Source organism: Anabrus simplex, chromosome 2 (assembly GCF_040414725.1).
Source record: "Anabrus simplex isolate iqAnaSimp1 chromosome 2, ASM4041472v1, whole genome shotgun sequence".
Lineage (NCBI taxonomy): Eukaryota > Metazoa > Arthropoda > Insecta > Orthoptera > Tettigoniidae > Anabrus > Anabrus simplex.
The window spans coordinates 360,845,202-360,989,380 of NC_090266.1; positions in this window are offsets into that span (position 1 = coordinate 360,845,202).

Sequence of the window (144,179 nt, forward strand, 5' to 3'; positions counted from 1 at the left end):
ACTTTGTTTAAATTCGCAGTTACTATATTTTAATAATTATTTCTGTTAAGTACAAAGCTGTATTCCAATTAGAATGTTCTTAACACTATCACTGTATACACTTTTGTGGAACGTCTTATAATTGAGTACCTCTTTTTTCATCTCATAAAAACTTGATTACAATACCCATCTATTTTGAATAATGTATTAAATCGTGTGTAAATAAAAATATTACACTTATTTAGTACCAAAAATTGACAATTTTATACATATTGTACAAATATATTTTTAGCATATCCCTCATTTATAATTATTATGGTGTACACCTCATTATATATAACATACACCGAGGTAATACGATTACCAGCTCGCGTTATAAACATTTTAGCCCTAATATGAATATTTTTTTGTAAATTATTGGTAAAATTTTACTAGAGAGGTAAATTTTAATGCATTTCTAATGTTTTTGTTATCTTTTCTTGGCTGATGATGACATACAATTTTTGTCGAAACGGTGCCATATGACTAAATAAATGAAATGTGAAGATTTAACAGACCTGTAGAATCTATCACATAATTTTCAGTATTGAATAGGTGGACCTTATAATTCCCTTGTTTATTTGTGAATCTCAATTCAGTACGGAATCAATAATGAAGTTTTTGACTTTAAATAATCTTTGAGTAGTTCTTGCGAATTACAAACTTGCAATTATCATTCCTGTTTGTGCTTAGTATTAACATAATGTAATTAGGATACATCTGAACGTAGTTTAAAACTATTGTAATGTATTGTAGTATCTTACTAGATATTAGCGTGCTTATTCTATTGTCAAATATTTGTGTAGTATAGTAGAAGTATCTGTAGAAACTGTCTTACTAGAATTCCGTTGTTGTAATTAGGGTAGGTTCAACTGCAGTTTAGATTGGTTAATTACTGTGTATTCCTTTCGGTATTCAGTAATTAACGGAAGTTTTTATCCTTTTAGTGTGTTGTAGGATAATAATATAGTAAGACTAAGTAGTACTGTACTGTAGTAGTATATTAATTACCTTACTGTCGTGTGATCTTTATGTAGTATTCTTCTCCTTTCATTTTTTGCACATAATACGTTATTTATTTGTCATTTTCTTTTCCCTTAAAGAATGGCTAATAAGTGCAAGTGTATGAACTGTGGGTGTGGCCGAGCATTAAGGACCATGAGGGAGGAGTTTGAGAATTTGAGGTAAAAAATTAGGATTCTCTCATTCTCTCAGAAGACGGGAAGGAATGTAGGCCTCTCTCAAACAATGCACAGGATACAGTAGGTATAAAAGAAGGATGATAAGGAAAGGGGGAATTGTAGAAGACAGGTAGTGGAATGCTCTAAGGGGAAGTAGATTGCAGGCTAAGGGCTCTTTTCAGGATCAGAATTGAGGACATGTGTCTGTGAGAGTTCGGTACGAGTAACTGCAGGTAGAACAACAGAAGGAAAATGGCGAACAGGGAACTGTTGCTGAGAAGTGTGGAAGTAGGAGGAAGGGAAAATGTAGGAAAGGGAAATGTAGAGTAGAAGAAAGGAAAAGACGGGTGGAACATGGTCATGAGGGGTAGAAAAGGAGAGGCAGAATTAATTTTGCAGGTGTCAGGAGAAACAGGGCGGACCAGGAGGGGAGGAGATCAAATGGTGTGGGTAGGGCTCAGGCTCTGGTCGTGGAGGATACCATTGTTAGACATGTGGGGAAAGTGTGTGGAGGAAAGGGAACCAGGGTGGACCCAGGAGCTAGGTTTTGGCAGTTGTTGAAGAAAGTAGAAAAGAAGGAGGAGGGAAAGGAGGTAGTTTTTCACATTGGTATCAACAACGTGAGGCAAGTAGGTATAAGTACCAGCATAGATGGGATGTGTGGGATCTGGTAAATGCAGCACGGGTGAATTTTAAGGAAGCGGAGATTGTTATCAGTGGAATACCCTGTACGAGCGATACTGCCTGGAAGGTGATTGGGGATTTAAATGAGACTATGGAGTGGGTATGTGGTAAGCTGGGAGAAGGATTTCTAGATCCTAATGGGTGGGTAGGAGATAAGGATCTGCGCGCAGATGGCCATCACTTAAACTGCAGTGGTACGTAGAAGTTAGAAAATGAATTTAGAAGGATTATAGGGAGGTACATTCAGAGAAACGGGGTGGTCTAGGGAGCGCTGATAAGGGTACAGGGATCGGGAAGTCAAGTAGGGATGATATAGTGATGTTAGCCTTGAACTCTAGATGTATTGTGAAAAAAGTAATATAATTAATTTAATAGATATATACTTACCAGATATTGTAAAAGGAGTTGAATCATGGCTGAGAAATGATACAAAGCATTCAGAAATTTTCTCACGGAACTGGAGTGTGCATCGTAGAAGTAGGATAGGAATAGTAGGAAGGGGAGTATACATTCTGGTAAAAGAAGAATTTGTAAGCTACGAAAAAGTTAAAGTGACAAATATGAAATTGTATGTCTAGGGCTCGTTTCTAAGGATAATAGGCAACTTGATGTCTTTGAGTGTACAGACCGGGAAAGTGTAGCGCTGACGCTGATTCAGAATGATTTGATAAGATAATCAGCTATTTGGGAAACGACATGGAAAGCAATGTCATTGTAGCGTTAGATCTCAATTTACCAGAAGTCAATTGGGAAGGTAATGCGAACGACAGGAAGCATGGAAAAAAATTGCAAATAAGTTTATATGGGCAGAACAGGTGTTTCAGAAAGTGATGGAACAAACTAGAGCTAAGAATATACTGGACGTGGTGCTGATAAAACCAGATGAGCTCTATACGGAAACCGAAGTAATAGATGGTATTAGTGATCACGAAGCTGTTTTTGTCGTAGTTACAAATAAATGTGACAGAAAGGAAGGTCTTAAAAGTAGGACTATTAGGCAGTACCATATGGCTGATAAAGCAAACATGAAGGTGTTTTTAAAAAGTTACTATGAACGGTCGACAAATAACAATGTAAACGGTCTCCGGGTTGTGTTTGAAGCAATTGTTGAGGAATGTGAAAGCAGGTGTGTACCTTTAAAGGTGGTAAAGTATGGTAAAGATCCACTTTTTTATAACAGAGAAATAAAGAGAGGTGCAGACTAGGAAGAAATAGAGTTAGAAATGGCTGTGGAAGTAAAGAGAAATTGAATGAACTTACTAGGAAATTGAATCTAGCAGTCAGCTAAGGAGAACCTGATGGTAAGCGTAATTGGCAGTCATACAAATTTTAGTGAGAAATGGAAGGTTATGTATATTTGCTCTAAGGCAGAAATAGGTTCAAAGGAGGACATTCCAGGAATCGTTAATGAACAAGGGGAGTGTGCATGTGAGGATAATATCCAGATAGAGGAGGGGATTAATGCTAAGGAAGCGTTAAAATTTTCCTATGATAACAATAACATTTACATTAAGATACAACAGTTTAAAACTAGATAAGCGGTTGGAATTGATAAGATTTCTGGGGATATACTAAAAATAATGGGTTGGGATTATTATTATTATTATTATTATTATTATTATTATTATTATTATTATTATTATTATTATTATTATTATTATTATTATTATTATTTCCATGAAGGAGCTACACCAAATAAATGGAGAGTTGCTATAGCAGCATCTAAATATATAAAGGAAAGATTGATAACCATAAAGCTGAAAATTACAGGCCATGTTTGCATGTAAGCTTTGGGAAAGTATTATTTTTTATTATATTAGGCATGTTTCCGGAGTTAATAACTGGTTCGATAGAAGGCAGTTCGGTTTTAGGAAAGGTTATTTCACTGAAGCTAAACTTGTAGGATCCCAGCATGGTATAGCAGATATCTTGGATTCAGGGGGTCAAATGGACTGTATCGTGATCAATCTGTCTAAGGCATTTGATAGGGTACATCATGGGAGACTACTAGCAAAATGAGTGCAATTGAACTAGACAGACTAGTGACTGAATGGGTTGCTATATTTCTAGAAAATAGATCTCAGAAAACTCGAGTAGGCGAAGCTTTATCTGGCCCTGTAATAATTAAGAGGGGAATTTCTCAAGGCAGTATTATTGGAGTTTTACGTTTACTTATATATATAAATGATATGAGTAAAGAAGTGGAGTCAGAGATAAGGCTTATTGCGGATGATGTTATTCTGTATGGAGTAATACATGAGTTACAGGATTGTGAGCAACTGCAAAATGATCTCGATAATATGTTTCGATGGACAGCAGGCAGTGGTAAGATGATAAACAGGGTTAAAAGTCAGGTTGTGAGTTGCACAAACAATTAATGCGTTGATGGGGTGAAAGTTCCTTTTGGGGATCATTGTAAGTATCTAGGTGTTAATATAAGGAAAGATCTTCATTGGGGTAATCAAATAAATGGGATTGTAAATAAAAGGTACAGATCTCTGCACATGGTTATGAGGGTGTTTAGGGGTTGTAGTAAGGATGTAAAGGAGAGGAAATATAAGTCTCTGGTAAGACCCCAACTAGAGTATGGTTCCAGTATGGACCCTCACCAGGATTACTTGATTCAGAACTGGAAACAATCCGAAGAATAGGAGCTCGATTTGTTCTGGGTGATTTCCTACAAAAGAGTAGCGTAACAAAAATATTGGAATGTTTGGGCTGGGAAGACGAGCTGCTCGACTAAATGGTATGTTCCGATCTGTCAACGGAGAGATGGCAGAGAAGACAATGGGTTGGGATATAGTACCATATCTGAAGTACTTATTTGATTATTGTTTGGTCGGAGGAGCTATACCAGATGAATGGAGAGTTGCTATAGTAGCCCCTCTGTATAAAGGAAAGGGTGATAGACATAAAGCTGAAAATTACAGGCCAGTAAGTTTGACATGCACTGTATGTAAGCTTTGGGAAGGCATTCTTTCTGATTATATTAGACATGTTTGTGAAATTAATAACTGGTTCGATAGAAGGCAGTTCGGTTTTAGGAAAGGTTATTCCACTGAAGCTCAACTTGTAGGATTTCAGCAAGATATAGCAGATATCTTGGATTCAGGAGGTCAAATGGACTGTATCGCGATTGACCTGTCTAAAGTAGGGTGGATGAAGGGAGACTACTGGCAAAAATGAGTGCAATTGGACTAGACAAAAGAGTGACTGAATGGGTTGCTATATTTCTAGAAAATAAATCTCAGAGAATTAAAGTAGGTGAAGCTTTATCTGACCCTGTAATAATTAAGAGGGGAATTCCTCAAGGCAGTATTATCGGACCTTTATGTTTTCTTATATATATCTAAATGATATGAGTAAAGGAGTGGAATCAGAGGTGAGGCTTTTTGCGGATCATGTTATTCTCTATAGAGTGATAAATAAGTTAAAAGATTGTGAGCAAATGCAACGTGACCTCGAAAATGTTGTGCGATGGACAGCAGGCAATGGTATGTTGATAAACGGGGTTAAAGTCAGGTTGTGAGTTTCACAAATAGGAAAAGTCCTCTCAGTTTTAATTAATGCGTTGATGGGGTGAAAGTTCCTTTTGGGGATCATTGTAAGTATCTAGGTGTTAATATAAGGAAAGATCTTCATTGGGGTAATGAAATAAATGGGATTGTAAATAAAAGGTACAGATCTCTGCACATGGTTATGAGGGTGTTTAGGGGTTGTAGTAAGGATGTAAAGGAGAGGAAATATAAGTCTCTGGTAAGACCCCAACTAGAGTATGGTTCCAGTGTATGGGACCCTCACCAGGATTACCTGATTCAAGAACTGGAAAAATCCAAAGAAAAGCAGCTCGATTAGTTCTGGGTGATTTCCGACAGAGTAGCGTTACAAAAATATTGCAAAGTTTGGGCTGGGTAGAATTGAGAGAAAGAAGGAGAGCTGTTCGACTAAGTGGTATGTTCCGAGCTGTCAGCGAATAGATGGCGTGGAATGAAATTAGTAGACGAATAAGTTTGAGTGGCATTTAAAAAAGTAGGAAAGATCCCAATATGAAGATAAAGTTGGAATTCAAGAGGACAAACTGGGGCAAAGATGTTCAAAAAAGTTCCAATTTCTTTGAAATCATTTAGAAAAAGGCTAGGAAAACAACAGATTGGGAATCTGCCTCCTTTTCGACTGCCCTAAATGCGGATCAGTATTGATTGAATGATTGATAACATTAGTAGACGAATAAGTTTGAGTGGTGTCTTTAAAAGCAGGAAGGATCAAAATATGAAGTTGGAAGAGGACAAATTGGCTCAAATATTCGTTTATAGGAAGGGAAGTTAGGGATTGGGTTAACTTATCAAGGTAGATGTTCAATAAATTTGCAATTTCTTCGAAATCATTCAAGAAAATTCTAGGAAATCAACAGACAGGGAATCTGCCACCTGGGCGACTGCCCTAAATGCAGATCAGTAGTGATTGATTAATCCATACATAAGACATATGTAGAGTCAACCTTTCGAGCTTCCTTGTGAAGAGTTGTGTTTTCAGTTTACAAGGAAAAGTGTGACGGATTACAAATCGCCGTGCGGTAGAACACTTTTCATGGATACGTTGGAAGAGTACAACATTGAGATACATCTGCATAGAAAAGACCAATGTGATATTTCCTGTGCATGTAAATTTGTTCAAGTAATGGAAACAATTCAGACACCTCCCGAGAATAGATGAGGCTAGAGAAGCTAAGGAAGCGGCTGCTGCTGTTCATGTGGTACAGTGTACCTTCAATTCCTTCTGTACCCAAAGTTGATAGCATTGAAGGCATACTACTGACTAGAACTTCAAGTACATTATTTAACAAATTATGATCTACGCAACAGTGATGTTACACTTCATATATGGCACGAGGGCAATGGTGGTGTAAGTTCGAATGTACTTGTTGTGTGTATCCTCCGGGCCTACAATCTCCGCAGCCCGCCCGAAACATCGATGTTTCCAGAGACCACGAGGCAGACTGCAGTGCGCTGACGTGATCGTCTGTGACGTTAGCCAGCGCTATAAAAGGAGCAACGTTTCTCGCCTCTTCAGGACTACCACAGTGTCCAGCGACCAGACTACACCGCAAGTCAGACACGGAGGTAACCTCTTAAAAATGTGTTCTGAATAGGTGGACCGATTCTTGGCCGTAAAGTTTCACCCCTGGACATTGCCTCATTGATACTGCATCCCGTAGCCACGTCGAGCACCCATCCAAGCATTCTGCTACTCACTCAAGTCCCCTACAGTGCTCCGACTCCAATCATAGCATTCTGCTATATAAGAACACTAGACGCAAGTTCCTTGCAAGTTATACGCCTCCTGTTAGCATTCTGCTAATACGAACTCTCTCTACAACTTCCACTTGTTGTTATACATGACCGATAGTTTTCGACTATCAAGAGCATTCTCTCATTTGAACAGAATGTCCCATCAAGACAAGATTGAATGTATATGGGAATCTCAATTTGTAAATATTATTCAGGCCCTCACCTTATATTAAAATTAAACGTGTGCAACTCAACAAGCTTCAAGAAAAGTTTCGTTCTATTTCATGTGCATATTGTATAAAAATGTTGAAGCAATAAACTTTTACGTTGTGCCTTGTGTACCAAGTTCCTTGTATACAACAGTATTTATGTCCTGTATATTTGATTTTGTCGACAATTTGCCATCTAGAACCAATAAAGTTATTTTAATTTCTGACAGCCCCCTGAGTAATACCATTAGCTGTAAGAACATCACTGATGAACAACTGAACTGGGAAAGGGACACACTATTATGTTCATGCCACTTTAGAGCGCTACGTCTCTCTAGCAGTTTATTCACTCACGGATTACATAGCCAGAATCAGACAAGCCAGATGCTAGAATACATACAATATGAAAAATATCTACTTTAGGTTTCAGCATAAATCAAATCTCCCATGGTCACGGCCTGGCAGAAAATCTGGCGGCATCGTAGTGACCATCCGCCGACTGCCGTACTCAGCTGAGGAGATACATCTGCCTAGAAAAGACCACTGTGATATTTCTTATGCATATGAAGTTCGTCAAGTAGTACAAAATATTCAGACATTACCCAAGGGTAGACGAGGTTCGAGAAGTGAAAACAAAGCTAAGGAAGCTTCTATGAAAATCTCTCTGTACCGCCAGACAAATTAAAATTTACCTGAAGTGTTCAGTGATCAAATTACACAGTATATTTTAATAAAATAAATTAGGCAGCATTGATGTGAGAATATCCAGCTGAATAAAATATAATTCAAAACGTATTTGAGCAAAACTTCAAGTTAGTGTAGGCTTCATTCATAAAGCAAAATCTCATATTATGTGTAACTTCGTGAATTGGAAGAACTTCCGCAGAAGAGGAGACTGAGTTCTTCGTTTGGTGATCCAAACAGATTGTACACTACACAATTGTCGATCACAATGTTCAAGTTTACTCATTTGTAGGAACTGAAGCAGGTAATGGAAAAACGACCCCTTCTGTGATAATCTCTCTGTATCGCCAGGCAAATTAGAAGTTTGCTGAAGTGTTCAGTGATCAAATTACATAGTATATTTTTATTAAAATAAATTAGGCAGCATTGATGTAAGAATATCCAGCTGAATAAAATATAATTCAAAACGTATTTGAGTAAAACTTCAAGTTAGTGTAGGCTTCATTCTTAACGCAAAATCTCATATGTGTAATTTAGAGGAAACCATAACCTCCTATGTGTCCAAATAAGGTATGTGGTCAAATAACTTATATTACTGCAGTTAGACAGTGCAAGGTTATAAAAAGACAGGTAGAAAAGGGAACTAGATTATTTTTATTATTATGAAGGTGAGTATTATTATATGAGATATTTTTGTAATCTTGCATACAAGAAGTTTGTTCCTGGCAACGGCGAAATTATTATTTTTGTAAGATGTCGTTCCATTTTAATATTAAACACATCGTCATCTTAAATACCAGTGAATCAAGTACTACAATCACTTCGGCCGGGCTGAGTCGCTCAGAAGGTTGAGGCGCTGGCTTTCTGACCCCAACATGGCAAGTTCGATCCTGGCTCAGTGCCTTGGTATTTGAAGGTGCTCAAATACGTCAGCTTGGTGTCAGTAGATTTACTGGCACGTAAAAGAACTCCTGCGGGGCTAAATTCCGGCACCTCGGCGTCTCCGCCCCCAAAGCAGTTGGTGGGACGTAAAACAAATAACATTATTATTATTATCACCACAATCACTCCAGAGAGTTAGCACACATTTGTTGAAGGAAACGACCTCTTCACAGCAGAATTATGTCCCTCTGTGGAACAGCCAGTGCCATATCCTGGCAATGAGCTTGGATACTGTACCAGGAACTGTTTCAGCCAGGTACATTATTTTAAAGCTGCCGGAAAAGGACTGCATTAATATGTGTTCATGTGCCCGACATCTTATGTGAGCTCGATACGAAGTTCCTCGTGGTAAGCAGGACACGTCACGAGCGATGAACCTGCGGGTGACGTCAGCGCCACATGTTGTATGCCTTTCTCTCGAATGTACTAGAAAAAATGTCTAAGATTTTAACCGATGAAGATACAGAAATGACCGGGCAAGTTGGCCGTGCGGTTAGGGTCGCGCAGCTGTGAGCTTGCATCCGGGATATAGTGGGTTCGAACCCCACTGTCGGCAGCCCTGAAGATGGTTTTCCGTGGTTTCCCATTTTCACACCAGGAAAATGCTGGGGCTGTACCTTAATTAAGGTCACGGCCGCTTCCTTCCCACTCCTTGGCATTTCCCGTCCCATCGTCGCCATAAGACCTATCTGTGTCGGTGTGACGTAAAGCAAATATAAAAAAATACAGAAATGAGACATACCTCGTCGTGTAGCTAGTATTCTGAAGGCAAACATATGTCAATCTCAACAAATTCCATCAAGGCGTTCAAGAGATAAAAGCGAGAACGAAGCCACATTTCTCCTCGTGACGTGGCGAGTAACCTTGGCCTTACGGAATATAAGCAGCGGACTGGAAAAAACATCCCCTCTCTAAACTCCGAAAGTGGACTGTGACCCCACAAAACACACAAAAATATATATTTTTTTCTGCCGGGTAGCGCCTCAACTATAATTACGCACCTAGCCGAGGTAAAAAAGCAAATATGCCCGACACCAAGAGGAAGTCGGCCTCCCCTACAATGTATGACATCTCCCTCGGTGATATTGATCCTGCGATTCCAGTAGAAGACGTAATTACGGAACTCCGACCCACCGGCGTTCACTCCGCCATCAGAACAAGAGAAAACGGCGTACCCCTAAGGGAAATCATCCTATTCTACCCATCAGTGGAAGACTTCGAGAAGGCGCTGGAAAATGGTGTCCACTTCCGAGGACTGCAGTACCCAATAGATGAGATGTCAGCAAAGCAGCTAGCCAAAAGGCTGTTAGAACAGCAACAACAGCAACCCCCTCCCTCCACCTCCCTAACCACCACAACTACTACCACCACCACTACTACTACATCCATTCAAGCTACCTCCTACGCTCCTACTACCAACACCGTAACAACCCACCCCTCTCCTCTAATGACATATCCACCCCCACCTCCCCCCGCCCAGGACCAGCAGGAAGAACAAAATACAACATTGCCACCACCACCCAGTCAGAACAACACATTCAGCTGTGTCGCCTGTGGAGTAGAACCCAGCCTACCAGTCACAGCAATACTCCAAGAGCTCCAGCAGGCAGGACTCCCGGTGTGAGAGCCTTCCGAATATGAAACGACGACGGCCCAACGTACCTAGTACGACTGCACTTGCCCACACCCGAAGACGTCCAGCGATTAATAAACCATGGAGTACATCTCAACGGACGCCACCACCGGATTGAACCTTCCCGCTCCCCTCCCCAAACCCCTAATCGATCTAACTCACCCCACCATCGCACACGCTCCCGGCCAGCTCCTACTATCCTACCACGAAGTCCACACTCCCGACTACCTCCACCGCCACTCAACAACTATCTACCACCACCACCTAGAAACCCCCTACCACCCCCACTTAGAAACCACCCACCATCCCCTCCTCCGTCTAACTTCCTAACCTCCTGCTTACCTCCCTAGTAAACTTTTCATCCTTGTACCACATCCTAGCACTCAATATCCTATCACAACCCAGCCAAAACCCCCAATATGTAACCTGGTTATAAAAACCCTATGTACTTGCACAAAACTATGTAGCCTATATTGTAAAAACACTTTTTATTAAGCATATGTCAACCTATGTATGTACTTCTCACCAATAAAGCACTGAGAACAGCACTGCCTTAGCCAAGAGGCCAACCCTTCGAATCCCCATTAAAACACATCACTGCCCCCCCCCCCCCCATCAAACTCCTGCAAATCTCCAACCCCGCCAAATCTCCTGGCCAGAGAGAAGGCGTTACCTTCTAGGGAAGGGGAAAGAAAACATTCCCCTTGGTCCTTGGTCCGTAGCAAACCAGTTCAAATCCTTCACAGCTGGCTCGCCTGTCATGCTGATCGGGACGAGTGAAGTCAAACTCAGTGGTCATTCTGCCGGAATGTCACAATACTTACATAAATTTCGACAGCAAGTTGACACTTAGTTCATGTGAATACCAGTGAGTAACCTATAAATGTTTGGACTTACAATTCGTCAGGGACATTCGAACTTCGGAAATTAACGTGTTTATAACATCGATGTCATAAGACTTGGAATATTTCGCTAATATTTGAACTTACCAAATATCTCAATTTTCGTGGAATAACTTTAACAAACTTGAAGTTTACTTTAAATTGTAATGGTCTTGAACTATTTCAACCTAGAACATCGTGAGTGCGGATTTGCAATACCTTGACTATTTTTGAGCCTAAAACACCTTAACTTGTGCATAAGGACTGTTCGCTAATCATCGTAACAGACTGTCCCATTTGAAACAACCCGTGTGAATAGACTGTTTAATGATCTGTAAATACGCCGTAATACATTAAGCATACTTCGTAATTCAGTGACATTGTGAATTATAGGATTCGTACACGAATACTTGAGGAACTGTGATAGTGAGAAGGAACATTACGATATATTACGAGAGAGAGAGCTGTTTATTTATTTCTTTGCTGTGAGAGTGGGACATGATAAACTGTGCTTCGAATGAGAGTTATTTCTGACAATTCGAACGGTGTGCAGTAAGTGTAAAGATGAACTATGCATGGAAGTGTGTTTTCTCATTTTCCAATTATCGCAACTTACGAAAAGAAACAGTGCTTCGACATATTTCTCATCTAGTGAATGGTGATTATTTCTGAAACAGTTATAATCAGTTCTAACAGCACAAATCAAATGGCGCACGTTTCAGCACAGGACACTCTATCAGTGGCCTAGTCAGGTGGACTTTCTTGTGTTAAAGCCACTCTTTTATTAACATGAGAAATCCTGACTCAAGACGACGGAGAACGACGGAGATCGACGGAGATTTGATGCAGATCAACGCGGAACGTAGACATGGTACTACGAGGGACGGTTCCAGGGACGTGGTACTGTGGAACATCGTTGTGCATGCTGTTAGCTGAGTTCCAGATTGCTGCTTGCAGAGCAGTATTCAACTGTTCGAACTCAACAAGAAGACATATTTCAGGTGACATAAGTGTCTTTTCATTCAGAAACATAATTCTGACTTTCAACAGAACTCTTATAGACAGTGCCATCGCCGACAAAGAACATTAACTCAATCCAAAAGCTCACTTGCTTAATATTTTATAAACTGGGAAAATTAACGCTTTACAATACTTAAAAGTAAAGACAGACTTTCAGAAGACAGTGTGCTCTCGTAACATCGTATGTTCTCACTTGTTAAAACTGTAGGATTTCAATTCAGTGCTTTATTTATAGTGAAAGCGTACCATAACTCTTAATTTGCATTATTCACATAAAGTCTATATAAATAAAATTGTAGGGGGTCCGCTGTCTGTAATTTCTTTTGTTTTGCCAATTTTTCAGATATTTATCCGTTTTAGGTCAACTCAAGACCGAATCGGTGGTTTTTACGTTTCGTGTCTGTTTGTTTGTCTGTTTGTCTGTCTGTTTGTCTGTTCCACCATCACGTCGAAACGGCTGGATAGATCTCAACCAAACTTCATATTTAGAGTATACTCATCCTGGGGAAGGTTTCGATATGCATATCATTTTAAAATCTTTGAATACACGGGGGTTTATAGGAAAACCAGAATGGTTTTCCCACCATCACGTCGAAACGGCTGGATAGATCTCGACCAAACTTCATATTTAGAGTATACTCATCCTGGGGAAGGTTTCGATATGCATATCATTTTAAAATCTTTGAATACACGGGGGGTTTATAGGAAAACCAGAATGGTTTTTCCACCATCACGTCGAAACGGCTGGATAGATCTCAACCAAACTTCATATTTACAGTATACTCATCCCGGAAAAGTTTCAATATGCATATCATTTTAAAATCTTTGAATAGACGGGGGTTTATAGGAAAACCAGAATGGTTTTTCCACCATCACGTCGAAACGGCTGGATAGATCTCAACCAAACTTCATATTTAGAGTATACTCATACCGGGGAAGGATTGAATATGCATGTCATTTTAAAATCTTTGAATAGACGGGGATTTATAGGAAAACCAGAATGGTTTTCCTCCATTTTCTCTTATACTATTGATTTTCTGTAAACTTCGTTTACCGTACGTGAAACGTCTCTTCATTATAAACAACTTTCGTTATGTTCATAATTTACCTTACTCTTCACATGACGGAGAAATTTACAATTTTCCGCTGGTACCATGCTCTGCATTGAGTGACCGACCGACCGACAACGAACCTACAGGTTACCATGGCAACGTCTCTGACTACATGCCAGCAGGGAAGTAACGTATTGCCATTTTCCTCATCATACTTTTAAATTCGTGGTTGTTCCTTGGGTAAAAGACAAGAGAGGCGTCAATCGGCCTATCTGCGGGATATTGGCGGAATATCGTTGGATGTTATAACCGCCCTCGAATAGATTAAGTAATAACACCATTAGTCATCTTATTATTTGCTTACCTAGGAATCACTGGACCTAAATTTCTCCTCTGTTGCCGCTTTATTATATCCATAACTCACACTAGCATAATTTATTGAGGGGCATTTGATTTTCCAATACATAAACTTGGCATTTACATATTTGTCGTTATCCGGCTGTCCTCAGTTATAATCCATTTTCTATTACTTTCAACTTTCTTAACTGTATTATTTTCTTCCTTAATTACGCCGTATGTACGCGAGTGCTACAAACTACTGGATGTATTTCCACCAAGACTCATATTTAGAATACACCTGTCCTTGATAGGTTTTAGGGCAAATATTGTTTCTAAATCCCTGAACTGACTGGGGGTTTATACGAAACCGAAACAGTGATTTTGCACTTCCACAAAATATACACAACCAACGTTAATTTAAATCTACCTGCCTTAGTAGAAATTAATTTCTAAACTTTTTTTTCTCATGTGCATCATTTCGATACGAGGATTAATAAGGGAGATATCATTAACGGACCGTTTTTCTGTACAAGTCCCATCGGACTTAACTCACGAGCGGGTGCGTGTAAAGCGTATTCCTTACAACTTGAAAACTACTGAAGACATTCGAACCAAAATTTATATTTAGCATCCACCTGTCCTAAGGTAGGTTTTAAACGTAAATAATATTTCATCTTCCGGAATGGACTGGCGGTTTATAGGGAACCGAAATGGTGATATTACTCTTCCACAATATATACAGAACAAGACCAACCTGACTGGAAATCGACCAAACGTGATGGAATTCCACCTCTAAACCTTTTTTTCATGTGCATTTTATCGTCAGGGGGATTAATAAGGGAGATATCATGAATGGTCAGTTTTGCAGGTTAAGTCCAGCGGACATAGCCACAAAGGTGTTTTACATGGAGCAGATTCCTAATCTACAAATCGTAACGACTGTGTGCCTCTACACTGACTATTTTGGCGAAATTTTCGTACAGCTTTCCGTTTAAGGGGTAATAATGATCATCTGCATAATTTTTGGTTTAGTTTCCTGAAAGTCCTAATTTTTACCCGCCTCGCCCAAAATCCAGATAGCGGCATAATCTGCCAGAAGAAAAAAAGAAGATACATGAAATTTGACAAAATTATACGTTTTAGCCTGTAACGAACGGAAAACATCCAAGATCATTACATTTTTCACTTTTTATCCTCGAAGAATATCGAAATATGCAGGCAATTTTAATGGTGGTGCAGACGTTCGGAAATTCCTATCACATAACATATTGCACAATCTCCGTTCAATTTGGAATGATCTACAACCTTGGTCTTATGACTTTTTGCCGTATCTGTATCCCTTTTACGCTTGATTTTTCTCTATTAATCGATGTTAAGTCAGTTTGGAATTTTCACATGCATAATTCATACTTTCGATTACTTATATGAAATACAGAATCATCAAACTCTTCACGAAAATTGGCCCACCCAGTAGCCATATGTGAGCCAAATGCTATGTATATAGCTGTCACATAATTATCCGAAAAGTAATGTAATGTGAGATAATCTTACAAAAACGTTACTCTGTTCCACGTTTCTAACTCAATCTGATCCAAGAATAGATGACATATCATAGGACCAGCCATTTAGGCCACTAAATATGGCGTGTATTATGGTATAATCCTTTGTCGATATGACGTACGTTTAGTAGCAGTTAATCTGTAAATGAAGGTCTTCAATATTGTAAACACGCATATACTTTCGTATGTCGATCTATATATATTCACTGATGTCGATTTGTAGCGATTGAGAAAGGGTGGGTCTGCTATTGTAATCAGTACTCCCCACACCGACTTTGACTGGCTGTATGAAAGGGTTCCTTCTCCAACTCCTGTGTAACTGTCATTAGTAAGGAAGGTCTACAATTGTAATGAATAGTTCGCTTCTCGATTTGACTTGCAGAAGGCAAGTGAGCATGCAGTTTTGTTTAAAACTCCCCTACCCGATTGTGTTTGGCAGTAGGCAAGGGTGCCCGCCATTATAAAGAAATATCCTCATCTAAAATGTGACTGGCATTAGGCATAGTGGCCTGCTATTTTGATGGAAACTCACCAACTTGGTGTGACTGGCAGTAAGCTGGCTGGAAGTAGGAAAATGGGCCTGGCATTATAATGATAACTGCACAACTCAATTTCGAGTGATAGTAGGGTAATTGCCTGCCATTATAATAGAAACTCCTCAACTGTAATCTGTCTGGAAGTAGGAAAGGGGGGCTGCCATTTTAACGAAAACTCCCCAAATCTTTTCTGTCCGCGTAGTAGGCAATGGGGCCTGCAATTATAATGTAAACTTCCCAACTCGATTGTGAATGGCAGTAGGCAAGTGAGCCTGCCGTTATATCACAAATCCATAACAAACACTTTACATTGAAAACAACGTACGGGGACCTCCCCATGCTCTTTCTCGGATAACGCTAAGACACACGCAATTTTAAAACAATCTTATTTACTGCATGTACACTATTTACTTCGATATTCGAATACAATGTAGAATACCGTAGCGAAGCACGGGTACATTCGCTAGTGTGTAATAAATTACGTAAAATAGGACACTACTTAGAACTTTATACCAGAAGATCGGATTTAATTTCAAGTGTTTTATATTTGAGGGTAAATAGTTTGATGTGTTCACAAGGAGGAATTACAAAATTTACTTTATTTAACATACTCTGAAATCACAAGTGATAATAGAAAGGACTTTAGGATTTCTTACTTTCTTGCCGCGTGGGCCCTAGCACTAGGAAGTTGCACGCGGCCGCCATCTTGCGCATAAGTCCCTAGGCCATCTCCTTAAGTCCTACGTATACCACCTATCCGACCTGGGCCAGCTTTCTCCATAAGAGCTTATTTACAGTATAGCCGCCATCTTGTGAATTTGCCCCTGGCCCAGATCCCAGGAGTTAGTACCTTAAGCACCCATGTATTGCGGCCATATTGCGCATTAGCCCGTGAGCCAGCTACGGTTCATTTTCCCTAATAATCTGTTTAGCAGAAACGTCAATTTTCATTTTCAAAGTCCCATACTTAATTGTGAGTAGAATTTGAACCGTGGCGTCCACGGTGTGTAGCCAGCGATGATATTATAGAGATAGTTACACTCCCTAAGTTAATGGTACATGCATGGCCGGAATAGCATTATTATACTATACACTTTTATGTACACACAGATATGACTAGTTCTACAAGTCAAGGATGGACACACCACATTTTTATCCTGAATGTTCCAAGTGCACTTCAAAATTCATGAAGATGAGCTACACATCGAACACCGTTAGTCGTTTAGGTCGATATTGTTCTGCTTGCTACCTACATGTGAGCAACATAAAAAAAGCCAAAGTTTCATAAGTAAAATGAAAATACGTAATCTTCCTGCCTAAATTGAATGACCATTCCACGTGTAAACTATTTGTGGTAGAACGAAACTGAACGCTGTGGAACATGAATCGAAAGTATGGCACAGACATTAAATGTCGAGATAAAAGAGACATTCATAAGAAGAGTGCTTCTTTCAAGCAAGGAGTGTGCCGTCATTAAGGATGAATCAGTAAGTTATTGATAAGAACTTTGAGGTTTGAAAATGAATCCGCGGTTGGAATCCTGCTCCTTGCATATAATTTTGAGCTTTTCACTGATTCATTGTGCTCATGTATGACTGGGTGTCTCCTTTGAGACGATAACGCAGTGTTATGTTAATTATCTGTGCTGCCAGAACTTCACATGCATTTAAGAAGGTCGCAACGTGAAGATGATTTATTCACTCGTGTAGTAGGAGTGGAGATATTTGTTTTTAATAATCTACACTCATGACGTATTCTTGAGACGAATACTTTAGTATATTACTCATTTACTGAAACACATGGCAGATATCATAGCAGTCGCAACATATGTATCGCAAGTGATTTGGTGAGAGGAAAGGAAACCGTCAGCAAATATGTTCCAGAACCTGGAAAGACATTTGTGTTCAAACGGTACCCTTGGAAGTAAACTTCCTATATATGATACCCCTATAACGTCCCTTGATAATGAACAGATTATTTTAGACACTTTTCGTAATGTCTCTCATATTAGTACACAGACACTTGCATAAGAGATCAACATCAACCGGTCATCAGATATGCGAGTGTTACCTAATAATAAATTTCATTCACACCATCAGCATCTGACTTCGATACCAGGTGATCTTTATTCCAATGGATAGTCTTTTTTCTGGATGAATCACCGTTTCACAAAAATCATGCTACGGACCTTTCCAGGGCCAAATAAAGATAAATTAACTGGAAATTATTTGGTATCTGCCCATACCATGTCTACAGCAAATACTAAAGAAAAGTGCAGCCTGAAATTAGAATTTTCCCCTGCTCGGCGTGGATTCTTCAACACTGAGGTGCATGCTTCTACTGCCTAGGACGAAGCCTATCAGTCAGCAGCAAGTTCACAGCCTGTGGTGTTTGTTCATTGGTTTAATGTGCACTTCCTTCTCTAACTTAAGTTCTAATCGCAGCTGTTATCGTTTGATGCGTTCATTACGGATTATATCATTAAATTAACATTGGTGCTAAATATTGCATCTATATTGTCAAGGTTAAACCCAGCATAGGAATAGGTGAGTCATAGTTTCATTTTTTTGTTTATTTACTTACAAGTTTTATTGCTTGGTTATAGAAATTTCGAAAATCGGCATTAGTTGTTTGAATTATTTTAATATAAATTTTGGCAATCGGCAGGAGAGGAGGCCTTCTTCCAACCTGGTGATCGTGAGACCACGGGACGCTCAGCGTCTTTTTTTCCTTCATGAATGGAGTCAGTAGCTTGTGCTAGTGTCCTGGTGTGTCCCCTCTCCTGTAGGGCGCATTCGGACGTCTGCTGGTGATGGAAGTGCTAACAGACCTGGAGGTCCGAGTAGGAGCTTCTGAACGCCAGGGGGCGTCCGTCTCCATCACCGTGGGGCCATTCTTAGTCCGGGACGCTGTCCTGGTTTGCACCCGTGCAGTAGTTCCGTCCTGGATGGCCCGTGCGACCTTGGTATTGGTCCACTTGGCGAAATAGTTTCGCAAGACCTGTGTCACACCGTTGCGACGCCATGATACGTCACCGCTCAACTCGGTGCTCGCATCCTTGGCCTCCACCGCATCCAAAGTGCTCAAGTCGGTACCAAATGCCTTGCTATTTTAGCCGCTTCTCCTTCCTGGTTTTTTGGGTGGCGGTGGTTTTTCGTGCCTGGCTGCGGCCTGACCTCGCTAGCTTCTGGTATACGCACCACCTGAAACACTAGGGAGAGATATGCCTGGATCTCGTCGGTGCGTCCTGCCGCGGGCTTTAAGATTAGACCTCTTGTCAGGAAGCACTCAATGTTTGGAGATGGGATCAGCCTTTTGATGTCGTCGTGTGTATTTCGTAGCTACTGGATGACGATGTCCCTCCCTGTCTCCCTGCTGAGTCCTGAGATCTAGTAGATCAGGAGTGTGGAAAGTCGTAGTTCGCTGGAACTCGAACTTCTCCGGGATCTCTCATTCTTCCCTGAAGTAGCAACGATCGTCATTCTCTTCCGCGGTCGACATGGCTACTCCTGAAATAGATACCTGGAGGAGAAGCAGTACTGAGAAGTGTTATGCTCAAAGCCTTTAGTGTACACTTAAAGTACACTACTTCAGACAATGTTCTCTTAGAATTACTGCCATAGTTGTACTGAAAATACTGCCCTGGCGAGGAGAGGGACTAAGAGGAGGCAGATAGGCCCGTCAGCTATCACAGCCAGCACGCTTCTAGAAATAGGTACAATCCGATAACAATGTATGATTCAGTACCTTTAGGTAACAGGTAAAGGCGAACCGGACATGTGGCAGCTCTTTCAGTGGGCAAAATTTATTCGAATTTGCTGGCACACGGCTGGTGAAGTACGCACATTTTCCTGATTTTGAAACGAAATCAAACCCTTGAATGTGCATCGCCCATATCTCAAATATTAATAATAATAATAATAATAATAATAATAATAATAATAATAATAATAATAATAATAATAATAATAATAATCGTATGGACTCAGCTACTGTGTGCAGACACTTCAATTTGACGCCATCTGGCTGTCTGCTCGTCGATTTTGACGTTCCGTTTTAGTCTAGGCTTACTAGATGGCAGACCATGTAAACCGAAACTCTCTTGGGCGTCTATGGCTGAGATTTAATGAGTTTTGTCGAGTAAACACCAAATGTGTCACCATAGATCTTTTAAATGCCGACATCGTACGACATGGAGTGTCGAATGGACTTTTTTCCGCCCTTCAAAAATCCGACTACCTCTGCCGGGTTTGAACCCGCTATCTTGGGATCCGGAGGCCGACACTCTACCACTGATCCACAGAGGCAGCTACCATATCTATAACGCATAGAGGTAGAAAAGCGCGTAGTGAGAAAACCTACAACCTGTTTTCCAGTCAATGACTGGGTCAGGGATGGGATGAATGAAGCCCCCAACTTACGGCGAGAGTATGAATTGTGCCGGCTGCCAAGACCTGTCGCACTCCTCTGGGGCAATGATTAATGACTGACAGATGAAATTAAATGATAGTGAAGAGTGTTGCTGAAATGAAAGATGACAGGGAAAACCGGAGAAAAACCAGGGAAAAACCTCTCCCGCCTCCGCATTGTCCAGCACAAATCTTACATGGCGTGAGCGGGATTTGAACTACGGTATCCAGCGGTGAGAGGCCGGCGCGCTGCCGCCTGAGCCACGGAGGCTCTTAGAAGTGCGTGTAGTACATTATTAAACAAAAAACTAGTACCACTGTCGACTGCTCGGCCACCGCTGTTATGTACTGCTACCACAGCAGATATCGACAGACTGCATGTTCAGTTGTAAGCCCCTTAGTAACTGAAAGTGGAAGTAGATTTTCGCCATCTTTAAAAGTGTACGACCAAACTCGATAGCTGCAGTCGCTTAAGTGCGGCCAGTATCGAGTATTCGGGAGATAGTAGGTTCGAGCCCCACTGTCGGCAGCCCTGAAAATGGTTTTCCGTGGTTTCCCATTTTCACACCAGGCAAATGCTGGGGCTGTACCTTAATCAAGGCCACGGCCGCTTCCTTCCCACTTCTAGCCCTTTCCGTCCCATCGTCGCCATAAGACCAATCTGTGTCGGTGCGACGTAAAGCAACTAGCAAAAAAAAAAAGTGTACTAGTTGTATGAGATGAATCTTTTAGCCTTGTAACACCTTGTAAAAAATAGTTTAGAAACCTGTACGGATGATAGTGAACCGTAAGTCGTTTTTTCAGTATATCTTTATAAACATGATCTGTGAGGATGAGGTGGCTATCATGGCTGCCTCACGATGGTCTGATATTTTGTGAGCAGTGGTACATTGATTGGCGAAGATGTGTGAAGATATCTCACCATCACGAATAACATGTGCGATAACCAAAGAATATATTGCGCTCTTCATCTGCATGTAGTAAATACATCCGCATTGTTGTGGGTACAACGTATGGAGATTGTTAGTCTTGTAAACGATAGTTCATTGTGCAGTGAAAGTTGGTGTATACAGGAGTTCTGTAGCCCCGAAGTAACGCAGAACATAAATATAGGCTATGAATAACCGTAGTCTAGTTTATATGTGTTTAAAATTATCTCTTGTGACCCCACAGCTTTACAAAAATGTGAGTAAAACATATGCTAAAATTAGAGTCACAGAGATGATTGTTTTGCGTGAAATGGCTGTGTAGGACAGTGTGGGGAGCAGATAAAGCGTCAGGCTTGTTATCTACGCTGTATTTACTGGCCATGCAAATATAAATTTTAACGTTTGTTTGAATGTTCGTATTGTATGCAATATGTCCCTGGCATAAACCAGTGCAGGAGCATATAGAAATATGTATCTTGTGGAAGTATTCCTTTTTTACTTTCAAGCTTAAAATCCACTTGTGTTTGTGTACTTACAACAATATATGAAATCAAAACACATTCCAATTCATTACAAAAATAATACGTTGTATGTCAAATACCAACAATAATGTTTAAACTATTGCATCGCGTTTAACATTCATGAAATGAACGCCGCAAGCCAAGTGTTATAGTGCAATAGGAAAAATAAATATGTGAGTTAGTTCATCGTAATAATACTAAGGTTGGATTTTCTGTTAGGAAGACAGGAGAAAGTAGGTTCGAGGTGTATGAAACCTAGCACAGTGACTTCGTTGACAGTTGCTGTTAACTATACTATGCAAGAAGAAAATCGCTGATGCTTTGGTCGAATTTCCAATTAATGTTCTCCAACATCCATTATACGTGCAAACAGCTTTAACAATGAATGTCCTTATATCGCCATGGGTTTGGCTAAATTTTCGGTTTATATGTGAAACTATAGATATACAGCCTGTGGAAAAAAATATTCATTAACTGAAGTCACGAAAATGTTTAGACTGGTGCTTTCGCGGTCAAGAATATTTATAATAGTTCTAATAAGAATAACAATAATAATTGTGAAATTAATTAAATCTGCCGCCAATCTCTTACTGTGGCGTTATCTATTCTCAACTGTTTGAACTAAATTATCACATTACAGAAGTACTACCTTTTGGGGTCTAGATGTCCCTAGCATCAACTTTCTAGTGCTCTCTGGTGTTCAGAAACTCGAACTTTCTTCTTTCTTAATCTGCTTACCCTCCAGGGTTGGTTTTTTTCCCTCGGACTCAGCAAGGAATCCCACTTCTACCTTCTCAAGTGCAGTTTCCTGGAGCGTGAGACATTGGTTCGGGGGATACTACTGGGGAGAATGACGAATACCTCGCCCAGGCGGCCTCACCTGCTATGCTAAGCAGGGACCTTGGTAGCGGATGGGAAGATTGAAAGGGATAGACAAGGAAGAGGGAAGGAAGCGGCCGTGGTCTTAAGTCAGGTACCATCCCGGCATTTGCCTGAAGGAGAAGTGGGAAACCACGGAAAACCAGTTCCAGGATGGCTGAGGTGGGAATCGAAACCACCTCTACTTAATTGACTTCTCGAGCCTGAGTGTACCCCGTTCCAGACCTCGTAACACTTTTCAAATTTCGTGGCAGGGCCGGCAATCGAACCCGGTCCTCCGGGGGTTTCAGCTAATCACACAAACCACTACACCACAGAGGCTGACCAGAAACTCTAACTACCATCGAAAATGTTTGTATTTTGTAGTTGGGTACTTAATCAACATTCAATTGTTTATTTGGATTCTTGGAGTAATCATCACTGTGATTAAATTATTCCACCAATGACATTACTTTATACCAAAACTTCATCAGTCTTTCCAGATTAATTTCCTTAATTCCTTCTGGATCTCTCTGCCAGTCCCCTATAAAAGAGGAGTGCTTTTTGAACCAAGGGTCTAGCTGCAATGGAGTATTGAGTGTGCTACACGACTGAAAGATCTCGTTGGAGACGGGGACGGGGGCTGGCAGACCCTCATGAGAAGGCGGCTTTAACAAGATATGTCAAAACTTAAATCGCGTGAACTCTCTGCGTGTGAAAAGATAGGGAAGAATCGAGCGTTACTCTTTAGCATGTAACTGTCAGGTCGTAAAAATTTCTAGAATTTTTAATGTAGTGTTTTCTCTTTCACTTTAAATTTTATGTACGTTTCTCTAGTCATTCTTTGGACTTTAGTATTCCTGCCATGATGGGGACTTGATAAAATGTAAGGAAGCTTGTTTGTTTGTACTCATTTTTCGTCTTCTAATTTAATTTTGAGTGACTAAGTTTTTCAGTTTTGAAAGTTTATTATCATCTTTTCGGCCTTTAAATGTTTCTTCACTTTGTTAGTCGCCTTGCAGCATGGCTTATCCTCTGTGTCATTGGACCTGATTAGGAGTTTGACCTTAAACTTTGAATTGTTTCATGTTTCAGTCTCTATTCTAATTTTGTTCTCGGACCTCTCGGATGTAACCTTTATTTCTCTCTTTGGTGGCCGTGTCATACGCCTAATTATAACGCACGCCTTATGCCTCTGATTACTTAGGGATCTTTCGATCCTAATTCGAGGGTAGCAAAGGTATTAAATTAGTAACTCATTACAGCAGAGTGTATTTGCTGTTTCAAGTGCCTGTGGTGTCATACTACTGTGATTAAAGAATCTTCTGGCCCAATAATGGGCGCTCACTAAAACTAATTGAAAACTGAGCTCCAGGGTTCGCGATCGTGTTATGTAAGTTGTTCTATAAGCTACGGCTTCTTTCTCTGAAGTCTACCTTCCTGGGCATGTATTATCGGCACACTTTTTCTGGATAGATTTGTGTATGGAGTGAGGCGTAAGGAGGGAGCTCTCCCGGTCCCGGTAGTGCTGCCAACTGAATGGAAATGAAATCTGAATTGAATCGATAATATGATCGATTGATATGAAGTTTCTAAACCGTTATTATCTTAAGCCAACAACTGTGTCACACACACATTATATAACATTTCTCGATGCGAATCTTGTTCCTAACATGAATTCTATACTTTAGCTTTGCTGTGTAAACAACAACAGCACTAGTATACGTAAAGTGTACGCCAGATGTCACGCAGTTATTCATAGTTTGTGTTTCAAAGGTTGCCAGTACGAATTTCGAAGATTGCCGAGCACTAGGGTGTAAATCTATCCAGAAAAAGTGTGCCGATAATAAAGGCTAGCCTACTGTAACTGGGCCCATGGGAGTAACACACATATATTATGTATAATAGTGCCAATGGAAAATCTAAGAATAGTTTCCCTCGAGTAGTAAAATTTATGCAGTGGAGTAACAATCAAAATAAGAATGGAGGCCGTGGACTTAGAAATCTCCAACGAGCATTGCAGAGTTACAAGACATTGGGCAAAGGGAGTATGCTACATAACCTGGAAAGTTAAAGAGAAATATACGAAGGAATAAGGGACATAAGTGAAAATAGATCAGAAACCAGTATAAGATTTAAAAATAGATATATATATATATTGAAACAATAAATCGAACCTCTGACAATTTACATGAAATGAGAACTATATAAATATAAAATTTTCCCAACCACTTACACGGATTACAAATTCATATATCAACAACAACAAAAAAGAGATAAGATATGCAAGAGAAAGAAAGGAAAAAGAGAAGATGCCGCAGGAAAGGAAAAGGGCAAACAAGGAAAGAATGAATACTGTGATAAAAAGAGAAATCGAGAACGACAAGAAAGGGAAGATGTTCAGTTAGCAAATTCGAGTACACCAGCAGAAAAAAATTATCTGAACAAAATGCAAATACAATATCCAGGTCACCATTACTTCAGTTATCCCACAGATTAACACTAGGTAACGTAGTTCTACAGCCGAGTAATCACCAAGTAGTTTCATAGAACCAGTTTCACAATATTCTGAAGCACTGAACGAATAGAAGTACGTGTACAATAGAAGTCGCACAGTTGCCAGTACACCACACGCACATTTCAAAAGAAAGTTGTTACGAAAGGTCGTGAATGAAAAGTTTTAAATCCAAAAAGGGCAAGTGAAATTTCGGCCTGGAAATGCTATGCTCCCAGCTTAATTTTACAGGCAAAGTCTATCCCAATGCGATTAAAAGTATTTACAGTAAAGAAATCAGTTTGTCATACCTCATCTTGGAACAAATTGAACTGCCCACACACGAAGTCTTCTGGGCACATATAATTAAGGACGAAGTTGACGTAGAATGGTGCTCCCTCCACACAGGCCTAAGTCCATCTCAATGTTTCCAGAGGAAGGCCAGGTATTTATAGTGTGGAGTAGAATGAGAAATATATCTGGAAGATTCCAGAGATTAGTGAAGCATGCGCGAATAAACCAGCTGGTCACGTGACGTCAGCCGGCAAAAAGGAAGTTAGTTTATCGAAGATGGTGAAGACGAATAGAGTAGAGTTCATGCAAGGTATGAAGTATGCAAGTTCCAGTTGGAGAAAAATGCAGTTATATCATGATGAGGGTAAGTCCATACTAATCGTAGAAAAAAGGTTATGTGCGTGGCGAGTTTCATAACAGTAGTTGCTGATGAAGTGAAGAGTCCGTTACATTATCCCCCGGGCACCAGAAAAAAATCCAAAGGATTTTTTGTTTCTTGTTGGTTGTTATTTGGTAGTTGCTGTAGTAGTAGTTGAAGTAGTTGATATGATTGAAGAGTGAAGATTGCTGGGAGGAGACGAAAAGCCGAAGATACAGTTGGATGGCGACGGCGAGACGGCCCCAGGAACAGCGATGGAGGGCCCTTCCAAAAGCTGGAGCGGGGGTCGACGGCAGCCGCAACAGTATATCAAAAAGGAAAAGTACTGCAAAACAAAATAAAAGGCGGCAGAAAAAGTATCCAAACACAAAGAACATGCGTAGTCAGAAAAATAGGAAGACACACAGAGGTAGGGGAAGAAGAAGAAAAAGGAAAGGGCTAACGCGTTAGCAAGGGGAGAAGGGAAGGAGAGGAAAGTAGTTATAAATAGAAATATATGCATAGATATATAAATGTAAATATCACAAACAACAATAAAAATGAAGAACAATTTTAAAAGAGAGAAAGAAAATGGTTGGGAAGCATATTTACACTCCCATTACAACCTGTGCCGACTGGGCTGGGAGGGAGACTGGAGAGACCTGTGTGGAGGGGGAGAAGGAGAAAAAAAATCCATAAAGGGAGCAAAAGGAAGTGATGAGGTAGACAAACAACAAAGAATAAGAAAACAACAAAGAAAAATAACACTGGGAGCAGTAGACATTTCCAGACTAGAAGCAGAAAAGAGAGAGAGAAAAAAAATTTTTTAGAAAGAAGAGGTAATGACAAGAAGGAAAACACAGTGCAAAGAAAAGCAAGATGTGAAAGTTCAAGAAGGATGAAATCGCTTGAGCTGACTCAGATGAAGTTTCTTAGTGTCGAACAAATCAGTCGTAGATTGCAAAAATACAGTGACAGGGGTAGGGAAAGACAAAATACGGTATGGACCAAGCCATCGAAGAGCAAGTTTAGCAGAGGTGGCATTGATTGCCGAGCTGTGCGGATGATTGGCAACGAGGACTAAATCGCCAATTTTAAAGTTTGATGGCTTATGACGAGGATTATAAACGTTTTTGTGCACTTGTTGAGCTTTTAGCAATTGATTAAAGGCGTCTTTCCAGAGTGATGAAGAGGATGGCTGATCAAAAGATTCAAAAAGTTTGTGTAAATCCCAATTTAAGGAAAGAGGAGTTTGAAGATCACGACCAAGAAAGAGCTTAGCCGGAGTTTGAGCAGTAGAACTATTGATGCTGGAATTAAAGGCCAACGCCAAAGAGGAAAGATGAGAATCCCAGTCTTTCTGAAAAGAACTATGAAATATAGATAAAGCAACTTTAAGATTACGGTGGTACCTTTCCACGGTGTTGGACTGAGGATGGTAGGGAGAAGTCAAAATACGTTTGATACCCAGTTGAAAACACATATTAAAAAAGACACCGGAAGTGAAAATAGAAGCATTATCAGAAACAATATTAGCTGGCAAACCAGTAATAGGAAAAATTTGTTCAGTGAGTAAATTGATGACAATCTTGGTAGAAATTTTACGTAAGGGTCGGAGGACTAGAAATTTTGAAAATGCATCCAACAGGGTGAAAATATACAAGTTGCCACGAGAAGACCGAACAATAGGTCCAACAAGATCAATGTAAAAGGTTTGGGCAGGGTGAGTAGGTGGAAGGGCAGAATGAAGACCAGCAGACTTTATGTTTAAAGGTTTAGATTTTTGACACAATTCACAAGTGTGAACAAAGTTGCGAATAGACTTACGCATTTGAGGCCAAAAGAAAAGAGAGGCTATACGGTTGTACGTTTTGGTGATGCCGAGATGCCCACCTACAGGGGAGGAGTGATAATATTGCAAAATCATGGGTTGAAGAGCCTGTGGGAGCACCACTTTAGAAGAAGCTTTCTTGGTGGGTTTGTAGACCAAGAGGTCTTTAAAAATAGTAAACGGACCCTGGTAAGAGGGGTCAGATAAAGATTGTTTGAGTTGGATGCAGAACTGATCGGTGAGCTGATGCGACTAACAAGATTGAAATGAAAGGGGAAAATCTGTTAAGGAAAAAACAGCATTAACAGAGGAAGGTGAAGGCAACATAGAGACGTTCAGGGGTAAATCATCAGTGGTACTAGGCTGAGGAGCAGAAGTGTCAAATAAACGGCTAAGAGCGTCCGCTACAGAATTTTCAGAGCTAGAACTGAATTTAAGGGAGAACTTAAATCTGGACAATCGCATGAGCCATCGGCCAGTTCTACCAATCTTAGGTGCATTGTGCAACAACCATGAAAGAGCCTGATTATCAGTCTTTACAAGGAATTCTTTATGCTCCAAATATTCAGCAAAGTGTTCGATAGTATTTAATAGGGCCAGGGCTTCACGTTCAAAGATAGAATATTTCCTTTCAGTAGGAGAAAGAAGTCGAATGAAATAGGCGATAGGTAGAGGGACATCATTCACAACCTGAGTTAAAACACCAGCAACAGCAAGATTAGATGCATCAGTATGAATTTCTAAAGGTAGGGAGAAATCAGGAAATTGAAGAATGGGAGCATGCATCAAAAGAGATTTAAGCTGAAGAAAGGCATCCTGTTGAGATTGAGTCCAAGTAAACGGAACATTTTTACGTTTCAGATAATTGAGAGGCTCAGCAATGTGGGAAAAGTTAGGGATGAACCGGTGATAGAAAGAAACCAGACCTAAAAAGGTGCGTAATTGTTTGAGATTTTTGGGAGGTAGAATATTAGAGATAGCAGAAGTACGTTCGGGATCGACGGCTACTCCTTGAGGTGACACAATGTGACCTAAGAACTTTATAGAAGTTTGAGCTAGGGAAATTTTAGAGGGGTTAACTGTCAGACCAATAGAACGTAATCTGGAAAGAACTTGGTGGAGATGAGACATGTGGGACTCAAAATCTGGGCTAAAGATTAAAAGGTCATCAATATAAGGATAGAGAAATTTGTACTTGAAATCTGAGAATAAAGAATCTACTAATCTCTGCATGATTTGTGACCCCAAGTTCAATCCAAAAGGAACTTTTGTGAACTGAAAAAGGCCATTTGGGGTGATGAAAGCAGTAAGCCGACTGCTCCGTGAGTCCAAGGGGATTTGGTAGTAAGCAGAATTGAGATCTAAAAGAGAAAAATATTTAGCTTTAGAAAAAAAGTGGAAAGCGTTTTGCATTTTAGGAATAGGATAGGAATCGTAGAGGATTTTGGAGTTTAATTTACGGTAATCAATTACCAGGCGCGAAGAACCATCAGGCTTGTCGACAAGAAATTCCGGGGATGCGTAATTGGAAGAGGACGGAACAATAGTACCATCCTGAAGCATTTTGTGAATAATGTCATCCATTTTTGCCATCCGAGGAGGGCTGAGATGATAAGGAGGTGAACGAACAGGAGTTTGATCAATTAAATCAATGTAAGCCTGATAAGTAACCACAGAGCCTAGTTTATCAGTGATAACATCAGCGAATTCAGATTTTAAGGCATTAATTGCATCTAGTTGGGGAGCAGTGGCATAAATATGCTGATGACTGAAGACGTGGTTCATAGGGAAATCAAGGGGGTCCACCAAAGGAATTTGAACGTGTGGATTGAAAAAAAAATGAGATAGAAGCCATAGCAGTATTATAAATAAGGCCAGTATGAGCAAAAAAATCATAACCGAGTATGACAGGGAGTGAGCAATTGCTAACCACTTGAAATTCAAATGGCCAAGAACATTTAGAAATTTTAACACAGAGTTTTAGTTGACCCACAATGTCAAGAGAGTGCTGAGATATGGAGAGACATTTGAGGGTAGAAGGGCATAATTGAAGATGCGGATGTATTTGTAAAAGTTGCTGGAAAAAAGAAAAACTGATTAGGGAAATGGCAGAACCAGAATCTAATAAGGCTAAGGAAGGAGTGTTATGTAACTGTACAAGAGTATAGAACTGTGATCGAGTACCAGAAGAGAAAGCTGAAGAAACATGAGGCAGATTTTGCCCATGAGGTCGTGAGCTGCCTACTGACGACGGGAAGTGAAGTTTCCCAAGGAAAAATTGGTACAATCGCGCGCTAAGTGCCCTATAGCCTGACACCGATAACAACGGAAACGAGAGATATTACCCTGAGAAGGTAGACGAGTGGTAGAAGGTGTGCGAATTGTTGAAATGTTGAACTGGGGAGGTGGAGTGGAAGAATAATAAGAAAGGTTACTATGGGTATTTAGAACATCTAGTTGAGCGATACTGTAAAGCTGAGGAACAGTAGTGGGTGGCGAAAAGGGATTAATGATTTGACGGAAGGCTGGAGAGGCATAAAATCGAATAAGAGAAATGATTTCCTGGGGATGTTGAGCAATAGCTAACACGTCAGAATAGCCGATGATGGAGTCAAGATAATCATAAGCCGATTCATCGGGACGTTGATGACGTCTGATATACTTGTTACCGAGTTGTTGTCGGATCTCATAAGGCAAAAAATAAGTGTGTAAAACTGAACGAAAATGAGCCCAATCGTGAGAGGACTTCATATATTGAAGCCAAAAGTTACTAAGATGACCAGATGTTTTTGGGTAAAGCAATGAAAGCAATTGGGAAAACGGAGCTAAGTCAGTTTGTAGAAATTTGCGAACTGAAAAAAGCCATTGTGTCAAAGTATCAGGATCAGTAGACTGAATGACGGGTACCTGGTCAAGACATTTAGTGAGAATATGGAAATTAAGTGGTTGATGTGAAGAGGGGTTGTGATGATATGGGGATTCATAAAAATATTGCTGAGAAGGAGATGGTGGTGGAGTTCGCAAATCAGGAGTGTAGTGCTGTGCTGATTGAGTTTTGTCGACAGAAGGCGGAGGTGCCTGGTTAAGTGGAGGTTTCGACTCGGCAGTAAAAAGAGAAAGATCAGGATAGAGAGGGGTGTTAGGTGGAAGTGGGCGTGGTAGAGATTCAGAGCCTGCACTGGAAGAAACTGTCGTAGTAAAAGTACAAGATGTAGAAGTAACAAAAGGGTTATAAGACAGATTAGTAAAAGGATTGGGAGCAGAAAAATTGAAAAAAGGATCAAATGAAATATCAGAAGTATCGGAAGCATAGGGAGAAAAATTGTCGGAGAAATAAGCCATGTTGAAAAAGAGGAGAAAAAGAAAGGCAAAGTCTAGCGAGGTGAAATACTAAACCACCCAAGAAAAAATATTAAGCAACTAAGGCCGTAACAAAGTGGAGATTTAAAGTAATAATGGACTACACAATTCGGGTTTATGCTGCGATATATACTCTGCTACCATGTGTAACTGGGCCCATGGGAGTAACACACATATATTATGTATAATAGTGCCAATGGAAAATCTAAGAATAGTTTCCCTCGAGTAGTAAAATTTATGCAGTGGAGTAACAATCAAAATAAGAATGGAGGCCGTGGACTTAGAAATCTCCAACGAGCATTGCAGAGTTACAAGACATTGGGCAAAGGGAGTATGCTACATAACCTGGAAAGTTAAAGAGAAATATACGAAGGAATAAGGGACATAAGTGAAAATAGATCAGAAACCAGTATAAGATTTAAAAATAGATATATATATATTGAAACAATAAATCGAACCTCTGACAATTTACATGAAATGAGAACTATATAAATATAAAATTTTCCCAACCACTTACACGGATTACAAATTCATATATCAACAACAACAACAAAAAAAGAGATAAGATATGCAAGAGAAAGAAAGGAAAAAGAGAAGATGCCGCAGGAAAGGAAAAGGGCAAACAAGGAAAGAATGAATACTGTGATAAAAAGAGAAATCGAGAACGACAAGAAAGGGAAGACGTTCAGTTAGCAAATTCGAGTACACCAGCATAAAAAAATTATCTGAACAAAATGCAAATACAATATCCAGGTCACCATTACTTCAGTTATCCCACAGATTAACACTAGGTAACGTAGTTCTACAGCCGAGTAATCACCAAGTAGTTTCATAGAACCAGTTTCACAATATTCTGAAGCACTGAACGAATAGAAGTACGTGTACAATAGAAGTCGCACAGTTGCCAGTACACCACACGCACATTTCAAAAGAAAGTTGTTACGAAAGGTCGTGAATGAAAAGTTTTAAATCCAAAAAGGGCAAGTGAAATTTCGGCCTGGAAATGCTATGCTCCCAGCTTAATTTTACAGGCAAAGTCTATCCCAATGCGATTAAAAGTATTTACAGTAAAGAAATCAGTTTGTCATACCTCATCTTGGAACAAATTGAACTGCCCACACATGAAGTCTTCTGGGCACATATAATTAAGGACGAAGTTGACGTAGAATGGTGCTCCCTCCACACAGGCCTAAGTCCATCTCAATGTTTCCAGAGGAAGGCCAGGTATTTATAGTGTGGAGTAGAATGAGAAATATATCTGGAAGATTCCAGAGATTAGTGAAGCATGCGCGAATAAACCAGGTGGTCACGTGACGTCAGCCGGCAAAAAGGAAGTTAGTTTATCGAAGATGGTGAAGACGAATAGAGTAGAGTTCATGCAAGGTATGAAGTATGCAAGTTCCAGTTGGAGAAAAATGCAGTTATATCATGATGAGGGTAAGTCCATACTAATCGTAGAAAAAAGGTTATGTGCGTGGCGAGTTTCATAACAGTAGTTGCTGATGAAGTGAAGAGTCCGTTACACTACCGTTTCTAAAATGTAATTTTTTGAGACCTACGGGTCAGAAATTTTTGTCTGCTTCTTTCAAGAAGGGAGTTCTCATCCCCAAAAGTTGTACATTTTCTGAGCTTACGAGCTACATGTTGTAAGCTTTCTCAGATTACGAGCTCCTACTGTGTAAATATAAGAACTCTGCTCTTGGGGTAATACATTCCTTTGTTATACGGCTGTTATTGTTGTTTGAAAATATAAATCCAGACGAAAAGAAATGAAAACATATTTCCATTGATATTTGTTAGCAGTTCTTAAGGTTTGATTTATGCTTTGTCCAGCCATTCACCCCTCACGCTTCTTTCCCGCTCTGGGCGACGAATACAATAATAATAATAATAATAATAATAATAATAATAATAATAATAATAATAATAATAATAATAATAATAATAATAATAATAATAATAATAATAATAATAATAATGATAATAATAATATTTGGATTTAAGCCGTATAAAGGAGAGTTATCGTAGGGAATCTTTATATTTCATGACGATAGTTGAGGAATGAGGGAAACAGGTATTTTCCCTTAAAGATGGTAAGGAATTGTAAAGACCGACTATATTTTAATAGAGAAACAAAGGGATTAAGAAGAAGGTTCAGACTGGAAAGGAACAGAGTTAGGAATGGTTGTGGAAGCAAGGGGAGATTGAAATAACTTGCCAGGAAATCGAAAATGGCGGAGAAGGCAGCTAGGGATAATATGATGGCAGTCATATGAATGTTAGCGAAAAATGGAAAGGTATATATAGGTATTTTAAGACACAAACAGGTTCCAGAAAGGACAATCTAGGAATCATTGATGAGCTAGGGAAGTGTACATGTAAGAAAATACAGGAGGCAGAATAATTTAGACTGCCGTTTGTAAATAGAGCTGGATATAAGGATATAATAATGGCGTGTGACCTCCGGAAGGCCTGTAGGTCTTTCGAGTTGACGTACGATAGGCGGCCTCCACTTCTGTGCGAATAGGACCCTGCTTACGATGAAATCCAATGTTCAAGATGGCACTCACATCCAGCCCCCGAATCATCGGAATTAAACAAAAAAGTTTGAAATTTCCGTCCCTGGTGAGAATCGAACTCGCGACCCCTTGGAATCATTTAGCCATGGAGCCGGACGGATATAAAAATAATATTGGTGGTAGAGGAGGAGACTAATAACAAAGATGTTAACAAAAAGGTAAGTAAATTGGAAACTAGTATAGTAACTGGAAGTTATAAGATTCCTATTGATGTACTCAAGGCAATGGGTTGGGATCTACTACCATATGTAACGTGCTTCCTTGATTATTGCTTGCATGAAGGAATTATACCAAATGAATGTAGACTTTCCACAGTAGCCCCAGTATATAAGCGAATGCTTTTTTTTCTTTGCTAGTTGCTTTACGTCGCACCGACACAGATAGGTCTTATGGCGACGATGGGACAGGGAAGGGCTAGGAGTGGGAAGGAAGCGGCCGTGGCCTTAATTAAGGTACAGCCCCAGCATTTGCCTGGTGTGAAAATGGGAAACCACGGAAAACCATTTTCAGGGCTGCCGACAGCTGAGTTCGAACTGTTAGGTACAATTTTGGAAAATGTCATGAAGTTACACACAGTGGCCTGAGCTTACCAATCCCCTTTTAGAAGAGATCAAAAATGAAAGGTCGATTCCACTATATCGCCGAGCGTTAATAGAAACAGCTTTCGCAAGTATCAACTCAATATCGATGCGTAAGAGGCAGAATGCTCCAGTAGACAAGTTCTGACTCACAAGGCAATAAACTCAGCAGAGCGGAGCGCAGAGGAAGGTAATATACACAAAACCGTACCTCGGAACTTTCAAAAAAAAACATTATTGGTGGGCCATACCCAAGAGGAGTTATCGTGGTAACTGCATGTTAAATCGTAGGAAAGGAATACCAGAAAAGAGAACTCCCAAAACACAGAATTCCTTTTTTTTAAGGCAACATATATATTGAATACAGTTTTCAAAACAACAAGATATAGATCCACAAAGAGAGATAAACCAATCACGGGGGACTATTACAATGGTCAATGATCTAGTTTAGATAGGCACACACAGTTACAACAAAGGGTAAAAATGACCCGTAAAAAATCAACATTATCTTTGGTTACAACAAGGGATAAAAGCCCCAAGAATTACAACTGTCTTTGAGGTACAACCAAAGGGGTAAATGCCCCGTGAATTACAAATATCTTCACACGTACAAATTCGAGTGAAAAGGTTAAACCTGAGCAAATCAATGTTTTTGTTTACATACAACCTCCCATAAGAGGGACATTTGAAGAACTGGGATAAGATAGTTCAAAAAACAATTGGTAGTAATCTTAATTGAAAAAGAGGTTTACAATACAAAAAAAGGAGTACTTTGCAAGATACTACCACAATCCCCCAGATTCGTGGTTCAGCTTAGAGAATATAGGGAAACATATGAACATCGAACATGCCTAGTGTAGATACATCATAAAAGGGTTAGCAGACCGCGATACACCATCTTAAATAACAAAGGTAAAACAAAGGATAAAAATAATAAAGGAAGGGAAAGGCAAAGGAGGGCAATGAGGCGAAGAAAGAAGAAAAATCAGGAGGGATAAGGAGACAAAGGGCTGATCAGGCCGCGAAGCTTCCACATCACATGAATGGAAGGCAAAGTTCACACATCACACATCGCGAGTCCAATCCGCATTCTCAATTCACCTTTCTATCTCGAGTTCGGAGTTTGAATATTAGCACAGTGTCAATTTTGTAATGCCGTTAAAGAAAAGGGACTAAAGTTCGGATTCCAATAAACAAACAGAAGAAAAAGGGCAAAATAGAATGAATGTTAATATGAGGAGAAATATAAAGTCTGCTCACCCAGTACGTAGAACGGAGAAATTAAAAACCAGTATGTACACGGGCCAGCCGTGCACACTTCCAGAGCTTCCACTACCTATTACAACATTTGATCCACACCTGAACATTGAACAAGCACACGCAGCCCGTATATATACGGAACCGAGGTCGCCGTGAAACATGCTAGAAGTGATGACGTCACAGGGCCTCGCGTGGAGCGATGAAACAGTCAAAGCAGTCAAGCGGCAGGCGTGAAGGCAGACAGTTCGTGTAGCGAGACGGTGCGTTGGGTTTGAGCGTAGAAGAAAAATATGGTAAGCGATTTGAACACATTACAGAACCCACTATCTCCCGAATACTGGATACTGGCCGCACTAAAGCGACTGCAAATATCGAGCTCTGTTACAAGCAAATGGTGATAAACATAAAGCGTATTTCAGGCCAGTCAGCTTGACATATGTTGCATTTATGCTCTAGGAAAGTATTATTTCTGAATATACACGGTGTATCATAATTACACCGACAAAAATTAGGGATGTTGTTCGTGTTATGAAAAGGCCCATGGTTGCAATCGGATTGGCGGAGAAAACGAGGTTACATTGATACTTCCGGGCGTGCAATTCAAATTGACGAACTTGCCGTATTTGCTGTGTCACAGAGCCAGATTAGTTCTCTGGTGAAATGTGCTAGAATAACCCGGTACTTAAATTCAGTACCAAGAAATTAACCACATCAGTACAAAATAATATGGACTTCTTGAAAGATTTCGCACATACTATGAATACGGAACCGAAATCATCGACTTCCTAGCTCATAAACTGAACACCAATAATAGGAGGTTGTTTTTGTTACATTTCTCGTATCTCTAAAACCTATCCAAGTCAGCTTACTTTTTTAATGACCGAGCTCGATAGCTGCAGTCGCTTAAGTGCGGCCAGTATCCAGTATTCGGGAGATAGTAGGTTCGAACCCCACTGTCGGCAGCCCTGAAGATGGTTTTCCGTGGTTTCCCATTTCCACACCAGACAAATGCTGGGGCTGTACCTTAAGTAAGGCCGCGGCCGCTTCCTTCCCACTCCTAGCCGTTCCCTGTACCATCGTCGCCATAAGACCTATCTGTGTCGGTGCGACGTAAAGCAACTAGCAAAAAAAAACCTTTTTAATGCTATTTGTTTGGGACGTCGACCTATAGAGATCTTTGGCCCCTAATTGCACCATGTGATATGAACCTGCCTGTAATTGGAATGTAGGATGTAGAGTGTTGAATGTGAGAGAAGGAACGTTAAGGACGACACAAACACCCAGTCCCCAGGCCAGGGATATTAATCATTTACAATTAAAAACCTCTGACCCGGCCGGGAATCGAACCCGGGGCGCCGGGTAACAGGTGGACGCGTTGCCCCCTACACCGCGGGGAGGGACAAGTCAGCTTATACAAAAATTATAAATCCTCATCTTGGAAAATTGTTGCACTTTCTCTGAAAGGTACTTTCTATATTGATTTCTCAGGCCGATTTCAGTATCACCTCTCATACATATCCTGGGCGTCACTTAGGACATTTATTTAGGACTAGCAAGATACCCGTGCTTCGCTGCGGTATTATACTGAAATTTATAATTGAATGCTTATTGTTTTATATGTAATCCGCCGAAATTCGCGATCTGACTCGTTTTCTGAGAGAATCCGACAAAATTCGTGATCTGACTCGTTTTATAATAGATTACGGCAAGTTTCCTCCCATTTTTCAATACTTTTTCCAGCAATCCTTTTCGTACTTCCCGGGCTAGGTCCAGGTATTCCACCCGGTCAATTGGATCCCTAAATCTTTGCCATCTTTTCCTATTAGCATTTTTAATATTGATGAAATCCTTCAGGAGATCCGGCGTGGTGTCGACTTGGGTGCCTTGGCGGTACTGAACCCGCGGCCGGACTGCGTTCTTAATCATTACCCGTCCAGGACCCGTTTCCAGCGCGGTCCGCAGATTTAACGACGGTCCAGAACATTATTATTATTATTATTATTATTATTATTATTATTATTATTATTATTATTCCTTTACTGGCGAAATGTAGTGTTTACAGTGCGCTTTGTCTTCTGGTATGGGCTATATCAAATTTGTTACTTTCATTGACCTGTCTCAGTCTCATCCTTGGCTTTGACAATATGAAAGTGACTGAGGTATGAGTGATGCTAGTAATACCATTCCTTATGCAGCCAGTCCCTGTTATGAATGGTGTGAAAATATCGCGCATAGGGTCGGTTGGTGCATGCATTTCAGTGGATTTTTCAGACTGATATGTAATAGCAACGGCTGGTTCGGTGAAGAAAGCAACAGGAGACAACCTCACTCCTCATTTCCCTAGTACGCCTCTTCAGTGACACCTAGGCTATTTATGACAGCTGTTGGTGGAACTGCAGAGGATGAAAACCAGCCTTCGGGCTGACTACACAACATACATACATTATTATTATTATTATTATTATTATTATTATTATTATTATTATTATTATTATTATTATTATTATTATTATTATTATTATTATTATTATTATTATTACTATTACTATTAGATGTTCTGAACCGCACAGCAAGATGCAAGACCGCTACTTGGTGGTAAATTACGTCTGCTGCCTTGTCGTTGTTGACAATGTGACCAGCACCATTGTCGCGCGTAGACTAGTGTGCGGGATTTCTGGCGATACGAATGGCATACTGTACTTCCAAGCATTATTGACCTTATTATAGAGTTGAACAAATTGACGGTCAATCTCATTCCTATCGTTTATTTCAAATGTGTTTAAATTTTTATTCATATGCCAGGAAAATCTACTGTAATCTAAGAAGGTTCTCCGTAGGAAAAGATGGCTGGTGAAAACGAACCCAGGAAAGATTAAAAATGATCGGTTTATGATCAGAATAAGTACATCGGAAATCTACAGCCTGTGTCCAGTCATTCGACAAGGTCAGGAATGGAATGAATAAAGCCCCATCTAGTGGCGGCAATAGGAATTTTGCCGGCTTGTAGACCTTGTAGAATGACTGGAAACAGGCTGCATATTTTCGATGTACTTATTCTGATCATAAACCGATCATTTTTAATCTTTCCTGGGTTCGTTTTCAACAGCCATCTTTTCCTTCGGAGAACCTTCTTAGATTACAGTAGATTTTCCTGGCATATGAATAAAAATTTAAACACATTTGGAATAAACGATAGGAATGAGATTGACCGTCAATTTGTTCAACTCTATAATAAGGTCAATAATGCTCGGAAGTACAGTATGTCATTCGTATCGCCAGAAATCCCGCACACTAGCCTACGCGCGACAATTGTGCTGGTCACATTGTCAACAATGACAAGGCAGCAGACGTAATTTACCACCAAGTAGCGGTTTTGCATCTTGCTGTGCGGTTCAGAACATCTAATAATAATGATGATGATAATAATAATAATAATAATAATAATAATAATAATAATAATAATAATAATAATAATAATAATAATAATAATAATAATGTTCTGGACCGTCGTCAAATCTGCGGACCGCGCTGGAAACGGGTCCTGGACGGGTAATGATTAAGAATGCAATCCGGCCGCGGGTTCAGTACTGCCAAGGCAACCAAGACGACACCACGCCGGATCTCCTGAAGAATTTGATCCATATTACAAATGCTAATAGGAAAAGATAGCAAAGATTTAGGGACCCAAATGACCGGGTGGAATACCTGGACCTAGCCCGGGAAGTACGAAAAGTATTGCTGGAAAAAAGATTGAAAATGGGAGGAAACTTGCCGTAATCTATTAGAAAACGAGTTCGATCACGAATTTTGGCGGATTCTCTCAGAAAACGATTCAGATCGCGAATTTAGGCGGATTACATATAAGACAATAAGCATTCAATTATAAATTTCAGTATAATACCGTAGCGAAGCACGGGTATCTTGCTAGTTTTTAATGAAGGTTCTAAATACCAATTTTTACATCCGTAAACTTCGAAAGTTTTGAGAAATAAATGCATCCATTTTAGGAATTCACCCTCCCCCCTTTCTCACCCTCCCATTAATTGGATTTTCCAAAAACAAAAAATACGTGCTTCTTTATTTTTAAGAGAGATCAAAAGTACCAATTTTCAGGTCTGTAATATCTTCAGTTTCTGAGATATAAATACCGGTATCCTGATTAAAGGCATTCAACCCCTTTTTCACCCCTTTTCACCCTTTTTCACCCCTCCTATTGGGATTTTCTGAAAACAAAAAATACGTGTTTCCTTCTTTTTAAAGATGATTCTAAATACCAATTTTTACATCTGTAAACTTTAAGGTTTTGAGATATAGCTGCACTCATTTTAAAATTCACCCCCCCTTTTCACCCCCTTAGCGACGGAATATCCAAAAAACCTCTCTTAGCGAGCACGTACACTTTAATATGAATGTATTCCCAAAATTTCATTTCTTTATGTCCAGTAGGTTTGGCTCGGCGATGATGAATCAGTCAGTCAGTCAGTCAGTCAGTCAGTCAGTCAGTCAGTCTGGACAAGTTATTTTATATATATAGATAATTGAAATTGCGTTAGTTTCCCATTGATGTCATTACCAAACTACTCTAACCGTCCAAAATGGTCATTTGAAGAAAGGAGAAAATGTCCTCTTCTTCAATATAATTTATTCATTTCTAATAGTTATTTTCGCCGAGCGAAGAGCTATGACATTACTTGACGAGAAGAGTCAATCAACATGCAAGTCTCAAGGTTACAAGAGGGAGGCACACTCGTATACTATTTTTTCTAGCGGCGAGTAACAAGCAAGAACACAGACACGTGACGGTCCGAGCCTACACGATATGCGCATAGCTACAGTTTAGGAGAAAGAGTGTGCTAGAAAGATTCCCAACACGTGTTAATAACCAATAAACATTGAGATGTATTTTTCCACCAATAAGAATAAATATAACCCTTACCACTATGAAGGAATGCGAGATAATATAAGCTGATGTCAATACACTGCTCACTCCTTTACAAATCAACTCTCGTACAAACAAATTCTCTTACGAAATACAAGCTGACAATCTTACACTCTTCATTTCCATGAGACTTGGAATTATGGTATTTCAACTAGTTGCCTACATCAAGCAGCCAAGAGGAATGGTGGCGAGCGACCCAGAAGCCAGGTTCGATATGCTCTGAAAGGAAGCCGACTCAGGGGAGCAATTTTAGAGAGCGAACTCAGAAACAGCCTGATGCTCAAATTGTTCACCTGTTGATTAAAATAAGTTACCTTCTCACCACTGTCGTACATATAATATGGGGCGTAGGCATTTGACTTTTATGCTGCAAGATGAGTATTTTTTCAGTAGTAAGCAATATAATTTTTGTGTGATGGTTAATGTTGCCCCTTTCTAAATTTTAACCTCGGTTTCAGCTCGTAATCCATGGAAAAAACGTGGTCATCAGTCGACTTACTTCGAGTTCAGCGACGGATGTACATAAGGAATACCATGAAGTCATCTCTACTCAATATTACGTGCCACTCATTCAAAATGACCCGCTAAATCATCGAAACGCAGCCATGGAGTTAAACCTCTACCATCGCCAATGGAACCCAGGACTCCAGCCAAATCCTGACCTACGTAGAAGGGAAATCGACAATCATCACTACCATATGAGTACCAATTTTTGTAACTAATCTTATATTTCCGTAGACTAGACTATGATCTCTCTTTAGAAGTAATTATTGTCTCTAATTAGCAATAGAGGTGGAGGTGGATTCTTTCGTCCATCTATTTTAAGTCTAGGTTAGATAGTATGGAACGTGTGTTGTAGTCCATCTTAGTACAGGAATGACAGTACAATCTTCTATATTGGAATTCGAAGACCCTATTTGACACATCATAAACAGTATTAATAATTATGAAACATCGACCATTACTTAAATAATTAATACTTAATGTTTTCTTGATTGAAAATAACCTTACGTTGTGAAATGAATTACTGGCAGAATTTCATCTACTTAAGAATTCCATGTGCAAATATGTCGATCATCAAATCATTATCCATCTGATGAGGAGAATACTAACCTCTGAACTAAGAATAATGGGAACTGAGAGAAAGTGCGGATCGGGAGTAGTGCTAGGCTGTAAAAATGGTGTTGAGCTATTAAATTAGTTTAAGTAGTGTAACCTTGCTATTTCATTGATGTGAGCTCAATCTGAACCGGATGAACAAACGGTATGGCATTGTGACCATTTTATCAGATTTTGAGCGAATTAATTATGAATGATATTTTCCGAGCATTGTTTAGCTAACTGAGAGCAACCGTTGGCTCATGTAATGATAATACTCATTTAGGAGGCCCAAAATTTTATTAAAGAAGTAGCTATTTATCCCATTCCAGTGATGTTTAATTAATGTTATTCTTAACATTAATTCTATTAAGACGACGTTGTGTTGTTCTACAATGAATAGTTCATGGAAATGATTTCTACTTATTCAATCTTCAAACTGTAGGGTAGAAATTTTATTGGTTTTGGATATCGTAAATTAAGGTGATCTTTTATTATTTTTATTATTATTATTATTGAAAACGCGCACATGCCGTGCAGAATACCATTGCATTATATTTACATTACATTTACATTACTTATCTTTGCTATAAGCTACGATGGATTTCTGTCTATTCTTGTATTTTACAATATGATATTTATCACAGAATTCCATGCAAAACTCACACACACATATTCGTCATTTGGTTCGTGAAATAATTTGTTGCAGCGCACCTTGTGGTGGAAACCGTGGATCGCTAATCTCGTCGTCACGTGTCGCATATCATGATTAGCTTCCAGCCAGGTCCTGTCTTGCATAGCAGATGTTGCATAGAAGTCCTCCGCTATGTTGTTTTTCTTCTCATGCAGATCTTGTATAAGTTGTTTGAAACTGGTACTAGCTGCAAATATAAGCTCGCATCTCAGGTCCTCTATTAAGAAGGTCTCCCTGGTAAGCTCATACACTGGCCTCGATCCTGCATTTTTTCGGGACTCCTAAAATTCTCTTCAGGTATCTAGCCTTTACTTGCTCCAATTCGTCCAGCTGTTTGCACGTGAAGTATTCTCCCACTAATTCTTAGCCATACGTCAGAGCAGGTAGTATCTTTAACCTAAACAGGTCCATAGCTGTGCTAATCGATAGTTGTGTGATGTTTCTGATTTCATTAATAGCTCTAGTGGCCGCCACTGCTCGAGATCTTATACACTGACTGACAGAGCAAATGCAACACCAAGAAGGAGTGGTCAGAACTTTATGCCAATTGCAGGGTAGACTGACGTCACTGAGGTATGCTCATGATGTGAAATGCGCCGCTGTGCTGCGCACGTAGCGAACGATAAATTGGACACGGCGTTGGCGAATGGCCCGCTTCGTACCGTGATTTCTCAGCCGACAGTCATTGTAGAACGTGTTGTCGTGTGCCACAGGACACGTGTATAGCTAAGAATGGCAGGCCGCCGTCAACGGAGGCATTTCCAGCAGACAGACGACTTTACGAGGGGTATGGTGATCGGGCTGAGAAGGGCAGGTTGGTCGCTTCGTCAAATCGCAGCCGATACCCATAGGGATGTGTCCACGGTGCAGCGCCTGTGGCGAAGATGGTTGGCGCAGGACATGTGGCACGTGCGAGGGGTCCAGGCGCAGCCCGAGTGACGTCAGCACGCGAGGATCGGCGCATCCGCCGCCAAGCGGTGGCAGCCCCGCACGCCACGTCAACCGCCATTCTTCAGCATGTGCAAGACACCCTGGCTGTTCCAATATCGACCAGAACAATTTCCCGTCGATTGGTTGAAGGAGGCCTGCACTCCCGGCGTCCGCTCAGAAGACTACCATTGACTCCACAGCATAGACGTGCACGCCTGGCATGGTGCCGGGCTAGAGCGACTTGGATGAGGGAATGGCGGAACGTCGTGTTCTCCGATGAGTCACGCTTCTGTTCTGTCAGTGATAGTCACCGCAGACGAGTGTGGCGTCGGCGTGTAGAAAGGTCAAATCCGGCAGTAACTGTGGAGCGCCCTAAAGCTAGACAACGCGGCATCATGGTTTGGGGCGCTATTGCGTATGATTCCACGTCACCTCTAGTGCGTATTCAAGGTACGTTAAATGCCCACCGCTACGTGCAGCATGTGCTGCGGACGGTGGCACTCCCGTACATTCAGGGGCTGCGCAATGCTCTGTTTCAGCAGGATAATGCCCGCCCACACACTGCTCGCATCTCCCAACAGGATCTACGAGGTGTACAGATGCTTCCGTGGCCAGCGTACTCTCCGGATTTCTCACCAATCGAACACGTGTGGGATCTCATTGGACGCCGTTTGCAAACTCTTCCCCAGCCTCGTACGGACGACCAACTGTGGCAAATGGTTGACAGAGAATGGAGAACCATCCCTCAGGACACCATCCGCACTCTTATTGACTCTGTACTTCGACGTGTTTCTGCATGCATCGCCGCTCGCGGTGGTCCTACATCCTACTGAGTCGATGCCGTGCGCATTGTGTAACCTGCATATCGGTTTGAAATAAACATCAATTATTCTTCCGTGCCGACTCTGTTTTTTCCCCAACTTTCATCCCTTTCGAACCACTCCTCCTTGGTGTTGCATTTGCTCTGTCAGTCAGTGTATGTAAACTGAAACTCTTTCCCGTTGTTTGAATTGTCACAACTAGATATTTAAAATTGTTAGCCCTCTTGAGTAGTTTGCCATTGCATTTGATGTTCTCTGCTTCAGTGAGTCTTCCTCCTTTCCTAAATGCTACCAATTCCGTCTTCTCTTCGTTTATCTGGATGTCGTTTCTCTCCGCCCATTCACATAGTGTGTTTAGCGATACTTGCAGTTTATCTATATCTGTCGCTGCGATGGCCATGTCATCGGCGTATACGTATGTGCTTGTTCCTGCCATTCCTTTGGTGACATCGTTCGTGAGAACATTAAACAGGATAGGGCTAAGTGGATCGCCTTGGAGGACACCGTTCGTCTGTGACAGCCAGTCAGATATGCCTATTCATAATCTATCTGTATGTAGTTTTCTTCCAGTATATTCGATATGAAGGTCATTGTGCTCGTTCTTCCAATTAGTTCCTCCAGTTTATCTATTAATACCTTTCTGTTGACCGTATCGAAGGCTTCTGAGTAGTCAACAAAAACCACATATAATTTACCTTTTGGTCTTTCTATCGTCTGTTTTATTTGTTCCAACAGGTTTTCTACTGCCAGAGTCGTGGACCTTCCCTTTCTAAAACCAAACTGTTCCTCTGGTAGAAGGGGTTCTAGCTTCTCTGCCAGCTTTTTGGCGATGATTCCTGTTAGGAGTTTCAGTAATGTAGATTCCAACGCTATCTGTGTCTCCTTTTCCCTTGTATAATAGCTTGATTGTTGACTTTCTCCATTCGTCTGGTATACTTCCTACTTCTAAACATTTTAGAAGGGAGGTCCGTCTCTCTGTCTGTTAGGTCATCAGCCTAGAGGCTGGTTGGATCATCAAATAGCATCACCAAAGGCTATGCAGTTATAGGGAAACAACAAAACCCAATGGCAGTACCAAAATGAGGCGTACTAGGCAAGATGAGGAGTGAGGCAGTTTGCCATTGCTTTCCTCACTGGTCCAGACAGTGCTATTGTAGCACAACTAACCCTATGAGCAACACCTTTCATGACACTCAGACACACTGGTTGTGCTCTGAATGTCATCAATCAGCACCATCCATACCCCAGCAGCTTCCATATTGTCACAGCCATGGATGAGACTGGGACTTCAGTGGAAGCTACACTTTGCTCTGGCCTGTGCCAAGAGATGGATGCAAAAGTGCTGTATCCATCAAGAAATGACAGCAGGCTAAGGAGGTCCATATCGGTAGGCATTCTTGTGCTGTCTATTTTAAGTGTTCACTTCTTATTCTATGTACTCCTGGTACTCTGTTATTCCTCATTTTCTGTATCGCTTTCGCAATTTCATCCGTGGTGAAGATCCCATCAACTTGTGGAGTCATAGGAGTCTTAATCATGAGTCTTGTTTCTTTTGAGCAAATTACTATTCTTATATGATCTATCCATGTTTCCATAGGTATGTTGGGCTGTATTTTCTGCCCTTTTGGCCTCAGAGCTTGGTAGGGGTCTTCTTCTGCCTCCTCTACCATTTCCTTATATTCTTCATCCACGTGTTGCTTTTTCTTCTTTTTCATTAGGTACTTGAAATTCTTTCGTTCTTGTTGGTATTCTTCGGTGGTTGCGCTCGCCATTTGTTCTCTGGTTTTATGTAGTGTTTTCAGTGTCAATTTTCTTTGTTCATAACATTCTCTGTCGAACCATGGCCTCGCCTTCCTATTTGTATCTTGTGTGGTGGCCCCACTTATTATTGTTGATTTCAGCCATGTAGCGGCCTCGTCAATATTTCCTGCTCTTCTTGCTCTTTCAACTTTATCTTTTTCTTTCATTTTCCCTTTAATTTTTTCCATGTCCAGGATCTTGCCAAATGTTATATTTCGTCTTTCTTCTGATTTGCTTTTATCTACCGTTTTCTATATTTAATTTACTGGAATGTGTTTACGGATGACTGCTGCTTCTTTTTTCACTGTGGTGGCAAGGTGTTTTGATCTAAAGCCCTTTGTGATTATTAGGTGTATTGTGCTAGCTCCGTTATGCCCTAAGTATGTCCAGTCCTCCTGTCTGTTGTGTATTGCAAAGCCTTCATTTGTTAGATATTCCATTACTTCTTCGCATTTTCTATCATGCCTATTTATTGCGCAATTCAGATCTCCTGCAATTATTACCTTATCCATACTTCTACTGTGATCCAAGGTCATCTCTAGTTTATCTATTATGTCTGTCGCGGTGTGATCTGGATTAAAGTAGACTGCTACTATAACTCCAATTCTTGTCCTGACAACCAGCATGTTTTCTTTTCTTAATAGTAGTTTGAAGGGGGCCAGATGATGCATAGCACATCGCCCGCTGGTCTTCATCTTCCCATACACTGTATCGAATAGTCATGAAAATTGTAAAATTCTGGGATGTTTAGTTCTGTGTCCTCTTTTACCATTGTCTCTGTGAGTACTTCAATGTCGTAATCAGCCATGATATTTCTCGGGAGCAGGCTCAAGACTCCCCTCAGGCCCTCTACATTCCATGTTATTATATTAAACCCTGGTTGCCGGGCCTCTCAACTTCCAGAGTTGCCGAAAGGGCCGACATATTACATCTTTCAGATCTTTCAGATCAACTAAGTGAAAACAATAATAATTTTCCTAAAAATACGACCATGAGAAATTCACTTAAATACAGTGTAAAATGAACGTATAGCTTGTGTGTGTGTGTGTGTGTGTGTGTGTGTGTTTGTGTGTGTGTGTGTGTGTGTGTGTGTGTGTGTGTGTGTGTGTGTGTGTGTGTGTGTGTGTGTGTGAAGTAGGTAGAATTTGATTGCTATGGTGAATATTTGTACATTATGCGATCCATGTGCTCAATGAAGGTATTTCTGGACTTCGTGCGTAATTTTCCATAGTGGAAGGCCCAGATCCTGAAGTATTTCAGCCATTTTTCTAGAAATGTTAGAAAATACACATGTCCATTTTCCAATACATGTTTACTTCGCTACTAGGAAAACATGATCCGTGATTAAATCTTTTAACGAAAATAGATCATATTTTAGTCTGAGAAACTATAGGATTACTAAGAATTAGTCAATGAAATTAATTCGTGTTAGCCAAGGAAAGAAAAATTTGAAGACATTGAAATAAGGTTACATTTGTTAGAAGCCAATGAAAATAAGATTTGAATTTCACAGTCCAAGGAAATTGTTCAGTGTAAAGTAAAATAAATAAATCATTCCAGATGAATAAGGAAACCGATGACATTAAGGTAATTACGAATAAAATAAATTATATTAGGTATAACCCATGTTTCTGAACAACGTAATTAAATACTATGCTAATAATTATTGTGATAAATTAGCAGAGAAAGATTTCTCATTCTAAAATTAACCACAAGTATTCCTTGATTAATTAAATACGAGAATAAAATTCTTATATAATTGTCAAGATAAATAGCTTGACATAATCCTAATAATCACGATGGTAAATATTGGATCATTATTATTAAGAAGAAAGTACCAATAATTAACTAATGAATTAAAAATTAATTAAACTCTAATTACTTGATGGCTTCATATGTATAAGGATATTAGATATTGTAAATAAGATTTACGGTAAGAGACTGTAAATAAGCTTGTGTAAGATAATTACTATAGATATGGTACGTAAAGGAAAATAATAGATTGTGAAACCCATAGTTAAATGGAATTAATTCTAATATTACATTAGGTAGTTTTCAATTTTGATAAATTCCAGGAAGAATATAATTTGATCATAGAACTATGATAGATAACTTTCAGTTCAGGAGTAGAAAGTTTGAACCATATCTAAATAAATCATGGTCTTAATTTAAGTTAATATAGGCTCATTTTCCTCCATTTTTCAGTTAATATTTTCTTACGATCGAGTTGTGAAACCAGTGGAGAATAACCAGGTGGATTCTCGATGCAATAATTCACTGTAAAATTCAAGAAGTGAGAACTTCAGAATGTTTTGTAATTCAAGCAAGCAATTTTACAGAGAGTGATGTTATATTTTATTTTTTGATTTTTGAATTAAAGTCCACCCATTTCTTGTATTTCATTTCATTCGTTGCCACATGCCATAGCCACAAGCTCATCCTGTTACCTTCCCCTATACAAAATGTGCTTGTTTAAAATGCCTCGATAGTGAAATCGGTCATAAGAACGTTCCACATTGGGAAGCCTCGTGGTCTCCGATGAGTTAACCGTGGACGGGGGCAATTCAGAGTGCTATTACATATCAGTTTGCCAGTTCCCCCGAGACGCATGCACACCAAGTTGATCCTATGAGCAGCCTCCTCACAGTTTTCTTCATGTCCGCCTTCGGAGCGTAAAGATTAGCGTTATAAGCTGCCATCCTCGGAGGCCTGGGTTCGATTCCAGGAACTTCCAGATATCTAATAATAACAGGAGACCTTTATGTGATTAAACTGGTTCATGCAGCTCACTGCCATTGGGGATGTGTCTGAAAAAAAGCAGCACGACCTCGGGACGAGGCCACAAGTTTACTTACCTACTACTGCAGAAGGAATGTTTTTATTAGTGTAAATCATTCCTCGTCTACTTCTATACTGTCATATTCAAGGATTCACATATCAAATTAGATAGGAACCAGCTTTATTCATCCCATACCCGATGATAAGAGTGCATTGTAAAAATTGTATTCAACTAAAGAAAAATCTAGATTTCTTCCGTAAGGACGACATTCGGTATACAGTATTACACATTCCCTCTATCAGAGGCAAACATTTAGACATCTCAATGAAAAGAAGCAGAGTGTATTGTATTGTTCTCGTAGATTTCAAATTGCTCGATACTCGAAACTGGTATAGGATCTATGGTCGCGGAGGAAGGATTGAGATAAATACTTCAGACCTTCAATAAGGCACTAACCCATATGTGAGAGTATGGGGAAAATGTATACTAAATATAACCGTAGCAAGATCCAGAACATTAAATCTCGAAAATCCGAGCAGTGCTGCTTAACAGTTCTAGCATGAATCTTGAGTTAACCATGCCTCATTATGGAGGAGGGTGGCTGCAGTATGTTTAAAATTCCTCAGTAAGGACATAAAATATGTTATCAGTTCATTGGATAGTATCAGTGAAAAACGTACTTTCACCCTGATTAACTGGTTATTTTCATCGATGAAAATATGTCAATTTACATCAAAGTTACCTAATTTCTATGTATTATTTTACTTGGCAATTCCTTGCAATTTATAAATTTAAACCAGTGAATATTATACTTCTATCATTTAATAAAATATAATGTTTATCCTACCATATGACTGGAAGAAAATTAATGTTATCACTGTCCTAGTATCAAATAGAATCAGCACGAGCAGTATACTTTGAAATTAATTTTACTCATAAATTGTGTAGTTGATACGCGTAGAATATCTATCAAACCCATCAACACATCCAAAAATCCGAAATCTAATATTGAATTACATCATTAAAGCCAGTGAATCAACGTTGAACTCAAAAATGACAAGGCGTGCCATGAATGCGGTATATTAATTACAGTATTTAACCTTTTACTGCGTTCCTCTAACTACATTTTTACGGTTTTCGAAGACCTGAGGTGCCTGAATTTAGTCCCGCAACAGTTCGTTTACGTGCCATTAAGTCTACCGATGACGTATTTGAGCACCTTCAAATACAACTGAACTAAGCCAGGATCGAACCTGCCAAACATTTTACTAGGTGGTCAGTTGAAGGTCATAGTCATTCAGTAACATTCGTATCAACCTAAGTATTTCACCCCATAATGGGAGTATAAACATTTCATATTTAAATATTGTACTAATTGAACATCCTGCGTCGGCTTCATAGTCGGCAACCTTAAATAAGACTGCTGTATCCCTCAATGTGCTTGAACAATATCTGACTTGCTCTGGTTTTATCATGCAAACACCTCTCCTTCTTGGCCTCATCCGTATCCATTGAGGTATGAAGTGCGAGGGGTATTCAATACCTTGAGATTACAAAATATGAAGCTGAAGCCAAATTCTTCCAAATTTTATTCATGCAGTTCGTGATTTAGTTTATCAATGCCCAATATCAAAAATGTTAAGTTGCACAATGCTTCTGTGAAACGTTTTTATTACTGCATATTTTGCTTCTAATTCTAAATAATCTCTGAAGGACAAACGTGGCTTTAAACACCCTTCTGAAACTCTAAATATGTAACCTAATCTAATACACGAAAAATAATATGTTATTCAAGGAAAAAGTTGGCATTTGGATTATCTTTAATTTTACGAATAGGCTAAATTAGCTGACTCTGAAGTAGTCATTCAGAGCTTAATTCACGCAGATGCTGCATTTCTTGAGGACATCTTCCTGTACATTGAGTGAAGAAACACGAACATCTCAGAAAAGAAAAATGCATCCTACTTCGATAGTACTATTTTGTAGTATTATACCATAGCTTCCACGTGCTTCCTTGCAAGTTGTTAACTCAATGTTGTTCTGATCGTCTAAGGAAAAATTACGGATTAGATCCCGGCTGAAATCTTTGTCGTTTAAGAGCGCTTAAAAGCTTTAAATTATTAAGAAATATATTTACTTTTCATTTTAAAAAATGAAAAACCAAATTTGTGGAAGGAATAAGCCATTAAAGTGATGTTACCTATTTCTGAGGTGGTGATGTTAATGTTACAAACATGGTGGAAGGTTTAATGGCTGAATGAATTACAGTTCGATGAGGCACAAAACTAACTCTATGACACAAACGATTTTTTGAAATGCTTGCCTATTGATATGACCGTATAGGGTATGGCGAGACCAAAGAAACTATATGTAGAAAATAATGAAAATCGTCTACTAGTTGGAGATATCAAGATCTATCAGCATATCATGTGACCGATGACGATTGATTACTTTCAATTCTTACTCGAAATTATAAAATACTGGTGACCGACGCTGCAAGTTCTTGAGGATATGATATTCTTCCGTCCGTTTCTGCCTTTACTAAGGCGAATACATTTAATCATTGAGGCAGTTCTACGTTCTCTTGCAATTTGTGGGTAACGTGAGGATAGGCATTTTAAAATCAGCTAGTATTTCTGGTATGTAATAAATTACCTTAAAAGTCGATAGTATCTGAGGAATGGAATGTGTTACGGACGTTATGTAAATCCACAGTAGGTCCTAGGGTAGCCCTGTCCAAATTGACGAATACTTTGATCTGTGAAAATGGAAACATTCCTGATAGAATATTGTGGATCGTGGATATGAAGAAGATGGGGTTGGATCTGCGAACAGACTCACGATTAAAGAAGTGGAAGTATGTTAAATGAACATATAAAATAATGATTTAAACACTGCATTTGGCGATAAAGGAATTGCCTCGTTGGAGCACCTTCAGACGTCTTTGGAACGTCTTACCTCAGCAAATTATTGCCAGAACAGGAGCAATTGATGTCACCATAGAAAGCAAAACTTTTAGTGAAATTAAAGAGCATTTGTGGGTGAAATGAGGCCAGAAATGGCGCAGTTAAGTGGTAAGGACGGGATAAAATTGCTTCAAAGAGTACGAGGGCTAGCAAGTTTCTTGGGTAAAGGGCCCTCTAATTGGACAAAAGCAGTATTATCCTCGTTTTGCTCCTTAAGAGAACAATCACAACAATGCAGTAAACGTACCCGTCCACTGTGGTAGGAAGATTTACGGTGATTGCCTTGGATATGCCATTCACACTGCAGACGATATACTCTCCCAGATTTCGTGGGCCAATGACAGACTATGTAATGCTCCGGTTGGCACGGTATACAAGGGTGCTCAGTATAAAGAGAAAGATAAACTAGGATCATATAATTATAGAGCGTAAATTCTTAGTATTATCCATTGAAATAATATGACAGACTCGAACTTAACACAATAAAATATGCAGTATTTAAATAGGCTAAAAACATAATGCATGATACTCAATTAAACTCTGTACAAGTGACTAAACATCTCCGATACGTGGTGAACGTAGTTGATATGCGAGCCTAAATTGCATGAGTCTCCTCTCCCATTCCCGTGCTACAAACGGTGGAATCCTAGGATAACTGGTCAGTTTATCTAGGGGAATTTATATCCCTACAATATCTCTATCAGAAACGAGTGGGTTGTTAATCGAGCGCAAATGCATCTCCACAAACAAATGTCATGCAATGATGGGTGGATCCGAGCCTCACTAAAATATCATATCTGAAAGCATAAATCCAAATAAATACTCAAACACACACACACTCACACACACACAAAATCAAGTAACATGTGGTCAATTATGGACACTGCCACTCACCATTACACATGACAAAAAGAAAAGAACAGGATCTCGTCGCCATGTTTCAACGCTGTTCCTCATACATTGCTAAATAATTGGATGACATTAACAGTAAAACTTATCCTACAACTCGGAAAACACCGAGAATAAAATAGTCGGAAGTCATGCATTTATTGACGTTATAATCAAATTATGGCGTAAAGAGTATCCAAAAATTCCCCGGCATAACATCGTGCTACCACTCATACAGAAATTAATCTTCAACCTTCTTGCAGAAAGGTCTTCAGTAAAAATTCCTCGACATAAAAGAATCGGGACGCAGGCGATATCAATAATTTAGACAACAACGATGGGAAATACGAAATTATAGAATTAACATTTATTCCCACTTGCTATTTGATGTTTATGGGGTGTACAGACATTGAAAGGCTGACACTGATACAGAATTATTTGACAAAACCATCAGCTACTTCGGAAACAACACAGAAAGGAACGTTATTTTAGCCGGTGATCTCAAATCACCGAATTTTAACTGTGAGGGGAAAACGAATGACCGAAAGCATGACGAGCAAATGGTGAATAAGTTAATCTGGGAAGGACAACTGAATCAGAATGTGATGGAACCAACTAGAGGGAAAGGTATTCTAAACGTGGTGCTGATAAAAATAAGATCCGTTTTATAGAGAAACTGAAGTGATAGGCAGTACAAGTGATCATGAAGTTGTTTTGTCGTAGTTAAAAATAAATATGATACAATGTAAGTTTGTAAAAGTAGGACTATGAGGAAATACCATATGGCTGATAAAAGAGACATGGGGTAATATATAAAAGGCAAATATAATCAGTGAAAAATAGTAAATGAAAATCAAAACAGCCTACGGGAAGTGTTTAAAACAATTGTTGAGGAATTTTAAAACAGGGATGTATATCTAAAGGTGGTAAGAAATGGTAAGTACGCTTAATAATATAACAAGTAAATAAAGAGTTTAAGGAGGGGTGCAAGTTAGAAAGAAATAGAGTTAGGTTTGGCTGTGGGAGTAAGAATAAATCAAAAGAACTTAGTAGGAAATCCAACTTGGGGGAAAACGTCAGGTAATGATAACATGAATGCAAGCATAATCGGCAGTAATATGAATTTTAGGGAGCAATGGAAGCATATGTGTAGGTACATTCAGGCATAAACAGGTTCCTGGAAGGATATCCTTGGGATCATTAATGAACAAGGCGAGTGTATATTTGAGGACTTAACAGAATGCTGGAGTACTTAGTCGGCAGAATATAAAGGTAGTTGAATATGAGTATAATGTTTGAGTAACGCAGGCAACTAATAATAGCGGATTAATGAAATTAATCTATTGTAATAAAGACCTTTACAACAAACACAGAAGTTCAAACCTAAAAAAAAAGCAGCGTGATCTGATAAGATTTCTGAGTCAATATTAAAGGCAATGGGTAGGGATACGGTGTCATATGTGAAGTACCAAGGAGCGATACCAAATGAATTGAAAGTTGCAATAGTAGCCCCATTGTACATGGTAAAGTGTAACAAACATAAAACGAACATTTACAGGCCAGTCAGCTTGCCGTGTGTTGTTTGTAAGCTCTGGGACGTAATTATTTCTGATTATATTAGACGCGTTTGCGACATTAGTAACTGCTTTGGTAGACGGCAGTTCGGCTTTAGGAAAGGTTATTCTAGTGTGACTCAACTTTTAGGATTCCAGCGAGATATAAACGAAATTTTAGATTCAGGAGGTAAAATGGACTGTGTCGTTATTGACCTATTCAAGGCTCTCGATAATAGGTTAGATCATAGTAGACTACTCACGAATATGAGGGATATTGTACTAGACAAAATAGTGACTGACTGGATTGTTAAATTTCTAGAAAATAGAACTCCTGGAATTAGAGAAGTTGAAGCGTTATCTTATCATGTTATGATTAAGAAGGTGGGCCCACAGAACAGTATTAATCGACCATTATATTTTCTTACATACGCAAATAAACTAGAATTTGCGGATGATATTATAGAGTAGTAAATAAATCACAGGATGGCGAGCGAGCACAAAAATCCTTTGGCAATGTTCTGAGGTAGACAGCAAGGAGTGGTATGATGGTAAATGGGGTAAAAAGTCATATTGTAAGTTTCACCGAAAGGAAAAGTCTTCTTACTTTTAATTATTGTGTTGAAGGGGTGATAGTACCTCGTGAGGATCACTCACTGTGCATAGGTATTGATAATCACATTAACGAGGTTGTTAAGAAAGGATACAGATCTCTGCAGGTGGCTATGATAGTATTTAAGGGTTGTATTAAGGATATAAAAGAGGGCGTATAATTCTCTGGCGTGACCCCAAATAGATTATGGTTGCAGTGTATGGGACCCACACCGTAATTGATGATCATGATCTGTTCTTGGTGATCTTCAACAAAAGGGTAGTGTTATGAAAGTGTTGCAAACTCTGTGCTGGTTAGACTTGGGAGTAAGGCCCCTAAAACTACTCGTATATTAGAAACAGACGAATAAGCTATCAAAGTCGTTAAATCTGCTTGATATAAACAAATCAATCTCTCTAATACACCCCCGCTACTAACTAATCTAATGGAAATCCAAACATAATAATTGGGCTATATTTCAATCTCAAAGGATATTATTATTGAATACACGCGTAACAATTCATAATCCCCTAATTTCAGGAACGCCCCTGCAAGAATTAACGAAACAGATACGGGTGCCCCAACATGAGTTTCGAGTTGTCTTCAGTGAACTAAAAATATAGGAATATTTACTTAAAATAGCTAAAATTAAAAACAAATAAATCACTAAATTAATAAAATTAACGTTTATTAGTAATCTCAAGTCCAAATTACCTCACACACTGTAAACATTAAATAAACCCACTAACAGCGTTAATGAAGCCAACAAGGTATAAAACAACAGGTATATCCCGATGCTTGACTAAGTGGTTTGTTCCGAGTTGTCAGTGGAGAAATTGTGTGGAATGACATTCATAGACGAATAAGCTTGTGTGGAGCATTTAAAAGTAAGACAAATCATAATATGAAGATAAAGTTTGAATTCAAGGGAATAGGTTGGGTCAGACGTTCATTTATATGACGACTAGTATCGGAATTTATCAACGGAAATGTTCGATAAATTTACATGTTCTTTGAAGCCGTTTAAAAATCCTAGGTAGTCAATTGGTAGGGAATCTGCCATCTGCGCGACGGCCTTAAATGCAAATCATTTCTTATTGATTGATGATTGCAGGCTTCAAAACAACCATTATTCTTCACTTACTGTAGTTATTGCCTTTCGTAAATAGGTGCATAAGAGGGCAGAAAGAAAAAAAGAAAATGTAAGTTCTATCCACCTCTGCTCAGAGAGATTGATTGATTGATTGATTGATTGATTGATTGATTGATTGATTGATTGATTGATTGATTGATTGATTGATTGATTGATTGATTGATTGATTGATTGATTTATTTATTTATTTATTTATTTATTTATTTATATACTTTTGCCCTTTCCTTTCTCAGCATTGCTGAGCAGCATTCTGCGTAGGTGAGACGTGAAGCAGGTAGCACCAAAGAAAGATTTTCCAATATTGGTTAATAAGTTTGTTGAGTTTCTACGGAGACTCAGACAATCTTGTAGTTTTGCCCCCTTGAAACAACAACCGCAACTTCTATTACTGTAAATTATTTAGATGGAGAAATTTATATTAAATCACAATAGGTGCTAATCCGTGTCTTATCCAGTCATCTTCCCTTTTCCTTTCCAGAATACCTCTTGTTGGATGATATGGGACAGTTGCAGGTTTAGCTGTATCATTTTATTTTTGAAGGCTTTTATTTTCCAGTGGCATTTTGTAAAACACTTCAGAATTGTGTCCACTTTCTGAACTTCCCTTTGCTTGTTTAATTACAGAACCGTAATATAACATCACGTGGCAAATTCAAAATCTAAGACTACCTCTACTACGACTACACTGTTCTGAGGTCGGATATTTCAAGAGACACTCAGTATAGAGTCATCTCCTCTCTTGATGTCCATATTAATCATAATAATAATAATAATGTTATTTGCTTTACGTCCCACTAACTACTTTTTAAGGTCTTCGGAGACGCCGAGGTGCCGGAATTTAGTCCCGCAGGAGTTCTTTTACGTGCCAGTAAATCTACCGACACGGGACTATCGTATTTGAGCACCTTCAAATACCACCGGACTGAGCCAGGATCGAACCTGCCAAGTTGGGGTTAGAAGGCCAGCGCCTTAACCGTCTGAGCCACTCAGCCCGGCTGATGTCCATATTAAACTGCCTGATGAGAGAAGATTAAAATTCAAATTTCCGATTGTAACAAAACCTGTTAATTCGATTTATTCAGTGTGAATTGTTTTATCAACATTTCCTGACAATTTTTAGTAAATAAACGTCGGTATTCCACCTAGAGATTTCGGAAACAACAATCATCGTCAGGTATAATTTATTACAAATTCAGTAACACGTTCGCTAGTTTTAATTGTGGATAGCCAGATGGTTAATTACCCTCATTATCATGAAGTATTGAATGCGGCATGTTCATTACTTTTTCCACAAGATCTTCGTAATCAGAAGGAAAAGTAATTTCCAAACCACATAATAATAATGTTATTTGCTTTGCGTCCCACTAACTACTTTTTTAAGGTTTTCGGAGACGCTGAGGTGCCGGAATTTAGTCCCGCAGGAGTTCTTTTACGTGCCAGTAAATCTACTGACACGAGACTGACGTATTTGAGCACCTTCAAATACCACCGGACTGAGCGAGGATCGAATCTGCCAAATTGGGGTCAGAGGGCCAGCCCCTCAACCGTCTCAGCCACTCAGCCCGGCACCAAAAAAATAAAAAACACGTGAATGTGGCAAATGCACTCGTTACTTTGTCGCACGTCATATGTGAATAGAGTAATCAAAACAGCTATTAGAACAGAAGATCAATAAGTACCAGTGACGATATTACTATGAAGGATATTACTAATACTGCATACGGCAAATCATACACACGAAACGGCACTCTTATGTTATTAATAGCTCCAAGACAATACATTGCTTTTTGTTTGCGTTTTTTCAGTGGCTTTACGTCGCACCGACACAGATAGGTCTTATGGCGACGATGGGATAGGAAAGTCTTAGGAGTTGGAAGGAAGCGGCCGTTGCCTTAATCTAGACAAGAAACACTTTCACTCTTATTCAGAACTAACACGTAGTACAGTCATTAGGTTCTGAGACTTGACGCCTGGAGGATAGGCACCCACACGACTCTGTATGTTGCACACGATACCGTATTACATGGCGTACACCTACACAGAACCACATCCACCCTCAAGATAGTCGCCGTTATGCACGTTTGCCAACGTTGGTATAGCTGCTGGAAGCACCGCTGAAAGGAGACACCATGTTTCGTCTCCAATTATTATCCGGTTGAGAAACGTCGGATCATCGCCAGCACTACTGATCAGGTCACCACAAATCGTCATACTATCATCACGTTGGTCTTGCGACCGGATTCGTGGCACACTGAGCTGGGTAACGCGAGACATGTTGAGGTCATCCGTCAGAATTTTGTGGTAAGTACCATGGCTGACCCCTATTGTTGATGCTAGATCGTCTACGGATTGGGAGCAGTTAGCATACACCAACGTTGCAACTTCTTGGATCTTGCGTTCCGTTCGAACTGTTTGTGGCCGACCAGTAGCACATCATCTTCCAAACTGTTCCGTCCTTGCACAAAACGTCGGTGCCACTTAAACACAACACTGCGACTCATTGCGTCCTCACTGTAAATCTCCTGCACCATTTCAAACGTTTCGTCAGTGGTTTTGCCTAATTTCTGGCGGAACTTGGTGTTTGCCCGTTGCTCAAACTACGACATGTCAAGGTCCGACTGGCACATTCAAATCACCGTCACAACAACGACCGTACGTCTGCTTCCAGCGCATGTACTCAACTGTCTCTTGCAGGGACGAGAGACTAACTGACATGGTACCATACCACGGCGCCACCTATGCGCTAGAGTGCACTACAGCGCCATCATGCGGACAGTCTCAGAATTCAATGACTGTACTACGTATACTTTCATGAAAAGACACTACCTTACTTTGAATGTCACGAATGCTGACCAGGAATGCTGGATATTTGACCCTACCACGTCATTACCCACAGCAATTAGCCAAGCGCCCTTTCAAATCCAAACCGATCACTCGTGGCGCTAAATTTAACCTATGAAAACAAACCACTAGACAATACCTTGTTATGCTAAGAAAATAGATTACTTTTTCACAGTCAGTCAGTGTGAGTGCTATACAGGTCGACGTCTGCGCGTTCTGAGTAGGAATAGCTAACAATTTTAGTGGTAACTGTATTGTGATAATCATGGACAAGTGATCTATTCATAATGGTGAAGAGCGAACTCGTGAAAGTGTTTCGCCGAGTGTCTTTTCTCCTAGGAAAATACGAATAAGGAACTGGACGCGAATTTACTTGTATGCTCACCTTCCACATCTGCTTCAGTTCTCCCCGGTAAGTGTAATTATTCGACGAAAGCAACACGCCAATATCAAGATGATTTTCTATAAGGAGGTTTCACTAACTTTCTTGTAAATGACCACGAACGGCCATAGTGGGTTCTTTGCTTGGATATTTTAGCCAACGATGGTTTGAAACCTGTAAAACTTACAAGACACTTCCACACAAAACATCCCAAATATGTGAGTAAATCTATCGACTCTTTTAAGCGTAACGAGTAAATACGAATTTCCTAGTAAAGCATCTGTTTTACGTCACACTTACACAGATAGATCTTATGGCGATTATACTGCAGGGTGGGAAAGGTCTAAGAGTTGGTAGGAAACGACAATGGCCTTTGAGTATAGTACAGCCCCAGCATATGTTCTGCGTGAAAATTGGAAAATATGGAAAACCGTCTTCAGAGCTGCCGGCAGTGGGGGTTCGAACTCACTATCTCTCACATGCAAACTGAAAACTACTTAATTATCATGTATTAATTTCCACAAGGCGTGTTGCATATACCGCTAAGGTGACAACTACGTATTTATTGGCCTGAGTTACTTTGGTTGTGTGGCAGAATGTTATGCTATAAACAGATGACCATTTGAGAAAAATTTTGTTATGAATATCTGTAGATGTTCTGCTTAACTGATTGTCATATTGTGTTGCTTTTCATGTCTGTGAACGCCGTACATAGGAAAGCAGGAATAAGAAAAGGAACACTCATATTAAGGGAAATACAATGACAGCAGTAGCGACTCGTGGCTTAAATGGCAGGTGGAGCTAATGTGGGTATTAATATTATTGTTATTATTGTTATTATTATTATTATTATTATTATTATTATTATTTATGTAGTTAATGTTGCTTCTGCTGTGGTATATGCACGCATATTAAACATTGCCATTACATGCTTATTGGCAGTATCAATACAATTAAGCATGTTTGATTCTAATTTATCCTAAAAGTAAAATACTTTAAAAATTACCTCATTTACGAAGGCCATCCAATAAATAAGTTTTCCTATTTATTTCGCTGCAAACCACATGTTTTAAAATTACGTTGACACTGTAGAAACTTTCATTGGGGTACCACATTCCGAACTGCAACACTGGCTGAATTGCCTGTAGCGGTAACGGACCTGACGCTGCACTATTCATCAGGCATATTTTGCCGTCTTTCCAGGAACCATGAACGCCAGCGGTGAACCATTTGAATACTCTTGCATCCTTCACCATAAACACACACTAAATGGCGATGAATACTGATAGCCGTTTCATTTTTCACCGTGAAAAGGCGAATAATAGAATGGAGTTCACAAGCGGACACGCTTTCCTGTCAGATGTCACGTGGGTCCCACGTTTGTTTACGGATGCTTACAAGCAACAACGGATCGATGTGGCCCGAGCTTTCCTGCAAATGCTTCAAAGAGGGGGAGATCAAATGTTTTCCCGCATTGTCACTGGAGATGAAAGCTGGATACATCATTCAACTCCAGAAATAAAACGACAAAGCAGGGTATGGAAGAAACCTGGACAACCTACACCTAAAAAGGCCAAGACTTCAGCCTCTGCAGGCATAGTTATGGCTACTGTCTTTTGTGCCTGTAATGGTGTTCTAGGGGTTGACTACCTGCCCCGACGAACTACGGTCACAGCTGAGAGGTACTGCACGGTCCGTACGAAGCTCAGAGCTGCAATCAAACGAAAAACGTTCTGGCCTTATATCTCAGAAAGTGTTGCTCTTTGATGACAACGCGCGCCCCCATTCAGCTCAGAGGACCCAGGATTTGCTGCAGAACTGCAAATGGGACCTTTTTCCCCACCCACCTCATTCTCCGGACCTTGCTCCGAGTGATTTCCATCTCTTTCCACAACTCAAGTTGCACCTTGGAGGCAAGCGGTTTGCGACTGATGAAGAGTTGGAAGCGGAGGTGAACCGCTGGCTACGGAGACAGGACCCGACCTGGTATGACGAAGGTATCAAAAAACTGCTGCCAAGGTACCAAAAGTGTTCGTACGGAAATGGTGACATTGGAGAATTAGTGTACGAGTTGTAGAATGAAAATAAAATATTTCACAAGTGTAAATAACCCTCTTGTATTTTTTGTAAAATAGGGAAACTTATTTATCGGATGGCCCTTGTATAAAGGAACTGCGCTCGTTGATTCTTCCGCGATGCAGACAAATCAATCACTTATCGGTTGAATTCCGGAATTCTGAAATGACGTCCTTACAAATACTAAGTACAGCTAATGCGTCTAAACATTAATTGTCCCATTGAGTTCCTTATATAAGTTTTAACTCGTTTTAAGTAGTGAAACAACGTTCTGAATCCACGGTTGAAATTGGGGTTAGTAGTATAAGTGGACAGTTCTGCCGCCGCCGCCACCACAGGCCCTCCGCAGAGGCTTCCTCCACACTGACTGCGCTTCGGCCACCTCAAACTCCATACGCTCTCCGCAGAGGCCTCATCCACACTGACTGCGTTTCGGCCGCCTCAAACTCCATACGCTCTCCGCAGAAGCCTCCTCCGGATTGACTGCGCTGGCTAAGACTGCACGTTTAACCTTACATCCGCCATCTTGGAGGGGCGCAACCTTACTTTTTTACGCGTAAGAGAGCAACCCTAACCTCATGGAGGGGCTAACATCAGTTTTACGGCCAGATGCCCTTCCTGACGCCTAAGAGAGTGAGCTTAACCTCACAAACGCCATGTTGGAGAGGCTTAACCTTACTTTTTACGCGCGAGACAGCAAGAATAACCTCAGAGCTGCTATATTGGATGGGCCTAACCTCGGTTTTACAGCCGGATGCCCTTCCCGACGCAATTGCACAAGATGGCGGCTATACACAGCTCCTTATGAGACGGCTTAAGGGCGCTTGCGCAAGATGGTGGCTATCTAATTCCTCAAGATGGCTGCTATACATAGACTCTTATGAGAAACCCTAAAGACGCTTGCGCAAGATGGCGGCTATCTAATTCTACAAGAAGGGGGCTATACACAGCTCCTTATGAGACGGCCTAAGGGCGCTTGCGCAATATGGCTGCTATACATAGGCTCGAAGAGAAGAGATCGAATGATAGGACATATCTTAAAACACCCAGGACTTGTTCAGTGGGTTTTAAAGGAAGTGTAGGTGGTAAGAACTGTAGGGGTACACCAAGGTATGAATATGACAAGGAGATTAGAGCAGATGTAGGATGCAGTAGTTACGCATAAATGAAAGTGTTAGCACAGGATAGGGTGGCATGGAGGGCTGCATTAAACCAGTCTATGGACTGATGACTCAAACACACATAATAATAACTTTAGTCCAATATCTTAATTTACTAAAAGAACACATTTTCATTTTATTTCCTTACAGCACAAATCAACATAAAACTGGTGGTGTTCGTGTGGGAGATACTCAATCATTTCTTCCAGATCCATTATTTTTCGGGGGATATCTTGTGATCATCGTTATATACTGTTAATTTAAATGTATGTTCATGATATCACCTCTTTTAAAGACCTTTACTCTTTGGCATTCTTCTATGTCTTCATGCGATATTTTAACATAAACAATGGCAGGATGAGTATCCGAATACCTGATGCAGAACTTACATAATATTTAACACACTATCATCTTGTAGATCATCAGGTACATATGATTTCAGTGTGCTCTTGCGCTTTTCAGTTGAAGCTAAATGGCGATCATAGGCCGGAAAACTATGACCTGATAGGCTACCAGATGTTTTGTTCTATGTATTCAAAACAGCTGTCTGCCACTAGAGACATATATAAAATAACAACCAATACACGGTTCTTCTTTCGCGCACATCAGTTGTCACTCCACACTGTTAGATTATTTTTCTCTCCTGCAATATTTGACGCGCAATTTAAAGCATGAAACAGACATGAAGCTATTTCATTTTCCCCTCAGCCACCTTTCTGAATCGCCTGTATTCTTTTCTGCCCTCCTAGTTTTTTGCATTCTAGTATTTTTGCCGTTCATCAGTCAGATCTAATATCTCCGACAGTTTGTTGATCTTACTTTTCTTCCTAACTTGTCTTCAGCAGCCCTAGTGATCTCATTCTTCACGACTGACCACTCTTCATCTATTTTGTTTCCCTCAGCCTTTTCATTTAGTCCATGTGCAATATGTTCCTTGAAACAATCCCTCACACTATTTTCTTTCAACTTAACTACGTGGCATCTTCTTGCATTCCTCCATATATTACAGTATTATTAGGTGTGGAAGCTCTCCAACGGATCTCATACGAGATACGATGAGTAGACCTTCTCATTCTACTCATTGTCATCTATGTTGACGGGGAAACGAGCGTGTTATATTGTTCGTGCTGAAATGAGGGTAATACACGTAAGTTCGAAACCCTCACGATTCCAAATCAATAACAACAGCTGCCGCCAGCTATAACCTGCATTTCCACTTCACATACATTGCACAGATTAATTGTGCGTAATCACATCCACATGCACCCTTACCGTGCACCAACTGTGCGCGGTTTGGATGTAAACTGGGGTAAGTGGTATTTCATTAATTTAATGATACCTCCGACTAAATGCAAATATCCCATAACATAATAACATTCCACATGAGAATACCTGCGTTTATGAAGAACGCTCGGTGTAAGAAATAAGTATTCGCTGAAAGAGAAAAGTATACTAATAATACTCTTTTTCCGTGGATACACTGCCTTCGAAATTGCCACCTCCTTAATTACATAGGTTGGATTCAGTACATTGTGACGGCAAAAGATAATTATTCTGTTTGTTGGATGAACACTCTCCTGATATCATAATTTTACTCCATCTCTACGCTGTTTTCGTAGAATATTTCAAACACCTTACATGTATAAATCGTAAAATTCGCCCTGTTGAAGATGTAATTAATTTCTAATCTACATCACCCCATTGTTCTATGATTAGCGAAAATGATAAAAATACCGAGTTGTTTAACGAATTTACTCCCATAACAGCAAAATCGGTTTTTTTTTGACGGGGAAATAACATGTGGTGTCAAGTGAGTTTTTCATTAGTGAGACTTGTTTTAATTTTCAAGGATAGAGAATATTGGTTGCACACAAACTGTTAGAAATATTGTAAGAATACCTACATCTCCTAATTTTAAAAATTTCATATATGAAACTTCTGAAAAATCTGTTGTTTCTTTATTCAGAACTTACCCACGCTTCTGTTTCTTATGAGTAAGACATTCAAATTCTCTAATTGTAATACATTTTAAGAACTTGGCACATTTAAAATCCTTTGTCTACGCAGCTCATATGCCTGGTGTTGACAATGGGAGCAGTGGCGTATGCTGGGATCGAGACGTGGGCTACCAGTAGAATTTTCGATATTTGGTTTAGTGAATGTCAAGCCCTAAGCGTTCTGAGCTGCAGCCAATAGCCTGTTGTGTTGTGAAGGCTGTTTCACAAGCTACTGCCCTGGCATCTGCTACTGTCAATAATCAACAGTTCATCAGTAGAGATAGGTTTAGCAAATTGAAGTTCGGCCTTGTGGCGAAATGGATAGAATGCTTGCCTTTGTCCCGATGGGCCCGGTTCAATTCTCAGATTCAACCCTTTCGTACTCTTAATTCCCCTGGCTTGCAGAATAGGTGTTTAGCACATCTTCACCATTCATTTTATCCTCATTAGATCACGACCAAGCTTATACATAAGCCATGTACCGTTATTATTAGTCTATTATTATTTTTAAACTAAAATTTTGAATTTTATTGCATTGCCAGAAGTCGTTCGAATCGTTCACTGGTTTATTAGCTTGCCCGGAGATCAGTGTTGGTGTCCGACCCATTATCACAGTTTCGATTCCAACCAACCAAGGAGAACACTAAACATGAAAGATTGCACTTCTTAGCAGATCTACCTAGAAAAAGAAAACTATATTACCCATATAAGAGTAGCCCTACAATGTCTTTCTACAAGGATGAAGAAACAAAAGGGAGTGAAATACCAGCACTCTGTTATCTGTATAATTAAGTCTGAAGTAACTTACGAGGTGAGGAATTATATGCGATGAATAACGCATGTGTCAATTCGGAAACTTCCGGAGAACTTCGAGTCTTTCAGCTATCTCTCCTTCGTAAGCAGTGGCGATCTGACCGGCATTCAGTAGCAAGCCGCGCGAGGTCAGACGAAGGGTAAGGGACGCAGTGCCAGGGCTGCAATATCTTTCTCCGATGCCATGCACTCAGAAATACGAGCGAAGTTTTATCTCATTGTGTTCAAGTTTTATGAATGGAATAATGTGCCGGATGATTGCATTAAAATGTGCTTTATACTTCCATCGTTCTCATTTGATGTTAAGGGTTCGCCGATAGCCTTGGTAGCCCTCAGTATACGCCACTGAATGGGAGATATCGTGTCTAAAAATTTGCTATGACCTCGCTTATTACCAATAAGAATTCTTTATCCCAGAAACTGACGATTAAATTGACCATGTGAATGTGAACTTCTTACGGCATTTTGATTATTTATCCCAATTTTTACAGATTTTTTAAAGGGTACGAAATGTTATGAACAACTGTCTATCAAGGTCTGTAACTTTTATCGTTTGAAATAAATATTAATGCTATTTGCTACTGTTTCTTCCTGTGTAGCGTGATCCCTTCCAAATTTTATCAGTAGACTTTGTATTTTAGGCAAATTTATCTTTAGTTTGCTTAAGGAGTAGTGGAAAATAGTGGCTAACGGAAGCATTTCATATTGCCTAAAATGATATCAAATAGAGGTTGCCCCTACATATAACATTACTGCCTGAAGATGTCTAAAATTGACCAGTGTTAAACTTTGAACAAACTCTGAGGACTGAAACATTTGTTTACCACTTTCCACCCTGTACATGGTGTATATACAACATACAAATTTCTCTCCAGCGGTACCAAGCAATTCTGAACAGACATAAAAAGCAATAAAACGCTTTTTACTGTTCCGAATGAAATATCAGAGAACCTGCAGCTGACATGCTGGATGCCATTTGACATGCAGTACCACTTTGAAGTAACACCTCTTCCGACATTCTTATAATCCCCGTCTATTTACTGTTCTCCAAAAACTATCATTTACAGATTTTGTAGATGGCACTGTCTTTATACTACGAGAGAATTGCGGAAAACGGCCCACGTGGCAAGAAAAGCGGAACTGCATTACTGAAGCAATGAAAGAGCTAGTAAATTCCTGGTTAGAAGTTCACACGACTTCTGGAGACTAGCACTGCGGAGCGAATTACTCGCTAGAGTAGGGTAAGCGCTCTATCTCAGATTTACTGCCAAACTGGGGTTGCATTTCACTATGTATGTGTCCGTGTTGTTGTGATGAGAAGTGCTAATTTACATTGGATAGCAATTTTTAGGCCAAGTATAAAATGCTGACAGAATAAACGTAATCGAATTCTTCTTTTATTCTTCGCGAATGGGGTGTACAGTTTTGACTTACAACTGTAAAGTAATCCTTTGTCCATTGTGTAATAAACAGGTAAGAATTCGCTCCGCTTAGCATTTATAATTTAACTAGCTGATGTACCCGTGCTTTGCTACGGAATTCTACATTGTATACAGATTTCTAGGCTAGGTAGTGTACACGTTGTGAGCAAGATTGTATTAAATTGCAAAGCTTTTAACGTTACCCTAGAAATGCGATGGCTTTGTCACCAAACATCTTTTCTCATATGGAGACTGAGTTAGGGAATTTTCACTGTAATGGTAGACCCGCTTGCATACCATCAGTCACAATCAGGTTGGGAAGCTTTCATTTTAATGGTAGACACTCACTCTCCACCTGCCTCTTAACATCCTAAGAAAGACTGTCTTACTGGTTTTCCCAAATGAAATGAACAAACACTACAGTGACGTCGGTAGGAATGGCACAATTAAAAGCAATGCTTTCATATGAAATACTCGATCAAATCACAAACCACACATTTTTTCACTTTTAACGAACAGGTCTAAGCTCCCGATATTACAGTCCAAAGTTTCAGAGCTGGGATGACCAAGCCGCAGACAGCCGTGATCCGTGAACACTCTTCCTCTTTCTTTCGGCGGGGAGGAGGTCGAATAGTGGAGACTCCTAGGGCAAAAATCATGCCCTTTTACTAACCTATTTCCTAGGAGTACACGATGAGTCGGTAAATATCAATTCACTATACTGGCGGCGGAAAATCTATCTGAGTCTTCACTGCTAATTTGGAATAAAATGAATGTAGAATTTAATAAAAGTGAGGAGGAAGATGCTTAAGAAACGGTTCTTTTTAGGGTTGAATTTTGAGTCATTTAGTGAATTGTGGTGCTATAATTTGGAACAGGCCTAGATTGTTATTCTAGACCAGACCATAGGACTACTACTACTACTACTACTACTACTACTAAGTGAGCCTCTGCCTTAAATATGCACACTGCTCATTCAAAACAGCGCGTCAAAATGGGGATCGAACAGATGGAATACTATGATGAACCGGTGTGTTACGTACCAGGTGTATCAGAAAATGTATGAACCAGAGGAATGGCATGCTAAAGAAGAAACTTTTCTAACTCCCCGGCTATTCTCCGCCAGTAATCAGTCAGGCTGTTATAATCGGTACGCAGCAGTAATCCCATCTATCGGAGTTGAGAGACAGCATAAGAGATAAAGAACACCGCCACTAACAATGGTCAATGTTATGCGCTTTCGATACTGTAGGTCTTCACATTTAGTTTTCTTCCCACTCTGAAATACCACTCCTATCATAGTCGGTACGGTAAAACTGAATAAAATATACATGGTCGGAAACTGTATTCTCTGTAACATTTGTTATGTAGTAGGCCCCTACTTTTCGATAGGACCAATAACATAGGTATTTAAAAATTAAATTTTAGGCACCTTCCCCTAAACTACAATTTAATCCAGTTTGAATAAAATTGTTTATAGCTTAGACTGTAGTTTCTTATTCGCCGACTCTATATACCGATTTTCATTAAATTCTGTTAACCCATTTCCTCGTGGCTCGGCGATGATATGGAATTAGCAATAAAAATACAAATTCATGAATATCTGTGTAATCAAAGCCGGTACGGTAAAAAATGTATAAGACATAAATGGTCGAAAATTTAATTCTATATGACTTTCGTTATGTAGTATTTATCGATACGACCACTAATAATGTAAATATTTGAGAATTTAATTTTAGGCCTTCCCCCAAAGTACCATTTCACTCAGCGTGAATAAAATTATGTATAGCCTAGATTTCAGTGGCTCGTTCTCCGACTTTGCATACAAATTTTCAATGAGATAGGACCACTAATACCGACCTCGATATCTGCAGTCGCTTAAGTGCGGCCAGTCTCCAGTAATCCGGAGATAGTGGGTTCGAACCCCACTGTCGGCACCTCTGAATATGGTTGTCCGTGGTTTCCCATTTTCACACCAGGCAAATGCTGGGGCTGTACCTTAAATAAGGCCTAGACCGCTTCCTTCCCATTCCTAGGTCTATCCCATCCCATCTGTGTCGGTGCGACGTAAAACAGATAGCTGTGTTGTAGGACCACTAATAACGTGAATATTTAAGAATAAAATTTTTGGCCTTCCCCTAAACTACCATTTCACTCAGCGTGAATAAAATTATTTATAGCCTAGATTGTAGCGACTTATTCTTCGACTTTGCATACCAATTTTCATTAAAATATCACCACTAATAACATACATTTTTGAGAATTAATTGTTTTAAACTACCATTTCAATCAGCGTGAATAAAATTTATAGCCTAGATTGTAGCGACTTATTTACCAACTTTGTATACCGACTTTTATTAAATTCTTTTCAGCCGTTTTCAAGTGATGCGTGTACATACATACATACAGACAGACTGACAGACAGACAGACAGAAATTACGGAAAAGAAAAAATTGCATTTCCTTGTTACTGTGTACATGACTGATACAGAAATACCATTCTTTTCAAATTATGAGCAATGTACAGACGAAACTCTTATTTTAATATATAGATATCCTCGTCAGTGTATGCGGCCTTAATTTATGTTCAGCATAGTAATCGATTCAGTTACTAGAGACTATTCATATATCTGCTTTTCAGGTTTCTAGGGAGAAAAAGTCCCGTATGAAATTTGGTCATGCCATAACAATTATTTTGTCTGCGATATTCTTGGCCCATACTTACCGTGATGCTAACTTTTTATGTGACAAAAATGAGTTTTACTGCAGTACGAATTTTCTCAAGATGCAAATTGACTGTGTTGCAAATGCTGTATAAGGAAAAGTATGACGTTTATACTGTAAAAGAACATAACCCCTAAACGTGGTAACGTGTAATTTTACAGAAATACTCTGGTATCATTCGTTTTCCTTTGTCGACATAATCTCTTTTAATTTGTTTTTAATCTTTCAAATTTTATTTTGTTTTTTGTAAAACAAATGTCAATTTAGGGAACTCTTTCTTTCATTTCAAGTAGTTAATATATTTCTCTATACATTTCCAATCAGAAGACGATGTGACTACAACGAACAGCAACCACCCCGTGAGATGAGAAGACTCCATGGGTGTAGGCCCATGACTTTGGAGTACTTGTATCGTCAATGCCAGGGGTACCATATCCATGAATATTTCCTAGCAGTATCGTTTAAAAGTTAATCATACGTAGATAATGTGAAGTATTCTCTGGACGTTAGATAAGTCACATAGCATAGGATATCTCCTCATGAATATTTTAACTACTTTCTATATGTATCGCTGGCTTTACACCTATAATACTGATGCTTCAGCAAGCTAATGCTGTGAGAGAGTAGTTGTTACAAAAAAATGTACCCAATTGTTTGGATCCTAGTGTTTCTCGTGCCAATTTTACTTCAGAAGTTAACATTTCTCATTAATAGCACTGCACACCCAAAAGAACATTTCAGTCACATTGGACATTTAAATTGCTCTCCAAATTGAAATTATCCCTTCAACTCCACCGCTATAGTTTGGATGTTGCCAGGTATAAGCTTCCATCTACACACACGGTATACGGTTTGATATCAGACTCTACCATTAGGAACCAACATCGTTGTTTAAAGGATAGAAGTGGGTTCCAATCTCAGACTTGATAGCCTTAGAATTGACTTCCATGATTCCTCATTTGAATTTGATAGAGAACTGTGTATTAGAGAATAATGCACAGCCATATTTGCTTCCTCCTCAATCTTCATCCCAATTAAGAACAAATATGTGCACAAGTTCTAAGAGATAGACTTCAACAATTACTTGATTATACTATTCCCGTGCTCTAAAATTGTGTTACAACAGTAACAACTCCAGATTGCAGCCAAAACTTAAATATTATACAGATTTCCATTTGTACTGTCTCGACAGAGTTGTGCCCATATGAAAAAATCATTAACAAATATTATTGTGAAATACATAAATGGTAAACAGAACGACACTGGCACAATATTGAAGAGAAAATACAGAGTAGAACTTTAATAAGAGTGGTTATTTCACACTGATGCCACGATCCAGTTGCGTCTTTTTATTTATTTATTTATTTATTTATTTATTTATTTATTTATTTATTTATTTATTTATTTATTTATTTATTTATTTATTTATTTATTTATTCACGAAGCACAAGATACAGCTACACTGTGCAAATTTCACTTGTACTGACAACAGACAAATTAAGAAATGTAAACTTTCATGATAAAATATAACAAACATAATAAAAGATAACTAGATCAGGTACACAACCTACTAATAACAACTCTCCAAATCGAAAAGCATTAGAATGACCAGGTTCAAAGCCACGTCGTCGTGGAACAGATGGCGGTATAACCACTTCACATAAACTTATCCTCAAGAGACTGCGTACGTCCCTCTCGAATATAACTTTATTTGATGCTATATCATATTCCTATTTAGATTTTCCTTTAAAAATAGAGAAACATGTATTTTTTTGTTTTAGGAAAATCCAATTAATGGGGGGGGGGTGAACCGAAGTGACAAAGAGGGTGAATTTAAAAAAAAAAAGATTATATCTACAGTATATCTCAGAAACGTGAATTGTTACATACGTTAAAATTGGTATTTGGAATCTTCAGTAAAAGTAAAGAAATATAATTTATTTTCGGGAAATCCACTTAAGGGGAACTGAAAAAGTGGGTAAATACCTAAAATGAGGATATCTACATATCTCACAGCTGTGAGCTTGCATCCGGGAGATAGTGGATTCGAACCCTACTGTCGGAAGCCCTGAATATGGTTTTCCGTGGTTTCCCATTTTCACACCAGGCAAATCCTGGGAGGCCTTAATTAAGGCCAAGGCAGCTACCTTCCCACTCCTAGCCCTTTCCTATTCCATCGTCGCCATAAGACCTATCTGTGTCTGTGCGACGTAGTAACTAGCAAACAATATCAAGCTTAGTGTTATATAGAGTTGGGAGGCGGATTATTAAAGATCATTAAACTGTTGACAGCTGAGTGTGAGGAAAGTGGAGAAGATATTTGATTCTTGTGGAGCGGGAAGGAACACGGAGAGAGGAGTGTGAGACAAGGTTCCGAGCGGTAATACACATTTAAGATTCCGTGGGGGAAACTCAGATCAGCTGCCTGTCGCCTGTAATGCAGCGGTGACTCATTTATTGCCCTTAATACCTGCTGCGTAGACAGATTTCTGAGCTTGGGGTTTCTGTTCCTAACAGTTGCAGCAAAGAAGGACACTGCTCTATCTAACTGGTTAATATTGGAGGGGAATGCTGTTGTCCTAATCAGAGAACAGTAGTTCAAGAGAAGTTGAAAGATCGTGAGGAAGAAGCGACAAAGAGCAGTGGGATCATACATTTCTGTAAAGAGGCAGAGAATGCCTAGTAATTTCATAACCTTGATTGTATATGTTTCTGTGTGGTTCTTGGATTGTAATTTCGTATCGAATACTACACCTACTGTAAGTCACGCTGTTGCGTAACTACAGCCAGGGGCTTGTCGAGTAGGTAATATGATGTCAGTAGAGGAAATTATGTTATGTAGAATTATGGTCATGTGGCTGCATTTTTGTGGATTGGGGATAAGCTTCCAAGTACGGCACCAGTTCGAAAGGACGTTAAGTGAGGACTGTAGAATAGCTGCTTCTGCTAAATTCTGGATCACCCTAAATATCTTGCAGTCGTCAGCATAAAGGAGGGTATTTGCTGTTTCGTTGAGTTTGAACGGCAGATAATCCTTAAACAAGGAAAACAGTAAGGAGCAAAAGGCACTGCCTTGTGGGACACCAAGGGTGGAACGGTGTCGTCGCGATTGCGAACAGTCTTCATTGAGATGTTACTGACTCTCTTACTAAATTTACAAACATATTATAAATCTGAATATCTGCATTTAAAATGGAAATTATGAAAATTAACATTCATTAAATAAAATACACACTCGTCGGACCTTGTACTCACACTTACTTGTTACCTGCTTACTTACACATACGTTATTTGAAAGGCGCCAGTTGCCACTCAGTGCAGCAATAATAGAATGAGACTCTTGACTATCTCTAGGGTGTGGGGTAATAAGCTTACTTTTGACAACATACCATATAAGTTCTGGGAAAAGGAGATTGGCGTTCGGTTTCCCCATTAATGTTGAGGTTAAGATATTTTACTTTCATTGAAATAAAACTATGAATTCGTTTGATAGAACAATATATATTCTTTAAATAATATATCAAAAAATAGTGAGTCTTGTTGCGATAAAACAGATGAGAATATGAAATTGACATTGCAACTGAAAGAAACTAGGCATGAATTTGAATTTTTCTTGACCGGACATTTAACAATTTATACGAAATATTTCCCTCACTGATTCACTTGACTGTACCTTCAACACTTTTTGTGTAATTACGACGTATTCCTTTGATCTGGTGTTTACTGTAGATGTGTCACGCCTAACTTGGTGATACATCCTTGTGACTGCTTCTTCTCCATATCATCTGACTTCTTTGTAAGTCAATATGGTATTACCTCTTGGCAGGTCCAGGGTTGCCCTCTCTGACTTCATGGTAAGCTCTTGCGTCCGTGTCTTCAACTGAGTGAGCGACCAACCTTTTGGTCTCACTCTCTCAATGACCAATAATTAATGGCTCACTGAGTCTTCACCATCTCTCGTTCACACTCGTTGACTGACCAACTAAGGCCTCTTGATCTAGTAGACTTCTTCACTGTACTGCATCCGTATAACTAATGACTGACGCTACAATATGCATCCACCTTATATAGACGTTGGTTGACACAGCTACGTAATCTCCAAAAATAACAATGACATACTCCCACAACGCCACAAACCGTTGCATGTAATGGTGAAATCCCCCGGGGCGGCTGAGTCTCTGAGCGCATATCTAAATAAAAACGATGACGTAGCCATGACTTGGCAATGACTTGGCAGAATCGCCACCAATCTTGCACAATGTACCAACGTCACACCCAATCTCTGATATATACAACAATTCTCACTGTACAGGTATTGAGTGTTATTCTACACATACGTATATATGCATACATCTAAGTACAATCTTGCAAGCAATAGGCATTGTAAAATCGAATTGAATAAAACTGATAATTACAATAACAGTTACAATATCACAGATAACATAATAATAATACGGACATAATAATAATAATAATAATAATAATAATAATAATAATAATAATAATAATAATAATAATAATAAAATACAGATAAAATCATACAATAATAAAAATACAGATATCATCTTGTAACGGGATTTGTACCGTTACAGATTGCGGACAGTCTTGATTGCGGACACATATTAGGGAGATAAGCTTTCGTGAAATAAAGTTGCTGACAGTCGCGATTGCGGACACATATTAGGGAGATAAGCTTTCGTGAAATAAAGTTGCGCACAGTCGCGATTGCGGACACATATTTGGGAGATAAGCTTTCGTGAAATAAAGTATCTACGTATATTGTACTTTTATTACTTTTTCTTTGCTATTTTGCTTTACGTCGCACCGACACAGATAGGTCTTGTGGTGACGATGGGACAGGAAAGACCTAGGAATGGGAAGGAAGCGGCCGTGGCCTTAATCAAGGTACAGCCCCAGCATTTGCCTGGTGTGAAAATGTGAAACCACGGAAAACCATTTTCAGGCCTGCCGACAGTAGGATCCGAACCCACTATCTCCCGGATGCGAGCTCACAGCTGCGCGCCCCTAACCGCACGGCCATCTCGCCCGGTGCTTTTATTACTTGTGCAAGTGCGTAAAGGTTCATAGTTAGCGCTACCCGGGACTGCGTGCCCTTCTTTTTAGAGCACCTCGCTTATTTTCGAGGTAGGCCTGCCGTGTAGCTCCGCACATGAAATAAACAGCAGGGGTTCGGAAGACCCACGGACGCCATGAACCCGCACGGTTAACCGTACTCGGCCTTAAAAATAATTAAGACCTAGTCTCTTAATTAGCTGCTATTTTTTGCTTTGTCAGAATAACTGTTTGCACTTTTTAAGAAGTTTGTCGTTTTTACTATTAATTATTTACGTATTAATTTAGTCATATAATTATTTCTCGTCATAATTTTACATACATCCTGTTAATAATACACTCTTATTTACAACATACGTTTTTTTGAACGAACGTCACTTACGCTTACTCCATTCTGAGGACAAATGACATTACGTCCAAAAACCTTTCCAAGTTGCCATCCTCATTGTACTTCCTCGTGCTTCGAGCAATTCTTTCGTCCAGTTTACAGTACTTTCTTTTCCTTTTAGTTCCTTCCAAATTTAAATCCATCCGCATAATTGAATGATCTGAATTCTCTGCTTCCAGCTTTAGACAGGTGATGAGATCTCTTATTCCTGGGTGAGGCCTTCCAATTTTACTATTGATTTTGTAATTCCACCCTTCAATGGTATTGTTTGTTCTGTTTCTAACGTTAAAACAGTTCCACATCTCCAGCGGGATAGACTCATTCAGCAGCCATTGCTCAACAAAATAGTCGAAGAATTCTGTTAATTTCACATCCGGCGGAGCTTGACTGTGAATTAGAATCCATCCACTCTCTACATCGTCAGGCTTCAGGAAAGCAAGTGCAGCACATTTCCTTACATTTCGTCTGATTCCTTCGTTTTCCTTGTAAAGAGTCGTCATTCCTATTTCCTGAACCTTCCTCCACAGACACTGCGTGAAATGGAAATAACATCCGTGAATCTCAGATTGAGGAAATGTTTCTCTTAGAGCAAAAATAGCACCAGTCTCAAAGTCTGCTGTGAATTTCTCTGGTTTCCATTCTGGGACAACTTGCACAATGTTTTCGAGCATCCGAATATAAGTTCCCTTTTTCTTGTCAGGAAGAAGTGCAAACACAATAGGAGTGATGTTAGTTTCATTTTCACTACTTCCCAGGTACACGTGTATCGTGTATAGTTGGGCGAACTGGCTGCTTACACTCTTAAATGTACCGTCAACGAAAAACGTTTCTTCTTGCCACATTTCCTTAGCTAAAGAACTGGCGAAAATTATCATTCTGCCATCTGTGCAGTCATCTGAAAGGAGAAAGCTCTTTCCGTCAAACATTTTCAACAATTCTTCACTGAGGATGATTTCTGACGCTAACTTCGGTTCTTTCTGGACTCCGTGATACTTATTCCTTCCATAGTACATTGAATGTTTAATATTTGCAAACTGAGGAATGTGTGTAACAAGTTCATATCCTTTATTATGCAAATTTTGAAATTCTTCAGAATAAATCTGAGGTATAGAAGAAGTAGGCTCTTCTCTAGCCCGTTTCCTTGCACGAAATATTGCTTGTTTTACATCCAGTTGAGCGTCATTACGTATGCAGTCATGATTTACAATTCTCACGACTTCATTACCAAAAATAAGTAAGCAAACAAATAATAATTAGTAATTAAATATTAATAACAATAAGAATTAAAAAATATTTAATAATAAAAACAATTACTTTGGTTGCTAATAATTACAACCAAATTAAGTTAAAAACTTTTCTACACGCTTCATGACACGAGCAGAGACTTCAAGTTTGTCAATCTAGAAAAAAATATTTTTCTTTTTTTGCTATTTGCTTTACATCGTACCGACACAGACAGGTCTTAAGGCGACGATTGGACAGGAAAGGGCTAGGAGTGGAAAGGAAGCGGCCGTGGTCTTCATTTTCACACCAGGCAAATGCTGGGGCTGTACTTTAATGAAGGCCACGGCCGCTCCCTTCCCATTCCTAGCCCTTTCCTGTCCCATCGTCGCCTTAAGACCTGTCTGTGTCGGTGCGACGTAAATCAACTCGCAAACAAATGGGAAACCACAGAAAACCATCTTCAGAGCTGCCGACAGTGGGGTTCGAACCCACTATCTCCCGGATGCACGGTCACAGCTGAGCGCTCCTAACCGCACGGCCAACTCGCCCGGTAGGTGAAATACTTAAATGAGCATATCTTTATCTAAAAAACTTAAAAATTTACAGACGTAAAAATTGGTATTTTGAATCTCGTCTAAAAATAAAGAAACACGTATGTTTTTGTATTTAGAAAATTCCCGTAAGGGGAGTGAAAAAAATGAAAACGGGTTGAATACCTTTAATGCGGATACTAACATCTAAAAAACTGAAGAAGTTAAGGCAAAAAATTGGGATTTGGAATCTTCTTTAAGAATAAAGAAACACGTATTTATTGTTTTTGGAAAATCCCTTTAAGGGGAGCTGAAAAAGGGGGAAAACGTGTTGAATACTTTTCTTTTGCTATTTGCTTTACGTCGCACCGACACAGATAGGTCTTATGGCGACGATGGGATAGGAATGGCCTAGGAGTGTGAAGGGAGTGTCCATGGCCTTAATAAAGGTACAGCCCAGCATTTGCCTGGTGTGAGAATGGGAAATCACGTAAAACCATCTTCAGGGCTGCCGACAGTGGGGTTCGAATCCACTATATCCCGGATGCAAGCTCACAGCCGCGCGCCCCTAACCGCAAGGCCAACTCGCCCGGTGAATTCCTTTTATAAGGACACTTTTATCTAAAAAACCGAAGATCTTACAGACATAATCATTGGTATTTGGAATCTCCTTTAAAAATAAAGAAACATGTAATTTTTGTTTTAGGAAAATCCAATTAATGGGGCTTGAACCGAAGTGGCAAAGAGGGTGAATTTTTAAAAAGATTATATCTACAGTATATCTCAGAAACGTGAATTGTTACCGACGTGAAAATTGATATTTGGAATCTCCCGTAAAAGTAAAGAAATATAGATTTAAAAAAATTTCTGGATATCCAATTAAGGGGAACTGAAAAAGGGGATGAATTCTTAAAATGAGGATATCTACATAACATCTCAAACTTAACATGTTACAGACTTGAAAATTGGTATTTTTAATCTCTTTTAAAAGTAAAGAAACATGTACTTTTTTGTTTTCAATAAACACTTAATGGGAGGGAGTAAAAAAGACTGAAAATGGGATTGAATTCCTTTTAGTGGGATAGTGATATCTCAAAAACTAAAGATGTTACACAGGTGAAAATTTGCAAGTCTCCTTGAAAAATAAAGACCTACGTATTTCTTTGTTTTAGGAAAATTAACTTAAGGGGGGATGAAGGAATTGAATATTTAGTTGAATACTTTATATGAGGATACGTATATCTCAAAAAGTGAAGGTGTCACAGACATAAAAATTGGCATTTTGAATCTGCTTTAAAAATAAAGAAAAAATATACTTTTTGTTTTAGGAAATTCCAATTAATGGGGGATAAACCGAGGTGACAATAGGGGGGGTGAATTTTTAAAAAGGAATATTTCTACAGTACATTTCAGAAACGTAAATTGTTACTGACATGAAAACAGGCATTTGGAATCTCCTGCAAAAGTAAAGAAATATAGATAAATTATTTTCGGGAAATCCAAATAAGGGGAATTGAAAAAGGGGCGAATTCTTAAAAAGAGAATATTTACAGAACTTCTCATAAACTTAACATGTTAGAGACGTGAAAGTTGGTATTTTTAATCTCTTTTAAAAATAAAGAAGCGTGTAGGCTACATTTGTTTTAAAATACTTAATAGGAGGGGGTAAAAGGACTGAAAATGGGATTTAATTCTTTTTAGCAGGATAGTGATATCTCAAAAATGAATATATCACACAGGTGAAAATTGGTATTTGGATTCTCCTTTACAAAATAATAAAGAAACAGCTATTCTTTCGTTTTCGGAAAATACACTTAAGAGGGTGAAAGAATTTAAACATTAGTTGAATTATGTCTATCAGGATACTTACATTAAGGAAACTAAAGATGTTAGAGACGTGAAGTTGTTACTTGGAATCTCCTTTAGAAATAAAGAAACACGCATTTTTTGGAGAAAGTCAACTTGGGTTAGGTAGGTGGAAAAGGAGATTAATTATTTTTATGAGGATACACATATCTCAAAAAATGAAGATGTTACAGTCGTGATAACAGTTATTTGGAATTTCCTTTTATAAATAAAGGAACACATTATTTTGTTTTCGGAAAATTCACTTAAGGGGGAGAGTGAAAGTAAGCGAATGAAATTGAATTATTTTTATTGCGATACTTATATCACAAAAACTGAAGATGGTACAGACACAAACATTTGTATTTGGAATTTCCTTTCGAAGTAAGGAAACACGTATTCCTTTGTTTTCGGAAAATCTTCTTAAGGGGGGGAGGGTGAATGAATTTATAAATTAGCTGTTTTCTTCGTATGAGGGTACTTATATCACAGAAACTAAAGATTTTATAGACATGAATATTGTTATTTGGAATCTCCTTTAAAAATAAGGAACAGTACTCTTTTGTTTCCTGAAAATTACTTACGGGGGTGAAAGAATTGAAAAAAATATTTGAATTATTTGTATGAGGATACTTATATCCAAAATAAACTAAAAATGTTACAGACGTGAAAACTGGTATTTCTAATCTCCTTTAAAAATAAAGAAACGCGCATTTATTGTTTTCGGAAAGTCCACTTAAGTGGGAGAGGGATGGAAAGAAGTGAAGAAGAAATAGAATTATTTTTATGAGGATACGTAGGGCCTATATCTCAAAAACTGAAGATGTCACAGACGTGAAAACTGTTTTTTGGAATAAGGAAACATGTATCCTTTTTTGTTTTTGGAAAATCTACTTACGTGGGTTGGTGTTGGGGGAAGAACAGATAAAGGGGTTGAATTCTGTTTATAGTGATACTTATATCTCAAAAGCTGACGATATTACAGACGTGCAAATCTCTTTTGGAATTTCTTTTAAAAATAAAGAAACATGTTTTTGTTTGTTTTCGACTTGAGAGAAGACTGTTTCTCAATTGTACTGTACAGTTCTATGTCGCCTGGTCATCTTACACCCAAGAGGCAATACTACAAACATGGTTTACAAAGAGTTTCTGGGATAAATGAAACTCATTTTTCGGTGAGTTCTTATACTTTATTGATTTTCAGATAATGTCTCAGTACAGTACTGAGGAACGATTACTTTTAACAAATTACAAAATTCACGTGTTTCACGTGGGCGAAGCCGCGGGTAACTGCTAGTCCAGCATAATAAATCTCAAGAGGAGAGCCTCTCGACTGCCATATGGGTCACTGCTAATGCTGTGGAAGTGTGTGTTTGTGAAGCGTTTTTGATGACCCATATCAGGGGCCGTACTGAAGAGTATTAGTGTAATTATTTGCGGCTGATATAGGGAAGGAAACGTCCGGCATATATATGCCAACAGTTGAAATAGGAAACCATAGATAACCACTAATGAGTTAGCCACGATTTGTGTTTTAATAGAAATTCAGGGCCCTTGACCCAAACACCCAAATCAGTGTTAAATTTATGACAGAGCTGGGAATCGCACTCAAGTCACGCCATCGTGATAATTAGATTAAACTTTATTTAACTAAGCATTACCAAATAATTCAGGATTTACAAGAAATGCAGTTATAGAACATAATTCCAGAAAATTGAAATACGCAATTATTCAGCAAGTTTTTTTTTTGCTAGGGGCTTTACGTCGCACCGACACAGATAGGTCTTATGGCGACGATGGGATAGGAAAGGCCTAGGAGTTGGAGAGAAGCGGCCGTGGCCTTAATTAAGGTACAGCCCCAGCATTTGCCTGGTGTGAAAATGGGAAACCACGGAAAACCACTTTCAGGGCTGCCGATAGTGGGATTCGAACCTACTATCTCCCGGATGCAAGCTCTCAGCCGCGCGCCTCTACGCGCACGGCCAACTCGCCCGGTTATTCAGCAAGTGCCCATCAGTTCACAGTAAGTGTTATGACTGAATGTCTCCTCTAGAACTCCAGGAAACGCTAACCCGTGGAACAGGGGAAGACTAACTTCCTCTGTTCTCGTCTTAGAAAGGAGATCGCATAACGTTGCTGGAATTATGAAGACCCATTACAAAATTCTCTTCGTGAATCCTTTCAAACACAATGGAACTTGAAGGATATATGGGCATGGAGAGGAACAGAACACATTTGAACACAGAACAGGTACACATTCGCAGCCCAGCGCTCGTACCGAGCAGACCTGCCAGAACCAAGCACCGGCAACCTGTACATTAGCACCCAGAACGCTAGCTACACTGCCGCTGTCTGCGAGACTCCAGTCCAATAATACCAGTCTAGCTCCGGAATCCAGCTACCAGCGAGCTCCTACTCACCGGGAATAGGCCACCTGCATCACAGCCTATTCAAATACTGCCACCAAGAATCAAGGCAGTTACACTGTCCATACCAGAAAGAAGAAAGCAATTTGGCAAGCTCTTGGTGAAGTAGTTGCTCGGGTCTTGTCACGGCGTGATCCGTAAACTATACCTGGCCCGACGATTGCTCACCAAGTAGCGCCAACATCGAACCTGGTCCTCCTAGGAGTTTGACCACTTCCAGTGCTTTTTTATGGCAACCCCACCCAGATTCAAACTCCCACACGCACCATATCACTCCCCACCCACCCACCCGAAAATGGACACCCCCGATGGATTGAGTAGCTGGGGCCCATATTCGGATTTCACCTTACCCCTTACAATCACCTTCAATCAAACCCACCCTCCTGATCGCTCTGTTTATATCACCACGGGTGGTGTAAGAGATCCGACTCCAGAAAAGCTACAGCAAGGCAGAACAACCATAGCCCTAATCCTTTTACCAGCCACTGACTTAATCCATAGCACCATAGAACAGAACACCAATATTCATATCATCCCTAATAAACCCAACGATATCCACATAATCTCTCAATACCTCAAAGCAAGCAATATCCCTTATAAAATACGGCAGTCCTACAACCCACCCACCCCTCCACCCTCTGCATCAACAGCAGTGGAAGAAGAAGAACTAAAGCAAGAAACTGAAGAACCCGAAGAAGAAGAAGGCGAACACCCCTTCGAACATCCCTTCCACTATACCAAGAAAAACACTCCGTTCCCAATAGCTCAAAAATGTAGCTTCCTTACAGTGCCCCTTACGAACCCAGAACCCGTCCCAATCACTCGCCAAGCAGTAATCACAGCCATCCAACCAATCATCAGCCGCCATGTTGCCGTTGTCGAGGAAACTTACAACAATCATCTAATTGTTACTCCTCTCCGCAACAAGTCCATACCTATTATACTAAACTCACTCCTACACACAGGTATCCCCACACCCATCCTGGTCAATCCTGTATCAAATACAACTAATCAAACCGATCCCCCCACTACCTATCCTCCCACCGCAGACTCTGCTAACCAAACTGACCCCCCTTCACTACTCATCAGCACACCCGCAGTCATCTCCATTCCACCCACCCCCGCACCCCGCCAAACCCCAGCACAAACTCAAACCACCCCCCCCCCCTCACTACTTACCACCATACCGACTATCATCTCCATTCCCCCACCCCCACTCCACCCCCAACCCCAGCACGAATGCAAAGAGAAGTCCGGATTGCAGCTGAACTATCCACGGAAACAGCTAAGAATCTGACCACACGTAACTCAAGTACACAGACTAGGAAAAGGCGAAGGCGAGCCTACCCTTCTCCTAGGTCACCACCACAGACAACACCAAATACTACCACAAGAACTCGAACCCGTACACATACCTATCCTACCTTAGTTACACAATGCTTCAACTTCCTTAAACTGACTCTGCTCTGCTGCCAACTACACAGAATCTGCCCGTTGTAACAGATGCAGTGGCTCACACCTCCATTCTGTATGCACGGTGCCACGGGACCAGCCGAAGTGCGCGAACTGTGAAGGCAGTCACGCAGCTTCGTACCCTGGATGCCCATATCTTACACAGGCAATAAGGAAACACTACAGACTCCAACGACTCCTTACAAACACCAACACTCATCCCCCTCCCCTACTCACCCCCAACATCACTCCACCATCGAACCCAGTACCCTCTCTAGCTCCTGCACACCAGGCAAATAACCTGCTCCTATTCCTACTCCTAAACCTACTCACGAACCAGAACAGACAAAACCAAGTCCCAACCACCACTACGTTCTAAAACGTTCCAAAACAAGCCCTAACCAGACCCCTCCCCCCGCATACTACTTCCTGTCCAGCAAGACATGAAAAGTTCTCACTTCCTTAAATTATAACACCTTGTGCCTTGAATACAACACCTCGGCCTCAAACTATCACACCTCAACCTAAAAGCACTGGAAAACCGAAACCGAGGCGGGTGCACCATAAATGCTGTAACACAACTATGCTGTCAAACAACCTAACACCTGCATCAAATTTATCCTAGATAAACAGCTCAATATATACGGCATAGCACTTGCATAACCAAAAGCAATACACGCACGGTCAATACATGAAGGACTACCACATGTACAAGACCATATGCCGTATTCCACTAAAATACCTGTTTCACCAAGCCGGGAGAGTAAAGTACAAGCCCCCAGGCAATTATTCATATACTAAAATATTTTCCACGCGCATTTCACCGCAAAATTATTCAACACTTCATTAATTAACTCTTCATTATTATATTAAACTCGCAAAATTAATTATCTTAAATAATGACCGACAGAGGAGCGCTAAAGCGCACCGGTATCAGTAGCTCACTCACCACCTATCTCTCCGGAGATAAATGGCTCATACGTATGACCAGGGCATGGAGAGAGACTGGAGATGATCTCCGCTTTGTGTTCTGAGAAGAACATTGCAAGTGCCTGCAGTCTATAATAAATAAAATAAGGTACCCTTCCCTACTTTCGTCATTGGAAGACAACACGGCGAATATACCGGTATTGTATAATACATTTCTAGCAATTTTCAGCATTAACGTCCCCTCGGGTTTGTAACCTCAGCAGTAAGTAAAATATTGACACTCTGGTTAGAGCAAGGATAGTTTTTAAGTATAATATTCTTTTTATTGATAACTAGCAAGATACCCGTGCTTCGCTACGGTATTATACTGAAATTTATAATTGAATGCTAATTGTTTTAGATATATAATCCGCCGAAATTCGCGATCTGACTCGTTTTCTGCGAGAATCCGCCAAAATTCGCGATCTGACTCGTTTTCTAATAGATTACGGTATGTTTCCTCACATTTTTCAATCTTTCTTTCCAGCAATCGATTTCGTACTTCCTGGGCTAGGTCCAGATATTCCACCCCGTCAGTTGGGTCCCTAAATCTTTGCCATCTTTTCCTATAAGCGTTTTTAATATGGATCAAATCCTTCAGGATATCCGGCGTGGTGTCGTCTTAGGTGCCTTGGCGGTACTGAACCCGCGGCCGGACTGCATTCTTAGTCATTACCCGTCCAGGACCATTTTCCAGGGGGGTCCGCACATTTGACAACGGTCCAGAACATCATTATTATTATTATTATTATTATTATTATTATTATTATTATTATTATTATTATTATTAAAAGATGTTCAGAACCCCACAGCAAGCTGCAAGATCGCTACTTGGCGGTAAATTACATCTGCTGCCAGTGTCATTGTTAAAATGTGACCAGCACCATCGTCGCGCGTAGGCAAGTGTGCGGGATTTCTGGCGATACCAATGACATACTTCCGTGCATTGTTGACCTTATTATAGAGGTGAACAATTTGACGGTCCATCTCATTCCTATCGTTTATTTCAAATGTGTTTAAATTTTTATTTACATGCCAGGAGGATCTACTGTAATCTAAGAACGTTCTCCGAAGGAAAAGATGGCTGTTGAAAACCAGCCCAGGAAAGATTAAAAATGATCGGTTTATGATCAGAATAAGTACATCGAAACTATATAGCCTGTTTCCAGTCATTCGACAGGGTCAGGAATGGAATGAATAAAGCCCCATCTAGCAGCGACAATAGGAATTGTGCCGGCTGCCGAAGCACACCTCTGGGGCAATGATCGTTGAATGACAAATGAAATGAAATATTGGACAGTGTTGCTGGAATGAATGATGAGAGGGAAAATCGAAGTATCCGGAGAAAAACCTGTCCCGCCTTCGTTTTGTCCAGCACGAATGTCACTTGGAGTGACCGGGATTTGAACCACGGAACCCAGCTGCGAGAGGCCGGCGCGCTGCCGCCTGAGCAACGGAGGCTCCTTAAGTACATTATGAACAGTAAAATCAATTGATCTCACCTCCTTTTACACCCCACCGCCGTTAAGTTTATTTACACCCCCCCCCCCCCCAAAAAAAAATAGAAGACGTGTTTCTTTATGTTTAAAAGATATTCCAAACACCAATGTTCACATCTGTTACATTCAGTTTTGAGATATAAGTATCCCCATAAAAATAATTCACTTTATTTTCACTTCCTTTCACACTCCCCTCCCCCCCACCCCGTAAGTGAATTTTCCGGCAAAATATACTTGTTTCCTTAATAGTAAAGGATCTTCTACATAGTAATTATCACGACTCTAACTTCTTCAGTTTTTGATTTATGTGTCTTCATGAAAGGAATTCAACTCCTTTTCACTCCCGCCCCCCAAACGCATTTTTCTTTGTTTAAGGAGATTCAAATACCAATTTTCACGTCCGTAACAACTTTAGTTTCTATTAGATGTATGTATTCTCATACAATTAATTCAATTAATTTTTCAATTCTTTCACCCCCCCCCCCTTCATTGGATTTTCCGAGAATACGTGTTTCTTTACTTTTAAAGCAGATTTCACGTCTGTAATATCTTCATTTTTGAGATAACAGTAGCCTAATTAAAAGAATTCAACACCATTTTCAGTCACTTTTACCCCCCCCTTCCACCCAAGTGGTATTTCCGAAAGCTGAAAATACACGTTTCTTTATTTTTAATAGAGATAAAAATACCATTTTTCACTTCTGTAACATGTTAAGTTTTTGAGATATACTGTAGAAATTCGCTTTTTAAAATTTCACCCCTTTTTATTTCCTCTTACGTGGAGTTTCCGAAAACAAATCATCTATCTTTCTTTACATTTACAGGAGATTCCAAGTACCCACTTTTTACGTCTATAACATTTTACGTTTCTCAGATATTCTGTAGATATAGTCTTTCAAAAAATTCACCCCAGTTTGTCACTCCTGTTTAACCCCCATTAATTGGATTATCCAAAAACAAAAAAATACGTGTTTCCTTATTTTTAAAGGAGCTCCCATATACAAATTTTCAGTTCCGTAATATTTTCAGTTTCTGAGATATATGTATCCTCATTAAAGGCATTCATCCCATTATTCACCCATTTACACCCCTCCTATTGGGATTTAAAGAAAGCAAAAAATACGTGTTCTTGTATTTTTAAAGAAGATTCTAAATACCATTTTTTACATCTGTAAACTTTTAAAGTTTTAAGATGTAGACACACTCATTTTAAAAATTCACCCCCCTTTTCACCCTCCATTATTTAAATTTTCCAAAATCAAAAAAGTACCTGTTTCTTTATTTTTAAAGTAAATCCCAAATACCAATTTTCAGGTCTGTAATATCTTCAGGTTCTGAAATAAAGTAGCCTCATTAAAGGCATTCAACCGCTTTTTCACCCTTTTCCACCCTTCCAATTGGGATTTTCCGAAAACAAAAAAAAATACGTGTTTCTTTATTTTTAAAGGAGATTCTAAATGCCAATTTTTACATCTTTAAACTTTAAAAGTTTTGAGATATAGATAGACTCATTTTAAAAATTCACCCCCTTTTCACACCCCCCATTAATTGGATTTTCCAAAAACAAAAAATATGTATTTCTTTATTTTTAAAGGAGATCCTAAACACCAATTTTCAGGTCTGTAATATCTTCAGTTTCTGAGATATAAGTATCCTCATGAAAGTCATTCAACCACGTTTTCAACCCTTTTCACCCCTCCTATTGGGATTTTCCGAAAACAAAATAATACGTGTTTCTTTGTTTTTAATGAAGATTCTAAGTACCAATTTTTACATCTGTAAACTTTAAGAGTTTTGAGATATAGATGCACCCATTTTAAAAATTCACCCCCTTTTCACCCTCCCATTAATTGGATTTCCCCCAAACAAAAAAATACGTGTTTCTTTATTTTTAAAAGAGATCAAAAGTACCAATTTTCATGTCTGTAATATCTTCAGTTTCTGAGATATAAGTACCGGTATCCCGATTAAAGGCATTCAACCCCTTTTTCACCCTTTTGTGCCCCTCCTATTGGGATTGTCTCAAAACAAAAAAATACGTGTTTCCTTATTTTTAAAGAAGATTCTAAATACCAATTTTCACATTTGTAAACTTTTAAAGTTTTGAGATATAGACACACTCATTTTAAAATTTCACCCCCCTTTTCACCCCCTTAGCGACGGAATATCCTAAAATCCTCTCTTAGCGAGCACCTACATCTTAATATGAATATATCTCCAAAATTTCATTTCTTTATGTCCAGTAGTTTTGGCTCGGCGATGATGAATCAGTCAGTCAGTCAGTCAGTCAGGACAAGCTACTTTATATATATAGATAAGGAAGAATATTCGTATATACTACTTTAGGACTTTCCATGTACCTTTGAGCTGAACGCTTATACCAACCGCTATAATTAAATCTAATTCACTGTGTCATTCAGAAGTTCAAGGAATGAATTCTAGTGTTGGCATAAGTTGCATTTAGGTGCACGTTGCAGCAGGACTTCATTACGATTTATAAGTAAAGAATAATTACAGCCACTTACAGAACTTAACAATAGAAATTACAGACTGTTTATGCAGCCCCGTGCTCAACTTACTGATGATTAACGATTATACAAGTCATTCAAATTTATCAACACAGCCCTTTACTGAACAAAAAATGAAACAAAACAGCTGCGCATAACCCATTAGAACTTCGGCCTGCTAACAGGATTGCTGCTCAGCCTGTTGGCCTGCAGATATTTGAGTACAGATTGGCCGGTGTAAGGGGATCCTTTTAAAAATATGCATTCATTTATTTATTTAGTTAGTTAGTTAGTTAGTTAGTTAGTTAGTTAGTTAGTTAGTTAGTTAGTTAGTTAGTTAGTTAGTTAGTTAGTTAGTTAGTTAGTTAGTGAGTTAGTTAGTTAGTTAGTTAGTTAGTTAGTTAGTTAGTTAGTTAGTTAGTTAGTTAGGTAGGTAGGTAGGTATTTATTTAATTATTTTGGGACCTCTTATTTCTTGTACACCCTCATCACATGTAACATTATCCCCGTCATTTCCTCTATCATGTACCTTTTGGCTCTTTCTATCCAACTTCAACTAATGTTGCGTAATGCGTGTCAGAAAGAATGATCAGCCATTGGTATCTTCCTTTCTTGGACCATTCCTTTTTTAGGAAAACATCGAACATATTCGTATCTAAAAGTGAAACACCCAGAGCTACTGCTGGGGAGAGTGAAGGGATTTGATAATATTGTGCTACATTGGGAAGGTCAACAGCTACGCTCATTAAGCCGAGAGAATTTATACAATGTACATGACGTTGTGACAAATGACACTACAGCACAATGGAATACACCATTCACAATGGAAATTACCACCAAGGTGGTCTTGTTTGCATGGGCTTAAATTCAATGGATAATGAGAGGGATATTGATCGATTATTTGTTAGTAATTACCGGTTGTTCTGTTTTTACTACCATGCAGAAATCAACCTAGTATATGACAGTGATACATAACCAATCTGAGAGGGCATACATTTAATTCATCTTGTGTCATTTCACGCTTGTTGAATAACTCCCCTCGTTGAAACTTAAACTTGAGTTAAAATTAATGTTTTCGACAGACTGAAAAGATTTAAAGATACATAAACTGTGTCAGACTAATTTTCCAGTCGGCATCCGTACATGACAATAAGTCAGTGATGTTATTGTTGGAAAACTGGCTGACAATTATAAATAAAGCAATCAAGTTTGTAGTTTGATTTGACTACCGATATCGTGATAATAATAATTTCGTGTGGCTATTTCTAGCCGAGTGCAGCCCTTGTGCGGCAGACCCTCCGATGAGGGAGGGCGGCATCTGCCATGTGTAGGTAACTGCGTGTTATTGTAGTGGAGGATAGTGTTATGTGTGGTGTGTGAGTTGCAGGGATGTTGGGGACAGCACAAACACCCAGCCCCAGGGCCTATGGAATTAACCAAAGAAGGTTAAAATCCCCGACCCAGCCGGGCATCGAATCCGGGACCCTCTGAACCAAAGGCCAGTACGCTGACGATTCAGCCAACGAGTATGACGATATCGTGATCATAGTCTGGTACAAACTCACATTCCATGCATCAATTCGTAAGTGTCAGGAGTTGGTATAATTCTGACTTAGTGACTGAAAGAACAGCCCTGGAAAGAACCTTATTAAATTACAATCACAATTACATTGTGACAATAATTATCCGTTGAATTTACTTTCGAAGAGAGGCGACCAGAGACACACAGCACGCACAGCATCATTTTTGGTAATATATTCCTGTTCAACCCACAGTCAGCAAATACTGGAGTTGACTTCATTAAGGTAAGTTCCAGATTTCAAGTTCCTAAATATTTAAAAAGAAATAAACATAAATATTTGTGTGTGATTTGATAGAATCGGATGATGTTCTTTTAAGAACGAAATATGTTCTATTTTAATTGAATTGTTTCTTTTTTAGGTGTAATACCGTTAGGCCCTACCATGTGTTTTCTTTTTACGTAGTTTACACATTTATTAATCAAAATTGGTTTCGGCAGACTGAAGAACATAACCGTTATAAATTGATCAAATGTGTCGCTCTATTACTAGACAATAGTCCTACTCGTTGGCTGAATGATCAGCGTACTGGCCTTCGGTTCAGAGGGTCCCGGGTTCGTTTCCCGGCCGGATCGGGGATTTTAACCTTCATTGGTTAATTCCAGTGGCCCGGGGGCTGGGTGTTTGTGCTGTCCCCAACATCCCTGCAACTCATACACCACACATATCACTATCCTCCACCTCAATAACACGCAGTTACCTACACATGGCAGATGCCACCCACCCTCATTGGAGGGTCTACCTTACAAGGGCTGCACTCGGCTAGAAATAGCCACACGAAATTAAAATTAAAAACTAGAAAATAGAACTCAGAGAATTAAAGTAGGTGGAGAATTAACTGATCTTGTAGTGGTTAAGAGCGGTGCTCTTCAAGACATCTTCTACATCTATATTTTCTGACATAAGTAAAGAACTGGAATGACAGATGAGGTTTTTTTGCGAATGATGTTATACTGTACAGTGTAATAAGTAAGTTACTGGAATGTGAGCAACTGCAAAAAGACCTCGACGATGTTGCGAGATAGACAACGGTATGATGGTAAACGAGATGAGGAATGAAGTTGTAGGTTTCACCGAAATGAAAAGTCCTCTCATGTTCAATTAACATTAACATGTTAATCGAGTGAAAGTATATAATGGAGATAACTGTAAGTATCTAGATATTAATATAAGGAAATATCTTCATTGGGTTAATCACATTAACGGGGCTGTAAATAAAATTTACAGATCTTTTCATTTCATTATGAGAGTATTTAGGGGAGTTGTAGTAAAGATGCAAAAGACACTGCTAAGACCACAATTAGAGTATGTTTGCAGTGTTTACCAGGATTACTCGATTCCAGATTTCTAAATGGAAGAATTGAAAGCATGACAATTTGTTCTGGGCGATTTCCGTCAAAAGATTGGTGTTACGAAAACTTTGGGCTTAGAAGACTTGGGACAAAGGAGACGTGCTGCTCGACTACTCGATATGTTTTGATCCGTCGGTGGAGACTTGGAACGGAATGATATTCGTAGACGAATAAGCTTCAACGGAATTTTTCAAAGTAGGATAGCTCATAACATGAACATAAATTTGGAATTCAAGAGGACTAATTTGGACAAATATTCGTTTCGGGAAATGAAATTGAGGATTGGAATAATTTACCAAAAGAATTGTTCCATAAATTCCCAACTTCTTTGAAATCACGTAAGAACAAACTAAGTAAGCAATAGATAAGGGAATACGCCAACACCGAACCCAAGAATGGTATGATCGAATGGCGCGATATGGACACAGTCTCAACAAACTGTACCAAGCTCATAACGTCAGACTCAAAAGAAATAAGAAAAATCCATGTTGATGGTGAGGACCTGCCCCAAGAGACGAAGTTCAAATATTTTGAGACCACTATTGATGATGATATTCAACTTATAGACGAGGAGAATGTTACGATTAATGCAGATTGGATGAAGAAGAGGGTGACCGCTGGCGTCACTTGCTATCGCTTTTTGAATAGACTCCTGAAACTGAAGAACTCCACCTCCATTGACAGTCCTATTGCACTCTTTGTTACCGAATAGTGGCAAACATAGGATCATCGAACGTCGTTCTGTCAAGGATACTGAGATAGCCGAACTCACTAGATAATAATGTCTCCAACGTAGACATAAGAAAACAATTTGATGTTGCGTCGATGCAAAATAATGTGTACGATGACAAGTATGTTGTTTTGAATATGTGCGGCGAGCAGAAGCAGATACTTTTTGACGGATGGGCTATCTATAGACTTTGTTGCCAAGAGACCAAGTGTTACGACCTAAGCTACGCAGTGTACAACGACACGAAGAAATTAAATCTACACCCCGACATTTTCATGACCGTTGGAGAGAAGGGAACCTCATAGGGCACTCTACCACTAGGCGGGAAATATTCTAATGAACATGATTGCCATTATAATTACGTAATTATCGTCACATTAACGGGTAAAGTTTTCAGTCACAGAAGAGGATTACAACTGAGAAGGCATCGGCTTTAGCTTTTATTAAGGCACCTCACTTATCTGATGACAAAATGCGAAATAATGCACAGATATCTGGAATCCGTAATCTCTGATATGGAAATTTATAGCCATATTATTCGTAACCGAGTTTTTCTGTTATTATTGTTATTATTATTATTATTATTATTATTATTATTATTATTATTATTATTATTATTATTATTTTATATATCTAAAATTCCTCCAACAACTATTGACCTCAATGTTGCTACAATTTATTCCTGAATAAATTCGTTTTTCGTGCCAATGGTCCTACCTACACGGATATCTCACTCCTGACTGAGCTGCAATTCGATCCAGAAATGTTACATAGATATGTTGCGTGCCCAATAAATTTTGTCTCCATTGTTAAACTGGAGAGTTCCTGCAGTTGCGAGTGAGAGAGCGAACTCGCAGGCACATACACATTACCTTCCATGACTTCGGTGGGAAACGGGAAATGATCAAGTGAAGGTGGGTGGAAAGCCACTAAACGCCTTTTAAAAGCAAATAATCCCCCGAGCATACACGTACGTGAGTTGGTCGATAACTATCTTACTACACAGATAACCCAGCTATGAGATGAGAAGGTGCGTTGTAAGCGGAATTTCTATTGATCGCCATCGCGATAAGTACGCATGAGGCAAGCTCTTTGTTTACCCTCCGTCACGAGCTAATGTTCCACAAAGAGGGGCTCTGCCTGAAGATTATGATTTCTGAAGTGCGGCGTTCCCCTTATCGGTTTTCTCTTGAACAGGAGTTGACTAAGTAACAGACCTTCTAATGCTATTGCAGTCAAAGGAGTGTCGGATAACATTCCACTACATCTTTTTCTCTACCTGCTGGACGATGCGGATGATTCTTGCATCGAATTCTGCCAGAACTGGATGAGTTTCGCGCTTAGTTGAATGCGAGGTACCTGTGCCGGTAGATTAACTGCTATGTAAAGGAAAAAAACGTTTTCAGGGAAAATTTCTGGCAAACCGGTTGCAGCTGAAGAGATGTTAAACACACGGTAAAAGAAAAAAGGAAACATTCTACTCTTACCTGTAGAAATTACAGTTCGAACCACAGCAATACAGTGAAATTTCCCATAGATTCAATTTGTCCCACTGCCCTATAGCAAAAATCGGGTTGGTCAGTGTCCTACAGGGTCGCTTCGATATCGTGCTCATGTAATCCATCATGATAAACACTGTATTTTAGAAGGACGTTTATGGATGTTAGTGTTCGAGTTGTCAGTCCATAGACTGGTTGGGGGCAGCACTCCATGCCACCCTATCCAGTGCTAACATTTTCATTTCTACATAACTAATACATCTGCTCTAATCTGTTTGTCATATTCATGCCTTGGTCTATCCCTCACATTCTTACCACCTACACTTCCCTCAAAAACAAACTGAATAAGCCCGGGGTATCTTACAATGTGTCCTGTCATTCTATCTCTTCTTCTCGTCAAATTTAGTCAAATCGATCTCCTCGCACCAATTCGATTCAGTATCCCTTCTTTCGTGATTCACTCTACCCACCTCACCCTCACAAGGGAACTCTCCATACCGTCATATCGAAATCGACAATGAAATTTCGCTGAGACCATGAGGAGGCCCATAAAATAGCGATGTACAAAAATTTAGGTGGCATTTCGAACTGGAAGGTTTCGAAATATTGATAAAAATCCATGTGACAACACAGCTCACTGGACAACACTTGCTTCTTGCTGGCTCGAGCGGCGCACAGCGGAGTGGAGTTGCAGTTATGCTGGAGAGAGAGAGGAAACGAACTGGCAGGCTGCCACGCGCCAAGGTCACTTTATTGTTATGAAACGAATGTGAAACATAAATGAGGTGCGTTAATCGCATGATAAAAACACAAATATTTTTGGCACCATTCACAACGAATATGCACTTTGAGGCCACATTGTTCTTCACAGTTTTCTTTACTTGTTTGAAGGCAATATTTCGCAGGCACTTCAAAGTCGGGAGGTCTCCCCGTTGTATAATTGGTTGCGAACCACGAATATTTAATAGTGTCCTTGAACCGTGCGGAAGAAAACTGAAAATGAATGAAGGACTGCATTTTCAGTATGCTGTCTCTCTGATAAACATCAAACTGAAAGTTTTGACAAGTCGGCACAATATCTGTTAAGCGGCGATACAAAGCCTTCCACAAGAAAAACTTGTCCAAGGGCTGTATTTTCCCTGTAGTGGGGAAGAAATCTGGAGAAATGTCTTCAAGACAGCTCTTATCACTGTAAGTAGTCCAGGTATCTAGCAGTAGCAAAGACTTCTCTTCCGCAAATGGGGAGAAGGATTCTTTAAACCAATAATTTAATTCATTTTTCCCCATTTTCCCTCATTTTGTGGCAGTTACGAATATACTTCTGGCATGAAATATTTCTTTGGAAACTCTCCGACGGAAAGTTCAAGTTGTCTCCTGTAGTACAATGAATAATTTCTGGAAAACAGTACCGACCCTACTAATTATAGGCATAATTGTGTACGAATGGGTGAGTGCACTAACTGATTGAGCAACTGTTTCTGTATGTTTCTCACCAACAAACGACAGAGTCATTTTCGCGCACGAAACCACTCTGATCAGTATTGTATATTGAAGAAGGGGTGCAGTCTAAAAATCGCTCTGTAGCTGCTTCCACAAGAATCGTTCCGACTTTATATTTTTCGTCTTCTTCCTGCAGATACGTACGGGATACAAATTTCGTAATTTTTCTACTTGTTATTGAGCAATTTTTCTTAAAACGACTCAACCAACTAGCACATGCGCTGAAATTAGTTCGTTCAATTAAAATCTCTCTTGAAATTTGCAAGACCCACAGTCGCAGGTCTTCATCGCGTTCATTCCGCTCCAGTCTTCTCACTTCTGTAAAGCGAGAACATAATTTTGTATGTATCAATTTCCTGTGTTCAGTGGGGTTTACTGATGTCCGACTCGTTGGCTGAATGGTCAGCGTACTGGCCTTCGGTTCAGAGGGTCCCGGGTTCGATTCCCGGCCGGGTCGGGGATTTTAATCGCTTCTGATTAATTCTTCTGGCTCGGGGACTGGGTGTATATGTCCGTCCCAACACTCTCCTCATCATATTCAGACAACACACTACACTACCAACCACCACAGAAACACGCAATAGTGCTTACATCCCTCCATAGAGGGTTGGCGTCAGGAAGGGCATCCGGCCGTAAAACAGGGCCAAATCCACATGTGCGACGTAGTTCGCACCCGCGACCCCACAGGTGTGGGAAAAAGCGGCAGGAAAAGAAGAAGAAGAAGAAGTGGAGTTTACTGATGTAGATTGTAATTGGTTCTTCCACCTGTACAGTTGTCATACTGACATCACCTTACGACAACTTTTGCGAACAGTGGTTAATGAAAGCCGCTTCTTACACCCCTTATTCAACCATAAATTTACAGCTTTTCTCTTGTACGTAAGATCTACAGTTTGTTTAACGTTCTTCTGTGCAATAGAAGCATATCGTGAACTAGTAGATTTGCTAGGTGACTACAATGTCTCTTCACTGGATTTACGGGAATCAGACTCGGGGCTCAAAATCAGTTCCGTAACACATCTTGTTCTGGGCAATAGTGTGCTGCCTTCTCTTTCAGACAACGGATGTGAGGTGTCGCCGCTTACACTATCACTTTCACTGTCACTATTTCTCTCCAGACACGAATCCGAGACGATGCTGGCACCCATGGGATGATTTTAAATTAGTTGGATCACATGTCGACCCATCTCCCTTTCTTCCGAAGTTATTTCACGGGAAGAGGAGAAACCTTTCTCACGGAAATAACGTAAAGCATACTCTAGGACATTAGCCGGATTCATGACTGCTCTTTAAAATAAACATCTAGCTTGATAGCTGCAGTCGGTTAAGTGCGGCTACTACCCAGTATTCGGAAAATAGTGAGTTCGAACCCCACCGTCCACAGCCCTGAAGATGGTTTTCCGTAGTTTCACAGTTTTACACCAGGCAATGGTGGGACTGTACCTTAATTAAAGCCCACGGCTGCTTACGTCCCACTCCTAGCCCTTTCTTGTCCCATCGTCGCCATATCAATTAATCAATCAATCAATCAATCAATCAATCAATCAATCAATCAATCAATCACTACTGATCTCCATTTAGGTCAGTCGCCCTTTCTTAAATGATTGCAAAGAAATTGGAAATTTATTGAACATCTCCCTTGGTAAGTTTTCCCAGGCCCTGACTCCCCTTCCTATAAACGAATATTTGCCCCAATTTGTCCTCTTGAACTCCAACTGTATATTCATATTGTGATCTTTCCTACTTTTAAAGCCACCACCCAAATTTATTCGTCTACAAATGTCCTCCCACGCCATCTCTACGCTGACAGCTCGGAACATACCACTTAGTCGAGCAGCTCTCCTTCTTTCTCTCAATTCTTCCCAGCCCAAACTTTGCAACATTTTTGTAACGCTACTCTTTTGTCGGAAATCGCCCAGAACAAATCGAGCCGCTTTTCTTTGGATTTTTTTCCAGTTCCTGAATCAAGCAATCGTGGTGAGGGTCCCATACACTGGAACCATACTCTAGTTGGGGTCTTACCTGAGACAAATGTGCTCTCTCCTTTACATCCTTACTACAACCCCTAAATACCCTCATAACCATGTGCAGAAATCGGTACCCTTTATTTACAATCCCATTTATGTAATTACCCCAATGAAGATCTTCCCTTATGTTAATACCTAGGTATTTACAATGATCCCCAAAGGGAACTTTTACTCCATCAACGCAGTAATTAAAACTGCGAGAACTTTTCTATTTGTGAAACTCACAACCTGACTTTTATCCCCGTTTATGAACATACCATTGCCTACTGTCCATCCCACAACAGTATCGAGGTCATTTTGCATTTGCTTACAATTTTGTAACTTATTTAATACTCTATACAGGATAACATCATCTGCAAAAAGCCTTATCTCTGATTCCACTTCTTTACACATATCATTGATACACAGTATATAACAAAACATAAAGGTCCAATAATACTGCCTTGAGGAATTCCCCTCTTAATTATTACAGGCACAGATAAAGCTTCACCTACTCTAATTCTCTGAGTTCTATTTTCTAGAAACAGAGCCACCCACTCAGTAACACTTTCGTCAAGTCCAATTGCACTCATTTTTGCCAGTAGTCTCCCATGTTCTACCCTATCAAATGCCTTAGACAGGTCAATCGCAATAAAGTCCAATTGACCTCCTGAATTCAGGATATCTGCTGCTGGAATCCTACGAGTTGGGCTTCAGTGGAATATCCCATTCTAAACCCAAACTGCCTTCTATCAAACCAGTTATTAATTTTGCAAACATGTCTTATATAATCAGAAAGAATGCTTTCCCAAAGCTTACATACAATTCATGTCAAACTGACTGGCCTGTAATTTTCAGCTTTATGTCTTTCACTCTTTCCTTTATATACAGGGGCTACTATAGCAACTCTCCATTCATTTGGTAAAGTTCCTTCATGCAAACAATAATCAAATAAGTATTTCAGATATACTACTGTATCCCCACCCATTGTCTTTGGTATATGCCCCGAAACCTTATCCATTCCAGCTGCTTTTCTAGTTTTCAACTTTTGTATCTTACTGTAAATGGCATTGCTGTCATAGGTAGATTTTAATTTTAATACTTCTTTACTTCTTGTAACAACAGAATAACTTAAAAGAAACATGTGTCAATGGCTAGCGCAGAAAGCTCAAGGTAACCCGGTCGCTTCAGCTGGTCACCAGATCTGTCCACGTCGAGCTATACGCTAACGCGTGCAATTCTATTAGACATTTCCATATCGATTTCAGGACCTTACAGATCGAAATCGTAGCTGAATGTTTGTACATTACTTTCTTAGGAACGTCTCATTCTCTCTCCCAAATTTCAGTGTCGATTTCGATGTGACAGTGTGGACAGTTCCCTTGTCAGTATTCTTCTGTAACACCCACATTTCAAAAGCTTCTATGGTTCTCGATCCAACCATTATCTTTAACATCTGTAACAATAAACTTTTCCAACAAGATCCACTCTCTCGCTACGTTATTACACAACAATACGAAGTTTGAACTCACTTGTCAAAGCTATATATAATTGCGCAAGTTGATATCACTAAGGAAAAACATTTAAAAAACTGTTATTTTTATACAGACCATTACTACTGAAATATGGCTACAATATTCATGGGCTACATATAATTGACACAAGCTGGTCTCTAATGATAACAAACATTTAAAGGAACTCTCTGTCACTCATACATATGATATTACTAGTGAATAATAGCCACAACGTGCCGTATTTTAACAGCATATTGTAATCGTAGTATTTAAAAACATTCAATACTGGATTTTAGTTTGTTAATTTCTTTTTAATACTATGACATTCAAGTTCTAAACTTGTAAAATAGTGGATATATGTCTATCAAGTTATATACTTGTAAAAAAACAGTATTTGCCTATAAGCCTCTGTGGTGTAGTGGTTAGTGTGATTAGCTGCCACCCACGGACGCTGGGTTCAATTCCCGGCTCTGCCACGAAATTTGAAAAGTGGTACGAGGGCTGGAACGGGGTTTACTCAGCCTCGGGAGGTCAATTGAGTAGAGGGGGGTTCGATTCCCACCTCAGCCATCCTGGAAGTGGTTTTCCGTGGTTTCCCCACTTCTCCGCCAGGCAAATGCCGGGATAGTACCTAACTTAAGGCCACGGCCACTTCCTTCCCTCTCCCTTGTCTATCCCTTCCAATCTTCCCATCCCCCCGCAAGGCCCCTGTTCAGCATAGCAGGTGAGGCCGCCTGGGAGAGGTACTGGTCATCCTCCCCAGTTTAATACCCGACCCAAAGTCTAAGCTCCATGACACTGCCCTTGAGGCGGTAGAGGTGGGATCCGTCGCTGAGTCCGAGGGAAAAACCGACCCTGGAGGGTAAACAGATTAAGAAAGGAAGAATTTGATATCCATACCAAGTTAGTATATTTTAACTATAGGGTCTATTATGTTAATGTTCACTTTCCATGTCTTTGTAAATTCCCTATTTGGCTGATGATGGCATTCACTATGCCAAAACCGGTACCATTTAACAAATAATAATGTGGTGATTTAAGAAACTCTCACATAATTTGTATTGAATAGGTGGATCCCTACACTTCCATTCATTACTTTGTGAATCTCGATTCAATACGGACCACACAATGAAATTCTTGACGTTGAAGAATCGTAGATGTCATTGAAAATTACACTCGGCCACTTCACATTATCATCATTAAAACGTTTTAAAATCTGCAATGATGTTGTCTGGGCCTGAGGCTTTGCCTTCTTTAATTACCTTTATTGCTGTTTATACTTCCTCTACTAGAATACTTGGTCCTGTTGCACAGTTCGGCTGTGGAGGCTCTGGTCGGTTGTCCAGAAACAGTTGTTGTATATATCCCTTCCATATATGTTTGATTTCTTCTAAGTCTACTATGACTTTCCCTTCACTGTCTACCAGCTTGTTTGCTGTCCTTGTTTTGAATTTTCCTGTCAGCTCCCTAACTTTACGATGAATATATTCCCCCTGAATGGGGGACTATCTCGGGAAACGTTTGTTTTGTATACATCCATGATGTGTTATTAGAGGATATCCGAAGATCCTTAATGCAGTAGTTCCTCCTTGCTTTCTGCACCCTCATGCCGTTGGCCAACCTGTAGCTCATCCACCTTTTGGGATAGTGCCTTTCCTTCTACCAGCTCATCCAACCTCTGAGGTGGTTGTTGATTTTTGGTAAAAAGGTATCTCCTTATTCCGGGAGATTCTCAGTCCCTGCATTCATTAGCCGCTTGCTGCTGCAGCAAACGTTGCCCCCTCTCTACCACGGTGAGGTGAATGTCAGGATTTTCCCTTCTACGAGTCTAGGACCATTAGGCATTTCCTAGACTCTCCAGTAATTTTAGAGAGTATCGACACTCACTGAAAGATCATCTGGGTCATCAACCACTTTTCAATTCAACATCAGTGAAGGGACATCATGGTCATCAACCATGGATGATTACTTTAATTTTACATTAAGGAGTGTCGATGATCGGTTTCTGGTGGCATCTGAAGGTTACTCAGGTCAGTTCAATTAAGGGTCCATGTCGCTCGTCCTACGTGATCTTCAGCCTTATTTTAAGGGAATGTCTGGAAATCAACTCGTGATGTTAGGCATTTCAGAAATTGCAGCTTAACCCGCAGTTGTTTACCGTAGCGAATAATAGTGCTTCCAGGTTGTTTTTGTTGTTGTTGTTGTTGTTGTTGACGAACCGTTAGTGTTGGAACTGGTTTCGTTCAGTGACAGCTCTTCAGGCAGATTGTAATAGCGTAACACATCCTGAAATCGTCCAGTTGTTCATCATTAATATCATTGACGCCATAATTTCTGTCATGTCCTATTTGTTTCTTCGAAATAAGCTTTGCTCATATTCTTTAATAGATGCATTTAAGTTAGTTTACATATGCCTTTGATTTACCGTAGATAGTTTATCTTGACACCCTAAAGTCATTTCATCAAATGACGAAGAGCCGTCAACACACCCTGAGACAAGAGGATCTACTAACATGCTCGAAACCTAGAACAGACCATTTTCTACCTTTTGGGGTGACAGAAGGTTCAGTATGTATGTATGTATGTATGTATGTATGTATGTATGTATGTATGTACGTACGTACGTATGTATGTATGTACGAGGGCGAATCAAAAAGTAAGTTACACTAGCTCGCAGTGAGAGCACGCTGTGTGTCGTTACCGTGCCGAATGTGGAGTAAAATACAGTAACTGCTGACACGTCTTATAGAAAGGTTGGTGTGGTATCCCGTGCTGTGTATGCAGAGCGAGCTAGGCTCAACGGCGCGTCAACTGGATGTTCACTTTAAATTTGAGGTACGTGCAACGAACAGATTTCTGTGGGCTAAACGGCTCAGTTGCACGGACATTCATCGGGAAAATAACGGCTGTATATGATGAGCGTGCAATTTCTCGCACAGGTATTGAAAAGTGATGTAAGCAATTTGACGTCGGACGCACAACCTCACGGACGAATATCGCTAAGACAGGCCCTCAACGTGCAGTATCGTTGTAAAAGTTGACCATGTGGATGGGATCATTAGAGAGAATAGGGGCATAACACTGAAGGAAATTGCCAGCATGATGAACATTTCGTATGGCAGTGTGTTCTCCATTGTTCACCAGCACCATGGATTTCGTAAACAGTGTAAAAGATGGGTCCCACGTCTGCTCACCGATGTTCACAAGGGATAACGTTTTAATCGTCACTAGCATATTTGCAACGGTATTCTGTGGAGGTCAACGAGTTCCTGCAGCGAATCATCACAGGGGACGAAATGTGGGTCCACCACTACACCCTCGAAACAGAGAGAACATCTATGGAATGGGTGCACACCACATCACTATTACGAAAGAAGGCCAAGGTCCAACCTTGAGCAGGAAAGGTAATGGCAACAATGTTCTTTGACATGAAGGGTGTGGTGCACGTAGTATTTATGCCGAAAGGCACGACAATCAACTCGGCTTCGTATTGTCAAATGTTGAACCGGTTGCGTAAGGCAATTATAGAAAAGTGGCGGGGAAAATTCAGCTCCGGTGTGATTTTGTTGAACGATAATGCAACACCTCACAGGGCCCACCAAACGTTCGAACTGCTGCAGGGTGTGGTGCACGTAGTATTTATGCCAAAAGGCACGACAATCAACTTGGCTTCGTATTGTCAAATGTTGAACCGGTTGCGTAAGGCAATTATAGAAAAGTGGCGGGGAAAATTCAGCTCCGGTGTGATTTTGTTGAACGATAATGCAACACCTCACACGGCCCACCAAACGTCCGAACTGCTGCAGCGATTCAAGTGGGAAGTATGGCAGCATCCTCCATAGAGTCTAGACTTAGCACCAAGAGATTATCATATGATCTCGGTGGACGACGGTTCCAAAAGGATGAGGAGATGAAAGTAGCTGTCTCCAGGTGGTTACATAGCGCTGGCGGTGATTTCTACGCATCCGGAATCGCAAAGTTGGTTGACCGTTCCGAGAAATGTTTACAGTCTCTTGGGGACTATGTGGAAAGGTGAACTTACATTGTATGTTGTATATTGTATACCTATGTGTAAGTGGTTTCATAAATGGCCATAACTTTTTGATTCGCCCTCCTATTTGTAGTAATTACGTAGGAAGAACAACATAACGCATGCATTATTCCACCATTACCCATGAAATTACGTTAGGAGTGGATGAAATTTCCATCACATCGCCAAGTAAGCTTAAACAAAATCCGTTCATTGGGGTTAAACAATATCTTGTTTGTTATTATGTTGCTTTAGTTGCTTCGGCTAAAGTCTTTGCTAACTGTAATCTCTAGCTTCATGTAACTTAATGTGTGTAATCTAAACGACAACCCGTGTTACTTTAATGTGTAGATTGAAGTGTCCACTTGTAATGAACTTGGGACCAGTATTCAGGACAAAACAGGTATGGTTCACATGTTACACATCATTGGCTTGATGTACAAGTTGAGCACTACAGTATATACCGATTTCAAGGTACTGAAAGGAATTTCAACCACCGACGACCATCAGCGTTTTTAGTTAGATCTGAATAACATAGTGGACTAACAAAACTACACCAAGACAAACCCCATGGTGTGCAGCCCTCACCTTCCTTAGTCCACCGAGCGACCGCTGCTCCTCCCCAAGGCCTGCAAATTATGAGAGAAAGCGTGGTCAGTTCGACGATTCCTTTCAGCCGTTGGTCTTGTCTTTCTAGACCGAGGACGTTACTCTTAGTTTTTATAACGCGGTCGCTATCTCGTTGTCCTATAGCTTCTCTGTAGGCTGAGGGGATCTCGAAATCACCCTCAGATCTCGGTAAAAATTCCTGACCTGACCGTGAATGGAATCCGGTTCTTCTCGACAGAATGCGGGCTCGCTACCCCTGGACTGTAGCGTAGACTATCATATTGGGCTGGACGATATAAAATAAATTATATCTAAATATTTCGAAATGTGTATCTATGTCAATCACCCAAAGTAAAGCCACTAGGTCTATATATTGGGTGATATGAACTGAGACCCGTAACAGAATGACAAGGCATGGGAATGCTATTAGGCAGTTTCACTATCCTCAGGTACAGGAGAAGGTCGCTGAACCGTATAGGACATGGGATTACAATCAGAATTGTGAACCCACTTGAAAACCTGTTTTATATTTTACAACGCTGTGATTAGACTGAAGCCAGAAGGCGAGGCATGATGTGGAGCACTGGCCACAAAATTCATGTGTACCAGCTTTAAAGAGAGCAGTTTTTTAATACGTCGAGGTTTTAAAAGACCTTACTATCTATTCATCGTTACGCACAACGCGCTTCCCTTAAATTTACAACAGGAGAGTTTAGAAGACTGGAGACGTAAAGACACCGTTAAGTTCATTTACAAAAGTTCATTTACAAAATAGGACGTATTGAAAATACTGAGTTCCTTTTCTTTCTGAATTCCCATGTGCCACGCCTCTGCTCAAGATTTAACATTTTTAAATAAGAAGGCCAGGACATCTTCCCACCAAAATTCACCATTTTATAGATTTCTTTTTTTTTGTTTGTTATTTGCTTTACGTCGCACCGACACGGATAGGTCTTATGGCGACGATGAGGGAGGAAGTGTCTAGGAGTTGGAAGGAAGCGGCCGTGGTATTAATTAAGGTACAGCCTGGTGTGAAAATGGGAAACCACGGAAAACCATCTTCAGGGCTGTCGACAGTGGGGTTCGAACCCACGATCTCCCGAATACTGGATACTGGCCGCACTTAAGCGATTGCAGCTATAGAGCTCGGTTTTTACAGATTATGCAGTAACTCAAACATGAGGATATTTTAAAAAAATGAATTCGTGGTTTTCACTGACGGATAACTTATTGATACAACAACAACAATGTAACAATAATAGCTACGATAAGTGGCAAGGATCGGTTAAAGTGTTAGCAAGAATAAAGTTAATGGGCTGAAAGGGCGGAAGAAAATAGAAACCTGAAGAGGACTCCAAAAGGATTCTTTCAATTTTGTGTTTGAAGGATGCGAATTGTATGAAAATGTCGATAATGGGTAGTGAGTTACCGAGAGTGGGGAGACGGTGGAAGACAGCGCGTTATTGCAAGGTTAGGGCGGCCGGGACACATGATGAGTATGCCGCCGGTTGCGTGTACTTTACAATCTAATAAAAGGATTGCTGGTGTAATTTGGTTTAAGATCTTCTAGCCTCAAATAAGTTAAACTTAATAATTTTACTAAAACAATAGAACATCACTTCCAATATGAATAAAAGTGGGACTAGAACACTTTTCTTCTCTCACTTATGATACCTAAGACAGGTCATATTTGATTCATGCTCTCAAATGAGCCTTGACTTCGTGCAAAATTCTAATGCGAAATTACGTCATCCTGGTCTCTCATAAAGAAGGTCCTTGATTTTAACTCAAACATGACAATATGTTTAAAAGTATTCACGGTTTTCCCTGATTGATAAAACAATGTGTGTACAATAAGCAAAATAATGAGAATTAGTTTGTTGTAAATCCTACCTCCAATAAGATTAGTTTAAGTTAAATTATATTTGTACGTCTTAATAGCCAGTCCTATGTACTATGTGTACGTTCAAAGGTTATCTGTAGGAATAAGTACCTGCAATGTTTTGGATCATGGAAGAGAATTGCTGTCCCAGGACATCAAAATGATACTATCTGAGCATTTTGCTGAAGTGAAGGTGGAATCATTCGGTGGAAAATCACATTTAGGGTATTCAGTGCCTCTACCTTTATTCGAACCTATAATCTTCAAACGGTGCCGTTTACTAGTCCTAACGAAAAACTGACCTGAGCGCTAATTCATAAAGATCATTTAGTTAATGAGCAAGCAGCTAACTTACGTGCAATCGATAAAAGCGAAACCTCGGTGCATATTTCTCGTTAGATTCTGACGCCGTAAATGGCCTTACGCTGGTAGAACAGTAAATTATTCGTCCTGACCGAGGACTTCAGCTCTGCGTGATAAGAATTCATTTCAATTGAGCCAGCAGAGAAACGACATGCTAATGGAAATTCCATTAGAACACGCCACTTCCCATCCCTGGTTATATACACAACATTACAATTCAAAATGAGTGTGGTGCTTCCAGACAAGGGGAAGTCTGGAGATTATCATATTAATTTCGCCCATGGAAATTCATCATGAAGATGTAAGATCTTCAAGGTCACCGACTTTGTAAATATTTAATGCCAATAATTTTGTTTGAAATAATAAAAAACACGCGTTCTTCTTCTGGCCGCGACATTATTTTTTGACGAAATTGCGATACTATAATAACGTTTTGAATAGAGTTGTAACTGCCAAACCACGCGACGAGCGCAGTGTTTATCACTAATTTCACGAGAAACCAACCCCTCTACTTTAAGCGTAGACCAATGAGGAGACCATATCTTCCGATATGAACATGATTAACATTCAGTTAATTAATTTGCACTACCTCTAATTGCAGTAACGATTGTATCATTGCTCCCAGGAGCTAATGCTCTTCTTTTGCGAGGAGATCCTGAAAACCATTCTGAGTGATAAAGCTGATGCACACAATCATGTGTTCCGTTCTACACCGTTTCCAAGATATGGTTATTTGCTATTTAAAGCAGGTATTACATAATCTAGATTCATCCCTACTAAATACTTTACAAACCCAATACCTGACACTCGCTTCCGTTAGCATGTGAATGGCTGGTGGCACGCTGTCAAATTGATGGTGTCGTGTATAATATACGAATCAAAAATTGATAAATAATTATTACGTTGGGGTTGAATTTACACAAAATCACTTAGTTACTCAAAATGTGAAGTGTGCAGAGATTGCAGTTCATTTAAGTTGTGTAAGTTCAGGTGCTAATTTTCAAAACAGAACAAATAAGTTCACTTCCATATAATTACATGAAGACCCCAAATGTTTTTAACGTAATCCTTCTCCCGCTTTGAAGAGGAAAGCATAATGACTTTTAAAATATTCTCTTAATGCGGGCTAGTCGGTCAAATTTAACAAATACATTTTAAAGAACACGTTAATAAATATCGGTACCGGTATCTAAATTCTTAAGATATTTATTACTGTATTCTATATATTTATCTTTTCAATTTATTGTTGAGTAATAATGTACCTATCGCTAATGGTTTATTCGTAATATTTCTATAAATAGTTGAGCGTTGGAAAAATATACTGCACTCAACATTTAATATAATGAAGACTGTTGAACAGAGGAAGCAGATATCGTCCAGGAATGAATATCTTTATTTTTCTAAGTCATTTCTTCAAATTTTTAAGTATACATTTTCTTTCTTCTGCAATGTCACATGGAATGCACCAAACTAAAAGGAAGGCATAAAATAAATTGTACAACATATACCCCCATGACACTACAGCCCTTGAAGGGCCTTGGCCTACCAAGCGACCGCTGCTCAGACCAAAACCTGCAGATTACGAGGTGTCGTGTGGTCAGCACGACAAGTCCTCTCGGCCGTTATTCTTGGCTTCCTAGACCGGGGCCGCTATCTCACCGTCAGATAGCTCCTCAATTCTAATCACGTAGGCTGAGTGGACCTCGAACCAGCCCTCAGGTCCAGGTAAAAATCCCTGACCTGGCCGGCAATCGAACCCGGGGCCTCCGGGTAAGAGGCAGGCACGCTACCCCTACACCACGGGGCCGGCTGTACAATATATAACAGGATATTATTTTCAAACACAATGTACACACAGTATTTTCTACACTTGCGACGAATACTTTTAATGTTTACTGTACTTATTGGAATCTCTTACCGAATTTCTACTCGTGGTTATCTCATCATAAGAGAAATAACTCATTTAATTTACGAATGATGTTAACATTATTTTCGTTATTGTGTTTTTGGTTACAATGAATTTTCTCAGATCATTTGGAAATTTGTTTTACTCGTTCCTTTTCGGGATGATAGATCCATTATCTTCAAGCGTCTACTTTGAGCACATCAGTATATTATGTCTGATCAGAGACCTCGATCCCGCAGGGTGCGGTTACGCAAAGGAATAATCTTGTAGAGAGACATTCCATTTTTGGTTCTATTCAGGCACTCTTGAACCTCAGTGATGAGCTAATGAATATGTACTGGAGTTACAGAAAAATCCCCGCAAATGTGAGGAAACTCACTTCTGTTTGTTACCCTTCCCTCTCTCTAAACCGACGTGAACATTTGCCATGCTTACTAACTGTTGTTTACTAAAAAAAATTCTGTGTGCTATAATCAGAACTAGTCCGGGGTCTTTAATGGTTGGAAAGTAAAGAAAGATAAAAAGCAGGCCTTAAGGTCCTCGAAACCTAGAAATATTTCAAAATTCAACTTCCAACTTATCATCTGTTTCACGTGGAGACCTGCCTTCACATTTGCCGCGGGAAAGTTCAGCACCTTCAGCGTCTTCTTTCATTACATGTTTTTGGATTATGTTCTTTGGAATGGATATGTTTTCCCTGCCGGGTAAGTACAGAGAAGTAACCACTTTCTTATTCAACCTATTACCAGAACTCATTCCACTTTGGTAAGTTGAACATCGCATGCAAGTAACCACTTTCTTTTTCAACCTATTACCAGAACTGATTCCACTTTGGTAAGTTGAACATCGCATGTAAGTAACCACTTTCTTATTCAACATATTACCAGAACTGATTGCACTTTGGTAAGTTGAACATCGCATGTAAGTAACCAATTTCTTATTCAACCTTATTACCAGAACTGATTCCACTTTGGTAAGTTGAACATCGCATGTAACCACTTTCTTATTCAACATATTACCAGAACTGATTGCACTTTGGTAAGTTGAACATCGCATGTAAGTAACCAATTTCTTATTCAACCTATTACCAGAACTGATTCCACTTTGGTAAGTTGAACATCGCATGTAAGTAACCAATTTCTTATTCAACCTATTACCAGAACTGATTCCACTTTAGTAAGTTGAACATCGCATGTAAGTAACCAATTTCTTATTCAACCTATTACCAGAACTGATTCCACTTTGGTAAGTTGAACATCGCATGTAAGTAACCAATTTCTTATTCAACCTATTACCAGAACTGATTCCACTTTAGTAAGTTGAACATCGCATGTAACGTTAAGTGGACTGAAACAAAACGATAAAAATGCGTCTTGCATTTTGGCTGGTTAAATTGGGACTCCTAAAATCCTATGATGTGAATTATTTTAACACAAACCCTGTTGCTTTTTCAGTTTCTCAGAACCGTATTTCCTGAATAAGGTGTCTAAATCTACCCTTCAGCTTAAACGAACTCACTCAGCACAACTGCAAAGTCGTACTACTTGTGTATGGACTTATAAGAAATTCAAGTTGGAATTGTATTGCAACAGTTAGGGCTTTAATCGTCGCACAAAAACTAAGTATGAACCAGCTCTGAACACAACAGGCGACAAAATGAAACTGACCCGTTAGTTGGGCAACAAATGAGGCTTACTCTGGGTATAATTAGGGCAATATTATTTAACTTGGTTTCATAAACAGATGTACAGATGAAACATTTGTATGAGAACCGCCAGAAGTCACTTACCAGGCTTGAAGTCCCATCCTCCCTACTTTCATAAGATCACCGGCTGAATTCGTAGAGCAATATGGGTAATGGAATGTTCGATAAAGAAATAAAATAGGCACTATCTAAAATAATGAAAGTAGGATTCTATAATATGAGAGGAATATGCTAATATTTGTTAAATGAGAAGAATCTCCGTTCAAGTATATACTCTAAACATTTTTATTTATAGTGATGTGAACCACACAAATAATGTTCTATCTCAACATGTGAGCAAAAGAAACAATTAAACTGACACAATTATATACATTATATGCCTTCTTTTCTTGAAATTGTCTTGGCATATTAATTCTTGGCGTACATCAATTAACTCGATCAACACACACTGATAAATGAGTTTATTTATTTTTATAAAAATGGTTATTGAATGGCACCCTTTATTTATTAAACTCTCGTCACAAATGGATATTAAATATGGTTCCGGTACCGGGGATAGAACTCGAACCTCCTGGGTAAGAACCAGGTATCCTTTATTTACTAGTCATGATTTAGATAGAGGAAAAAAATATATAATACAATATAAGCACATCTGTTATACACACGCGATGGCATTGCCGAGTATCGAACATGTGATCCATTTGACCACGACAAATGTATATTTACATTGAACACTTACGATGAACATACACGCTGAACATATATGTGCGTATCCTGGGTTTACCTAACATATTATATATTTAAAGAAAATCAATCAAAGCTGTAATCAAACCCATCACCATAGTATACTTTGGGAAATAATAAAACACACAGAAACATACATATAAAAAATATCAAATATATTTACACAACACATCTTGAAGATATGGCTTAACCAAAGCCATAATATCTGGTTAAATCTTCGCTCCAGCATCATTCGAACCAACAGGCTTCGGCTTCCAAGGTAAAAATTTTTGGACTCCAATCAGAGGCTAAATTAATGCTTAGCATGAGAAGGGATCTATCCTTCACAAAATCCGGAAATTATCCGTGTTACTCGCAACGTATAATTAGAATAGGATTGAGACTACTTTGGTAAATGAAAGGAGCTTGGCTCGTTAACATTGTTTTGCTGGAGACTGCAAAGTTTGCTCGGCCTACGGCCGACCGGCATATACCTGTCAATCACAATAACAGCTGTAACTAGTCCTGGGTTGCGGATACCATAAATCGTCCGTCACACTTCCTTTCATTTTTCTTACATATCATCTCGGCTTATTGTCAAGCATACACTCACTTGAAAGCCATTATTTCTTATTACTCGTTATCTGGCTGTATATTCAGCCCAATTTAATATCTCACAACAGCTATAATTATTTATTCTTCCTTATCACTCCAACAACATAACATGTTACAGCTTCGCCCTCCCATGTCTTGCCATCGTATCTCAATCCGTTCATTTAATTCACAGAGAAGACTCCATTATTTCCGGCTATTTAATTCTTCACACATTTCATATAGAATTATAAATTAATTACACCTCGGTTCGGATCAACTCCAATGATTATCTAATATTATCCGGGATTACAAATACCTGAATCGCAAACGTATAATTTATATCCAAACTACTCTGAAGATCTGTACCAGAAGAAATATAAATCTAGCTAACTTGCCGTTCTTCCCAAAGATAGTTCATATAAGCTAAGAACTTTGAAGTCTATATAATAATTAATGCAAAATGAATTTTGTTAAATATCAATGATTATCTTAAAAATCACTTGATGATCCTAACTAATAATAATAAATCTTTCCCAGTCATTCGCGCATAATGTTCCCTACATATTTAACATTTAATTATGACATTATAATATTTATAAATATTGTTATTACTGGCATGCATCTCTCGTGTTTAAGGTATATAAAAGTATGTACTTAACACTTGGTGAGTAAGGCTTGCTGTCATCTAGGGTACATCTTAGATCTTTACACGAACATGATGAATATTCTTGTTCCTAGTAGTCCTTGGTTCTTCTTCTCATACGACGATCCATGACTCGAACTGCTGTTTTCTCAGTTGAATTTCGGGACGATCCTTGTAAAGCTGATCGCAGGCACTCAGACGCGACTCTTGTAGGCTCTGAGTCTTGGGTTCGACGACCACTCACGAACATACAGAAAAATGAAGAATGAGTTATCAAATACTGTTTATGCACTTTCAAAGGGGGGCCTACTTGTAACAAGATCCACTCTTAAGTTGAAATAGATTAACGCAAGTAGTGATAAGTTGTAAAATCTCTGTTCATTCCCTGACCGTCACACAGACTATCACAACGAATGTCCCTGAAGGATGCGAATATTAATTTTGTCAAGAACAGTTATTTAATTTTTGCTAAAATGTCACTCGTTCTTAAATACTCTGGAGCGGTGATAATTAACTCTCGTATATTAACTGACTATCTCACCACGCCAAATAACCTGAAGCGTTTGCCCTCCGTTGGTGATTGCACCATAAGTCATAACTAACAATCTTCCACGATTGTGATGTTAAAATGCCAAATTAAGGCTTCTATTCGGCAATTATGTACATTAACTTGTACCACACGGCTTATTCCGTAAAAATATTAAATCACATTGATGTATTTCTTCAGTGGCACGACACTTGGTACACTGATATCCAAGTAACTGATATCCAGGTCCGCTTCTAATATGTTGAGCTGCAAGTACACAGACGACAACAAGATAACGTGTTACCACTGCAGCTACACGGATGAGAATGAGATACAGTATCTGGGTCCAGGTCATACTTATAGCCTCCGGACAAATGGTCAGGGGGGAGATGAAATATGTCGCTGCTCAAAATATCGGTCCGATAATCGGAGTCTTTGAACGACGTGATAACAGTCGAATTAAAGCTTATGACTTCTACTTTCTACTGAACATATGTGAAACCAAAGCGATCAGTAGGTTATTCATAATTTCCAAAGCGTCCTTCTGGAAAATCATGCGTCATGTTTCATCGTGCAATATCTCCCACCTTTTTCCACATGTTGTCAGATTTCAGTAGTCGCCTTTGATCTGCGTACTACTGTACGATAGGCGTCATTACTGATCCATATTTAAAGTATTGTATTTATATGCATTGACAGTCAGCCTAAAATACATTGGTTTGAATGGTACCTGATTTATAAATTTAGAAAAATTATTTCATATACAAGTATTCTTCTTCTTCCTCTTTTTCGTAAATTATGGTGAGGTGGTACTAATGAATGCGGTGTTGAATTTATAGTGGGCATTTATTTTTCAAAAGTTAACACACCTTAATTCGGCCCAGTCTCCAAAAACCTCCATCTCCATGCGTAGCGTTATCTTCTCTTCTCGCTCGCTCGGAAAGAGAGCGCGGTTTCAAGGCTAGCAATACTGCGTTGCCCTCTTCACATTAAATCGTAGGAAAAATGCTCCTTCCGGACTGGCGCGTCGCGGATCATACCCCGGTTTGACATACAGAATGCTAACTACTGCATTATATGTCACAGGATGTTGCGGAAAACGGCATATATAATTAGCCAGACCTCCTAACATATCCATAGCATGATGGTGAACGGTCACATCCTTCGCCCGCTCCGACTAAGAAAAATCACGAAATTAGGGAATTTTCTTATTCAACATGTTACAAATTACTGTATTAGAAAATTTTATTCTTGCTTCCGAATCATGATGTTTTCTTGCGTTAATTTGCGTCTTTCCAATAATATTGGTAATAAAATTTGCATTTTGAGGTCTCCTTTTCCTGCACATCCTCTGCATTCTTCATCGTCAGTAAACTTATTATCATCGTTTACGTCGTGTAGATCTTCTACATCCCATAATAAATTGATTGCAGGAAATTCTTCTTCATCTTCAATATCATTGACGACGTCAATTTCTTCTTCATGTGGTCCATCAGTAACTAACTAACATCTTTTCCTTATGGCTCCGCCTCCCGCGAAGTATTCAGTTACTTGAGGATCCAAGCTACCTCCGTGATTCTGTGTGTGTTGAGTTCTGAATTGGAGGCTCTCCTCTCTTCTACTTTCCCCTGATGTAGCCATCTCGTGAATAGGTTTTTACCTCTATGCTGGCAATTTGACTCTTCAGCTGCTCAATATATTGCCGAGACTCAGCTTGTCGCTCTCGTACCGGATCATCTTGATCTCGCTGCCTTGACCACGGCTGTTCATTCTTGTCCTTCCATCGGGAATATGACCTCCGAGATCGATTGGATTGGTTGAATCTTGGTCCAGTCTGCCTCTCCGGACATCTTTGATACTCGTGCCTTCGAGGACTCCAATCTTGTTGGTATTGCTCTCGAGACCTGTTCCACGTTGTTGAATTTCTTTGTTCCCTGCGCTTCAATGAACTATATTCTTTTAGATCTTCGGTACTCGTACCCTGGTTCCGACATTCTGGTTTTTCTTTATCTCGATCTACATCCATCGTATGTATCGCCTCATGATGACGTTGTCGCGAATGTCCGTCGTTCGTTGTCTGATCTAGCTGTCGCAAGATATGTTCGGCCTCAGCGACCGTCTTAACATTCGATGCTATCAACACTTTTTGTACTTCAAGTGGCAATTGTTTCGCTATAGCGCAGACCAACTCTAATTCGGACGGGGGTTGTCCAATTCCTTCATTCGTAATAGCTGATTTAGAAAATATTCACAGAACCTTGTTTGCCATGTAGTAGAATACCGTTTAGAATATAATTCTAGGCGAATATCTAATTGTGTTTCGATCCCCCAGTATTTTTCGAGGAATCGTCGCCTGAACTCATCGTAACTGTCGAAACAGTACTTAAAAGCTTTAAACCATATTAGGGGTTGATCCGTAAGATAACGTTCAATCACCCTCAGGCGTTTGTCCATCGGTATTTGATAATCTGTGAAGCACTGTTCAACTTCAGCAAGAAAGCCTTTCGGGATCATATGAACACTGGACCCTAACTTCCTGGGTTCGTCACTAGCCATTTGTACAAAATTATATATTGGTATCGTACTCATATTATATGGAGTCGAACTAAGTCCTAGTGGAGGACGAGTTTGATTTTCTTCTTCTATTGGCGTTGATTCCCCTATTACTCCATGTTTAATACCATTATACGGCGGGTCTTGTTCACGATCTTCCTGTTTATCCTGTTTTGACGCAAGCCTAGCCCTTTCCTTGGCATTCTGCAATTTGAGGTTCTCCACCTCATCTCTGAGCTCCCTAATCCATTCTTCACATATATCCATCTTTATACTTGCTTTATGGGCCTTATTGTCAGCTTTCTCGACTAAATCTTGTAACTGGTTTCGGATTTCCCGTAGTTTTCTTCCTATATCCAAACTAACATCTTCCTTTACACGGTTTAACCGTTTGTCAATTAATTCATGTATCTCATTGAATTTAGCTTCATTTTCCTCCGCGGCTTTTTCCAATTGTCCCTCTAAATCTTCAGACTTCATTGTGAATTGCTTTACATGCTCTTGTAATGTCTCAACATCCCTCGTAATTGCTCCTGTTTTGACCCCCAGGTCCTCAATTATGACCTCCTGGACAATCATTTGGTCTTCAATATCCTCTATTTGGTTATTCCAACGAGCTTCGCATTTCTCAAATCGAGTACTCATAGTATCTAATTTTTTTGTTACAGTGTTAATACGAGTGTTAAATTCTACGGCCTGGGCTTTATAAAGCGCTTCCTGGTTATCCATGCGTTTAGTGAGACAACCTATCTGTTCAGTTTGGTGATCAAAAACACTCACCTACTTTTTTGAACTGTTCGTTAATGTCTACTTCCATTCGACTAAAACGCTCTTTAATCTCTGCGTTTACCTGATCGAAACGTTCCTTATTATCTATATTTGTCTGTTCAAGACGTTCTTTAATGTCTGCATTGGCCCAATCCTGCCTATCAAAACGTTCATCCAATTTATAAAAAAGTTCCGCCTGCTTTTCACTATCGGCCGTCCTTTGTTCCCTTAAAAGTTCGTCCCGCCTTTCACTTTCGGCCTTCTGTTCCGCCATCAACTTGTCTATCAACTCCTTCACCGCTTGCACATCCATCACAACACTATTCTGAGAAACTGTACCCCCAAAATCAAGCAAACCATACTACTTCCAAATAATCATATTACATAACAAGCTTCAAAACAGCCATATCACGCCTCATAATACTTATTAGTGGTTGGTTCTATCAGTACATGTACACAACTTATCAATCATCCTGTCCCGATATATTCCTTAAATGATTTTAAATTAGCCCCTAGAAAATAAAACGTTACTGAAATTCGCGACCTGTACTGGGCTCGATAATTTATATATACCGGAAACATGGTATATTTAATAAACATTGGATGTCGTCACCTTCAAGATTGGTAAAATGCTTTAGCAGATAATTACCCGTCTATCAGCTGTCAACATCGCACTGTTTATCATAATTAGTTCAATAGTAGTAGGATGAGGCATCCCCTCTTGACCGCGATCTCTAAATTTTCACAATGGGATACGTCCCCTAAGCTACCAAGGCTTGCAACAATGCATCACCTTTGGCCTAGACCCGTAACTAGCAGAATTGGAAGAATTCGACTTATTTACTTTATCCTCAAATTTGGGAAAATCATTTCGTTGTTCCCCATGGAATTTTAAATTCCATAATTTTCTCGGGTCTATTATAATTTTGAGTGACTATCGTGTATTTTTCCATTTAATCTGGAGACACGATTTTCATTTTTCTCCCTATCGTATAAAATTAATTTATTTCCGTCACTCATTTAAATATCGTTGCGCGTGGTATCGTTGTCTCTGATTGTGGCTTAAGCACTCCATCCGACATATTTATTCACTATGAATACTATACTCACACGCTCTGACTCCCTAAACTTTGTATTCCTCTCTCCTATCAAAATATTATTCGGAATAAATTCGATATTTCCACCTATTTAGTTTGTACCATACCAATTCGGTATTACTACTTGGTATTAGGTATTCCCTTATTACAGTAGCGGTATTCAAACTCTTGCCTTAATATCTGGCTATATGTTTGTGAAACAAAATTAACATTATCATCAATTCTAATATGCAAATATTATAGCGCCTTGTGTTGCGAAGATATTTAAAATCTACCGCAACACGGGTATGAAAACTGCCTCTTACATGTTCGGCATTATATTAGTGGCATGGCATGGATATAAACCTAGCCTCTACACAATAAGTGCCAATTTAGTGGCGTAACATAATATTAAACCGGCCCTTAACAAATGCTAGTTCAATGCTCGACATGGGTTTAAACCCTGCCCTTAGCACATCGAGTGCTGGTTTAGTGCCATAACATGGGTATGAACCCTGGCCCTATCACGCTGGGCGCCAAATGCAACCGTTAGGGCTTTAATCGTCGCACAAAAACTAAGTATGAACTAGCTCTGAACACAAAAGGCAACAAAATAAAACTGACCCGTTAGTTGGGCAACAAATGAGTCTTACTCTGGGTATAATTAGGGCAATATTATTTAACTTGGTTTCATAAACAGATGTACAGATGAAACATTTGTATGAGAACCGCCAGAAGTCACTTACCAGGCTTGAAGTCCCATCCTCCCTACTTTCATAAGATCACCGGCTGAATTCGTAGAGCAATATGGGTAATGGAATGTTCGATAAAGAAATAAAATAGGCGCCATCTAAAATAATGAAAGTAGGATTCTATAATATGAGAGGAATATGCTAATATTTGTTAAATGAGAAGAATCTCCGTTCAAGTATATATTCTAAACATTTTTATTTATACTGATGTGAACCACACAAATAAAGTTCTATCTCAACATGTGAGCAAAAGGAACAATTAAACTGACACAATTATATACATTATATGCCTTCTTTTCTTGAAATTGTCTTGGCATATTAATTCTTGGCGTACATCAATTAACTCGATCAACACACACTGATAAATGAGTTTATTTTTTTTATAAAAATGGTTATTGAATGGTATCCTTTATTTATTAAACTCTCGTCACAAATGGATATTAAATATGGTTCCGGTACCGGGGATCGAACTCGAACCTCCTGGGTAAGAACCAGGTACCCTTTATTTACTAGTCATGATTTAGATAGAGAAAAAAATGTATAACACAATATAAGCACATCTGTAATACACACGAGATGGCATTGCCGAGTATCGAACATGTGATCCATTTGACCACGACAAATATATATTTACATTGAACACTTACGATGAACATAAACGCTGAACATATATGTGCGTATCCTGGGTTTACCTAACATATTATATATTTAAAGAATATCAGTCAAAGCTTGAATCAAACCCATCACCATAGTATACTTTGGGAAATAATAAAACACACAGAAACATACATATAAAAAATATCAAATATATTTACACAACACATCTTGAAGATATGGCTTAACCAAAGCCATAATATCTGGTTAAATCTTCGCTCCAGTATCATTCGAACCAACAGGCTTCGGCTTCCAAGGTAAAAATTTTTGGACTCCAATCAGAGGCTAAATTAATGCTTAGCATGAGAAGGGATCTATCCTTCACAAAATCCGGAAATTATCCGTGTTACTCGCAACGTATAATTAGAATAGGATTGAGACTACTTTGGTAAATGAAAGGAGCTTGGCTCGTTAACATTGTTTTGCTGGAGACTGCAAAGTTTGCTCGGCCTACGGCCGACCGGCATATACCTGTCAATCACAATAACAGCTGTAACTAGTCCTGGGTTGCGGATACCATAAATCGTCCGTCACTCTTCCTTTCATTTTTCTTACATATCATCTCGGCTTATTGTCAAGCATGCACTCACTTGAAAGCCATTATTTCTTATTACTCGTTATCTGGCTATATATTCAGCCCAATTTAATATCTCATAACAGCTATAATTATTTATTCTTCCTTATCACTCCAACAACATAACATGTTACAGCTTCGCCCTCCCATGTCTTGCCATCGTATCTCAATCCGTTCATTTAATTCACAGAGAAGACTCCATTATTTCCGGCTATTTAATTCTTCTCACATTTCATATACAATTATAAATTAATTACACCTCGGTTCGGATCAACTCCAATGATTATCTAATATTATCCGGGATTACAAATACCTGAATCGCAAACGTATAATTTATATCCGAACCACTCTGAAGATCTTTACCAGACGAAGAAATATAAATCAAGCTAACTTGCCGTTCTTCCCAAAGATAGTTCATATAAGCTAAGAACTTTGAAGTCTATATAATAATTAATGCAAAATGAATTTTGTTAAATATCAATGATTATCTTAAAAATCACTTGATGATCCTAACTAATAATAATAAATCTTTCCCAGTCATTCGCGCATAATGTTCCCTACATATTTAACCTTAAATTATGACATTATAATATTTACAAATATTATTATTACTGACATGCATCTCTCGTGTTTAAGGTATATAAAAGTATGTACTTAACACTTGGTGAGTAAGGCTTGCTGTCATCTAGGGTACATCTTAGATCTTTACACGAACATGATGAATATTCTTGTTCCTAGTAGTCCTTGGTTCTTCTTCTCATACGATGATCCATGACTCGAACTGCTGTTTTCTCAGTTGAATTTCGGGACGATCCTTGTAAAGCTGATCGCAGGTTCTCAGGCGCGACTCTTGTAGGCTCCGAGTCTTGGGTTCGACGACCACTCACGAATATATAGAAAAATGGAGAATGAGTTATCAAATACTGTTTATGCACTTTCAAAGGGGGGGGGCTACTTGTAACAAGATCCACTCTTAAGTTGAAATAGATTAACGCAAGTAGTGATAAATTGTAAAATCACTGTTCATTCCCTGACCGTCACACAGATTATCACAACGAATGTCCCTGAAGGATGCGAATATTAATTTTGTCAAGAACAGTTATTTAATTTTTGCTAAAATGTCACTCGTTTTTAAATACTCAAGAGCGGTGATAATTAACTCTCGTATATTAATTGACTATCTCACCACGCCAAATAACCCGAAGCGTTTGCCCTCCGTTGGTGATTGCACCATAAGTCATAACTAACAATCTTCCACGATTGTGATGTTAAAATGCCAAATTAAGGCTTCTATTCGGCAATTATGTACATTAACTTGTACCACACGGCTTATTCCGTAAAAATATTAAATCACATTGATGTATTTCTTCAGTGGCACGACACTTGGTACACTGATATCCAAGTAACTGATATCCAGGTCCGCTTCTAATATGTTGAGCTGCAAGTACACAGACGACAACAAGATAACGTGTTACCACTGCAGCTACACGGATGAGAATGAGATACAGTATCTGGGTCCAGGTCATACTTATAGCCTCCGGACAAATGGTCAGGGAGGAGATGAAATATGTCGCTGCTCAAAATATCGGTCCGGTAATCGGAGTCTTTGAACGACGTGATAACAGTCGAATTAAAGCTTATGACTTCTACTTTCTACTGAACATATGTGAAACCAAAGCGATCAGTAGGTTATTCATAATTTCCAAAGCGTCCTTCTGGAAAATCATGCGTCATGTTTCATCGTGCAATATCTCCCACCTTTTTCCACATGTTGTCAGATTTCAGTAGTCGCCTTTGATCTGCGTACTACTGTACGATAGGCGTCATTACTGATCCATATTTAAAGTATTGTATTTATATGCATTGACAGTCAGCCTAAAATACATTGGTTCGAATGGGACCTGATTTATAAATTTAGAAAAATTATTTCATATACAAGTATTCTTCTTCTTCCTCTTTTTCGTAAATTATGGTGAGGTGGTACTAATGAATGCGGTGTTGAATTTATAGTGGGCATTTATTTTTCAAAAGTTAACACACCTTAATTCGGCCCAGTCTCCAAAAACCTCCATCTCCACGCGTAGCGTTATCTTCTCTTCTCGCTCGCTCGGAAAGAGAGCGCGGTTTCAAGGCTAGCAATACTGCGTTGCCCTCTTCACATTAAATCGTAGGAAAAATGCTCCTTCCGGACTGGCGCGTCGCGGATCATACCCCGGTTTGACATACAGTATGCTAACTACTGCATTATATGTCACAGGATGTTGCGGAAAACGGCATATATAATTAGCCAGACCTCCTAACATATCCATAGCATGATGGTGAACGGTCACAGTATATAATAAGAAAGAATTGTAATTCTAATCGGACTCGATTGCTTACACTTCTTTACATCGTGGAAACGTAGAATGCGAGAGAATTCTACACTGTTGCTGATATTCCCCGCAAAAATTTAAGTAAAATATGTTCCCAGCTTTACAGCTCATCATAAAATCTCAAAAATTCCTGCTAGTAATCACGCAGGCAGCGTGGTTTAAAGTGTGTTTGTTACTTTCACTCACCCTTCTCACGTCCGCCTCCGTAGCGTAACGGTTAGTGTTATTAGCTGCCGTCCTCGGGGGCCCGGGTTCGATTCCCGGTACTGCCAGAAATTTAAGACTGGCAGGAGGGCTGGTATGTGGTTCAAATGGTACACGCAGCTCACCTCCAATGGGGGTGTGCCTGAAAAGAGCTGCACCACCTCGGGATGAGGACACGAGTTTACTTTACCCTTCTCACATGGAAACCGTCGTAAGCGGGGAAATGAGTATTCAAATAAGGCTTATTATATATTCTTATATAGAATGTTAAAATATGCCGATGCACAAATTTCTAGCTGCTGAGATCGAGGAAGACTGTAAGAGATCTCCAAAATGAACTCTTCTCTTCACGGACGATTTCTTCACATACGAACCTCGTGAAGCTTATTACAGATGCAGCCACGACAGATTATGATTTTCATATGCATCACCGTGACAGCTTTATCGGCCTCCAATCATTCCGATTAGGTGCTCCTCGGTTCACTAACTTTATTAAACATGCTTTTTATGACGAAACACTACGGCTTCTGATTGCAGTAACTAAACAATATTCAGGAAACTCAATCGTAAGATCAATAGCGCTTCGCACAAGTGCAGCATGGGCTCATCCCAAACAATGGCCGGTTAGCACACCTGTAGTGATACCATTGCGAGCTATCATGTGATAAGCGCAATGAAGTGCCGATATACTAGGGACGATATACAGGGTCTCATATCAACTAACACCGAACGGTGTATGTGCCACAACAGCTGCCTCAGCCGAACTTATGTCACGTGCGGTAGCCATGGCTTAAGCGTGTATACAATCTTATATGCGATCTTACCTTATAAAGGATGCTGGATGTGTCGTCCTTGAAAAATAAACGTAAATGATAGGTTCCTGACACCTTTTAAAGAAATGTTATGTTGCATATAAATGCATATTTTGGCCAGTTTTATAATTTCGTTCAAATTTGCCCATGAGGTCCTATTTGATAAAATTTTGAGCTTGGGCCGATGACCTTCCATATTAGGCCCCTTAAAACAACAAGCAAGCAAATTTTGAGCATTTTTATATAAATTTATGCACCATTTTTAGCAAGGTACATATTATCTGCGTCGAGTTTGAAACATAGGATATCCAAATACTGAAGTAGGTACTTTTTCTGTCTTTTTCCGGAACGCCCACCTCGTAGGTTTAGAAGATGTGATTCCGATAAAGAGCTCCTGTACGGACTTCTCATTGAGTATGATATCACCCCAGTATAAATAGCTCACAAGCAATTAGCAAACAAGGAAATTCCCTGTTATATCTCGCCCAACTCATTGTTGACGGGCCCAGTTACAGCCCCATTTCCCTTTCACCATTAACAAATTTCAACAGGTTAGTCACACTTCTACTGCAGTGAACTCCATCATGCCTTAAGTAAAGTGCAGTGAAGGTGTGCAGTTAAAAACGTATGTGAAAGTTTTCGATACATAGATCTTTAGTACCGACGGGACAAATATTTTTGAAAAGCGTGTTGAGTTAAAGTAGTGGCGGTAAAGCGATCGAATGTGCAACAGCACTGCACAACGGCTAAGCATAAAAACTGCATGATTAGGAAGTCTTCTCATTAGAGCAGGCAGGACCCGAGAGTAGAAAAAATGACCCGTGGAATTTGAACAAAGGGGTGATCCCAATTTAGAGGAACCCATTATAGAGGAATTCGACGACAGGGGTCAAGACTTCCTCACATCGATAATTAGTACAATTGAAAGCCCAGAGACCAATCCTGACTTAGCTATTGCAGAACAAAAACTATTTCAAGCATATCTTAATGTATTTGATAAGAAGCCCGGAGTAATTCGAAACTTCCAACATCACTTTGAAGTTAAGGATATATCCCCTTAAAAGGAAGCCATAACCGGTGCCCGAGAATCACTGTGATGAAGCAAGGAAGTTAACTAAACAGATGGAAGCTGATGGAATTATTTCCAAATGTATTACAACTCATATCAATCCTTTCGCTATAGTGTAGAAACCTGATGGCAGCTTGCGAGTTTGCGTGGATGCTCGGTCTCTCAATGGACGATTGGTTCTTGAATATGACCACCCTCCTCCACTACGAGATGTTATCAGGTGATTTTATGGCAAAAGTTTTTTTTACTGGCATGGATATGACATCGTCATACTTCCGTATGCTACTGGATGCACAGAATCGACTTTTTCCAGAATTACTTTTTGATAATGTCATTTATGTCTTCAATCGGCTTCTTTTCGGCATCAAGAACTCGGGAGCAGAGCTCTGGGATCCGAATTATCTGATGAAGTTAAAGAGAACACCATCTACGTGGATGACATCCTCATAGCATCAGATACCTGCGAGCAGCATCTACAGGATATCCATCGTGTCCTCCAAGAACTGAGAGATAAGAACTTCAAAATCACTGCTAAGAAGAGCCAATTTTTCAAATCAGTAATTATCTTCTTAGGGCATGTAATTAGCGGCGAGGGAGTCAAGCCCAATCCCACGAAGCTACAGTGCATTTTAGAATTTCTATGATCTACTCGTATCAAACACGTTCGGCAATTCCTAAGTCTCTGCCAGTTCTTTTCTCAACAATGTCCAGATTTCACTGCAACAGTAGCGGCCCTACAGAGCGACAGATGGAAGTAGACCGATGAATGTGAAAAATCCTTTCACGCCACAATGAGACGCTAGCAAACAATGATCAATTAGCATATCCTAACTATGAATGGCCATTCCACATTGAGTGTGCCCCAGCTCAGTAGGAATAGGCGCTGCCTTATACCAAATCAATCTTGCAGGCCCTGACAACAAGTTATTTGTATCCTTCATCAGCCGTAAACTCCGAACTCATGACAACGCTTATACTATCACTGAATTAGAAGCATTAGCCATTGTTTATTCTCTGTCCTAGAGAAGAATAATGTGTATGGCTACCCCATCACAGTTTATACTAAACACAACGCATTAACTTTTATAATGTCATCTGATTTTACTAGTGACAGAGTAACTTGGCGGGCTCTCTTTTTTTCAACAGTTCGATATTACAGTTATATATCGACCTGGAAATAAGAACATCTTAGCCGACGCCTTGAGTCGCAATCCATTCGATGTGGTACCTCTTCATGCAATAGAAGTTCTCAGGGACGACTATGAAGAGTTTTTGAGAAAACTTAGATATTCGCTACAGATGCGAAGAAGAGACGGTAGACTCATAAGGTTCTTCGAGGGATCTATTCCTACCAATGATGTGGAGTGTCCACGAATACAGAGGACTGCTTGATCACTCTCTCTCCATAATGGCATCCTCTTTAAATACATTGATGCTAACGAAACCAAATATCGTATATATGCACCTCCCAGGATACGTCCTGCAATCGTTTGGCATTGCCATTCAATCACGGGGCATGCCGGAACTGATCAAGTTTCCAATTTCATTTTAGAGACGTTTTCATGGGAATATTTGAGACACTCGCAGCGTAAACTGATCCAGACTTGCGATTTGTGCCAAAGGATCAAGCCCAATAATTCATTATTGAAAGGATTGCCTAGGTCTCTAATTCCCGAAAAGCCCAGGGAGATTATTGCTTTAGACCTATATGGTCTTCTGCCTAAGGCCACCAGGGGAAATCGCCATATTGTGGTCGTGGTGGATGTCTTTTCCAAATACACGGTGCTCTTGCCTATCTAAAAAAGCTAGCACTGGCAAAATTTTAAGGCGCCTTCATAAGAACATGATTCCGGAAATGGGGAAACCTGAATATCTGCTCATGGACCACGGGACCCAGTTCACCTCCATCGACTTCAAAACCACCTTAAACGAACTGGGAATAAGACATATGATGAGTTCCATCCGACATCCAGAGGCAAACCTTGCGGGATGAGTCATGCGAGAAATTGCTAAATTTTCCCGAGTCTACTGCACCGAGCAACTTTGGAAGTGAATGGAGGCCCTGCCATTAATTCAGAGGATCGCGAACTCCCCCACACACGAATCTACCAAGGACATCCCGATACGATTATATCGAAGGATTTATCCAGATAGACCTTGGGATGGAAGGTTACAAATTCCACATGAAGTCAATCCGATACAAGAGGGCAGAAGGAGTAAGCCTTAAGAAGACTGAAAGACGCAGCTCAGTTGTGAGAGAGGAGGCAAGGCAATCGTGCTTTCAAACAGCCGCTCCAAGTAGGCGATTGGGTGCTCATTCGCAAACCAGCGATATCCCATCCAGAAATGCACGCATATGGCAAGTTCAGTCCACTATTCATTGGGCAGTATCGTGTAGCAAAAACCTTCGATAATGGCGCATATCAGATTGAGGAAGCAGATGGTTCAATAGCAAGAATCTACAACGCCGCTAACCTTAAGAAATACTTTCATAGAGTGGATAACTGAAAAGAAAATCCTTGTCGTATTTTCTTTTTCCCGATGGAGGGGAACATGTACCGGGATTGGCCGAATATAAAGTATTCCTTAAATACTATTCACCGTGAAGAACTGATAAAATATTGGCGCGCGTATTTTTCGAGAGGTCACAGAAACTCTCACAGGAGCCAGTAGTCGACCCGTACAACGCTGCTTGGGTCATCGCCTAGCCAAGCGCTTGCCAAGGAAACATCCAGACAAGAAACTTTCTAACGGCTGATCCAATTGAGATATTAATTTAGAAACAACGGCTTCTTATAATACACATTTCAAAAGTCTCCTCATGTTCATTTTCCCAAAATCGATCCAGGGATTATGGAGATATTCAAGGTTCTGAATAACATTACGTCAGAGCCATTTCTATAATAAAGGGGCACTTCTCTGGGTACTGTCAGCTGTTCACCAACAGTTCAACAGCGGTTTACACCTCGGCAATGTTAGTTCGCCGCGTGCTACAATGTCGTACCTAAAAGATGAGACAATGTCCGAGTGAAGTGCGAAATTTGGACATGGAATAATTCCTGTATTACGGAACTCATACATTTTCAGTGAGTAGAACCTCGTTAAGGAACTTCCAAATATTCCAGTTCGACTCCAGGACTTGTGAATCACAGTATAACCAATACTTACGTGTGTGATATATGTCTTAACAGTTTAAAATGAATTTAATTGAACACTTTAACATTACGACTTGAGTGATAGAATATTCAGATATTTTGTAATGAACTTTTCGTATTACAAGTGTCCCGATAGTTCACTTGAGACGGGGCGAGTTGGCCGTGCGCGTAGAGGCGCGCGGCTGTGAGCTTGCATCCGGGAGATAGTAGGTTCGAATCCCACTATCGGCAGCCCTGAAAATGGTTTCCCGTGGTTTCCCATTTTCATACCAGGCAAATGCTGGGCTGTACCTTAATTAAGGCCACGGCCGCTTCCTTCCAACTCCTAGGCCTTTCCTATCCCATCGTCGCCATAAGACCTATCTGTGTCGGTGCGACGTAAAGCACCTAGCAAGAAAAAGAAGTTCACTTGAGACAAGGTGGAGAATGCGGTCGTTTCAAGTGATATGTTCAAGTGATTTGAACTTTGCTAATAGAAGATAATAATAATAATAATAATAATAATAATAATAATAATAATAATAATAATAATAATAATAATAATAATAATAATAAGTGCTGCGTGTAAACTGCAGTAATCATAAATCCTATTTCGAAGTGAATTGTACTTTGGGGCTAGACATTTGATGTCACAAGTGCAGTCGTAGATCGCTTTAGATATTCGTGTAGAATGCAGTAATTACAGTGATATTTCCATTTGAACTGTGATTTGCTAATTGACACATTATCTCACAAGTGCTTTAGGTAGGTCGCCGCAGACATTCAATTTCATTAAAAATGATAGAACGTTTATAAATCGTTCTAAATTGAAGTTATACCATCAGACACTATATTTTCTGATGCGAATAGGAATAAATTGCGCAGTTATTAGTGCAAAGGAACAGTGTTAATTTCAGTTTAGTGGGAAGTCACCACAAAAGTGAAGGGATTCGAACTTTATTCTTTCTCTGTGTGTGGGGAAACAACCACAATCTTTTCACACAAGTGCATTTTATTTTACCAAACTGACATTCTGGTTCTAAGTCAGAGCTGAATCAATGATTAAACATTACGTTACGATTACGAAGTACTGTGGTTTACGTGAAATACTCCATACGCGGGGGACAGATAATGTGGACACTCGCGTAACATAATCAGTGAGTGGTCACCCCACTCTGAGACCTTTCAGAATCAACGACGACCATTGCTACTTACAACGGATCGCGGTTCCATGGTTCGGTTGCTGAACACGAGGGGTCGTGTTTTCATGGTCTGATTGCTGCATTTGAAGGATCGTGGTTCCATAGTTTTGTTGCTAAACATGAGGGATCGTGTTGCCATGATTGGGTCGCCGTTCAGCAAGGAGTATCTATGGAGACAAATTCACTGTAACCAGCACAATTGTAAGGTGAGCCTTATGTGAATAAATTCTCTTTTTTAAACATCTGAACTTATTGTAGTTAGGACCCCTCTCTGTACCCAGCTCCAGGTCTACACCCAGCGTGCCCTGCGGATAAGAAATCTTTCAACTCTCTCAAATAACTCATCTTGGCTAATCATTGAATAATTTCCCGGTAATATATATATAACTTACTCATGACTGCTTCTGTTCAACGATTTTACGGTAAAAATTAGCTCTACTGAGGACTACCTCCATCGTTTGAGCATCACCTTCTCTTGTGAGGATCACTTGCTTCTGACCCGATCTCCTGAGGATAGCATGCTTCTGGCAGACGATTACCTGCTTTTTGACCGGCTGTCACTTGCTTTTGACCGAGGATAAACTACATTAGGCAGAGGTGGAGATGACATACAAAAATCTTTGGTGAGGTAGATAAGAGGTTATGTAGACATGTTCAGACTAACAGTGCTGAGGCTTAGGCTGAGGCTAAAGGTAATTCTGAGGAGGAGGCGACACCTGCTCCTTTATCGCTGAGGAACACCTGCTTCTCTGGATAAGAATGGGACCTTACACCATGCCTAAGAGGGTAGGCTGAACCTCACCATTCAGCAGCTTCTCGAGATCTTCTGCAGTCTCAGATAAAATAACAATATCATCGGCAAATCTCAAGGTTTTGATTTCCTCTCCTTGTATTGTGATTCCCTTTCCAAATTCCTCTTTGATTTCCTGTACTGCCTGTTCTATATAAACGTTGAAAAGGAGGGAGGACAAACTGTATCCTTGCCTCACTCCTTTATGGATTGCTGCTTCTTTTTCAAAGCCCTCGATTCTTATCACTGCAGACTGATTTTTATACAGATTGTAGATAATTCTTCGTTCTCGGTATCTGATCCCAATCACTTTCAGAATCTTAAATAGCTTGGTATGTTATAAATGACATGAAATCACATGATTTAAATGTGCCATTGTAACAAAACTGTTCTTTTAGCTGGTTTCAATTGAAATGAATTTATAAGTTGAGAATCGAATGTAAATAATTACTTTAATCCACATGAACTTTCATTATTATTCCAGTTTTAAGATATTTATTGAACAAATTAACAACCACTCTGGAAGAAATGAAGAAAACATACCGTACATAGGGTCTACTCACCGAAAGTGTTTGTTCCAAAACCTCAAACGACACCTTCAGATGCACAATCAATCAATGCTGATCTGCATTTAGGGCAGTCGCCCAGGTGGCGGAGTCCCTATCTGTTGTTTGCTCGCCTTTCCTTAAATGATTTCAAAGAAATTGGAAATTTATTGAACATCTCCCTTGGTAAGTTATTCCAATCCCTAACTCCCCTTCCTATAAACGAATATTTGCCCAATTTTTCCTCTTGAATTCCAACTTTATCTTCATAATGTGATCTTCCCTACTTTTAAAGACACCACTCAAACTTATTCGTCTATCAATGTCATCCCACGCCATTTCTCCGCTGACAGCTCGGAACATACCATTTAGTCGAGCAGCTCGTCTTCTTTCTCCCAAGTCTTCACAGCCCAAACTTTGCAACTTTTCTGTAACACTACTCTTTTATCGAAAATCACCCAAAACAAATCGGGCTTCTCTTCTTGGGATTTTTTCCAGTTCATGAATCAAGTAATCCTGGTAAGGTCCCATACACTGGAACCATACCCTAGTTGGGGTCTTACCAGAGACTTATATGCCCTATCCTTTACATCCTTACTACAACACCCAAACACCCTCATAACCATGAGCAGAGATCTGTACCCATTATCTATAATCCCATTTATGTGATTACCCCAATAAAGATCTTTCTTTATACTAATGACAACGGCATCGAAAGTAGTATGTCATTGCCTCACATAGGAATAAATAACCATGGCTATTGCCATCACTTGATAAACAGATAACCAGTTAACAAAATTAACAATTTCGATATTCATGCTTGCGTTCTGATAGGTGAAGGTAACTTTGTCACCAGTTTACATTAATGAAACAGAGCAAAATTCATTGCAAATATCCCGGATTGTTACTTCACAAACTGAGAAATATTTATTTCTGTCTGTAATACAAGTTTGTTTTTAAGTCGCTAGGTATATACACTGCCTGACAAAGCCCACGTCTTGAGGGGTATGTGACGTTATTTCAGTGATTAACAGTCGAGTCAAATTTACAAAGAACTTGACAACATGAGCCCACTTATCAGTATGACGCTACACCCATTCTGGCATGGATGCATGCACTGATTAGGTTGGGTAGGGAGCCATAAAGCCTTTGAATCTTCTCCTGAGGCAAGCTGGCCCACAATTGTTTTAGCTGGTCCTTGATATCCTGGATAATATTAGTGGGGCAGAATTGATGTCCGAGCTGGTCCCACACATGTTCTATCAGGGACAGATCATGGGATCTTGCTGGCCACAGGAGTATGTTAACACCACGCAGATAGTTCATAAGAGACACGTGCCGTGTGTGGACGAGCATTGTCCTGTTGAAAAATGTCATCAAGATGCGGTCGCACGAGAGGACGCAGGTTGTCCGTGACGTATCCGTCCAAAAAATCCAAAATGAGGCCTCTGTCAAACTCTGCCAGGTTCTGATAACACTGTCACACACGAGTATGCGGCATCTCCATGTCCTTCCCAGTGATCACTTAATATCTGGCGCTGCTCATGTCCCTTATATACCCTATCATGCCTGGAAACAACACTGTTTCACGCTGAAGGCCATTCTACCTGCCATATACAATTGCAGCTCTAACCATTTACACACCCACTGTTGTTGTATACGCGAACGAAGTTACATTGACATCCGACCATTTATTCTGGGTGCTTCAAGTTTTTTGTCAGGCAGTGTATTTTCATACAAGAGAACGAAGAATAATTAAAATACATAGTGGCCGTTAGATACAGGGATAACCGTTAGGAATTGTACTTGCCAAATTCTGTACTGTGGCGTTCCTAATGATTGAAATATGAAGCAGATTTGACATGTGCTTGTAACATTTTGCACTCTAGCGGATAAAGTAGGTGCGTTGCGTCATACGGCCAGTGGCACACCCTCAATCTTTAACAACACGCATAAAGCCCAACCCAAACTGAGTCGAACTGTCTTTTGTACAGTGTCTTATATTCGGAAGTGGTGCTCCTGAGATCTGGCGCACGTTCTCCAACAAGCGCCGCTGGAGTGCATTTGAGGTTTGAGCGCTCATTCAAATGAAAGCAGAATAAGCTATGCATCCATGTTCTTGGAATTTAAATGTAATATATACCAACACTTTTCTTTTAATATTCAGACAACACACCACACTACCAACCACAGCAGGAACACGCAATAGTGATCGCATCCCTCCATATAGGGTCAGCGTCAAGAAGGGCATCAGACCGTAAAACAGGACCACATCCACATGTGCGACACAGTGTGGAAAACCATAGAAGCAGAAGAACAAGAATGCTCTTCGGAGGAAAATAATCTAGTAACGTATCCTTGTTACATTGGTGGTTCGATGGCACACCGGCACTAATTCATGAGCTGCCTCTGATGGATTCAGTGTGGAAAAGTACAGTAATATTCAATTTTCCATATATATGTATTTCCGTTTAACTTTAAAATATGTACTTATATTATTATTATTTAATCAGCTTATCGTCCAGGATTGGTATTGCCCTCGGACTCAGTGAGGGATCCCACCCCAACCGTCTCAAGGGCATTGCCTTGGAGCTTGAGACTTTGGGTCAGAGGATACAACTGGATAGGAGGACCAGTACCTCGCCTAGGTGGCCTCACCTGCTATACTGAACAGGGGCCTTGTGCGAGGATGGGAAGATTGGAAAGGATAGACAAGGAAGAGGGAGGAAACCGGCCGTGGCCGTACGTTAGGAACCATCTCGGCATTTGCCGGGAGGGTAAGGAGGAACACGGAAAATCACTTCGACAGTGGCTGAGGGGGGAATCGAACCCTCCTCTACTCATTTAATATCTCGAGGCTGAGTACACCCCGTCCCATCCATCATACCACTTTTCAAATTTCGTGGCAGAGCCGGGAATCGAATCCGGGCATCTGGGGGTTGCAGTTAATCACACTAACCACTACACCACATATACGGACCGTTATACTCTATTATACCAGGTGGACAACCAGCCCCCTTGCGGTTTAGTTTATAGCATCCCACCGCTTTTTTCTACTGGCTTTACGTCGCACCGACACAGATAGGTCTTAAGGCGACGATGATGGGTCAGGAAAGGGCTAGGAGTGGGAAGGAAGTGGCCTTGGCCTTAAGTAGGGTACAGATCCAGCATTTGCCTCCCACCACTTTTACTACAGTTCTGAAATGCATTGGTCTATCTCACTAAGCCGGGGTTATACACTGCCTGATGAAATATGTTAAGCAGCCAGAAGGAGTTGCTGAAAGTGATTGAAACCACATATCCTGAAATACCATGTGCCTTTATTGAACTGATTACAATATAAGGTGAGAAAGACAAGGCCGCTGGCAGTTACAGGTGGAAGGTTGGCGCAGGTCAGTAGGGTGTCGCACCCCTCGCCCCCGGCCGAAATGCACGCCCTTATGAGGTTCGGAATGGTGTCAAAAAGCCTTTGGATCCTCTCCTAAGGCAAGTTCGTCCATAGTTGTTGCAGCTGTCCCTCCAGACCCCGCAGGTTGGTACTGGGACGGAGTCCCCTTCCAATGTCCTCCCACACGTGTTCAATGACGGAGAGGCCCGGGGATCTTGCTGGCCACTGGACGACCACAGCATCCTCTAGGCAGTCCACAGACACACGTGTTGTGTGTGGACGTGCATTATTTTGTTCGAACACTGTCCCATAAGGGTAGGACGTGCGGACACAGAATGTCTGTGACGTATCGCTGTACCGTCCAAGTCTGCCGAAGATTATTAGAGGTTACATAGACGCATATCCTACAGCTCCCCACACCATTATGCCAGGGATTGCGCCTGTGTGTCTTTCCATAGTATGGGCAGGAGCTTCCCTCTGCCCTCAACGCCGCCAAACCCGCACACGATATTCATCGGAGGTTATGGAGAAGTGGGACTCATCACTGAATATGATGCGACGCCAGTCGTCCTCTGTCAATGCCTCCCGGGTAAGGCACCACTCCGAACGCAAGCGTTGGTGTTCCGCTGTCAATGGCAACCGACGCATGGGGTGTTAGGACCCCAATCAAGCTAATGCGAGTCATCACTGTGTGGGAACTCACATAATGTTGTAGAGTATCCAGTACATGTTTGCGGATGGCGGGTGCAAGGTTATGGGATCCCCCAGTACTTGGTGCACCATACGACGGTCCTCCATCGGGGTGGTGTTTCTTGGTCGACCCGAGTCTGTACGACGTGATTGGGTTCACTCATGTCCCCATTGAGTCCAACATCAGGTCACTGTGACATATGAAAAGCCCACATGCCTGGCAATTGCACGATACGACCAACCAGCTTCACGCAGTCCCACAATGCGGCCTCCATCAAAAGCTGTCAATTAGTGGATAGGTGTCTAAAACGTCTGCGAGATATCGCGTAATCCTCTCAGCACGTCTTGCATAACTTTCTGACTCACAGCAGTTGACTGGTAACAACTTATCAACAACAGGACGGTGCCATCACGAATGCACTCTGGTGAGCGTTCTACACATTACAGATCCTTGTAAATCTAATCATTTACACACAAATTAATGGTATGCATGTATACAGAAATCTATATATATAAAATAACTTGTCCTGACTGACTGACTGACTGACTGACTGACTGACTGACTGACTGACTGACTGACTGACTGACTGACTGACTGACTGACTGACTGACTGACTGACTGACTGATTCATCATCGCCGAGCCAAAACTACTGGACATAAAGAATGAAATTTAGGGAATACATTCATATTAAGATGTAGGTGCTTGCTAAGAGAGGATTTTTGGATATTCCGTCGCTAAGGGGGTGAAAAGGGGGGAGAAATTTTAAAATGAGTATATCTATATCTCAAAACTTTCAAAGTTTACAGATAAAAAAATTTGTATTTAGAATCTTCTTTAAAAATAAGGAAACACGTATTTTTTTGTTTTCATAAAATCCCAATAGGAGGGGTGAAAACGGGTGAAAAACTGGTTGAATGCCTTTAATCAGGATACCGGTACTTATATCTCAGAAACTGAAGATATTACAGACCTGAAAATTGGTACTTTTGATCTCTTTTGAAGATAAAGAAACAGGTGATTTCTTGTTTTTGGAAAATCCAATTAATGGGAGGGTGAAAAGGGGGGGTCAATTTTTAAAATGAATGTATCTCTATCTCAAAACTTTGAAAGTTTACAGATGTCAAAATTGGTATTTAGAATCCCTTTTAAAATACAGAAACACATATTTTTTTGTTTTCGGAAAATTCCAATAGGAAGGGTGGAAAAGGGTGAAAAATGGGTAGAATGCCTTTAATGAGGCTACTTATATTTCAGAACCTGAAGATTTTACAGTCCTGAAAATTGGTGTTTGGGATCTCCTTTAAAAACAAAGAAACACGTATTTTTGTTCTTGGAAAATCCAATAAATGGGGGGTGAAATAGGGGTGAATTTTTAAAATGAGTGTATCTATACCTCAAAACTTTGAAAGTTTATAGATGTAAAAATTGGTATTTAGAATTTCCTTTAAAAATAAAGAAACACGTTTTCTTTTGTTTTCGGAAAATCCCAATAGGAAGGGTGGAAAAGGATGAAAAAGCGGTTGAATGCCTTTAATGAGGCTACTTATATTTCAAAACCTGAAGATATTACAGACCTGAATATGGGTGTTTGGAATCTCCAAAAACTGAAGAAACACGTATTTTTTGTTTTTGGAAAATCCAATTATTAGGGGGGGATGAAAAGGGGAGAATTTTTAAAATGAGTGTATCTATATCTCAAAACTTTTAAAGTTTATAGATGTAAAAATTGGTATTTAGAATCTCCTTTAAAAATAAAGAAACACTTTTTTTTTTGCTTTCGGAAAATCCCAATGGGAAGGGTGGAAAGGGGTGAAAAAGAGGTTGAATGCCTTTAATGAGGCTACTTATATTTCAGAACGTGAAGATATTTCACATCTGAAAATTGGTATTTGGGATCTACTTTATAAATAAAGAAACAGGTATTTTTTCGTTTTTGGAAAATCCAAGTAATGGGGAGTGGAAAGGGTGTGAATTTTAAAATGAGTGTGTCTACATCATGAAACTTTAAAAGTTTACAGATTAAAAATTGGTATTTAGAATCTCCTTTAAAAATAAAGGAACACGTATTTTTTTGTTTTCTGTAAATCCCAATAGGAGGGGTGTAAAAGGGTGAATAATAGGTTGAATGCCATTAATGAGGATACATATATCTCAGAAACTGAAGATATTACAGAACTGAAAATTTGTATATGGGATCTCCTTTAAAACAGGAGTGAAAATTTGGGGTGAATTTTTTGAAAGACTATATCTACAGAATATCTGAGAAACGCAAAACGTTACAGAGTAAAACGTGGGTATTTTGAATTTCCTGTAAATGTAAAGAAAGATAGGTGATTTTTTTTTGGAAACTCCACTTAAGGGGAAATAAAAAGGGGTGAACTTTAAAAATGAGAATTTCTTTTTCTTTTCTTTTTCTGCTAGTTGCTTTACGTCGCACCGACACAGATACGTCTTATGGCGACGATGGGACAGGAAAGGGCTTAGGAGTGGGAAGGAAGCGGCCGTGGCTTTAATTAAGATACAGCCCCAGCATTTGCCTGGCGTGAAAATGGGAAACCACGGAAAACCATTTTCAGGGCTTCCGACAGTGCGGTTCGAACCTACTATCTCCCGAATACTGAATACTGGCCGCACTTAAGCGACTGCAGCTATCGAGTTCGGTAGAGAGAGAATTTCTACTGTATATCTCAAAAAACTGTACATGTTACAGAAGTGAAAAATGGTATTTTTATCTCTATTATAAATAAAGAAACGTGTATTTTTATTTTTCGGAAATACGACTCGGGTGGAGGGGGGGGGGTTAAAAGTGACTGAAAATGGTGTTGTTTTCTGTTAATTAGGCTACTGATATCTCAAATAGGAAGATGTTACAGACGTGTAATTTGATATTTGGAATTTGCTTTAAAAGTAAAGAAACACGTATTCTCAGAAAATATAATGAATGGGGGAGGGGTGAAAGAATTGAAAATATATTGACTTAATTGTATGAGAATACATACATCTAATAAAAACTGAAGTTGTTACAGACGTAAAAATTGATATTAGGATCTCCTTTAAAAACAAAGAAAAGCGCGTTTTGGGGGGGAACAATTTTGGGGGGCGGAAGAGAAAAGGAGTTCATTCCTTTCATGAGGACACATAAATCAAGAACTGGAGAATTTAGAGTCGTGATAATTGGTATTTAGAAGATCCTTTACTATTAAAGAAACAAGTATTTATATTTTGCCAGAATATTCACTGAGCGGGGGGGTGGGAGGAGTGTGAAAGTAAGTGAAAAAAGTGAATTATTTTTATGGGGACACTTATATCTCAAAACTTAAGGTAATTGACGTGAACATTGGCGTTTGGAATCTCTTTTAAACATAAAGCAACACTCCTTCCTTAATTTTTTTAGGGGGGTAAATAAACTTAACGGCGGTGATGTGTAGAAGTAGGTGAGACCAATTGATTTTACTGTTCATAATGTACTTATAAGGAGCCTCCGTTGCTCAGGCGGCGGCGCGCCGGCCTCTCACAACTGGGTTGCGTGGTTCAAGTCCCGGTCACTCCATGTGATATTCGTGCTGGACAAAACGGAGGCGGGACAGGTTTTTCTCCGGATACTCCGGTTTTCCCTGTCTTCATTCAATCCAGCAACACTGTCCAATATTTCATTTCATTTGTCATCCATCGATCATTGCCCCAGAGTGATTCGGCAGCCGGCACAATTCCTATTGTCGCCACTACATGGGGCTTTATTCATTCCATTCCTGACCCTGTCGAATGACTGGAAACAGGCTGTAGTTTTTCGATGAACTTATTCTGATCATAAACCTATCATTTTTAATCTTTCCTGGGTTCGTTTTCAACAGCCATCTTTTCCCTCGGAGAACGTTCTTAGTTTACAGTAGATTCTCCTGGCATATAAATAAAAATTTAAACACATTTGAAATAACCGATAGGAATGCGATTGACCGTCAAATTATTCACCTCTATAATAAGGTCAACTAATGCACGGAAGTATGTCATTCGTATCGCCAGAAATCCCGCACACTTGCCTACGCGCGACAATGGTGCTGGTCACATTGTCAACAATGACAATGGCAGCAGATGTAATTTACCGCCAAGTAACGGTCTTGCATCTTGCTGTGGGGTCCAGAACATCTAATAATAATAATAATAATAATAATAATAATAATAATAATAATAATAATAATAATAATAATAATAATAATAATAATGTTCTGGACCGTCGTCAAATGTGCCGACCGCGGTGGAAACGGGTCCTGGACGGGTAATGACTAAGAATGCAGTCCGGCCGCGGGTTCAGTACCGCCAAGGCACCCAAGATGACACCACGCCGGATCTGCTGAAGGATTTGATCCATATTAAAAATGCTTATGGGAAAAGATGGCAAAGATTTAGGGACCCAACTGACTGGGTGGAATACCTGGACCTAGCCCGGGAAGTATGAAATCGATTGCTGGAAAGAGAGATTGAAAAATGGGAGGAGACTTGCCGTAATCTATTAGAAAACGAGTCAGATCGCGAATTTTGGCGGATTCTCGCAGAAAATGAGTCAGATCGCGAATTTTGGCCGATTATATATCTAAAACAATAAGCATTAAATTATAAATTTCAGTAAAATACCGTAGCGAAACACGGGTATCTTGCTAGTGTTATAATATTGGACCGCAATTTCTGGGTGCTTAAGTTTGTTTTTCAGGCAGTGTATAATGAGATGTGTGTTTACGTGCTAAAAGACAGCAGGAATCATGAGCGTCACTATGTATTCATTTTTGTTACCTCGAGCACAGAGACGAACAACAGGCACTTTACAACAGGAGGTGCACATACAGACCAGGAGCAGGTATTGTACAATCTGGGAGCTGGGCGCTGCGTGTGAAGCTACCTGTAGCTGACACTGCAAGAGCGGCGTGGGATACTTTATAGTGGGCAGTGCTCGAATGCTCGAATCCCATGCATGTACTTCTTTTTTAAGAGCTAATTGCCTGGGATGTGGTGAGGTTGCATACTTGATAGCCTCCGAAGGCTTGTCTGTTTATTTGACCCTGAAAGGGGGGTGTGTACGTGGCATTGGGTATGGTGCTAGGTTGGACGAGGATGAGGAGATAATGGTGTGTGGCTAGGCCACAGGCAACCAGTTAGCTACGTCGCACATCTTCCAAGCTTCGTAGACCACAGGCAGGGCAAAGTATGCCTCACTGGGATAATAATACAGGCGATGACAGGTAAGTAGCTGAGCGAAATCCCCTCCTTCGATGCAATTCACAACACAACACCAAGCTTATTCAGGGCCTCGTAATGTATTCCAGCGACGAGTATGTACTGTACGCGCACTTTTTAGTGATAGATTTTCCTACTCGGTGAGGAGTAAGAAGGGAACACTGCCGGTTCCGGTAAATACTGCCAACTGAATGGAAATGAAATCTGAATTGAATCGATAATGTGATCGATCGATATGAATTTTCTAAACCTTTATTATCTTAACGCCAACAACTGAGTCACACACACAATATATAATACTATATAATATTTCCCGATGCGAAACGTGTTCCTAGCATGAATTCTATAGTTTGATTTTGCTGTGTAACCTACAACAGTACGAGTACGTAAAGTGTACGCCAGATGTAGCACAGCGATGATAAGTTCTTAGTTTGTGTTTCATAGGTTGCCAACACGAATCTCGAAGATAACCGAAGTCGACCGATTCAGCACTAGGGTGTAAATCTATCGCTAAAATGCGCAGATAGTAGATATATTACTCATCCATCGAGAATTTAGACAGAACGCATACCAGGCACAACGCCTGTATCACGCTCGCTCTCCCGATAGAGGACAACTGACAAGCATGGCATTTCGGAGTGTGAAATGACGTCTATGGGATATTACGTCCGTGGAAAGGACACGGCCTATTCGAGATCATTCCATTAAATATGCTCAAAATGAAGAGGTTGTGTTTGATGCTATCCGACACAACCCTCATACTAGCACACGACCCATTCCACAGAAGACGAACATCAGCTGGGCGTCCGTTACCGTACCATCTGCACTTACTCCAGGAGTTCCATGGTCATGATATCAAAGCCCGGTTGGCGTTGTGTCAATGGCCAATACAGCAAGAGGACACTTATCCTGCTTTCCTAGTGACCACCTTATTTACGGACGAAGTGCGGTTCCACAACAATGGAACCGTTAATCGCCATAATATGCATTACTGGAGTGTCGATAATCCCCATAGCGTACGACAGGCAGCTTTTCAGGTAAAGTGAGGCGTGAACGTATGGTGTGGCATCGTGGGTGATCACCTCATTTGCCCCCATTCCTTTGACGGCCATCTGACGGGAAAACGGTATCTGCGGTTCCTCCAAGATGAACTATCACCGCTCTTTGAAAATGTGCCGCTCTTTACCGCTGCATGATATGGTTTCAAAATGACGGAGCTCCATCTCACGTGGCCGTGGCCTTCCATATCCTGTGACGGATCCTGCTAACTGGATAGGAAGGAGAGGACTTTTTCCCTGGCCCGCCAGATCACCCGATCTTACGCCCCTGGATATTTTTCAGTGGGGCCATGTAAACTAACCGGTTGCGCACAGAAGCAGGCCAATCCTGGACACCTTAAAGAGCTGCTCACCGAGGCATGCCGATTCGTTTAGCCGCAGATGTTGCAACATGCCAGATGGTTCTTATAACATCGCGCACAGCTCTCTGTCGACTACGAATGTCGTCAGTTCGAGCAGGGGCTGCGTTAAACACGTGGGTAAAAGAAATCACCACCCTCTTCCATCCCAGCTCCATATACCATATGCCACCATACCAATGGCCCTTTTCAGGGCTAAATAAACAAATCAGTCTGCGAAAACTATTAAGTATACAACATTGCCAGATCCCAGGCAACTGGCTGTTTAAAAAAAGGAAGTGCTTGCGTGGATTTCGAATCTCCTGCCTCCTAACCCTCGAGCTGTACACTATTACAAATCCCTCCCCGCTCTTGCCATGTAAGCTACTGCGAGGTTTGGTATGCAGCGCGTATTTCTGAGCCTATACAATACCTGCTCCTTGTCTCTTCGTGCATTCACTGTTGTAAAGTACGTGTTCTTCGTATCTGTGCTCTTTTCACGGATTCATTCGAAGTACCCGAAATGAACTAATAGTGACACTCACGATTCTTAATGTCCTCTTGCCCGTAAACACACATCTCGTTATAATAGCCCGAATTTAGGATAGGAACCGATGTATTTCAGAATAGTAGTAAAAGTTGTGGTAAGCATAAAACTAAATCTCAAGGGGCTGGTGAATATAATTATATTATATTATATTAATATTATATTATATTATATTATATTATATTATATTATATTATATTATATTATATTATATTATATTATATTATATTATATTATATTTCTTAATCTGGTTACTCACCAGGGTTGGTTTCTTCCTCGGACTTAGTGAGGGATCCCACCTCTACCGCCTTAAGGGCAGTGTCCTGGAGCGTCAGACATCGGGTCGGGGGATAGAACTGGGGAGGAGGACCAGTACCTCGCCCAGTCGGCCTCACTTGCTATGCTGAACAGAGTCCTTGTGGAGATGAAAAGATTGGAAGGGATAGACAAGGAAGAGGGAAGGAAGCGGCCGTGGCCTTAAATTGGGTACCATCCCGGTATTTGCCTGGAGGAGAAGTGGGAAACCACGGAAAAACACTTCGAGGATGGCTGAGGTGGGAATCGAACACACCTCCACTCAGTTCACCTCCCGAGGCTGACTGGACCGCGTTCCAGACTTCGTACCACTTTTCAAATTTCGCGGCAGAGCCGGGAATCGAACCCGGGTCTCCGGGGATGGCAGCTAATCACGCTAACCACTACACCACAGAGGCGGACTAATATTATATTATATTATATTATATTATATTATATTATATTATATTATATTATATTATATTATATTATATTATATTATATTATATTATATTAAATTATATTATATTATATTATATTATATTATATTATATTATATTATATTATATTATATTATATTATATTACACAACTACAACAGGAACTGAGAAGGCACTGAACAAGCTTACTTCTCCGTTTAGATGGCCAGTGTCTCTTTAATGAAGTTGCTATAAGATGGTTTGCTCGTCTCGGTCCCACAGCTGTACGATATTAACTCCTGCCTCTGTGTAATAAAGTGTCGCCCCATAATGTATTACTTGCAATGTTAGTCATGACGCTGGAAAACAGAAAATCACATGAGAGGTCAAGGAATAATACTAAAGAGACTTCGCTGAAACTCGTGGTAGCCTGAATACTCAAATACACTCCATGCTACATATTCTAACTTTAACAGATAAACCGAAAATAAGGAATGTTATCAACCGAACATCTTTACCAAACTGAAAAATTCCGGTATTTATCCTCCTATAAATATAGGCACTTGCATTTGTTACTGAAATTGTATAGAGTATTTATTTCTCCGTCCGCCCCTGTGGTGTAATGCTTAGTGTGATTAGCTACCGTCCCCGAAGGCCCGGGTTTGATTCCCGGATCTGCCACGAAATTTGAAAAATTGTACGAGGGCTGGAACGGGATCCACTCAGCCTTTGGAGGTCAACTGAGTAGACGGGGTTGGATTCCCACCTCATCCAACCTCGAAGTGGTTTTTGCCTGGTTCCCCACTTCTCCTTTACGCAAATTCAGGGATTGCATCTAACTTAAGACCACGGGCGCTTCCTTCCCTCTTCCTTGTCTATCCCTTCCAATCTTCCCATGCCCCACTAGGCCCCTGTTCAGCATAGCAGATGAAGTACTGGTCCATCACCCCAGTAGTATCCGACCGACCTAAAGTTTCACGCTCCAGGACACTGCCTTTGAGGTGGTAGAGCTGGGGTCCCTCGCTAAATCTGAAGGAAAAGCAACTCTGGAGGGTAGACGGATTAAGAAAGAAAGAACGGAAGAATTTATTTCACATCCGGCTGTCGATAAAATGCACGTAAACAAGTATCACCCATAAACCAAATGAAATACATTTTCTAAAATGAGCTCTAGGATTACCTAGCCAACTACATAGTATTTTTATAATGGCGAGAATGTTCCGTTAATGAAGGTCAGATGTGTAGAAATGAAAACTTCCAGGCTCACTATGAGAGAAGAGATCAAATTTAAGGTTATGATCAGGCTTCGGTTACCTATGCACATAGGAATGCCAAATATGTCTCCAAATATGCGCAAAAGTTGTCGAAATATGCACTAAAATTTTGAAATATGCAATGAAAACAAACGTAAAACTGATATCAATACAATTGGCCATTTCTATCATAAAAAGTAAGTGTTTTACTTTAAACATCGCCAAATTAACGAAAAAATCGCATACTATACCGAAATGAAATGCTCCAGTTTCTCAATGAAATTTACAGGTCTTGATAACACTTAATCTCAGCATGATGCAACAGGTGCTCAAACACAAACTTGCGCCTATTTTCACCTAAAATGGTTTCATACTCCGAGACCGCTCTACATCAAGACCATACTCCAACTTAATGAAATCAGAGACTTCTTGTATCGATGCACTGTCGAATTTTTCTTCGTCTCGGAGAACACCAGAAATGTCTTCAATTTTGCGGAGACCGGATTTTTCTCACTACACTCTGCATTTTTCTGAGAAAACGTGATTTGTTACATTCATTTGGGATCGTTCAGCTTCTTCAACAATACCAGCACTGCTGTGACGGGGAAGTCCTTCATTTTTATCTTTTTGCAATTTCATCATGGCTGATGATGTGCATAAAGAACCGGAACAAATGAACAATTATATGTTGCTCACAGATACTATCTTCGCTCAAGACATCTTGTGCTCCTTTCATAGAAGCGTCTTCTTCAATTCCAGGTCTTCAATTACCTTTCTTGACTACTCCCAAATAATCGGCATAGTAAGTAGCAGCTATGAGCCACGTTCCGCATCTTGTATAAAATAGTGAAGGTGGGATATATTCTTGCGAATGAAGCTTCAGGAGTACTTTTCACTGTAGATATCAAGACGTTTACTTCAGGAAAGGAAGCCTAGACTGCTTCAGCTACTCTATGAAGTCCATGTACTTCTTGTGTGACGTGCTGCTTCTTGAGATACAATATCCCAGGACCTGCTGTGGTTTTTACACGTGCAAAGTGCAGTATCAGTGCAGGCCATGAGCGTGATCGTAAAGAATGCATGATGGCCACAAAAATGTCAGTGCATCATTGTTAAATGAGTGATTCAGTTAGGTAACACATCCACAGTTGATAGATATGATTTGTAACTCTCTTCTTCCTCTCTTACAATTCCAAACACGAAGTCAATTACAGATCTTTGACCAACGTCCATTGTTTCGTCTAGCGGGTCCCAAATATATATTCCATCAGCCTTTCCGCTTATTTTACCAAACATCACATTATAAAAATCTCAGGAACATAACTTTTCCAAATTGTGGATTCACCTGGGACTGGTTATCTCGTATACCCTCCCAGAAACTGAACTCAAATTCTTATTGTTTAGCTTAGCCAATCATATGTTTGCCGAGACAAACATTTTATCTAAGTCTTCATTGAATTTGCTCCGTGTTGATCCAGAAAGATGTGATTACAAGAAGCTGGTGTTTTTGTTTCAAATTTACCACTTTCAATTTATTATTTTGCCATTCGAATAAGTTGTCCAGCTTGATATATTTTAGGTATGGTTACGACTCTGTTACAGTATTTGCAAAACCAAGTACTTCCGTCAGTTGAAACGTTTTAAAACTCACGTACATTGGCTTTCAATACATCATTAACAGTTCTCTTCTCCGTAGGCATTATAAATTAAGTAGCAACAATACAGCCTTTTAATGTACTATGAACCATAATCTGTTTCAACACAACCAAAGCAGAATTGACAAGAACTAATTTTGCATGAAAGAAAATGACATTGAACTATTTACGAAGTAGAGGAAAGATATCCTTGTTCTAAGCGAAATTCCAGGAATTAGTACTTGAATAATGGGGTTGCAGGTAGACAAAGATATGACCGGATATAGAGCCGTTTGTGAAAATTTTAAAATAACTTCCCACCTGCTGAACAGATTACCTTGTGATAACGATCAAATGCACACCTCAATTTCTTGAAAATGGCATGAGTCGTGCACAGGTTTCTAACATTCAAGTTATGTCAAATATATGCCATGATTTCCAGTATTGACTTACAGAAGATCATGTCGAGAGTCCAGAAGCAAAATGCATTTAAATTATACCCTAACAAGATAGAAACACAACACATAGACTATTGAGATGAAACTACGCCAAATATGCAAGATCCGTAATTATCTGTATCCTGGTTATGAAAATGCCCCAGAGTTCTGTGTTGGATTTGTACATTGTGTGTTTAACCCGTAGGCTGGTGGATCATCAACAGCTCCACCATGAGTTGCCACAGAAGGCCGAGGCGTCACTGAAGAGGCGTACAAGGGAAATGAGAAGTGATATATTTTCCCGTTGCTTTCCTCGCTGAGTCAAACATTGCTAATATATATACACCTGTCTGTCATACGCAATGAAATGCTCGCCCAACCGCCATTATGAGTGGCATTTTCACACCATTTCACACCAGTGTATGGACTGGCTCCACAACGAATGACATTACTAGCCCTACGATTTAAAGTATTAGTGTGAAGCATACATATCCATTATTTATCAATTATTTTATTACTGTACACTCGTATATCTCTGGAAGGGTGAATAACCGATGTACCGGTGACTCTTGCCCTTACTTCACTGTCAGATCGCAGAAGGTGCTCTGGCATACAAATTTACTCCTGACAATGATAGTCAAGTGAGCAAATACGTTACTTTCACTTCGAAGAATGATTCGAACATATAACGCGTTATCCTAATAAATTAAAGCACAGCCAACTCTGATAAAGTTGAAAAGGCCCAAGGAGGAAGAGTATATTTTTGAAATTCGGTACTAATTGAAATTAGCAATATACTCATTTCTGTGCATGAACCTTGAACCATCTGCCTATGAATTGGGTGCCGGCTGCTCATCCCAGGGTCGAAAACGTGTGATCTCGGGTTATATTTCGAAATAAAATAAAATAACAGATAACTAATCTGAATTAACTAGGTAGGGAAGGAAAGAGAGTTAAAATACAATAAATAATAGTAAAATTAAAGGGCCGCGGTATTTTGACCGTGCAAAGGTAGCATAATCATTAGTCTTTTAATTGAAGGCTGGAATGAATGGTTTGACGAAACATTAAATAGCTATTTTAACACTAATAACCACTTTGCACCAACTCTTATTATTCATACGTTAAAGTTTTGAGTCAGAAGTTTGAATGCTAAATTTATTCTACATTTGGCATAAAAAATCAACACTGAGGCAAGTTAAACGGAATCTCAATAATAATAAAAACACTAGGTCATCTTACACGAATGAAAGACGTACCCCTCGGATAATTAAAGTTCTCAATGTCCTTCAACCTTAATCGTCCATTTGATTAATTCAAAATAATAAATTAATCTTTAGTTGGCTTCAGATTTCAGAAGTATAAACATTAATTCACTACTTAATCCATTACACAATAGAGAAATGAGCTTGCATCCGGGAGATAGTAGGTTCGAATCCCAATATCGGCAGCCCTGAAAATGGTTTTCCGTGGTTTCCCATTTTCACACCAGGCAAATGCTGGGGCTGTACCTTAATTAAGGCCACGGCCGCTTCCTTCCAACTCCTAGGCCTTTCCTATCCCATCGTCGCCATAAGACCTATCTGTGTCGGTGCGACGTAAAGCCGCTAGCAAAAAAAAACACTAGAGAAATCCCTATGTCAGTTGCACGCTCTATTATGTGCGCACTCAAGTTACTTTCAAACCCCCAACCATCATTGTTATTGCTATATGCTCATGACCTTACATTAACTTGAAAACCATACCATCATCTTTACAAATTGTTGTTTGGAGTATCCTACTGAAGGTTAACATTCAACATAATTATACAATCACTACCCTTTATATGGCCTGTTTTAAATAACATGATTCACCAATAAAAACGTAATTTCACCAAACCATTTCATCCTACTAATTAGCTAGAACAGGACCGTAATCAACAGAGGACTTCAGATATAAAATCGCCCCCATGAGCAAGCATCATTGAAAAACTATGAGCAAACAAACGCCATTAATCAGATCTCATATTAATCCTAAATTATACGAAATCAACAAACTACAATACAAAAATCATCATTCGTTAAATTAAATATTAAAGTGAAATGCTTAAGTACGTGCGAACGTATGAACGACAACAGCAATACAAAGGAACCCCAAAACTTACACACTACATTGCTTATACGGCTATGGAGTTAGGACCCACGTCCCAAGT